Source organism: Danio rerio, chromosome 3, assembly GCF_052040795.2.
Source record: "Danio rerio strain M-AB ecotype USA chromosome 3, GRCz13ab, whole genome shotgun sequence".
NCBI classification, from domain to species: domain Eukaryota; kingdom Metazoa; phylum Chordata; class Actinopteri; order Cypriniformes; family Danionidae; genus Danio; species Danio rerio.
Window position 1 is genome coordinate 50,725,233 of NC_141023.1, and position 136,550 is coordinate 50,861,782.

General features: G+C 37.3%; 6 protein-coding genes, 2 long non-coding RNA genes and 1 pseudogene across 14 annotated transcripts; 5 read left to right on the top strand and 4 right to left on the bottom strand.

Moving 5' to 3' along the window:
- Positions 1 to 5,874: 5,874 nt before the first annotated feature.
- On the top strand, positions 5,875 to 8,709 carry LOC147846031 (uncharacterized). The gene is made up of 6 exons (XR_015481215.1): positions 5,875 to 5,933; positions 6,253 to 6,359; positions 7,329 to 7,455; positions 7,630 to 7,714; positions 8,023 to 8,065; positions 8,163 to 8,709. It is a non-coding gene; the product is annotated as an uncharacterized LOC147846031 (long non-coding RNA).
- A 28,515-nt stretch (positions 8,710 to 37,224) lies between these two features.
- Positions 37,225 to 52,804, bottom strand: ftr42 (finTRIM family, member 42). Of its 4 annotated transcripts, none has more exons than XR_015479940.1 (7): positions 52,128 to 52,804; positions 44,481 to 44,576; positions 44,144 to 44,377; positions 43,906 to 44,056; positions 43,730 to 43,771; positions 37,815 to 38,827; positions 37,225 to 37,694 (listed from the first exon to the last, which is right to left on the bottom strand). XR_015479940.1 is itself a non-coding variant. In NM_001446844.1 (6 exon segments), coding segments are annotated over 6 exon segments (1,620 nt in total). In that variant the 5' UTR covers positions 52,701 to 52,785; the 3' UTR covers positions 37,325 to 38,303.
- Positions 52,805 to 56,629: 3,825 nt separating this feature from the next.
- Positions 56,630 to 67,879, bottom strand: LOC147846032 (tripartite motif-containing protein 16-like). The gene is made up of 6 exons (XM_087245114.1): positions 65,386 to 67,879; positions 62,479 to 62,562; positions 62,122 to 62,355; positions 61,799 to 61,949; positions 61,654 to 61,695; positions 56,630 to 58,637 (listed from the first exon to the last, which is right to left on the bottom strand). The coding sequence occupies exons 1-6, from the start codon at positions 66,001 to 66,003 to the stop codon at positions 58,114 to 58,116; spliced, it is 1,653 nt and encodes a 550-aa protein (XP_087101240.1). The 5' UTR covers positions 66,004 to 67,879; the 3' UTR covers positions 56,630 to 58,113.
- A 3,018-nt stretch (positions 67,880 to 70,897) lies between these two features.
- On the bottom strand, positions 70,898 to 75,292 carry ftr41 (finTRIM family, member 41). The gene is made up of 9 exons (XM_087245141.1): positions 74,376 to 75,292; positions 74,084 to 74,288; positions 73,858 to 73,962; positions 73,499 to 73,689; positions 73,266 to 73,407; positions 72,455 to 73,096; positions 72,302 to 72,361; positions 71,268 to 71,433; positions 70,898 to 71,026 (listed from the first exon to the last, which is right to left on the bottom strand). Exons 1-4 carry the CDS (start codon positions 74,382 to 74,384, stop codon positions 73,643 to 73,645), a joined length of 366 nt encoding a protein of 121 aa, XP_087101267.1. The 5' UTR covers positions 74,385 to 75,292; the 3' UTR covers positions 70,898 to 71,026; positions 71,268 to 71,433; positions 72,302 to 72,361; positions 72,455 to 73,096; positions 73,266 to 73,407; positions 73,499 to 73,642.
- Positions 71,338 to 76,246, top strand: LOC147846033 (uncharacterized). The gene is made up of 5 exons (XR_015481244.1): positions 71,338 to 71,492; positions 75,313 to 75,584; positions 75,783 to 75,902; positions 76,022 to 76,069; positions 76,166 to 76,246. It is a non-coding gene; the product is annotated as an uncharacterized LOC147846033 (long non-coding RNA).
- A 180-nt stretch (positions 76,247 to 76,426) lies between these two features.
- On the top strand, positions 76,427 to 79,269 carry LOC147846034 (PWWP domain-containing DNA repair factor 3B-like; annotated as a pseudogene). Its single transcript, XR_015481555.1, has 7 exons — positions 76,427 to 76,436; positions 77,661 to 77,721; positions 77,960 to 78,175; positions 78,266 to 78,454; positions 78,601 to 78,689; positions 78,782 to 78,847; positions 79,193 to 79,269. The product of XR_015481555.1 is annotated as a PWWP domain-containing DNA repair factor 3B-like (transcript).
- A 58-nt stretch (positions 79,270 to 79,327) lies between these two features.
- On the bottom strand, positions 79,328 to 87,688 carry ftr94 (finTRIM family, member 94). The gene is made up of 6 exons (XM_087245118.1): positions 87,052 to 87,688; positions 84,477 to 84,572; positions 84,132 to 84,365; positions 83,829 to 83,979; positions 83,655 to 83,696; positions 79,328 to 81,401 (listed from the first exon to the last, which is right to left on the bottom strand). Exons 1-6 carry the CDS (start codon positions 87,622 to 87,624, stop codon positions 80,878 to 80,880), a joined length of 1,620 nt encoding a protein of 539 aa, XP_087101244.1. The 5' UTR covers positions 87,625 to 87,688; the 3' UTR covers positions 79,328 to 80,877.
- A 5,811-nt stretch (positions 87,689 to 93,499) lies between these two features.
- zgc:163083 lies at positions 93,500 to 96,998 on the top strand. Its single transcript, NM_001083559.1, is given in 6 exon segments — positions 93,500 to 93,667; positions 93,746 to 93,800; positions 93,916 to 94,103; positions 96,422 to 96,583; positions 96,678 to 96,788; positions 96,875 to 96,998. Coding segments are annotated over 6 exon segments (774 nt in total). The 5' UTR covers positions 93,500 to 93,523; the 3' UTR covers positions 96,989 to 96,998.
- Positions 96,999 to 111,754: 14,756 nt separating this feature from the next.
- Positions 111,755 to 130,746, top strand: zgc:92161. Of its 3 annotated transcripts, NM_001004556.3 has the most exon segments (8): positions 116,374 to 116,575; positions 116,658 to 116,712; positions 117,139 to 117,326; positions 126,628 to 126,789; positions 126,905 to 127,015; positions 129,623 to 130,128; positions 130,159 to 130,633; positions 130,660 to 130,746. In NM_001004556.3, coding segments are annotated over 6 exon segments (777 nt in total). In that variant the 5' UTR covers positions 116,374 to 116,428; the 3' UTR covers positions 129,737 to 130,128; positions 130,159 to 130,633; positions 130,660 to 130,746.
- The last annotated feature ends 5,804 nt before the right edge of the window (positions 130,747 to 136,550 follow it).

Sequence of the window (136,550 nt, forward strand, 5' to 3'; positions counted from 1 at the left end):
ACCTTATTAATCCGGGATCGCCACAGTTGAATGAACAGCTAACTTATTCAGCGCGTTTCACGCAGTGGATGCCCTTCCAGCCACAACCCATCTCTGGGAAACACTCATACACACTCATACACTACGTACAATTTAGCCTACCCAATTGACCTGTACCGCATGTCTTTGGGCTGTGCGCCTGGAGCACCCAGAAGAAACCCCCAAGAATGCAGGGAGAACATGCAAACTCCACACAAAAATGCCAACTGACCTAGCCGAGGCTTGAACAAGCTTCCTTCTTGCTGTGAGGTGACAGCACTACCGCCACTTTGGAAATGTCATTATATTTGTACAGAATAAAACACAAAAATGTAATTTTACTATAAAAACAAAACTTTAAATCTAAAAAAACTTGAATCGTCAAGTGGTCTCTTATTTCCTATGTATATATATTTACATGAGAACAGCTCAATTGTTTTATGACCTATTTGTTTAAATTTGTAAAACTATTTCCTTTAAATTAATTGTGTGGAACCCAGCATTTTTTTACAGTGTTTGACAAAAACTGAAAAACCCTATTAATGTTTAAGAGCTTACGAGTACATATAATGTCATACTGTTGAAATTCATCCTGAACCTTTATGGAATTCAGACTGGTTTATTGGACTTTTCAGTATAGCATGAATTTGTGGTATACATCAACAGTTTTCAGTTGTGGTAAATAAAGAAAACAAACAAAAAATGTGCAGAGATGAGTCTTGACTAGAATTTAAAAGCATCTACAAAACTTAACCCTAACCTAACACAAAACCCCAACCTTCTTTTAATAGCAAAAGAAAAGTGCTTTAATCACCAAGTAACATCTACTGTCTCTATGCAACTGATTCAGCACAGAGATTGTTAAAGTAATTACTAGATGAGCTCAATTTAAAACCATTAAGACCTTGCTGAAGTGAGATCTCAGCTTTTGTGACAGCAGAACATCTCTTCCAGCCTGGACAAGATCTGCACCGTTGTGCTTTGCTCACAGTTATGGTTTTCAGAAAAAAACACGTAAGTACTTAATCATCGACAATTTATGGCCAAAAACTATATATATATATATATATATATATATATATATATATATATATATATATATATATATATATATATATATATATATATATATATATACATTGTCAAAAAAAAAAAAAAAAACAGTCTGTTAGAAAACTGGCTTACGGCTGTAATCATCCATTCACATGTTATACCAACAAAGAAGACTCTAGATCCATATCTGTTTTTACAATACTGAGACGGTTGGGTTTAGGGTTAAAGTAGGGGAAGATGTTAATAAAATACAATAAATGGGAAATTAATTGACCAATGCCAATTCTGTTTTGTACTCCTACTCCTTCCCCTTCCCCTTGACCCTTAAAACTAAGTGTGGAGGGGAAGGGCTTTAAATTTTACCCCTAAGAAATGGGACAGCACTACAGCACCTGCACACGTCATCAGATGTCATTGCGATCTCTTACAACATATGAGATCAGACGATCGCGACGCTGTAGTCATTCCAGTTGAGTTATTTTTTGGTATTTATCCTGAGGAAATTACTGAAGCCATATGTTATGTTATCATAATGATATAATGTTGCAATAAAATCGTAACTATATTGCGCATTTACACAGTGGCCCTATATATCTAAGCACCCAAAAAACAACATTAACTTTTTAGCAGACACTGTAAAAAGCCCATTTCCAGCCACTAGACTTTTCTGACATGGTATTCGAGTGGTATCAATTGTCAGAATGTTGTGGAACTGCTGTATAAGAGTTATTATTATGGATTATAGATTGCGAAATTTAGTGGGGGTTTTTTTTGCCTTTTTTTATAAAAGTATGATGGTAAAACACAAGCGAGGTTATGTTTATTAAAACATGTGCTTGGTTGTTGTAAAAATTCGTAATAATTACAAAATATACTCATTTGTCTTACTTCCAGGTTCAGCTATCCTGCCGTTTTGCCTGATTTATTCTGTGAAATTTTCTTACTCCTTGGTTTCGTGTGGTCCTGAAAATTCTCTGTTTCGAGGGGTATCTAGCCCTATGCCTTTAAGCTTAAGAGAATTGGGACACTCCTACCACTTCACGGGAACAAAACAAGGAGTAGGGGTAAGAGGAAGAGCTAAGGGGTAGAATTGGGTTCGGGCCTAATAAAGAAGACCCAGATCTGTTTTTACATTAGTAACGGTTGGGTTTAAGGTTGGGGTAGGGATAGACATTAATTATATACAATTAATGGGAAATGTAATAAATAATGTAAATAATTCTTGGTAACTTCCGGCCACAGTCGTATGTGATCTACATCTGTTTAACCATGTGGATGGATGACAAACGTCTTCTAAGCCTAATAGTAAGTCCCATAATGGCCCATATTTGTTAGCTGATAACAACTGATAACGCCCTTTTAATTCAGTGATAACATTCGAATTGGCTATATTTCTGCACAAGCTTTTACTTAAAAGTTTTACCTAAGCATTCCTAAATCAGCACTAGATCCTCGTCATAAAGCAAGTGATTACAGCTGGTCGACTGAGAGAGCACATCTGTAATGTGTTCGCTTGTAGCGTTATTATCAGCAGACACAGAACGAGCTGTTAACCTGAAGCCTCCAGTGTCTGCTAACAGCTCTCAATTATTCTGTTTTACGTTGTCGATTGAAACTCTTTTGTGCTGTTTTGTGAGTGAGTTGTTCAAAAGCCTTCAACATCAGTGTCACCATCGGTGCAAGTATGTGCTAATGACTCATTTGACCTTTGACCTCAGAGTGTGCTGACTTCTGAGTGACCGCTGTGTTTGCAGACTTGACGACAGCAGGATTTTTATACTAACACAACTTAATTATTTAGAAGTAATAGGCTATTTTCAATGTAATTTGATGAGGATTTGTACGTATTATATGTAAAATTATGAATGTAAAATAGTTGAATAGCTGCAACATAATTATAATTAAGGAACAGCTTATTTCTTTGATAGCTGTAGAGAAATATTTGAACCTATCAGTTTATAATATCGTTCCCTTAGAAAAATAAGATTCTATCTGAATGATTCAATGTGAATGATTTTGAGATATTGAGCTTCAAAGTTTTTGCAATCCATATAGCAAACAGTATGTGTGTAACAGTTCTCTTTCATACATTAAAATGACAGAGACCCTAAGGGTTCTCTAACTGTAAATTATCAAAGTTCTCTTACTTTTGCAAATTGGAGTAAAAAAAAAAAAACATGGTAAATTCAGATAGAACCTTCTCATTTTGAAAAGTAATTTTCCGCTTTGAATTATAAGGTTCTATCTGGCAGATAATTCATTGAACCATTACTTTTCAAGAAATAAAATCAAAAACATATAAGTTGGTGTTGTAACAATATGTTGATCCTTGAGAAAATGTAATTTTTGCTTTCTATAACATTTATTTAATGGTATAGGATGAATATTTTTACTTGTTCAAAATAAGCATACAAAGCTGAGCTAAATATTTTTTCCAGTCCAGATGTTAATTTTATCTAACTAATAAGTTAATATTTATAAAGTTTTATGCTTTATACAAATTATTGAATTATATTTATTGAATGATATGCCCCATGAATTAAATTAAGTATTTGCCCTTCAAGGCTTAATATTAAATTTAAAAACTTAAAAGAAACAGACGATGAACAAATGAGTTTAATAAACACTGAAAAGTGTTTCACTGAGTATATGTGAACATATAAATATATTTTCCATTTAATATTCACATTTTTTAATATTCATTTCTTTTTCAACAATGTAAAATTTAACATTTCATCTCAATGTTGGTGTCGGTGACATATACGATCGCCTCACAACAAGAAGGTCACTGATTCAAGTCTCAGCTGGGTCAGTTGGCATTTCTGTGTGGAGTTTGCATGTTCTTCCCGTGTTCGGTCGAAATATAACTCCAAATACGTGCGGTAAAGGTGAATTGGGTAAGCTAAAATTGGCCATAGTGTATGTATGTGATTGAGTGTGTATGGGTGTTTCCCAGAGATGGGTTGCAGCTGGAAGGGCATCCACTGCGTAAAACATATGCTGGATAAGTTGGCAGTTCATTCTGCTGTGGTGACCCCAGATTAATAAAGGGACTAAGCCAAAAAGAAAATGAATAAATTAATAAATCTCAATGTCAAGAAATGCTTCTAAATTATCACATTGACACACATCTCAATATTATGTGGTGCGGCATTATTTAGCCGACTCTGATTTTGTGTGATTTTGTCTTTCTTTTGTTTCCCGCTGTCAATGGAGCAGTCCGGTGAACTGACAAAGAAAGCTGATCCTGATTGGTCAATCGTGCGTGCATTAAAAATGCTGATTGGCTCACAGAAAGAACCTTACAGAGCCGAGCTAGAGTTTGACTTTGTAGATAAACCTTTTTTTGTTTTTTTAAATAAAAAGTCTTAAAATGTAAACAACTTATAAAAAAAACATTACATAATGTAAATAAGTTGTCATTAAATAAGAATATGTCAATAACTTAATTTTGACAAAAATGTAAAAAAGAACCTTATAATTCTAAGGTTACGATATACTGATGAACTGTTTTTCTAGGCTTTATTGGTGATAATGGTCAGGAATGTTGGACCATTATTGCTTTTTTAGCATAAGTAGGGGACAGAAACTAGCCAGACAGTAATGTGTAAACTGTAGAACGGGCTAAATAAAAAAATAAAAAAAATTAGTAATTGTGCTTTTTTTTTTTTTTTTTGCTTTTATTCTTGCCATAATAAAAATATATTTGTAGAGCAACCCATGTTCTGTCATTAATATTTTAATAAAGTGATGCATCAAAGTTTGATGAAAAAAACCTTGAATGGTTCTAAAAACCCTTATATTCAATTAATAATTCCTAAAAATAATTTTAAAAATTTGTTTAAAAACATTGAATGATATTAATTATATAACGTAGTTCCAAAAACTTCCTACTTCTTAGTTTATCTTCTTTAGTTTATTTTACTATTGGTTTCTTTTGACCACCCCCTGTCGTTTTAAAGAATATCACAACGGTGAATGCGGCAAGTATAAAAGCCTCATCCATTTCAAGAGGTGCGCGCGCATTCAGCGGAGGCGCGAGATGCGGCGCCAGGCAAAAGTATAAATCCAGCTTTAACTGTCCTCATCGGTTACACATTTGAACTTACAAACACTGTTCAGTGGGTTGTTACATGTGTGTAGTTACACCAGCATTATACATGTAAACACTACGTACCAGTGTGTACATACACAGTAGTTACATACTACTTACACATCTAATTACTGTGTAAGTTTACAGGTATAAGCAACAATATAAAGTGGGACCCACTTTTTTAATTAATCAAACGGCATGTTTCAGCATCACTTAAAATGTCCAAAAATGTGTTTCGTACCTGTAAATCTAAAACATCTATTTCTATCCTGTTTTCAATCACAGCTTTGAAACACTCTGTTTTGTTATAAGTACTGCATTAGATTTTGAGGTAAAAAATCAACTATTAATAATGCATAACATTTTTATGTTTAAATGTCAGACGAGCTTGACTGTTATGTAAAACTGTCATACATTGTACATAAAAAACATTGTAACACACCGCTGTTGCAACATTACTTTTGATTTACTTTGGTCTTTTTCATTGGAGCATTTGGTATTTTTATTTTTTCATCTCCTACACAGCAAATTCATCAGAGTTAAATTCTCGGTGTTGAAGCATTTCAGAGTAAAGTGTTGACGTTAAAGAGTTAGATTTTGATAAATGAATATAATAAGAGTTAAAATTGATTTTATTCAGTGCGAAATCAAGGAGTTAAGTTTTCAACACTTGGTGGTGTTATTTCCAACATCCGGGAATTCATGCAGCCCCAGTCACTGAAGAATTTTCCAGACGCCATTTTCCATCTGAGGTTTAGAACAGCAACTGGTGAGTCAAACTACCTAAATGTTGGTATTTTACTGACTTTCTTTAAGGAAATACAGTTGTAAACATATTGTTAAGTTAATAACTTTAGAATGGAGTGACAATTTTAAACTTCTGCGGCTCATTCATGGTCGTTTGTGTATCTAGCTTAACTGCATTACTATTGACTTCTTTTCAAGAATGTTTTTATATATGCTCACGCATACATAGTGCATAAAACATCAAATGTACATGTTCAACACATTTCTGTCACGCTTAATGCCATTTTGTGCGTTGTTACCCATCTGTAAAATAAAATCGATACTTCTCCTTTAATTCGAAGCAAACTAGCGAGGGAATCCCCGGAGCAGCCTAGCCTACTCTGCCCGGATGCTAACGGCAACACAGGACGGTTTCCATGAGCTCTGGATTGTTTCTAAAACATATCTGGTGAGTAAATGAACATGCTTACTTGTAAAAGGCTTCCTGACTGAAACATATGATTGTTTGTTATTCGTGTACGTTAATTTGGTTATTTTAAACACCGCAGCCCTTTTAAACTGGTTCATTCGTGGCCGTCCATATACCGTTAGTCCATAGACTCGTGTGATAACGTAACAGTTACGCTTGAATTATATTAAGTGTTGACAACCATTAAAGTCGGAATGTTAACATTAATGTCTTTAAAAGACCGCGTTTGCACTTTATCAGACATTTGACGTTAAAGAAGTCTCCCGGAAGTTGCGGGACTAACGTTAACGTTATCCCGCAAATGCACAGAGACTCCCAGATGCCCAAGTAGATGCCCGCAAATGAATCATAATCTCCTGGAAATCGCGCGCCTCCCGCCCGGTCATTAAACACTTTGCACACCCCTCTCCACCGCATCCCTCCCTGCTCTTCAGGTACGTCGCGCGCAAGTCACCCAAACCGCTCTTCAGGTACGTCGCGCGCAACTCATCTCATTGCTCTTCAGGTTCTCATCTCTCCCGCTACCTCCCGCAAATCAACTCTGTATCCCCCAAAAATGACTTTTCCCAACTCGGGATGTCTGACGTTATTAAGTTAGGCTATTTCTGTAGTCAGGAACATCTTAGTCAAGCTTTTTCTCCGCATGATATTGTGCTTAAAACTATAGGCTAAACTTAGCATGTACTGTACACAACATTTCCTTTTTATTAAAGACAATTTAGTGCGTTGTAAACAGCCACCTGTCTGTAAAATTTATCAACTGATTCATATTTGAGCAGCCTAATGATGATACAGGTTTGATTAGTAGATTTATTATCAATAATCAACATCTGAATCAAAAGATATCTGAAAAAGTGTGAGGTATACTTTGTGATGTTAATCTCTCTTTTTTTTATCTGAAGGTTATGCATATGTATTAGATACTAATGTGTTGTTGTTTTTTAACAGCCACAGTTCTCTATACAATAACACAAGACCCTGTGACGGTGGCTGATTAGAGACGGATGGTGTATTTCCAGAGTTGGTGAAATGACCAAGCACACCTTCTTGGTAATATGTGGTGATAATAATGAAGGTATGTTTGATAAAGTTCTGTATTTGTTTCACAATAAGCTAAGAGGGTATTAGAGCATTAGAGAATAACAAATGACATGAAGGTGATAAGTTTTGTATTGTGGGTGAACTGTTACTTAAATAATGTTTTGCTCTGCTTTGCACTTTTCCTCTTCTGCTTATCCTAATATTTTAGATTATATTTTGACCTGAAACATCTGCTAGACTCCAGGAAGATGGCGTCAATACTGGACCTGAAAGGGCCTAACAAGTTGAATCTGGTAAAGAAACACGCACACACACACACACACACACGCACACACACACGCACACGCTTACAAAAAACTAAGTTTATGAATATTTTTTACACTGTGGCCAATATTTTGGGGAAGTCAGCATCACTAAATGATATAAAAGATTTTAAGCTCCTCTAAATTTTGCTCCAAGTGTTGTGTTAAATTGAGGATTCTGGACAGACAGCTGCCTGTTTTTCCAGTTCTAGTCATAGTAGTTAACCTAATTGTTTTTGGAGATCCAACAGTGATGTATGTGTTTTTTCTACTTTTCCATATACTGTCACCTCAACCAGCTGGGAGAGTCAAGTTGTGGATCATCATGAAGATTTTCAAAAGGTGAGTTTAGATTTATTGAATGTTTCATTTACTTTAAATGTTCTTTTAAATATATCATAGAATTTGATTGCAATTTGTTTTCAAACATTTTTCTTAGTCATGCTGGAGTCTTGAAGAGTTCTTAGATGAGCTTCACCCTATATCCGTGCATCAGGAACCACCAGACGAGCGATCAGCAGCTACTACTGTACATCGTCATGGATAAAAAGGTCATCCTGTGGCTGGGAAGCACTTCATTCACAGGACATGCTTGATGAGATTTCCTAGCTCCAGTTTGTTTTCACACAAGTTTACAGCATTTGTACCTTCATTTAAACTGCTGTGTTTGATATGGAGGACCAAGGAAACACCAGAAGTGAAAGATTTGCACGCCAAGTTGTTTAAAATGTAATTTCAGAAGAAAACTATGCATTCAAAAGAAAACTATGAGTGACGCTATATTGACCTTTCAAATTGCTCTGATGAAACATCAAGTTTGGACCAAAGGACTGAAACAGCCTTTTTGAGCACTGGTCATACATATTTTGTTGATACTGTCTGTACTAATAAAACATTTAAAGCATATTTGACATTGTTGCATTTTAAAAACTGAATGAATTGTTGAAGTGGTGAATGTTTTCAAATAAAATGTTTTTATTTTGTAATTTACAGTCTATTTGACCTTTTTACCATATTTACACTCAAGAGAGTTGAATAAAATAACAATATAATACACCAGGCGGTGTTAAATATAGTTACATATTTTAACTCTGCCCAGAGTTAAAATTAACCCTTTCTTCGGTGTCAATGTGCCAACCCTTTTGAAAGTGTTGATTTAACTCTGTTTTGAGTGGACCCCATGAGACACTTTCAAAGGGTTGAAATTAACACCCATAGAGTTGTTTTGGGTCCCCATATTTTGCTGTGTACTACATGTGTAGTTGTGGAGTTGTAGAGCTGCGCATAAATTGATTTGCTCTTCAGTGTTTGGACTTTCAGCAGTGAAAATTAAACCACACTGGGGTGCATTTCCCAAACAACGATGTAACTCGCAGCTGAACTATCATGATGCATCATTTGGGAAAAGAACGATGGAGTGACGAGTGTTTCCCAAAACCCATAGTTTCTCTGTGGCATATGCGTTTGAACCATGTTAGTTATAACGTAACACGCCCATAATGATACTCAGAACGAGGTGAAGTAACTACTACTTTAGAAAAGAACCCCATAATGTCTTTGTGCAAATTATATTGTTTTACACAAACACACATTTAAAATAAGATCCCATATTAGTTTTGCTAAAAACATGCATTGGATTTCTATAGTAATTGAAATATGTAAATGGCACATATAGAGTTTATGTTTTCTTTACACATATTATTAAGAACATTACATGTTCTATTCTAAAACATAAAACTACTTACAAAAGCTAACATGTATTCTAATGTCATATATAAATCATTTAAATAAATAAATAATGAGGCAATTTATAAAAAAAATGAAATTTAATATTTATTATTTATTAGGATATCAAAATAAATAATATTTTAATAATAATATTAATAATATTAATGATGATCAAAATAATATTAGGCGAAGCAGTGGTGCAGTAGGTAGTGCTGTTGCCTCACAGCAATAAGGTCGCTGGTTCGAGCCTCGGCTCAGTTGGCGTTTCTGTGTGGAGTTTGCATGTTCTCCCTGCATTCGCGTGGGTTTCCTCTAGGTGCTCCGGTTTCCCCTACAGTCCAAAGACATGTGGTACAGGTGAATTGGGTAGGCTAAATTGTCCGTAGTGTATGTGCATGTGTGTGAATGTGTGTGTGGATGTTGTCCAGAGATGGGTTGCAGCTGGAAGGGCATCCGCTGTGTAAAAACTTGCTGGATAAGTTGGCGACCCCGGATTAATAAAGGGACTAAGCCGACAAGAAAATGAATGAATGAATGAATGAAAATAATAATAATGATTATTATTATTAAGTAGAAGATAGTTTTTTTGTTTTTAAATCTACTTTTACAATTTGACACATGCAAACCACTACAGAAATGTTCCAACCAACAGGCCCATGTCATGTATAGTACAGATACTTAATACATAACCTACCATAAATTAAAAGTATTAACGTATGCTATATTTTTTGTTTTCATAAGCTTTGGAGACATAACATAAATTATGCTTTTAAATATTAGGTCACTTACAGCTTTTGTCATAAGACAGTGTTCAAAATGACATAAATTTTTTTTAAAGTGCACTACGAAGGGAGCACAATTGTAAACATCGATAAGAAGACAGCTAAAACTGAACTGTAAAAATACTGTCAAAGCAAATTACAGCTAAGAGTGATGACTTTAATGCTTTTTTTTAAATATTTAAAATAATTCCAAGTTCATATGTTAGAATGTTCTGAAGGTATAGGGCATAGGGGGGATATCTGGGAATAGAACACAGTCAGCAACTATGTTTCTAACTACAGCTCCAGAATAGTAGTTTGAAGTGCACAAGTTTGCAACACAGTTTGCGAATGTTCGTTGGAACGATTTGGATTTAGGAAATGGAAAATCAACAAGCTATGTTTGTAATGACAGAACTTGCAACCTTAGTTGGCTAACGATGGTTTTGTGAAATGCACTCCTGAACTAAACTAAACTGAAATTTAACTCTGAAAACAGGACTGAGTTTTAATTTACTAAACTTCTATGTTAAGCTGCTTTGACACAATCTACATTGTAAAAGTGCTATTAAAATAAAGATGAATTGAAAGATAAATTGTTTAGGTGGGCAGGCTAAAAGGCAGGGATGTCAAAGTAGGCGATAAGGCAGATGTTAATCATATTATCCATAATTGGCAAAATCCAGAATTATCTGCTTTGCCTACTTGGTTTCAATAAAAGCTGTAGTTTTTAACTCATAAGGTTTTGTGGTGAAGTGACCAATCAGTGTTAGGCAATAATGCATTACTAGTATTGTGTTACTGTAACGGCATTACTATTGAAAGTAACTAATTGTAATAAAGTTTGTTCTTGAGGGAAGAAGAAGACAGGGTCGGTGATTCAGGTAAGCAAATATTTTTATTATCCTTCAATGCCACCACACATGTATCGGCGTATGTGTGTGTGCTCTCTCCTCTACCGACTGCTCCTCCCGTTCTCCTTAAGAAGGGAGTCTCTCCGGCCCAATCACTAGAAAGACAGGTGTTATTTATCATTTCTGATAAATGATCATTTCATGCTCCTAGCATGCTCTCCCCCCTTATTGGGTGTTCGATCACGCTTACCCCCCCTCACTCTTGCTGAGTTTGCGGCTAATGTACAGCACCGGCCGTTCCACTCCCGCCACCTCCTGCGAGAGAACCGCCCCCAGTCCCCGATCGGATGCGTCCGTCTGTAAAACAAAGGGGAGAGCAAAGTCAGGAGCGTGCAATAGCGGCCCCCCGCAAAGTATAGATTTTACCTTTGAGAAGGCCTGTTGGCACTGCTCCGACCATTGGACGGTATCCGGTCCCTCCTTTTTAGTGAGATCGGTCAATGAGCTGACAAGGGCCGAATAATTAGGGACAAACTGCCTATAATATACTGCCAGCCCCTAAAACTCGTGGTCGTGGCTCCACCCCTCCATCCAGATAGGGCCCCGCCCCCCTTGGGACGTTCAGCGAATCCGCCTCTGTGCACCGCCGTCTGGGTGCTGGTGTGGGCGGACCCCGCCGTCTGGGCCTGGGAACAGGAGGAGAGAGAGAGGGGGGAGGAAGAGAGAGAAAGAGAGAGAAGAGGTTCTTTCGCTGACCCTGAGCTTCGCCCCCAGGTGATCCTCCGCCAGCCGGATGGCCGCCTCCAGATCGTTTGGCCGGTTGCACTGGACCCACTCCGATGTTCGGGAGGGGAGGCGGGTGATGAATTGTTCCAGTACCACGGCATCCACCAGCTGGGCTGTGGTTTGGCCATCCTGCATCAGCCATCTGCGGCAGGCGTCACGGAGCTGCTGGGCGAACACGAAGGGCCGGCCGTTTTCCACTAGCTCCATTGAGCGAAACCGCTGCCGCTGTTCCTCCGGGTTATGGCCGACCCGTTGGATAATGGCTCGCTTCAGGTGAGCATACTCCAGGAGATTCTGGGCCGGTAGCTGCTGTGCGGCAATCTGGGCTTCGCCCGAAAGCAGCGGGATGACTCGTACCGGCCACTCAGACCGCGGCCAGCCACACGCCTCAGCCATCTTTTCAAAAAGATCCAGGAACACTTCCGGGTCATCCTCCAGCACCATTTTCTGTAGCGTAATGGAAGGGTGGGCGGTAGATGTTGAAGCGGGCTGGATCTCCTGGGTCAGCAGACTCCGGATTACCTCACGGTCCTCCCGCTGGGCCTCCATGAGGACTTGGAAACGATGTTCTAGATCTTTCTTCAACTCCACCAGCGCATGATGTTGTTCCTGATGGAGAACCGCGAGCGCCTGGATGACTTCCGCACATGGATTAGTAGACGGAGTAAACATTCTGGCAGCAAAGTTTCTTCTTCTTCCCAGGTTTCGACACCACTGTAATAAAGTTCGTTGTTGAGGGAAGAAGAAGACAAGGTCGGCGATTCAGGTAAGCAAATATTTTTATTATCCTTCAATGCCACCACACATGTATCGGCGTATGTGTGTGTGTGTGCTCTCTCCTCTCTCGACTGCTCCTCCCATTCTCCTTAAGAAGGGAGTCTCTCCGGCCCAATCACCAGAAAGACAGGTGTTATTTATCATTTCTGATTGACCCGCTGATTAGCCGCCAGGCTCCTAGCATGCTCTCCCCCCTTATTGGGTGTTCGATCACGCTTACCTCTCCACACTAATACTTTAACGCATTACTTTAAATATATTAATTCCGTTATCATTAATACAATGTTTTTGTCCGTCTTGGTAAATTAATTAACCAATGTTGGTTGTAGACTAGCTTACATCTTACTGTTTACATCGGCAAATCATTGTGGGATTAGTGGATGGGATTGTATGTTGCACTTTGCACTACTGAAACTGCCTGTGATCTGTCCATTTCAGTGCATTATTAACAGATAGTGAACTTAATATTTGCTATTTCTGTGAGAAAAAATGCTATAATGTTTAAGCATGCCCAATTGTATCTTCGCGATTATCCCACTTGGTGCAGCTGAACTGTTTGTGTTCTTTAAGACTTTCTATTGTATGAATTAGGCTGCATGAATTGATATAAAAGGGAAGTGCATTTGGTAATGCGCGCTCAGACGGGCCTAGGTGGGCCAAGCTTCTGATTGGGTGGGCCAGGCCCCCCGTGGAGCCGGGCCTGCTCCTTCAACTATCTTATAAATAGTCCTCTCTGCTTTAGTTCTGCCTCATACAACATGCAGTCATTAAGATGGTCCTGGAGTCCACTATAGTGGACATTTAAAAGAGGATGATGTTTTGAAACACAAACAAGTTAACAGCTTTGAAAGCTAAATGTACTGTTCCTGACACTTTAATAAACAAATATATATATATATATATATATATATATATATATATATATATATATATATATATATATATATATATATATATATATATATATATATAGTAAAAAAAATCTAATAAAATAAAAAAACTAAATTTTACATACCTCTCTCTTTCCCATAAAATGTGCTTGTTTGTTTGAAATGTTCTAATGTTTTATTTTATTCACCATAATTTTCCATGTTGATTTCTGGAAATATTAAACGTGCCTTTGTGCTAACAGTGCTTTCACAGTATGTACATATAAAACCGTCTCAAATCCCAAACTCCAATCAGATTATTCAGCATTTACAGCAAAATGATAGAAATGCATGCCAGTTTTGTCACTGAACATTACTCAGCCCCCGTTGAAACACTTCCAAAGCAAGCAGTTTTGATACACCTGCGGTAATAAACTGCGATTAGTGGCGAGGCCCGGATAATTGCAGAGAGATTAGCATCAGCGTTGGCTCTGAAATCATCATCAAAAGCACATTAGACTGTCTGCTGAGTTCAGGAGAGATCAGCACTCAAGGGCAGATTTTCATTATTATACATGCAGACCATACTGTGCCCCGGTTTCCCATGGGCATCAACGCTGCCATTAATCTGAATGCACTCCTCTCCCTCACCCTTAGTCCTACACAAAAATAGCACAAAAAATAACCATAAAGAAAATTGATAATATAACAGTAAGGTTGGGTATCGTTTGGGGTTATTTCGACACTGGTGCTAAATCGATACTTTTAAAATGGTGCCAAAACGATGTTTGAACCGATTTTTACTTTTTAGCCACAAAATTATTTGACAAAAAAATAAATATTTTAATCATTATAATTGAACAATATTAATATATATTTATAATAAATTTAAAGTAAACATTAATTAATATTTTAATATATTTGAATCACATTAATATATTTCTTTTCATCATTTGTTTGTTAGCCTGAATGCATGATTTGCATTATGCTATTAACTAGGGATGTAACGGTATCAGAATTTCACGGTACGGTAATACCTCGGTATGAATGTCACGGTACGGTATTTATTGAATCATTTACAGGAAAAACAAAACTTATGAAAATACTTCAAAAAAGTGCCAAAAGTGTCAATGACATACAAGTTAGCCATCTATCTGTAAGCTTTGAAACAGGAAATTCAATTTTAATAAGAAAAAATTATTAAACCATGTAAAAAAATAAAGTTTCAATTTAGTATTGTTGAAAACTCATCACATTCAACATTTAATCACTCACTCACTCACTTAGATAGAGATGGGTCTTAAGGAAAATTATCATATAACTATAATCTGGTAAAAGCTGGGATCTCTGGGCATGTCCCCTGCAACAGAAAAAATCCCTCTCATTTGGGACTGAGGTTTCTGGGACAGAGATATGACTTGGCCCAGGTTGACAGCAGTGGGTGTTGGAATATTAGCCAATTCCATGCGTGTTCAAGAGAAAAGGTCTGGAGAGGTTTTTCTTCAATGTCAAAAATCGTAACAATTTATTAGATACAAATGAATAACTCGATGACAGAGCTCTGGGTTACATTACCCCAATGCAATACAAGAATTACATTCAAGAGGTTCGCAACAAACATACATTTCCTGACTTCAGCATATATACACAACCGATCTTAACAGGTGGAGTTTTGGTGTAACGTCACTTGTCAGTCATTGTTTAGTCCTCCATTGGCCACACCTTCGACATACTTCCTCTTTTTCTACGAATTCTCTGCCCAACAACAAAGTATACATATTTCTGTGTTCTGTGTTCAGTTTTAACACCTCTCTTCAGACGGGAAGTTTCTGCAGAGCTGAATTTAATTTTGTACCCGCATCTATCTACTTCTGCAAAAATGCTAATTAGTATGCACAGCACTCACCCACAACATTAGAAGTTCAGTTAATATATGACCCTTACATGACCAATACAAATAATTGTTTGATTAAAAGAAAAGAGACAAAAAATAATAAAAAATGGTTCCTATTATTCAATATGGGTAACGTTGTGCATTGTCTTTCCCCCACTTGAGAGGACAAGCCATGAGTGAGAAAGAGGTCTCTTTGTGGTACAAGTCAATGTCTGCATCAATCTGAACAGTGTGCTGTGTTTCTGCAGTCCCCATGACTGTTATTAGCCGTATTCCCCAACTTGCAGGCACGTGCACACATACTGTAGGGCTCAACCTGTGCAGTGCACATGCCCTTTTTAGTCTTGGATAGAAAATGCCCTTCCAAAATGATCAAAAGTGCCCCCGCGACGCGACACAATCTCCGTCCAGTCCCTTCAGTAGGTGCGCGACAACACCACTCTTGAGTATGCATGCTCAACCCCCCCCTCCCTGCTTTACAGTACGCGCAACACAGCTGATCAGAACGCGCGCGACAACACTGCTATTCAGTACGTGCGCGCGGCGACAACACCCGCTTTAGGTTCGATCATTTCCAGCTCTTTTTCATCCCCGCTACTAGCAGCACACTCCATTTCCGCATTACTGGATCTGTAGTGACAACAGACCGCAAAAGATGACGGCCACGCCTGGGCTGATGGGAATTGTAGTTTACCCATTCGCTTCATTCGCCTGAGCAAATTTTCTCAGAAGATCTATAGTTTTATCGAGTCATGCGACTACGGTAATATCGAAAAAAATTGCTATTGCGGTATTACGGTATTTACAATACTGTTACATCCCTTCTATTAACATTACATTAGCTTACTACAAACCTGTGGAAAGGTTGTCATCAAAATCAGGGAACACCTTTTTTCTGGGTTTGGGGTTTGTGACTACTTTTACAAGGACATCAGTGATCTAATGATTTGCCTTAATCTGAATCAGACAATAATATGATGAAGGTGTTTACATGAGTTGCTTTTTAAATGTTAAATTCATGATTCCCAGTTACCTGTTATAGCACATAGATCCATCAACGTCATTACATCACCAGCCTACAAATGTTTGCTCCACAGTTTGTGTCTGTGGTCCTTTAAGATAATCAAAAATCACTGTTTACATGGTAGACTCTTGATCAGAGTATTGTCTTAATCATATTAAAATTAAAGTATTGGTGTCCATGTAAACATACTCACTGAAAGTGCCACATGATGTCACAAGCTGTCAAAGACAGTACATTCCTCACCTTTAAGTTGATTTTGTAAAGCATCTGCTGCATGTTGGTGTGTCAGAATCCTTGCCTGTAAAATATAGCCTTACTTTAGAATTCTTAGTTTAAGCAAATTAGATGAATGCGATTATCGTGTTAATGAAGGGAGCTGCTCACCGCATGCGCCGTACTGTGTGCTTTGCCTTCAAGCAACAAGAACAAATGCCTGACATCACTGATGGTGTTCGTATCCTTCAAAGTTGCTTAGAATTAAATATTTAGAGATGGTGTGACATAACGAGTACTCATGTGTGCCTTTGATGCACCCCTTGATGCTTAAGGGCGTCATACATCGGATGCGCCACTCAGAGCTGCAGCACGGCACGCACATGACAGTTAATATTATCACACACCAAACGTGCACATTTGCATGTTATTTAAAATGAAACTATTCAGATGGTGCTCTGTGGTTCAGCAGAAATATGAACAGTGCCCTGAGTCGTGGCTGGTGGGGGCGGACAACTGCCGACTTGCGAATTCTGAAATGCATGGAGTTGCGTGTCGCAGAGCGGTGCCTCTGGTGTGCGACCTGCTATATAATCTTGTCACAGCACCAATGCATTTGCTGATTCGGTCCAGTGCATACCGGTTCCAAAGAACCAGGGTTCGGTACCCAACCCTATATAACAGCACACTTATTCATACAGAAAATATTTGATAATGGTCTTTTGGTTTTGTATGCATGTGTACTGAGCACATACAGTGTTGTACAACTTCAAATCAGAAAATGCTGAGACGGAATGGAAAACGCAATTTTTTTTATTTATTTTTTTTTTTATTTATTTTTTTTTTTTGAAGTAGTGATTTTCAAATTTACTTTTACTTGTATTTCATTGCAGATGATATGACAGTTAACTTCATTTTTTTTGTAAATATATATCCTCTCTGTCATTCAGACCAGTAATACATTCCTAAAAAGGTTGTGACAGGAGAAATTTAGGACTAGTAATCAGGTAAATTGGCGAAATAATAATGTGATTTTAAAACAGGTGATGTCAACAGGTGAATGTAATTATGATTTGTAATGAGGAAAAAAAAGGTCTAGCAGAGCAAAGATGGGCTGAGGATCGCCAGTTTACCAACAAATACTTGAGAAAATTATTGAAATGTTTAACCTGTTATGGTATGAAGTTACATCAGTGCCTTTGGCAAAGTTAGCTTGCACTTCTGTGATGGCACCATTAATTCTGAAGGGTAGATATATGATGCTTTTTTCCAGGGACACCCATCCATTTTTCCACAAAACAATACAAAAATACATTCTGCACACATTAAAAAATCCTGGCTGTAGAGGAATAGGATACAGGTACTTCACTGGCCTGTCTGCAGTCCTGACCTGTCTCAGAGAATGTGTGGCACATTTTGCAAAATCCCCTTAAGACTCAATTGCGGGAAGAATGGGACAAAATCATACCTGAAACACTTCACAGCATAATCCTCTGAGTAAAGTGTACTCAGTTTAGATAGTATTTAATCCGTCTCTAAACTGAGTTAAAGTTACTCAAGACAATGAGACAATGAAAGGATTTATAAGGTGATGATTGAGCACTGATGATGAACACCTGCTGTTAATAAGCAGAAACACAGAAGAGAAACACAAAACTACAACTGACTTCAGTCACAGAAATCAGCTGAAATATAATACATTAAATCTCTCAAAATCTCAGCAGAGGATCAAGTTGAACAATAAGCAATTCCACAAACAGCAGCTTTACTTTTTACAAACCTGTTTACCCTTATTTAAAGAGGGACCAAATACTCTCTAAACTGATTCATTTTTATTCAGAGGATTTTGCTGTGTTATTAACTTGATTTCTTCAGTCCCAAATTGTCTTTTAAGGGTTGTGAAAAGGAATGGCATCATTACAAAGAGGTAAATCTTTACTGTTCCAACTGTTTTTGAAATATTTTGCAAGAATCAACATTGGTATGTTCATTCATTTTCTTGTCAGCTTAGTCCCTTTATTAATCCAGGGTCGCCACAGCAGAATGAACCTCCAACTTATCAAGCAGGTTTTTACACAGCAGATGCCCTTCCAGCCACAACCCATCTCTGGGACACATACACACACACACACACACACACAGAGACACACACACACACACACACTGGACAATTTAGCCTACCCAATTAACCTGTACCACATGTCTTTAGACTGTGGGGGAAACCAACGCAAACACATGGGAGATCATGCAAACTCCTCACAGAAACACCATCTGAGCCAAGGTTCGAACCAGCAACCCTGCAAACTTCTTGCTATGAGGCAATAGCACTACCTACTGTGTCACTACATTGCCACAATGGTATGTGTTAATTCAAAAATATATAAATAATAAAAGTCAAGAGGAACAAATTAACTAATGTGCTGTTGTATTGTCTGCTATGAAATATGTCTAAGTAAATTTAGAAAATACTTCATTGTTTTTATTTGTGTTTTCCATACTGCCCCAACTTTTTCTCATTTATTTTTTACTTTTTTTACTAAACTGATGGTTAATCTTAAATACCAGGATCAGTTTTGCAATCTGTGCTGATTCAGATTAATGTAGGAGAAAAGGAGAAAAGTGCTGCACATGCATGTTGATCATAGATTTTGGGCTATTCTAAATGAGCACATGTTTAACACCACTAAGATGTGGTAAAACCCCTAATTGATGTATGTCTTATAGCCCCAGGAGCTGAAATCTAGGCTTCCAGTTTCAGTCAGTGCATGTGGAGAGAAAATAAGAGAGATATAGCAATGCATAATTACAATCATGGGGCACAGAATTGAAGCCTGCAGCACCCGAAACCAGAGGATTAGAGACAACTCGACTGACAGCCGGTTGAAGAAGTAGGAGTTGTGTGCAACATTTTTCTGTATTCTGCTCCAGGAGTCAAGCAAGAGCCAAGCCAGCATCAACTACATTGCTTTACTGCTCACAACTCTTTCCCATGTCCTTATGGTACAGTAAATTCTGGAAAACCTTCCATCACAGGGCTTAAGACCGCTTAGAACGACTCTCCATTTTTTTTTTTTAAATCTGTTAAAACTAGAAGGTTAGCCTAACAGTTCAAAAGGTTTTGTCAGATCATTCAGTATAAACACATGCAGTAATATAGTAATATGTATAAACACATTCAGAGACTGCTGTTGTTTGAGCTGTTCTCATCAGAAGTCTAGAAAGTCTACCTAAGGCAAAGTGAGAATGTATGAAGTGTGAATACAGGTGTGGAGGAAAAACAGCAGAGTGTATATCCGCAGTTTCTACTTCACACCAACTTAGCCATGTAATGTGTTGATGGCAGACTCATTATATCTAAAAATAGTTCTGCGGTTTGGAGCTCAAATAATTGATGTAGTTTATCAAACTTGCGAAGAGTCCTCTCTTTCATCTTGTTATTATAGCTTTAATGTGAATTAAAACTAAGCATTTCTTTGGGGCTCAAAAGAAAAAAAAAAAAAACACCAGTTAATTAGCCCATTTGTTTCCATTACTTGCAAGGACGAGCCGGTAGTCTTGTCTGTAGAACTGAAAGCTCCTCTGAGCTTTTGAAAGTCATAAAGCTTAAGAATACGGCTGCAAAAAACATTCCCCCAGATCACTCAATTTAGCTGACTGTGGAGGAATGCTTTGTCCCCTTTCAGCTCTGGCGAACCCGCGGACTGAATCGGAAGGCGAAGAGGTCACCCAGAAGAAAAGAAAGTGAGGGTCTGCAAGATGGATAATTTAGCGCCTCTGAAAAAGCCTCTTCTCCACGCTCTCCATGAAACGCATTCCGATCCTTGTTGGCGGCAGGGTTATTATCCTACTGTCTGTGCCAATGTGTAGACTCTCAAGATCATTTTCAAGACACTTTCAGTACCTTATCTTGCTTTCTATAAGCATAAATAAGAATGACAATCCATGAGATTATGATTTTTTTGTGTGTGTTTAGGTGCAGATTACACAAGGATGGATGGATTTGTCAGAATGCAATTTGGTTTGAACGATGTTTCAGTGTAAGTTGTTTCATGAATCACGGCAATACTGACAATTAAGACTGGAAATGTTTGTATATTAATAATTCTGTAATTACTACCTTTTACTTAGTAAAACATTTTTTGAAAAGGAAAAAAAATGACCATGCAGATTTACTGTATTGACCAACAGAAAGCTGTCTATAAAGTAATCTCAATATGAGATCCAGTTAGTTTAATGTAGGCAATGAAAGTTACTGCAAAATTTTACCCAAATATAACTTATCAAATTACACATGGAAAAAGCAAGGTCCATAACTACCTTTAACCACTGCCAAACCCACTTGCCTACAACTTGATGCAAGTTTTATTTACAGAGAAAGTTAAAGTGCAACAGTGTTTGGCTGCATTTGTCTTTGGTAAATATCATTATTAATAAAATGTGTATAATACATACAAAGTGTGAAGCTGATTGGTTGGTTCTTGTCAAATGACATGTGATGAAATTACGACATTAGCTATGTTTCCATCCACATAACTAAGTAGGATGAACAAAGATGGGCAGAAACTACGATGGAAACCCAACAAATTCCAGTATGCACATTAAAAAAGTAATGTAGTGAACCCCCAACTTATCCAGCAAGTTTTTTTTTGTTTTTTTTTACGCAGCAGATGCCCTTCCAGCCGCAACCCATCTCTGGGAAACGTCCGCACACATTCACACACACTCGGACAATTTAGCCTACCCAATTCACCTGTACCATATGTCTTTGGACGATGGGGGAAACCGGAGCACCCGGAGGAAACCCATGCGAAGGCAGGGAGAACATGCAAACTCCACACAGAAACGCCAACTGAATCGAGGATCGAACCAGCAACCCAGCTACCTTCTTGCTGTGAGGCGACAGCACTACCTACTGCGCCACTGCCTCGCCCATAATGGCCATTATTGATTATTAAAACTGATATTCAGCAAAAGAGAGGGTGTGTTTCATATTTACACTGAAATTGAAAGGAGGCAGTTATTATATAGTTATTATAGGCAGTTATTATCCGTTTTGTTATAAAAATCCACACCGTGAAGATGACGCTCATAAATGCAGCACAACGCCTCAACATTTCTGCTGTCTGTTAAGTTTCTAATATTAAAATGAAAATAGGCAGTTAAATCATGTTTACATTTTATTGTTGAGAAAGTGAATCAACGAAGCCAGGGTGATGTGAATGAAGTTATAAAGTACACTGTTCCCTTTGAAGATTTACCCGTGTCCTAAGTAGTCTGTTTTCCATATCAAACTGAGAAGGGGGAAACTGCCAGCTAGATCAAACTTGCAAAGTCTGAACTTACAAGGAGAGGATGCAGGACTGAACTGTGTGTGTAGGCTACTTAATATTGAGGAAATGCCCCAATCAAATAGGTGAATGTCTGCAGCCTCGCCTCCGTTTTCAGATGTCTCCGTTTTTCCTCATCCACACTGAGACGGAGCAGCAGCGCTTTAGAATGAAAACGGGCTCTCCAGCGTTTTAAAAATGCTCCGTTTTTGGCGCTCAACGGATGACGTAACCGTAGCAAAACTTATGCGTTTTAAAATGAAAATGCATTACTGTAAACGGGGCCTCAATGTGCTGTAAGCGTGCCTGTTAAAAGCGAGCACATCACGCCACATGTGCATCGCTCCCTGTTTGCATGCGTTTCCATTTAAATAAACTTCAAATAAACTTGAGCATGCAAAGGTCTCAATATGTGAACGATCCCTTATCTGACTGCACCTAAAGGCAGCATTCCACAACTTTAGTCAGTAGCTATGTTTCCATCCACCTATTTTTAAGCGCATTTTGCATGTGCACACAAAATACTGGTTGATGGAAACGCCATGATTCGCATACATTTTGAAAATGCGCATAACTAAGTGAAGATAAACTTTTTATTCAATAAGAAAAGATGTGCATAAACTACAATGAAAACACTTTTACCTCACAAATTTTAGTATGCGCATTAAAAAGGTTGTGTGATTTTGTGACAAGAGATCATGTGATGATAAAAATGTGTGTAAATGGACAAACCAGCAGGCTGAGCACACTGTAAACATTTGAACTGTTGTTTTGGTCATTCTAAAATGTCTTACTGTTACAGTATTGCTGTTATTATATTATAAATGACCTTCAGAATCAAGAGCCTCTTTGCTCCTCCGCGTTTGACACCTTCCAATGCCACCGCGCATTCACTGCGTGTCTGGATCGCCTTCTGAGGTGCAAGTCATTTATTAGATGAAGAAAAGATTGACGCAGCTTCTTCTACCACTGCAAATACAGTTTTTACTGTTCATATTTGACTCCAGTTAATCAGGAAGTGACGAATTTGTTCACTTTTACTCGTTGGATGGAAAAGCTGGTTTATTCGCACATCTTTTATGCGATAATCCAGTTTTGCGCATAAAATTCATTCACATTTTTTTGATGGAAACATAGCTATTGTGACCCAGCCACTCTGCACATAGATGTGTTTTGCTTATTACTTCAACAGTTGTTTTTTTTTTCTTATGGAAATGTAAGTACCTTGAAAAGTTCTTGAACTCAAAAGGACATTCCATCATGCTTCCAGTATGAAAGGAGCATATGCAAGCATATAGGTTTCACTTTAGTGTAATGGCATAAATGGCGTATGGCTTATAAGATTCTAAGGTGTGCAGAGAAATGCATGTTTTAATTAATTCCAGGCAGGTCTTGAGCGCACTACAAGTTTGCATTACTATGTTGAATGATGGGGCGATGCGGTGGCGCAGTAGGTAGTGCTGTCGCTTCACAGCAAGAAGGCCGCTGGTTCAAGCCTCGGCTGGGTCCTTTGGCATTTCTGTGTGAAGTTTGCATGTTCTCCCCGTGTTCACATGGGTTTCCTCCGGGTGCTCTGGTTTCCCCCACCGTCCAAAGACATGCGGTCCAGGTGAATTAGGTAGGCTAAATTGTTCATATTGTATGAGTGTGCATGGATGTTTCCCAAAGATAAGTTGCAGCTGGAAGGGCGTCCGCTGCGTAATACATGTGCTGGATAAGTTGGCGGTTCATTCTGCTGTGGCGACCCCGGATTAATAAAGGGACTAAGCCAAAAAGAGAATGAATGAACGAATGTTGAATGATTTTAGTTATTTCAACAGCCAAAATCCGACCACAACACAACAAAAGGCTGTTGATGTGATGTGTAAGAAACTAGTCTTATACACACAGTAGCAGTTTGAGAACAAAAACCAGAAAAAAAGGTCTTGGAATACAACATCTGAACAATGTCTTTAAGTCTCCTATCGCCCATATCACACAAATCACCTTCTTTCATTTGAGAAACATTGCTAGGTGACGAAGCATGCTATCTATCTTAAAAGCAGAAAAGCTAGTTCATGCTTTTATGACTTCTAGACTGGATTACTGTAATGCTCTGTTCCCTGGTTGCCCAGCATCATCTATTAATAAACTCCAGTTGCTGCCAAAGTTCTTACTAGGTATAGAAAATATTACCATATCTCCCCAATTTTATCCTCCTTACACTGGCTGCCTGTAAAGTTTCGTATTGATTACAAAATACTGCTTCTTACCTATAAAGCTCCAAATATTCTAGCTCCTGTTTATCTAACTAACCTTCTGCCTCGCTACAATCCAACCCGCTCTTTATGATTTTAAAACTTAAGGCCTCTGGTAGTACCCAGAATAGCAAAGTCAACTAAAAGAGATTGAGCGTTCACATTAATGTCCCTCTAATCTTTGAAATAGCCTCCCTGATTATGCCAGAGGCTCAGACACACTCTCTAAATTCAAAACTAGATTAAAGATCTACCTTTTTAGTAAAGCATACACACAATGAACCACTTAACAGGATGATGCATGAGTGTGCTACATGCAGGTGAGTGGGCTTGACAAACCACCTGTAGGACAAACTCCTCCTGCCTTAATGCACCAGACATTATGTTACAACACTCCTATGCATTACATGTTTGTTTACATGTTTGTTTATGTTTATTAATAGCATGTCATTATTTTTTGCAACAATATTTAACATCTCTTGTTCAAAAACACTATGAAAAGCTGCTAAGCTAATTTTTTTCTTTCTTCTCTTTTTTCACCTGGATACTCATCTCGATACCTCTAAAGATTGTGCAGCTCCATTGATGTGATCCAAGTCCTGTGAAGAGATGATGCCAACCATAGAGGACTTCTAGAGGTCTCCATAACCCTGGACCAGACAGTATCCTGAGCAGATGATGTGGTGGTAATGGAGGATTGGAGAGCATGAATCTGATTCATGAAAGTCCCAGTGACAGTCAAGTCTCCGCATTGATCTTATGGGCCAGCTTAAACATGCACTGGTATCTTACTCACAGCTGCAGCTTCTTCACGATGGACGTCCAGCGTTCTCCAGCCCCTGGTACCTAAACTGCAGTTCTGCACAAGCCAGAGGAGTAATAGTCATGCCCAACTGAGCCTAGTTTTTCTTGAGTTTATTTTCCTTTACTTTCAACATTTAGTGAAGTTTAATTCCTCGTCACTGTCGCCACTGGCTTGCTTTGTTTTGGGACTTATGGAGCTGCACATTGATGGATTTACTCTTTCAGCATTGAAAATTAAACCACACTGAACTGAACTGAACTTCAACTCTGAAAACTGGACTGACTCAGTTTCAATTTACTAGAACTTCTATGCTAAGCTGCTTTGACACAATCTACATTGTAAAGATTAATTGAATTAAATTGGTTGCTGTAGTATTAGTAGAATAATTGACTCTTGTCCTCCCGAGGTGTGCATTATTTTTTAACAATTTATTGACATTGATTATTCCTTACTTGAATTGTTTTACTTGTTTGTTTATGTGTCACATTTGACACTTGTCTAGTAAGTGTTGTCATTGTGTGAAAACACTGCAGGTAGAGGCTTTGAGTAAGACTGTGAATGAACATTTTGAAGAGAGGTAAATATTTTCATGTTCAGGGAGTAGGGATCAATGGACATTGTGTAGGGAACTTGTCAGTTGGAACACAGTTCATGCATGGATCTCTCTTCTAATGAACTGGTTCTGAATCAAGTGTGTTAAATATGAGAGACATACAAAATTTCTGTAGTGGTAGGGCACAAGGTCTGGAATTGAAAGCCATTACCTTAAGGCAAAAAAAGAAAATATCAATGCTATTGTTTGGCAGGATCAGATATCCGTGTCTTAGTTCCCTTAAGGCTTTAAGTGGGGCAGAGATTGCTGGGTGTTCAGACTGTCCTCCGCTCACTCCAGCGGTGGTTTAAGTGGCGGGGTCAGAGTTCAAAGGCGTCTGAAATGTGCATCTGTAGCTGCTCGACTCTGGGTCAAAGCGACCATCCAGCCGCAACATAATGTGAATTAGCAAGACAAAGAGTGCAGGAGGGGCCTGGCTTTGATTTGTCTGAGATTTATGGCCATGATGAAATCGGACCTGAATATATGCAGTTTCCCCATTTTCTATATCATTTACTGAGATCTAAATGGAGTGCTTTTGTTTCAGGAGATGGACGTCTGGGATGAAAAGGCGATGGACTGAAAGAGGGGGCATTAAGGGGAGGGTCCCGGCTGACCGGAGATGCTCTTTTCAGGTTTTCCTTCAGCTGATGTGGATCAAAGACAAGGGTTCACAGGAAAAGAAAGGACACGCTGATGCCTTCAGAGGTCCTGTTCTACTTCAACTCCATATCAAGATGTTTACTAAGCACATGATGAAACATCCGTGAGAATTTAAGATGTCAACATATCAGAAGAGGAGATTTTAAGAGCTTTTAGGAGCTATTGGTGATGTTTTAAAGTTGGAATTAGCTATTGGTGACATTTTAAAGTTAAAATTACAAATTCAGCAAATTTTTGAAGGCAAAATCCAATCATTTATACACTGTAAAAATGCTAGGTTACACACAATTGATTTGTGTGGTGACAGCATAAAGGAATTGGGTTCAGTAGTTTTTTCAAATTGAATTGGATTGAACATAAAACAATTAAGTTGTCACCCCAAAAATTAATAATTGTGTTGTTTCAGCTCATTTTTAATGAGTACTTTGAATAAATAGCAGACATCATTTTTTGAGCATATAACAATACATGGCATTATGAATTTATCTTTTTTTTTTTTTTTTTTGTCCTGAAAGCTGTTTCGAATGTGTCCGTGTTCTTTTTTTTTTTTTTTTTTTTTTGTATAACCCCTACAGAAATTTCACATGAGTTTCACTTGTGAAATTCACATGTGATCATATGTGCATGTGAAATTGCTGAAGTTATCACATGGGAAAACGTGTGTATTTGGAACGATTTTGTGTGAATTTTTATGTGAACACGTGATCACGTGAAATTCATGTGACTTTTCTGTAAGGGAAATTATGTTCATAAATGACTACAATACACCCCCCCCCCCCCCCAACCTTAACAGTAATTTTGTACTTTTAAGGTTGATTTTTGTAGTTTTGTACTTTTTTTTTTCATTCTAAAACGCTTCTGTTCCATTTCAGTGTGGATGGGGGAAAACTGAGAAATCTGAAATCGAAGGCAGGGCTGCAAACATTCGCCCCTCTGATTGGGGCTTTTTGCTCAATATTAAGTAGCTTGCACACAGTTCAGTCTCGCATCATCTCTGTGTAAGTTCAGACTTTGCAATTTTGATATGGAAAACTCTTAGTGTCATTTATAAAGTCATTCACATCACCCTGGCTATGCTGTTTCATTTTCTTAACAATAAACTGAAAACATGATGTGAGGAACTGCTTTATTTTGATATTAGCAACTTTAGAGACATCAAAAATGTTAAGGCGTCATGTAGCTGCATAATATGTATCATCTTCATACATATTTATAACAAAACGGAGTTTATAACAATACTGCCTCCTTTCGTTTTCATTGAAAATACCAAACATACCCTCTCTTTCACTGAATAACTGTTTTAATAATCTATAAGGCCATTATAAAAGTATAACGTACAATAAGTTTATACAATTTAAAAAAAAAGGCAAGCAATCAGTCAATTGTGCAGAATCCGTGTGCGCAGTCACATTAATTAAGATATTAACCTAACTTAGACTTGTGCTCAGCCAAAACACGTTACCTGAGAACAAGTAATAGATTCAAAAGACCAAAGTCGGGGAATATGTTGTTAGATATAGACAACAAAATGAATCATATATCACGTTTAACAAATATAGTGAGATTAGATCCAATGGGAGATCCTTGATGAACAGTCCGAAGTGCACAGCTCTCATAAGGATATGTGCTCAAAGCACGCTGCAGCGCATGCCAGAGTGTGTGTGGTCATGTGATGTGCGTTTTCTTCATTTTAATGTAGACGTAGAGCTGTGCAGAAATACTGGGTAGAACGCTAGTGTGGACGCGGATCATTTTTATTCTAAAACGCCCTTTTAAAACTAAAACGCACAAGTGTAATCGGGGCCTCAGAAATAAAGGAACACGAGCTGTCACTGTTGTGGTACCTTTTAAAAAGGTACACATTTGTACTTGAAGAGTTCATATTAGTACCTCAAAAGTATATATTAATACCTTAAAATTTTAAGAGGAACACTTTTGTTTGTTTTAGATACTAATATGTACCCTTGAACCATTAAAATGGACCTTTTAGGTACAAGTTTGTACCTTTTCATAAGGTACTACCCCAGTGACAGCTAGCATACCTTTATTTCTAAGAGTGTGTGAAGTATACATAGGTACGTTTTAGGTATTAATATGTACCTTTTAAAGACCTGTTGAGAACAAAAATGTACCCTTTGAAAAGGTACTGCCACATTGACAGATTTTGTATGTTTCTTTTCTGAGAGTGTAATTTTGTGTAATTTTTGAGGAGATTTTACATTTTGATTATGCAGAAAGTTGATTAGTTTATAAAAGGAAGTTCTGAATAAAAAGCTGCTTTACTGTTGACAATGGGGGTTTTATCTGCAAAATCTTTCCAAAATACCATTATTTGGCTTTATTTTATTGCAAACCAAATAGTCGAATTATGCAAATTTTCTAGGTGCAGTGAAAACAGGTGTTTTTTGTCACACTGGCCAAATTATGGTGCCTTCAGTTTTTTCACATGCATAAAAAGATGTATCAAAAAGTTAAAGTTGTTAAGGTTGAATAAGCCCAGATTTTACAAATTTTCAGGCATGTATTATATTATATTATATTATATTATATTATATTATATTATATTATATTATATTATATTATATTATATTATATTATATTATATTATATTATATTATAATTTTCCTTCGGCTTAGTCTTTATTTCAGAGGTTGCCACAACAAAATAAACCATCAACTAGTCCAGCATATGTTCTACACAGCGGATGCAGGATATTTACCTGATGAACTGTGTGTGAGATTACTCACCCTCTGCTGTTTCCCAGAACAAACTGTGTGTGAGACCGCTCACCATCAGATGTTTACCTTGTGACTTGTTGTTTAGGTCGCTACCATCTACAACACCGCTCTCCAGCTTCATCACTCTGATTCAGTAACGTGGTGATGAATAAGACCTTTAAAAAAAATAACCATCCTTGTGTGTAACCGTGATAATTATATTGACTAGATATCAATATTTCTTTCAATAACTTACTTTTGCAAACAGTTTCAATATGAATACTGGTCTCTGAACATTTAGTGCTGCTCATCTAAGTTTGCAGTAATGATGACAAAAAAAAATTTCAAACAAACGGTATGTTAATTACAATTTAATATTTGCAGGTTATTAGTTATGTTCTACTAATTAGTGTGATGTTTGCTGTGAGGCGAATCAGTGAGACTGTCTTTTTGTAAAGGAAATGTATCCATTTTTGGTCAGCTAGGGCAGTGGTTCTCAACCTTTTTATCACCACGGACCGGTCAACAACGCTTGTTCAAACTTTAGAAATACGCAATATGCGAATGGCCCCTAAAAGGCCGTCATCATTTGTGATCTCCATTAGTTGATCTTCTTGCACAGATTTGGTGCATTCACCTAATTGTTGACAAATGGGTTGTGAATCCATACCTTGGCAGTTCGTGTGTCATCCACCGGTTCTTTTCCCCCTGGCAGAGATGGCAAAAGTACACATCCTTTTCTTAAGTAGAAGTACAGATACTCATGTTTAAAACGACTCTGGTAAAAGTAGAAGAACTAAATACACTTTTGTATTTAAGTAAAAGTAAAGAAGTACAGCCTCAAAAATGTACAAAAGTAAAAAAATAAAAAGTACTCATTTCAACTACAGTCCAAAGACATGCGCTATAGGTGAATAATAGATAGACTTCAAATGAAAGTAACGAGCGTGGTTTAAAAATGTAAGAAGTAAAAGTAAAAAGTCGTCAGAAAAATAAGTAGTGGAGTAAAGTACTGATACCAGAAAAATCTACTTAAGTACAGTATCAAAGTATTTGTACTTCTTTACTTTCCATCTCTGGCCCAAGATGTAAGTGAGAGAATACGGTCATTTTTCAAAATAAAAACTTTTCAAAACAAAAGATCGTTCAGACTCAGATAATAAATAAAACGGAAATAATTAATGATTTCTTGTGCAGCCCGGTACCAATTGATCCACGGACCACTGATTAAGGACTACTGAGCAAGGGGATAAATAGAACCAAGGTAACATGATCATTCTCCTAATTGTCCGCTGATGAAATTTTTTTAAATATAACGCGACCCTCCACGGAGCTCGCTGAGGCCCCCTTGTTGGCCGGGACCCCCCTTTTATGAACCGCTGGCCTATACTTTTATATGTATACTTTTTTATTTTGAGTAACAAACAATGTGAAATTAAATGATACATGTGCACATGAAACACACACAAGGCAAGCACAAACTACACAACACACATCACTGTAAATAATAATGTTTAAAATAATAAAATTTATTAACATTTATTTGGTAAATATATATGCGACCCGGCCCCGGAAAAGCGGCAGAAGATAAATGAATGAATGAATGAATGAATGAATGAATGAATGAATGGATGGATGGTAAAAAAAAAGAAAACGTTGTTTACAGCTTTTTTTTAAGTTTTGTGTGTAGCTACAGGAAAGAAAGAAAGAAAGAAAGAAAGAAAGAAAGAAAGAAAGAAAGAAAGAAAGAAAGAAAGAAAGAAAGAAAGAAAGAAAGAAAGAAAGAAAGAAAGAAAGAAAGAAAGAAAGAAAGAAAGAAAGAAAGAAAGAAAGAAAGAATAGAAACACTATGCACCTGTTGTTGTTTTGGTTGCCAAGTATTTAAACATGCCTATGTGTGAGAAATCATGAAATGTATCATAAATGTCATAGAATCGTGTTTATGTTGTTCACATCAAGTCTTTTTTTATATAATTTTCAGAAATGCACACTTTTGAAATTTGTTTATTCAAAATGTTCTGCTATCAAGCTTTCTAAACACTGCTTTTGTGTAAAAGAAATTTCCAGTAAAACATCCAAAATTGTGGGGGTTTAGTTGCTAAAACCACCCCAAGCAAAAAACAAACAGTAAAGGTAGACGGCTATGCTAACATATTCTATGTCCTGTTCATTGTTAGCTCCTCAAATACACCCTGCTGATTCCCAGATGAAAGTCTGCATGTCCTGTTGTAAATACTGCTCAACCATCGTGACCCAATGGGTGATAAATAACCCCGAAGGTTAACCACATTTGAAATAGAGCTGTGAGGCCATTATGGGCCCCCAGAGTTTTCTTGACATTACCAATATGTTATCAGTGTGCTCCTCCTTGCTCGAGCACTTTTGATGGTTCATGTTTTGTATTAAGGACCAGACTGGATAGATGTGTAAAACAAGGGAGCCTTTTAGAAAGTATCGAATCACATCTATGTCTGCGAGGAGTTTCAGAAGCAGAGGGTTGATAAGGATGTCATCAAGATAAGTGTTGGTGGGAGTACATATTTATTATAATATTATAATATGTGTTTATTTTATTATTTATTTACTGATTATTTATTTTCCTTTTTATGATATATGACATGACCTTTTATTTATTTATATATTTGTTTTGTAAAAAGAAAATATCCTTAAATTAAAAGTTTTTATATTTTTAATTCATGTATTTGTTTATTTATTCATTTATTTTTCTCACTTATTTCTGCTTTTGAATTGCGTTATGAGACCTTGATCTTTCTTTCAACATCTTTTACCTTTGAAAAGTTGGGAAAAAGTTACTTTTAACATTTAATAGTGTAATATTGCCTGGGTTGGTGTTATATATTGCACTACAAAAACCTTGGATTTTCTGTTATTTAACAGACTTATATAATATTATATATTTTATATATATATATATATATATATATATATATATATATATATATATATATATATATATATATATATATATATATATATATATATATAATATACTTATATATATATATATATAATTTTTAATACATTATATTATTTTATCTACAAAAAAAGTCAATTTAAAACCACTTTGTTAAACTGTAGAGTTCAAATCAAAAATTGACAGAGCAGAGATTAAGATCCCACAATGCATTTCACAACTGTAAATAAACAGAAAATACACTGTAAAAAAATATTGCAGCCTACTTTTATAGTTGAAACAAATAAACTTTTTTGTCATCTCAACGCACTATAGTCAAACTGACAAAAATATTATATTAAACCTGATTTACCTGTGAAAATAATTTAAAGTAGCATAAAAACATTTGTTTTCATGACTTAAAAAAACATATATATATATATATATATATATATATATATATATATATATATATATATATATATATATATATATATATATATATATATATATATATATAGTGTAGTAGACCAAAGAAAGTTGATGTTTTCTATCCACAAGATGGCGACAGAACTCCATAATAATATTATAACTGACTTCTGACTACAGCTGGTCAAATCCTTATTAAACTGGTAAGCACACCTGCCAACACTCCCGTTTTTTTCATGGGAGAATCCCGAATTTCAGACCAATCTCCCGCAACCATCCCATTTTTTATTTCTTCCAAACTTCCGTTATTTCACCCACCCCTCCTCTTTGGTACAGTCTGTAAACACCCCCAGGTTGCCATGTTTGCCACAGTACCCGATTGAAGTGGCCCCCAAAATCCGCTGCATCCTCTCCCGGTTCTTAACAGTGTCAGAGACCTCACCCCCGAACACCCCTCCCCCGGGTCAGGTGTGTTGGCAGGTATGCTGGTAAGTGATATTCTAAGGCCCCGTTTACACTAGTGCGTTTTAGTTTGAAAACGCATAAGTTTTGCTATGGTTACGCCATCCGTCCACACTACGCCGGAGTTGCCGAGCGCCGAAAACTGAGCTTTTTGGAAACGCTGGAGAGGCCGTTTTCATTCTAAAACGCTGCTGCTCCGTCTCAGTGGATGGGGAAAGACGGAGACATCTGAAAACGGAGGCGGGGCTGCAAACGTTCGCCTATCTGATTGGGGCTTTTCCTCAATATTAAGTAGCCCACACACAGTTCAGTCTCGCATCCTCTTCTTGTAAGTTCAGACTTCGCAAGTTTGATCAAGGCTGCAGTCTCCCCCTTCTCAGTTTGATATGGAAAACATACCGAGGACACGGGTAAATCTTCAAAGGGAACAGTGTACTTTATAACTTCATTCACATCACCTTGGCTACGTTGTTTCACTTTCTCAACAATAAAATGTAAACATGATTTAAGGAACTGCCTATTTTCTTTTTAATATTAGCAACTTAACAGACAGCAGAAATGTTGAGGCGCCGTGCTGTATATATGAGCGTCATATTCACTGTTTGGATATTTATAACAAAACGGAGCCGATAACAACTGCCTCCTTTCAATTTCAGTGAAAATACGAAACGCACCCTCTCTTTTGCTGAATATCAGTTTTAATAATCGATAATTATAAAAGTATAACAAACAATAAGTTTATACATTGTAGGAAATAAAGGCAAGCGATCAGTCAATGTACCTGGATTAATCATTAACTTATCTTTGCGCTTAACCAAAACATGTTACCCGTGAACAAGTAACTTAATAGATTCCAATGATCAAAGTCAGGGAATTGGCCTATGTCGTTAGATAAAGACAACAACATGAATGAAATATCACGTTTAGCAAATATAGTGAGATTAGATCCAGCGGGAGATGCTTGATGAGCAGTCCGACAAGCAGAGCTCTCATCTGGGTAGAAATGCTGGAGCGCTTGCCCGAGAGTGTGTGGGTGGTCACGTGATGTGCGTTTTCAGCGTTTTGGTGTGGACGGAGAGCTGTTCAGAAACGCTGGGTAAAACGCGAGTGTGGACGCGGATCGTTTTCATTCTACAACGCCGTTTTAAATCTAAAACGCACTAGTGTAAACGGGGCCTGAGTTGATCTCTCTCTTTCGTATGTTGTAGTGCTGTATTTATACCAATTTGCTTGCATATCAGGAATGTATGTTGTGTTTGCAGCAGGAAAGAAGCATTTAGCGTTTTTCCTTATCGCAAACACAAGCGCAGTCTGGTAGTGATTGTGTTGCTTTTTTACAGGGTTATTATTGTAATATCTCGAGAGAAATACTCCAGACTGTAACACTGTAAGAAGATATCTCTGTAGATGGATGGCATTTCATGTCATGTTTAATCTTTAAGTGTGAGCAAAATCAGCTGTTTTTTCACTTTAGACATTACTCTATAGAGAATCATTCAAACACTTGCTCTAAAGTGACAGTGGAATACTAACGGCTTCTGCTGTTTTGACGTCAGCTGCAGATGTGAATGAATGGTGGAAGAAAGTAGTTCCTACTAAAAAAGGGTTTTTTAGACGCTCCGTGTTTGATTTTCTTATTTATATACATGATTGTACCATCAAACTGTTGTAAAAATGCAATATCACACTCGTAGCAGTGAAACTAAGGCATGCCCCACCAGTGCTGATATAGAGCCATATCGCACTGCTACTCGTGTGATATTGCTCATATATATAAAGTCATGAAAACAAATATTTTATTTTATGTAATTTTTTTATCAGCTTTTTTTATAGATTTTTTAGCTAACATTCCACATTTAGGTAGCCTATGGCCTGTGACTGAGCTTATCTACAGTATATTAAAATGGTCTTGTTTTGTCAGTGTCTGAAAATTACATGATTACATGCTACCAAGATTTGAGACTTCCAATAGAGCAATTGTCAAATAATGCAGTAACACAGAACATTGACATTTTGCAATGTATATTATCAGGTGGCATGTTGGTTCAGTGGTTAGCACTGTAACTTCACAGCAAGAAGGTCGCTGGTTCCAGTCCCCGCTAGGAGCCAATTGGCATTTCAATGTGGAGTTTGCATGCTCTTCCCAGGGTGCTCTGGTTTCCCCAACAGTCCAAAGACATGCACTATAAGTGAATTGGATTAATTAAATTGGCTGTAGTGTATGGGTGTGTGTGAATGCAAGAGTGTATGAATGTTTCCCAGTATTGGGTTGCAGCTGGAAGGGCATTCGGTGCGTAAAAGAACTGCTGGAATAGTTGGCGGCTCATTCTGCTGATAAATAAGGCACTGAGCCAAAGGAAAATGAATGAAAAATTGTATATCATCTAAATATATCACATCAAAATGAGCAGACTAGGACTACAACTAGAATGTTTAAAGATCTTTGAACAGTTTGATTTAATGGTTTACTTTAATATCATAATCTGTTAAAAATTCTCCAAAGGTAAAAAAGTGAATAAAACTCTCTTTTGACATCTAAGACAGCAACTGCACTACCAACACAAGAAATAAGTACAAAACCTGTCACTGTGGTAATAGACTGCCTTTTCAAAAGGTACTCTTTTTGCATCTTATATCAATAAAAAATTTAGACAAGAGTCTACCCTAAAAGTATGAAATTGTACTTTTAAGGTTTCAATGTGCACATGTGTGTATAAAAAAGTGTACATTTTGAAAAGCTTCCACCCCGCTTACTCCAACCAATCACACTTTTAAAAGCATCTGGCACCATCTAGTGGTCATATCTAAACAGTTGCAATTTGAGGAGTGTGGTGCAAGTGTAGTATAGCGCAGTATGGTGTATGCTATAGCATGTGTGTGCGTGCGTCAAAAAGCAGCATGAAACCAATAATTAATATGTATAGATAATAATTACTTTATTAAATAAAATAGACATAACTGATTTGCTGCTTAATTAAATAAAGACAACTATATATATTTTAATGACGTTATTTAAAAATATATATTTATAAAGAGACATGTAAATGTCCTAAAATGTATTATATTTGAAAAGACATTAAAATCTGTTTACAGATAAACATGGTCTTATTTCAACTGGGTTCAAATGTTTAGATTTTCAAGCTCATTTTTTTTATTTGAGGGTCAAAACACATAAGAAAAAAATGTGTTTATAGTTGGAAAAAGTGTTGTTTATCTTACCAAAATCATCTTTTGTTTACATTTTCTGTTCATGCACCTTCATAAACTAAACAGAACCATCATTGCATTTGTTCAATACATCATACACACACTATTGTTAAAGTATATTAACATTACATACAACTTTTACATGTGAAACACTTAATACACTTTATTAGACTTGTTTTGGACTGCTGAAGATAAACACCTGTCTGTTGCCAAAGCTTTCAAATTCAAGATTTATAATATAATCCGATTGGGAAAAAAAAAGCCAGAAACACTAATAGTTATAGGATGCCGTGAGGATGAACAAACTGTGGATAACTATTATTTATTGATTATATTTATTTTCTATGGTCTTTGGTGATTTTTTTATTTTTTGGTGTTAAGCCTTTTTTTATTATTATTAATCTTTTTTCTTTAATTTCTTAATTCTAAATTCCAATATTTTATTTCAACTGATTTAATAGTTTTTTTTCTGTGTACTAATCCTTTAAAAGCTCTCTTTAGTGGTGATTCCAGACTTAATTTACAATACCAAACGATTACATCTGGAAAGATATTTTGTATGCCTATTTCTTTCCAGGAGGCTGCTTGGACCCATCAAATTCCTTGTGTCTTTACTTACATTATAGTTTTCATTAGTTATTTCTAACTACGTACTTTATCTGGCTAACATTTACAAAATAATATGCAGCAACATTCCCGTACGTGAAGAGATTGTAATCAGTAAAGTAACTTGTTAATGTAATTAAGCTACTTTTCCACAGGAAAAAAAAAAAAAAAATATATATATATATATATATATATATATATATATATATATATATATATATATATATATATATATATATATATATATATATATATATATATATACACACACACACACATATATATATATATATATATATATATATATATATATATATATATACTTTTCTAAAATAAATAATAAACATCTTGATTAACAAAGATTTTATAGGATTTTAATTAGTGCTACAACTGTTCCTATGGACTGTTGATACCAACTTGTGGTTTGAGTTTACTAAATGCCATATTCTATCATATGTACACCTATTGCAGCCGTTTAGTTTTACAAATGTGGATTTAATGTATTAAATATGTATACTATTTATACATTGACATATCTGAGATGTGTATAAAAATAAAAAAGGAAAGAAGGAAGGAAAGAAAGAAAAAGAAACAAACAAACAAACAAACAAACAAACAAACAAAAAAACAAAAGTATACATTTGTGAGTTCTTTATTTTATACAAGTGATTTCAAATGTTTCAGCTTCAATAATTCATATAAATGGATTCCTTCTGTTCGCTGATGCATGAAAGGTACAAAATTTCATATATCAAAAAATTAAATTTCAGAAATATACACTGAAATATTTTGATAAAGAAAATTGGAGATCATGCTAATACTAGTGCTAAAAAAAACAGATGTTTTGGACAAATCACATGGAATTATATACTGTTTGGTGTAATCATTTCAATCCTTTGAGTGTAATAAGAAAACATTTTTATGTCAAACAATTAACCTTTTCATACATCTTTTTAAAACAAATCAAATCATAGACCATTTTGGTCTTTTGATAGTTATGATTTCCTCATATGAAGGGCTGTGGGTGCATAGCACATGTTAAAAGTGCTATAAAAATGCATACATTCATTCATTTAAAATGATTTACATCATTTTTTTAAAAATCACTGTGATTTCCAACAAAGCAAAAAAGTATTGAGAGCAGAGGGTGCTCAACCTTGATTGTGTGTCCCAGTGTAGTGACAGAGACACTATTCTTTCAATGAGCATCTTCTTTCAAATGAAACGTTAAACCAAGGTTGGTCAGATGTTTATTCATTTTCTTTTTGGCTTAGTCCCTTTATTAATCAGGGGTCACCACAGCGGAATGAACTGCCAACTTTTCAAGCACGTTTTACGCAGCAGATGCCCTTCCAGCCACAACTTATCACTGGAAAACACCCACACACTCACATTTACTCACACTACGGCCAGTTTAGCTTAACCAATTCATCTGTACCGCATGTCTTTGGACTTGTGGGGTTAACTGGAACACCTGGAGAAAACCCACACAAACATGGGGAGAACATGCAAATTCCACACAGAAACACCAACTGCCCCAGCTAAGGCTCGTACCAGTGACCTTCTTGCTGTGAGGTGATCATGCTACCCACTGTGCCACGTGTTATGGTATTTTACTCAAAGTCCAGCTGTATTATTAATGTAACAGTAAATAGGACAGTCTGGAACATCTCCCTGTTACTGATTCATCATTCAGCTCAATTTATTTTAAATCATTAACACAGTTTTACAGATGATCGAGGATCAACAGTAAAACCAGGATAGAGCGGCTGAGTGAATGTGGTCTGGACAGTGTGGATGAGGCTCATTGTGTCAAAGATGCTGTAGAAGGACAGAGTTCCTGCACCTACATCCACATAGACTCCTATCCTACGGCTAATGGGCTTTAGAGGGAGATCAGACCTTTTTTTATTGTGCCATAATGAGTATCTGGATGTAGAACAGAACAACCCCCAGGACTGATCATTACCGCCAAACACACACTCATTACCAAATCCCTTCCTACTGATGCTCTTATAAGACACTGATATACACACACCTTTAATTCCACTCCACTCGATTTCCCAGTAACAGCATCCACGCACACTCTCTCTACACAACACCTGACGCCAGCTGTCAAATCTGTCTGGATGATCAGGATACGGCTGCTCTGTCTCAGTACAAATAATCATTCTGTTTCTCTCAGACAGATGGAGGAGTTTATGTGCTGTGTTCAGATCCAGAGTGAGCTTGTGGGAATCTGATGGAGAAACAAAGAACAAATTTGAATCAGCAATAAAGAACCTATTTTATCCTTTAATCCTCTGGTATTGTTTATTGGGGGGGTAACACTTTGTTCAGTCATTTTACGTTTAAGGAATTACTTTTCATTTCAATAATTTTCCTTTACTGGTACTTGGTATAACATTAATGAAATTAATACAGAGATTCATTTTATAATCTGATTTCAACCTTTTATCTGGATCTTCTGGCTGGAATTACTCTATTTTAATTACAGTATTTACAAGGGATGTCCCAATCAGGTTTTTTTGCCCTCGAGTCCGAGTCATTTGATTTTAAGTATCTAGCGATACCGTAACCCGATCCGATACTTGTATAATACCTAAAAAAAGAAAAGAACAAAGAGCGAAGAAACAGATCCAGACTGTTTCTTTTTTTTTATTATTATTATTCACCTTATTTTAACATTTAACAACTCTGTTAACAAACAGAGCACTACTGTATAGTAGCTTGAACAATCAAGTAATAAATAACACATTTTTCACTTTTGGACTTTAGTGCAACAGTAAATATATAAAAATCTCATTTTAAAACAAATTGCACCTCAACTTAAAATAACCGGCAGGCATGTGGTGAAAAAAAAGTGCCAGTGTTTGTAAAGCCACACTGTTAAAAATTGTCCCGTTAAAAAACAGTAAAATACTGGCAGCTGCAGTTGCCAGCAATGTACTGTTATTTTACAGTATGTTGCTGTAAAAATACATGGACTACATTGATTTACACAATACTCAAGGGAACTCATTTTGCTCACTGAAAGCAACTGCCTCAACTTGGTCAACTGCTGAATGAGTTTATGAAGTAATGTGCTATATATGCTTAGAAGCATGCTTATAATGATAACTTATTTTAGTTAATTAGAAAAGTTCGGTTTAACTCTAATGTCTTATTTTTCACAACAGCACACATACATGTAAATCTGGAATCACCAGAGAGATTCTGACTGCATCAGCAACTAAACAGCCGCTGTCTTTAAATAGAGAAACATGCAGAATAACATCAGTAGTTCATTGTTCATCTTTAACTCATACACTGGCTCTACTCTCCTCCACAACGGTGACATACAGAAGAAATTAGCTTCAGGTTTTACAGTAAAATACTGTTTTTTCCTTGATTTAACAGTAATCTACTGGCAGCTGTGGTTGCCAGCAATCTACTGTTTTTTTACAGTCTATTTCCGTAGTGTAAATTAACAGTATATTCCTGTTAAAATACATTTTTACACTGTGTTTTTACCTCTCACACTTTTAACCCTTTAAACCCCAGAGCATATACTTCAGTTTTTATTGAAGTGTCCACACTACTGAGTGTTCAAGAAACATGTAGCAAAGCTGAAGTAAATTCATTAATTAACTGACTAATTAAATGATAATTGAGGATTAACAATGAACAAATGAAGAAATACTGAAGGGAAAAAACAAGAACAGAACATACAAAACTTTAGTCACAGCTTTATAATGAAATAACCTGAAGAACAACAAATGATTAAATCATTTAAATGATCAGCGGATGATTAAACAACTCTACAAACATCATCACCTGCTACACTTATTACTTAATACATGTATTTTTGTATAACATCTACTAAAGTTCTTCTTGAGAAAAAGTAAAAGTTTTACGTCACCATCATGGAGAACAGAGTTTACTTTAGTTGGGCTCTTAGCCCTGACATTTTTAACATTTATATATATTGGCTGCTGCAATTGTTAAGAACTTTGTTTTAAAAGCTCTTTTGTTGAGGCAAGCCAGCCAAAAAAATAAAAAAAAACCTGGTGATGTTCATGTTGCTATTAAATGGCAGAGTCTGTTCTCATTTACTATAATAAAATGTACTGCTCCTATTCAATGTTATATCTATTGTTTTACTTTATATGGCAATGATTTCTGGAAGTTTTTAAGAATATCTTGGACAATAACACTGCTCTATGGTGTAAATTGCACTCAAAGAGACATCAATAATCAGCATATGAACCTCAATAATGGTGACAACTAACAAAATTAACAGTTTAACTCACAAACAGGAAACTGAAAGTCTAAACATAAACAACAGCAGAATCAAACACAAATAAAGAAAACTGTTAGACCGTTATACAACATTTATTTATACCGCAATGCATGCTGGGATATTTGTACCGTGCCACTCCCAGCATGCATTGCAGCATGAAACATTTGAGATGTTACCATTGTTGAGATACAAGGTCAGATTCATCAGGTCTGAGTGTGTAGTTGTCATGACTGAACTGTTTTTGTATGTTATTTCTTAACTGTTAAGTAATTACGGAGGTATCTTTTCTGTTTCCACTTCTCATTAATTAAATTAATACCTGCAACTAAGCATAAAATCTATTGCATGAGGCCCTTCATCCAGATTTATACCATAACATTTATCAGAACTAATTTCAGACAAATAGATTTCTCTATTTATTGACTTCCCAACTTTATTGCTATAGTTCAAATGTTTTGTAAACTCTGTATTACAGCAGTTGGAAAGTCTTAATAAATGAGTTCAAGGGTGAAGAGCCCAACTAAATCAGCCCCTCACTCTATTACGGTGACACAAAAAAAACACCTTAATTTCTGTTGGATCTCAATGAGAATAGTATGGAAGTCAAATCAGTCAGTAATAAGTGTGTGTCTGCTGTTGTTTGTGGAGTTGTTTAATGATCCTCTGCTGAGACTGAAGCTGTTTTATTTTATTTTATTTTATGTTGTAACTCAAGTCACTGTTTGTGTTTCTTGTTTCTCTTTCCTACAGTAATTGTGATTATTAACAGCAGGTGTTCATCAGTGTCTGAATTCACTCATTAGTGTTCATTAACTCTGTCAGGTGAACTATATTGGTGAACTAGTTGATGAAATAGTGAACAAGGGCACAAAGTGTGATTTTAAACACAGACTTCAAAACATCGAATCTGAACTCTGTTAGCTCACAGTTTTCTGCAGTTGGTTACTTTCTCGAAAACAAAAATGTGTCCCAGCAAGCACTGTTTTTAACAGAATATTACTGTTTTAGTAAAAAAACATTATTTTACCGTAGAATCTGACCGTTTTTTAACAGCAATTTTTTACAGTGCAGTAATATGCATTTAGGAAGTGCACTCCTAACTCTTACTGTCATCACAGTAGAAAGTTTCACAGAAGGAAATGTGTTTTTCTTGATGAAAACTCAGGTTTGAGCCTGTTTCTGTTCTCATCAAAGATGTTTGCAACAGCACTAAGATCTCTCATTAACCTTAGTTCTGATCGGGAGGTAATGTCTGATTCCGATCAAGTCTGAAACTGCGTGATCGGGGCCGATTTTAAAATACATGATCAGATCTGGACATCCCTGGTATTTACATTACAATTCTTCAACTTGATATAGGTACCTGTGACCATTTCTGAACTCTCTAGGGGTCTCTACCAACACTTTTAAAGACCAGGTAGTGGACCTGCAAGGGCTGCCAGTGGAGAAGGCAGATTCAGCCCTTTCCTTGCTGTGTTTGATGTGCAATCTGTGCCTCATGTGGACCTTAAGATCCTCTGAGCAGCTCTTCATCTGTTACGGGTTGGCAGAAGGAAAATGCTGTATTTTAACAGAGGTTTGCTCACTGGTTAACGGATGCCTTCACCCTCGCATACTAATGCCGAAACAAATTTCAACTCTGCTAGTAAGTTCCCCATCCGGTGAACCCTAGGGAGTTCCTCCGAGGCCCTCAACCTCTGACTCAGCAGAGGAGCTGGATGCTTGGCCGATTACGTTGTTTTGTATACCTGCTTGGTCAACCGGTGTATTGGGGATTGGTGCCTGCTATGCGCATTCCCTCTCCATAAAGCTATATACTTAGTTAGACAAGGTGAAGTCAACTCCTAGACTGAACCGATATCTTTCCTACAAGCTAACCATTTTGCTCATACTGTATGTAGTGCCCTTTTTCATTTAGGGCTAGCTCATATTTGCTTATTGTCACAGTATCTCCCCACTTAGGTAGATAGTGAACCCCGCAGCATCCCTACCACTTCAGGACTGGGATACTTCCCCAATGTGCCGTCCTGTAAAAAAAAATCCAAGCACTTCAACTAGGTACAAAGCATTTACAAACTCCCTTGATAATTCTAGTATTCCCAGATTCTGCTGATATAAAGGGTCAGGGGATATTGGGAGGTTGCCCCTTTGGTGACGTTATGCACTTTTCGCTTGACAAGTTTCTTACCAAACGTGTGACAGATTCGACTACTGTGGCGCTTTCCATACAATAACCCATAATGTTGTTTCAACATTATCTTGGAGTTCCAGACTTGAAAAGGAACATCTTATTTACTGTCATAACCCTTGTTCCCTGAAGGAGGGAATGGAGACATTATGTTCCAGTGCCACAATGGCCCATCAGCCGTAATGTAGCAGTGACACTAGAGTTTGAGCTTGCGAATTAGCGAATGGTCTATATTTTAAATTTCTGTCCAGAGAGGTCATGTTTTGATCCTCAATTGGTCTCATGGAGTCACCAAGAGTTTACCAAGCTTGAACTTCGCAATGCAGTGAACTGTGAAACTTGTCGCACAAGCTTGTGATCCGGTCTGGCGCATTTCTGTGCATATGACTGGAAGTCTAGGGGGAGAAAAGTGCAGTGTGACCGCAGCTTAAGTTTGACAGAAGCTCCTCCAGGTGCTGCTTAAATACTCGGCTGATTAATAGCGGTTCCACCTGAGCTTCTCTGCCAATTCATAGACATTCATTGGCCCATTAACTTACTCTCAAGAGTGATTGGTCATCTGGCGATAACCTATGAAGTTGTTTCGACGTAATGTCTCTTTTCTCTTCTTCAGGAAATGAGGGTTACAAAATTAACCATGACATTTTCTGCTTGTTTTCTTAGTGACTTACATTGTAGGAAGTCGTTCCTGGTCTTGGGAACCGTTTTGGTGACTGTGGAAATCAACAGACATAATTAGTGTGTCATTTGAAAAGAACAAGATGTTTCAAATATGATGTTGTACATGACATCAGTTGATGAAGGGCTAATTTCTGAGAGCAGATGAATCTCCAGGACTTTACAGTACCTCTCTCTGTGAATTTCTCAATCTCCTCTATGCAGAAATCCTCCAGTTTGACTTTCAGCTGAGAAACAGATTCTCTCAGGCCATCAAAACACAAGAGAGAACTGAATGAAACATCTGTAGATTCAGGAGGAGCTGAGAGAGACTGGAAACTCTGCAGAAAACACAAATCAACATCACCACATCCACAATAATCAATCCTCAACCTCACAATATTGCTGTTCTTTTGGATCTCTGTTACCTGCAGGAAATGGATGTGATGTTGTGTGTGTGAAAGTTGCTCCAGCTCAGTGTTTCTCCTTCTCAGATCTTCAATTTCCTGCTCCAATTGCTCCATGTGTCTTTCAGCTCGACTCCTTATAGTCTTTTCCTGATCTCTGATCATCTGTGTGAGCTCAGAGCGTCTTTTCTCAATGGAGCAAATGAGCTCAGTAAAGATCCTCTCAGTGTCCTCCACTGCTGTCTGTGCAGATTGCTGTTAAACACAGTGAGCGTTAGACACAGTGAGCTTCGGAGAAACTTGACAAGCTCCAGCAGAGTCAAACTAAGGCTAAGACAAACTTCTTCTCCTAACTCACCTTATGAGACTCCACTGCCGCTCTCAGCTGCTGAAGATCTTTTTGTCTCTGCTGGAGTCTCTCCTGGAGCTTTACCAGTGTCTCCTTCAGCTCTTTCTGAGGAACAAACAGATACAGTAACAGCAAACTGCTCTCACAAAACCAGTAAAGATATTTATAGTTTCATGAGATTAGATTACAATTGAAAATGAAGCTGAGGTGTCACCATTATTTAGGCAGTGTCTAGTTTATAGTTAGAATTAATCCAAAAGTGTAGATTATTTTACCTATATCTTTACTTGCACTCATATTGTTTAAAACTTGTGCTTTTCTGAAGATATTGTAAATAATGCCTCAGATGTTTAAAGAGTTCAAATCAAATATGTTGCCAACAATAACCTCAATTTTATTGGATTCTTGTATGACAGTCAAAATACTTTAACTTGATTTGGTGTGTGACTGGTAACGAGATTTTGCTCCCTCTGGTAATGTGGTTTGTTGAGGAAACCCATTATCTGTATCCAGACCAGCCCATGGAGCTCTCAAACTCAACACTGTGTATAATTTAGACTTTATTATTCATCTATACTAAATAAGATTTATCTGTGATATTGATATTGTGCATTTATTTCTGAATTGGCCTTTATTGTTTGATTCAGTAATTGGCATGATATCTTTATTTTCCAGATAAAAGTGTAATTAAATGAAGTGTAAAAACAGCACAGAGGTAGCTCAGACTCTACAATCTACTGGATATAATGATTTCAGGAGAATTCAGAACGAATCAAAACTCATTCATTTGATTCATTCTAATTTCTCCTGAAATCATTATATCCAGTAGATAGTGGAATCTGAGCTACCTCTGCGCAGTTCATTCATTAATTTTCTTTTCGGCTTAGTACCTTTGTTAATCTGGGGTCGCCACAGCGGAATGAACCATCAACTTATCCAGTTTATGTTTTTTTATGCAGTGGATGCCCTTCCAGCTGCAACCCATCACCGGGAAACAACCAAACACTCTCACTCACAAACATACACTACATTACAGCATGAATTTCTGTTTAATCACTAATATTAGCTACTTGCATGAAAAATGACTAAATTAACTAGTTTTTTTTAGCTACAAGTGAGCAGAAGAAAACTGAACAAAGAGGTATTAGTTAACCCTTCCTCATGTGACTAACTTTATAACGCTGAGTGTATGTCAGAAATAATGGAAACCCAGGGTGTGAAATTCTAAGAATTTGGTCCCTAATGAATGTAAGTAAAGCAAGTAAAAATGCATTTGTATAGCACCTTTCACAGAAAATAGTCACAAAGTGTTTTACAGTTGGTAAAAACGTCTCGGGTTACATATGTAACCATAGTTCCCCGAGAGGGAACAAGACACTGCGTCTAACCAAAACGCTAGGGGATCACTTCTTTTATACGCGTCTTGAAGAACATGTGAAATCAATCTAATGTAATAAAGCAAATAACTTCAGTGTTAACTTCAAATTTGCTTGAAAGAATTAACAGGCAGAAGAGAGTATGGCGGAAGACGCAGTGTCTTGTTCCCTCTCGGGGAACTATGGTTACATCCGTAACCCGAGACGTTCCCCATCTAGGGAACTTCAACACTGCGTCTAACCAGAACGCTAGGGGAACGCAATACCCACTAGGCCAGACTCACTGCTGACTGTGAACGCACACTACGCAGTGAGAATAGAGGACCCTGGTGAAAGGTCTACATCGAGTTGATAGTGACACACAAATGTATGTGGTGTCGACCATCCTGCCGCCAAACAAATGTCAGAAAGGCCAGAGCCCAAAATAGAAGCTTTGGAGGCCACTACAGCCCTTGTGGTGTGGGCCTTAACAAATTTAGGTGCGGGACGTCCAGCAGCCTGATAGGCAATTGAGATAGTCTCAACTATCCAATTACTTATTGTATTTACTTATTTGCCGGACTCTCCCTCTTTGAGGGTCCGAAGCAGACCAGTAACTGTTCACTCTTTCTCCAGTTGATAACCCGGTTAACGTATGTATTTAGGGGGGAACGGTAAGCTGCTATAGCTGACACGTATACTCTCAGAGTGGATGCAGCTAACCCAGCAGACAGGCAATCTTGGAGAAATTCCAGCACTGAGACTACCTGACAGCTGAGTGGGTTCAGCTGGTGTTCTCTGCACCAAGCTGAAAAGACAGCCCATTTTTGGGCATAAAGCTTCCTTTGTAGAGGGAGCCCTGGAACTTCGAATGGTCTGAGCAACCTCGGTTGACAGTCCAAACTCAATGAGGTGGGCCCCCTCAGAGGCCACACCCACAGTTTCCACAGGTCGGGTCGGGGATGAAGTATCATTCCTCCCGCCTGGGACAGAAGGTCCCTCCTGCTGGGGATCTCCCACGGGAGACCCGCCAGCAGGGCTATGAGGTCTGAAAACCAAATTCTTGTAGGCCAAAACGGGGCTACCAGCAGGAACTGGACTCAGTTTTGACGGACCCTCTCCAGGACTCCTGGGAGCAAAGCGACCGGGGGAAAAGCATACAGATGTAGCCTCGGCCATGTCTGAACCATGACATCCAGTCCCAGTGGGGCTGGATGCGAGAGAGAAAACCACAGTACGCAATGCGGGGTCTCTTGGGAAGCAAACAGGTCAACCTGCGCTTTCCCAAATTTTTCCCAAATGGTCTCCACCACCTTGGGGTGAAGTTTCCATTCCCCGGATCTCACCCCCTGTCTCGACAGGAGATCTGCTCCCATGTTCAGATGGCCCTGGACATACATTGCCCTAATGGACGGAATTTTGTTCTGGGCCCACAGGAGGATTCAATGAGCTAGTTTGCATAGCATTCGAGACCTCAGACTCCCCTGATGGTTGATGTAAGCGACCACCAATGTGTTGTTCGTGCGGACTAGAATATAATGGCCCCTTAGATCTGGGAGAAAGTGTTTTAAGGCCAGAAACACAGCAATCATCTCCAGGCAGTTTATGTGCCAGTAACGATTATGTTCTCCCTATCGTCCCGCTGCGGGAAGCCCCCTCAGGGTTGCTCCCCAGCCCGTTAGAGAAGCATCTGTCATAAGCATGATGCGATGATAGACAGCCCTCAACACTGGGCCCTGGGACAGAAACCAGGGCATTTTCCACATACTAAAGACTCAAAGGCTGCGCCGCGAGATCTTAATCATGCGAAAAGGATTCCCCTTGAGGGAAAACTTGCTGGATTTAAGCCCCCACTGCAGGGGTCTCATGTACAGCAGACCAAACGGAATCTCGCTGGCTGCTGCCATGAGACCCAACAACCTCTGAAAGTGTTTCACAGTGATGAACTGGCCTAGTTTGATTCTGTGTACGGCTGACTGAATCAACGTGATTCGTGGCGGGGACAGACGAAGGAATGGTTTCTGTTTAGTCCTTGAATTGTCAACTCCCCATGTCTTTTCTGAGTTTCTGGCATTTCCAGTGCCCTTAAAGTAAGTGTTTTAAATAAATACGTGTATTTTGATACTTCCAGAGTGTAATGTGTTTGTGGAGAGTTCAAGTTCATGTACAACTCCAACACTTCACCATACATTCTCATGAGCATAAGATAACAGAGTCACTCGATTATGATGAAATTATTGTAATTTACAAGATGTCTATGTATTTTTATTTAGGATAACTTGTTTGAGACGTGCTCGCATCATCATGGAGTCCCATGGCACACCTGAAAAAATGGTCGTCCTGGCTGGAACAAGCCCAATTTTTGCGGTGTTCAAACGAAACCCCAACCTTCTGATATGAGTGAGAACTACACCTCGATGTCGACCTGCCATATTGTGAGTCTAAGCTAGAATTAGCCAATCGTCTATGTAGTTTAGGATACGTATCCTAAACTACATAGTGCAGGCTTTTATACTCTCTGGTCTGATGACACCTGCTTAATTACATTAGATTGATTTCAAATGTGCTTCAAGACGTGGATAAAAGAGGTGATCCCCTAACGTTCTGGATAGACGCTGTGTTGAAGTTCCCTAGATGGGAACATATATTAAAACAAGTTAAAATTCAAATACAATATCAGCTAATCTAAAAACGAAAAAGATTTCCAAAAAGCTTTTAAATGTTGAGTCTTTAAATGGTCTTTTAAAAAGTTAAACTGAGCCCAGAGTTCTCAATGCTTGAGGAATAGTGTTCCAGAATGTCCTGGTTACGTCCGTAACCCACGTTCCTCGAATAGTGAATGAAGACATGTGCCTGGACAGAGTCCAGCTCCAACCTGAGATGAGAGAAGCTCTGCTCGGTGGAGAGCCTGCTCATGCGCGGTTGACCCAAAATCCGAACAGGCCGAGGTGCCGGAGCACCAGGTCCCTGTGCATAATTCCTCCCTTTTGTGACCCCTCCTTGGCCAAGTCCTCCACTCCTCATCTTCCTGCATCCTTCCTGGTTCTTCCATCCTGTGTTTTCTGCTCAACTACTCGTTCTCAGGCTGTTTCTTAATATGCATTCTTCAGTGGTCTTGCGCCCTCATGTTCTCGTGTAACATCATCATCAGCTGCCAAAGTTCAGTTCCAATACTCAGCACCACAAGAGCGCAGGACGCGTGAAACTTCCCGGATGTGATCTTTATATCGAGGACGCACTGCTGCAGACTTGAGCACTGAACTCACTCTGGAAGTCCCAGAAGTCATTGCGACTGGAGGTGAGAATCGCAGCATTTTATTTAGATTGATTATTAAAGTTCAGAGATATCACTTATTTACCTCAGGAGTTTCCCTGAATGAAACGGTGAAAGTAAAAATCACCATGGACATCTTAATAATGGAATAAACACATTAAGGGTGTTTGTTTGCTGAAATTCGTATTAAAATCTATTTTTATTTCTATTGTGCAGAGTATATTTATAATGTTTTTATGCAAAGTATATATTTTGAAAAGGGGAAAAACAATAAATCATTGTATGAATGCTGTAATGTTTAAATAATCAGTGAAGATCATGTGACCATCAGGAAGAATGCAGCATCTCATTTCTCAAAGGACGCGTTCTCTGCCCTCCCGGTCTCCTGAGTTCATTCTTTCGAGGACACCTAGCAAGACCACTTTCCACAAGAACACAAGTCCATTCTCTGCGTTCTTGGAATTAAGAAACAGCCTATAGCTCCTCTCCTGGCTCCTCCCTCCTAGGACTCCTCCCTGGCTCCTGCCTCTCAAGCCTACTGTGTGTTTTATGCTGAAGGCGCGAGGTCGTGCCTTAAAAAGGTAATATCAGGTAGATAATGTCAGGTGTCTGTGTTGTGTTCCAGTTGCTTTGGTTTTTGTCATGTGATACGCTTATTCCGTTTTCCATTCACATATTCGTTGTGTGTTAATGTTTCAGTGTTTCCTCTTGTGTCTTTCTCCTGTGTGTAATTCAGTTCAATCATGCCCTGTGTATTTAAGCTCCTGGGGCCTCATGTATCAACGCTGCGTACGCACAAAAACTTTGCGTACGCCAGGTTTCACGCTCAGAATCGCTCACGTTTGGATTTACTAACAATGAACTGAACGTGGGAATGTGCGCAGGTTCACGGCAGCTTTCTGGCAGGCGTACGTGCGTACGCACATTTTTTGTGCGTGTCTGTTTTATTTCCATTGGCGACTGCCTAGAGGCAGTTGTGTTAAATTCCTCTCTACAAAGTGTCTGATCCTTGCAATGGCAGCTGTATGAGACGGGTTCATATAGTAGGTATGTAAGATTTCCATACCATACAGTTGACCAGCTAAACATTAAAGCGCAAATTGCAGCAGTCGCAATGTAATCTGAGCAATCTACCGCACACACATTGCTATAAAGACACTATCTGAAGATGAATTTGCATGCGTGAATCAGAAACATTTCCATTCAATAAATGTGCAAATAAAATATGATGCACAAACTTATTGATGATTCCTACTTGTCTTTCTCTTGATAAATAGTGGGCAAAATCTGATATGTAGCGGGGGAAAAAAGAATAAAGAATTTATCAGACGCTGGATTCGAGCCGAGTTGACGCTCGAATATGTCTGTACATGATCTCATGCTTCTTATGAGGTGCGCCACTGAGACCGCTTAGGGTACTGCAACATTTTTCAGTTATAAACCACACTATTTCTTTTTTAAATGCACTCAGTGCGATGTTCAGACCCAACTGTGTTAACCGTATCAGCTAAACTCCCACTCTATTTTTTTCTTTTGTTGTTAATTCCGGAGAACAAACTTGCAAATAACACCGCTTTTCTCCGGTCTACCTCCGAAAGCAGCACCTCCATTTCACATTCTGTTCAAAGTTTCTCTTTTTGCTTGATTTTGCCGTTGCTTTTTCGTTGGGTTTTCCATTAGCATAGTCATTAGCATATTCATACGGGGGAGGAGGCAGGGAGGGGTTTTGTGCTCGTGCATGTTGCGCTCAGTTTTACGTTTATTCAGATGTACAAAAGAATATGCGTGAGATTCGGCGTACGCAGTGTTTCATACATCTGAATTTTTTTCTGCGTACGCACATTTACAGCTTTGTGCGTACACAATGTTTTAGTAAGATTTCCACGCAAGTCTTCGTACATGAGGCCCCTGGTTTCTGTTTAGTCCTTGAATTGTCAACTCCCCATGTCTTTTCTGAGTTTCCAGCATTTCCAGTGCCCTTAAAGTAAGTGTTTTAAATAAATACGTGTATTTTGATACTTCCAGAGTTTCATGTGTTTGTGGAGAGAGGACGAGACAACAACTTCATGTAGTGAAGTTCATGTACAACTCCAACACTTCACCATACATTCTCATGAGCATAAGATAACAGAGTCACTCGATTATGATGAAATTATTGTAATTTACAAGATGTCTATGTATTTTTATTTAGGATAACTTGTTTGAGCTCCAAAATAAGTTGAACTGGTAAGTATATCTGTTCTTAAACATCCCATCATGTAAATTTTTGTTTAAGAATAATGATGAAGTTATTTTAATTTAGTCCATACTTTAATAATAGTACTGTAATGATAATAAGTTGCAACTTATTTTTTAGAAGAACAGATGAACAGAGACTGCATGCAACAGCACACAAAGTAAAATTTGATTTATTTTTTTGGAGTTTCAGAGGAAAACTAAAAAAATACCAGACTACCTCTGAGATAAAAATAAATAAATAAATAAATAAATAAACAAGTTTGATTTTTTACAAAAACAGTAAGACTGAATTATGAACAAAACACCAAAAACAAGCAGAAATATCCGGGTCAACAAGTGTGTTATTTCTGTGACTCAAGAAATGAAAGTAGGCAACCTGTTTTTTGTTTATTTTAGGCTTACACAAAGAGCTGTGTCTGTGTCTGTGTGTGTGTGTGTGTGTGTGTATGTGTGTGTGTGCGTGCGTGCCTGCCTGCATGCGTGCGTGTGTGTGTGTGTGTGTGTGTTTTGTATTACACAAACAAAAAAAATAAGACTTTTACTCATTAATTGTTCTTCTATTTCTGACTTTAACTATGTATGTTTTAGGTACTATTTACACCTATGTAAGACTAATATATATATATATATATATATATATATATATATATATATATATATATATATATATATATATATATATATTCATTCTAATATTGCAAAGAAAAAAGAAAGTCAAATGGCTTTTTACAGACAGCATTTAATCAACTTTATTGAGTAAGTTTTCATTTAAGGGTGAGAGGTTCGTACCTGTTTCTCTGTCCTCTGGGCTACAGCTGATACAGTTGCGTGGTTTTTATGTTCATACTCCTTACACAGCTCACAGATGCACTGTTGGTCAGTAATACAATAGACTTCTAGCTCTTTCTCATGTTTTGGGCAGATCATGTCCTGCAGTCGTCCAGTTGCATCAATCACTTTGTGTGGTTTACGAGAGTGAAACTCCTCATGACGCTCAAAATGAGTTTGACAGTAAGATTCCAGACACTGCAGACAGGACTTGATGGCTTTGTACTTTGTTCCAGTACAGGCATCACACTGCACATCTTCAGCTCCAGCATAACAGTCAGCAGGAGGTGTAGTCTTCTTTAGTTTGTCGACCACTTCAGCTAGCATGGTGTTTTTAGCTAAAGCAGGTCTTGGACTAAAGGTCTGTCTGCACTGAGGGCAGCTGTAGATTCCCTTCTCATCTTCCATATTCCAGAAGTCTGTAATACAGCTCTTACAATAGCTGTGTCCACAGTGAATAGCCACCAGATCCTTTAGGAGATCCAGACACACTGGACACAAGAATTCATCCTGAGAAAATCTGGTTTCTGCCATTTTACTAAATTAATATAAAGAGGCGCAAACACACAGCAGCTCAACTCACTTTAAGTTTCACTTTCCAAGAAATCACATGCTGAAATAAATTCCTGCTTCTGTGTGCGAGTCACGTGTGTAAAACAGGTGTGTCTGTAAAGCAGGTTTATCATTTTATCAACCCATCTAGCAATGATCATTCTCTTAACGTTGGCTAATATTCTGTCATGGTTCTTTCAAAGTTGTGAAAAGACATTCTTTCAGCAAAGTTTACAGAATGATTGTTTAAAGTTTAGTTTTTAAAGGTGCCATATACTACAAGGATTCAATAACTTAAATAGTTCTTTAATATTTATAAGGGTTAGAAATTGAAACAGATATGTCTGATTTTAGACCACAATAATTCATTAATAAAGTGTAGGGCCTCTTTTTGTGGCTAATATGGCATCAATTTGTCTTGGGAATGACAGATACAAGTCCTGCACAGTGGCAAGAGTGATCTTGAACTACTCTTCTTTCAGAATAGTGGCCAGGTCACTATGTGATGCAGGTGGAAAAAAACATTTCCTGACTCACACCTCTATAACACCCCAAAATGGCTCAATAATATTGAGTTCTGGTGACTGTGTAGGCCATGACAAATCAACTTCACTTTTATGCTAAACATAATACTCCATTGGGTGCACATGGTCCTCCAGAATGGTTCGGTAGTCCTTGGCAGTGATGTGCCCATCTATCACAAGCATTGGGCCTAGGGAATGACATGATATTGCAGTTCAAATCATCACTGATGCACCCCTATGCTTCCCTCAGGGCATGCAACAGTCTGGGTGGTACAATTCTTTGGGGCTTCCCCACACCATAACTCTTCTGGGTGTGGGAAAGACAGTGAAGGTGGACTCATCAGAGATCAATACAAGTTTTATATTGCACACAGCTTAAGGTTTTTGCTGCTGGAATATTTGATTCTGATTGGTCAGTCGCAAAACTCCATTGTATGTAATTCCAACATAACCACTGAATCTAATTACGCAGGCTCATCCAGGTTCTTTAATTCACCTTGAAGTCAGTGAATACGTTCACATCTACACACTTACAGCAGGGCCGGAGTGGGACACTTTTTCAGCCCTAGAGTTTTAAGCCTTAGACCGGCTCACCTCAGTTCACGACTAACCATATCAAAAACCATTTCCAGTTCAGTTTCCAATGACACTAACACATCTTTTTCAAGTAAACAGCTGCTTTAGAAATTCAAATATCACAATGTCTCTTCCTGCAACATCTGAATATATATATATATATATATATATATATATATATATATATATATATATATATATATATATATATATATATTGTGCAAAATTATTTATAGATATCCAGTTCTTTGTAATGGTGGTCACACAAAAAATAAAATATGTACACATACATACACAAGCCAAATAGTATTATATGTCTTAACACTTAAAATAAAAAATGAAAGTAAAAAACATACTCAGGAGAGGTTCAAAATCGAGTCAGTGGCATCGTAATGCAACGTGCTGATCACTGGACCACAATGGCGCTATTATGCTAGTGCGTTTGGATTAAAAACTAAGTATTGTTATCTGCAAGACCACAGTTTTACTTTCTATTGATCTTTTTTTATTTCCTTTTTAGATTTCTGATCAAGTTATGTCAGATTTATTATTGTTGTGAATCATCTGATTTTCATTGAGAAGGTGTAATATTCATTAATATTAATTATTGGAATTCTTATATTCACTAAGGTGCCTCTGTTTGGAGTCGAATAATAGTAACGTCATCATTAACCTGCAGGCTGCGTTTTGCTCACGGGGCTGCGAGACAAAAAATAAAAAGAGCGAAGCTGTGGCAAAATAATGAATAAAAAGAGTGAGGATATGGTCAAATAAATAAATAAATGAAAAAAGTGCAACTGCTGAGAGTGCAAGCAGCTAGGGACACCGGCCCTCACAGCCAAAAACAGACCGGCCAACCGGGAATTCTCCCGGTCCTCCCGATTAGCTAATACGAGCATGACTTACAATACATCCACATTAATATCTGCTTGTCTGTCACTGCTGTTTTTGACCTTTTTGGTGGGTTTTGCCACTGAATAATAGATAGGTTAGTGTAGGTTCCATTTAGCTCAATTTATTTCTGTCAGCTTTGCATTTTTGACAATTTGGCGCCATCTTCTGACTAAATAATTCATGGTTTAGTGTATACACCATCAGCTGTTTTAGCTACTGTCAATAATTAATAAACTAATACAGCTCAGTAGAATAGCTTATGTCTTGTTTGTATGTTTTGTCGTAAGTAGCCGTGTAATAAGCAGGATAAAGTACATCTAGGCAGTTGTTTTCACAGAATAAAGCCCTTCAGGCTTATACAACATCACTCTGCTTCGCATCAGGTTGCCGATGAGTCTGTGAGGTTTTATTCTGGGTAATAACAACCCTTCTTGATGTACTTTATCCCTTACATGTGTAAAGAGACGATGTGGGCACTACAAGACCCAGCAGGCTTAGTGCCATGTAAGGAAGTGTTGTTGTTTACGTGCAGACAATTTATTTCCTGGTTGCAGGCGTAAATTAACAACAGGTTGTACAGAGCTCAGCACTATAAAAGTGAGTCATAAAGTTTGTATGCCCTTTTGCCTCTCGGTTTTGCATTCTAGTTGTGGCACGTAATGGCCGTTAGGTAGTGAGTTTATTTGTATGATGTGCGCTCTCTCTCTCTCTTTCTCACCGAGTTTACTGTTTTTAAGGCATGCATAAACTGACATTGTAGAGTCAACACTTCACGTGATAAGCAAACGGGATTAATGCTGCCAGATCTTTAATGCAAACTTATTTAAAGATGTAGTGGTTTTATGATTTTAATAGACTATTTTTAGGATTGTGTCTTAATGATGTTATCATTTTTATTTTAGTGCTATTATGGGATCATTGCCTACTGACTGTTGCCTGAGTGTCAGAATGGAAAATTATGGATCTTAGAGGTATTGTTTAAAACTAAAAAGAGTTTTTATTTCTATTTTAATGTGTGTTTTATTTAAAGGATGTTTTATTCTGTTTGTGATTTTTATATTCTGAGCTCCTGTGTAATGAACTCTGTTTTCCTTTTTTAGGGATGTACAGTTGCTGTTTACTTTAAAATCTAATATAATAGTTTTGTTATTGAATCTTTTTCTTTTTGATGTTTTGTTGAATGCGGGTTGTTTATTATGCTGTTAGTTTGACAACTGTTTGTATTTTGTACTTTCCTTTGTTATACTTTTCTTTCTTTTGTAGGTTCTATTTTGGATTTGCTTTATACCATCAGTGGCCAGTGGGTTCTCTTGGAAAAAAAGGTGGTTGGGATTGTGTGGTGATTTGGTCACATTATTGATTTTGTGTTTTAGGTTGCAGTGTGATTGCTGTGAGTTGAGTGCGGTGAGAACATTGTTGACACATCTGTCCTCACTTCCTGAGGAACCAGTGGCCATTAGTGGTTTGTTTTTTTATTCTTTTGTTTACTTTCCCTCCTTGTTTACATTTACGATTAAGAATACTTGTATCTTGTTATACCAACTTGTATAAAAACTTTAATTGTTCTCCTGATTGTAAGTCACTTCATTTACCCTGCGCTAACTCGTTTTCACTGATAACAGTCATCTGGTCACACATGTATTATCTTTCACACACAAATTTCTACAGTGGCTTAATGTATTACAGTATTTTTACTAAAATGTCTTTCCAAAACAAGCATAAACTAATAAAAAAAAAAAGGAAAAAATAAAGTTTGCAATTTCCTTGTTTATTCAATTGAGTTCCCAGAAGCTTTACAAAAAGTCATTTGTTATTCAATGTTCAGAGTCAAAAATATTAAACTTCTAAAAAATCCTCAATGAAACATTTTTAATGACAGATCTCGCTAGTTGTAACGAACAGTCTGACACAGAGGGATCCATTTGCAGTATATTTATTATAACAGAGTTTAATAACAAACAGCACACAGATGTTAAGCATGTGCAAACTCACATAAAACACAGTAGTAGTTAGTCAAAGGGCTGGTGACTGGCAAACACAGGGTGAATATTCAGGCATGGGTCAAACTCAGGCAGCGAAGATCAAAGTCAGGATGCAGGCTAGAGTTCAGGGCAGGCATAACAAAGTCGAGAATACAGTCCAAAGTTGTCAACAGGAAAGCAGGCAATGATCAAGAACCGTTCAGTAGTGTTAGCCGTGGCAGAACAAGACTTCGCACTGAACTGTAGTGAGAGTGTGGCTTAAATAGGTGAGTGTGGGTCGTTATCGGGATGAGGAACAGGTGTGTGTGCTTATCAGTTTAAGTGGCTGATGTAATGTCTAGAAATCCGGTGATGATGACCTCTGCTGGCCAGAGAGGGGAATGACTGGGACCGAGTCGATGACACAAGTCCTGTCATCATAGAGTTTAAAGAAATAAAATTAAATCAAATGTAAATAATTGAAAATGAAATGTACACTCATTTAAATATTTTTAAATGCATTTAAAATTGGAGAAATATATTTCGTACGGTTTGCAAACATCAAATAAACAGATAAATCTCATGAATATATTTAACAAATCATGTATGTGATCACTGGATTCTTCTCAGTGTAATAATGAAATAGATTTATGTTACTTTGTTTAATAAATAATTTCAAAAAATACTTAATAATGAATTGTATTTGACCATTTCAACGGTCACGTCAATTAAAGGTAATAATAATGACCATTAGATTGTAAAGCCCTTACAGTTGAAGTCAGAATCATTAGCCCCCTTCTGATTTTTTGATTTTTTAAATATTTCCTAAATGATGTTTAACAGAGCAATTAAATATTCACAGCATGTCTGATAATATTTTTTTTTCTGGAGAAAGTCTTGTTTGTTTTATTTCAGCTAGAATAAAAGCAGTATTTAGTTTTTAAGCTATATTTATTTTCGACTGTCTAAAGAACAAACCAAACAAAACTTGCATAATTACCCTAACTTGCCTAGTTAACCTAATTAACCTAGTTAAGCCTTTAAATGTCACTTTAAGCTGTATAGAAGTGTCTTGAAAAATATCTGGTCAAATATTATTTACTGACAGGAGGGCTAATAATTCTGACTTCAACTGTACATTTTAAAAGGACTACGAATGCATTCATTCAACAAGATTTAAGTCATTATAATAAAACTAAATGAATGTCATTTCCACAAAAAGAAAACATCTTGAGAAAAACACAGTTCTAGATCCACACTGCAATCTCACATGAGAACTTGATTCACATTTATTCAGATGTGTTATTTTAGTCACAGTTGTAGATGTTCTGTAGCATTAATGTAAGAGAAAAGAGGCAAAAAAAAAAATCTCCCCATTACTGATTCTTCATTCAGCTTAGAGGATTTTAAATAAAATCACTCTATAATTTATGCTACAATCTATCTATGTTTCAGTTTCACTGATGATCCAAAGCCAACAGTAAACCCAGGGAACAGCGGCTGGGTGAATGTCGTCTGGAATGTGTGAATCAGGCTCATTTCGTCAGACACGTTGTAGAAGGACAGAGTTCCCGCTCCTACATCCACATATACTCCTATTTTATGGCTGTTAGGCTTTACAGTTAGATCAGACTGAATATTATTGTGCCAAAATAAATATCTTAATGGAGAACAGAACAAACTCCAGGAATGGTCATTTCCTCCAAATGCACACTCATTACCAGTTCCCGTCCTGCTGATGCTCTTATAAGATGCTGATATACATACACCTTTATCTCCACTCCACTCCACCTCCCAGTAACGGCGTCCCCGCACTCTCTCTGTACACAAAACCTGAGGCCAGTCATGAAATCTGTCTGGATGATCAGGATATGGCTGCTCTTTTTTAGTACAAGTAACAACTTTTCTTTTCTTAGACAGACATTTGTGAGCTGTGTGTAAATCCAGAGTGAGCTTAATGGAATCTGCAGGAGAGAAAATATCAGAATCAGCAATGATGAATCTGCTTGATTTTTTTTTTATCCTTTGGCATTGTTCATTTGAAAATGTACACTTTTGTGGATTTCTATGTAATTAGAGTCCTATGTTTCTTTTGCTATTTTTTATATTTGATGCAGCTGCAAGGGCATCTGCTATGTAAAACAAATGCTGCATAAGTTGGCGGTTCATTCCGCTGTGGCAACTCCTCATAAATAAAGGGACTAAGCTGAAAAAAAAAAGTATATATATATATATATATATATATATATATATATATATATATATATATATATATATATATATATATATATATATATATAATTATCAGCCCCCATCTGTTTTTTATTTTTATTTTTCCCAAACAATGTTTAACAGAGCAAGGGAATTTTCACAGTATGTCTGATAATATTTTTTCTTCTTGAGAAAGTCTTATTTGTACTATTTCAACTAGAATAAAAGCAGTTTTAATTTTAGGACAAATAATAATTAGGACAAAATTATTAGCCCCTTTAGGCAATTTTTTTTTTCTGATAGTCTACAGAACAAACCATCGTTATACAATAACTTGCCTAATTACCCTAACCTGCCTAGTTGACCTAATTAACCTAGTTAAGCATTTAAATGTCACTTTAAGCTGTATAGAAGTGTCTTGAAAAATATCTAGTAAAATATTATGTGCTGTCATCATGACAAAGATAAAATGAATCAGTTAACAGAGATGAGTTATAAAAACTATTATGTTTAGAAATGTGTTGAAAAAAAATCTTCTCTCCGTTAAACAGAAACTGGGGAAAAAATAAACAGGGGGACTAATAATTCAGACTTCAACTCTGTATTTATATATATATATATATATATATATATATATATATATATATATATATATATATATATATATATATATATATATATATATATATATATATATATATATATATATAATAATAATAATAAATATTATTATATATATAATAATAATAAATATATATATATATATATATATATATATATATATACATCGCGAAATGTGGAAGTTTTTTCTTTCCATTTAGCGTGCATTATTAAATTCCATAACACTCTCACCAATCCTTACTCCTTATTTGCGTCTAACACCTCAGTTTGTCACCGTTATGAACTACATTTTCGTGAGTTAAAGTTAAACTGCTGAACTCCAGTTAAAGTCAGGCATCCTGCTGATTTGATTCAGAAGGGCACTTTTTTGTCAGACGGCTCATCAGTCAGGAATACATCTGTGCTAAAATATCAAGGTGAAAGTCATCACAGCTTGCGTAGAATAGACCTAGCTCCCAACTTAACTTTGAGAATAGATCAATGGCGATATTTTTTTAGCGTGCGATAAAAGTAACGCAGCACGTTAACGCCAATAATGGCCCACCACTAATATTTATATATAGACAGATTTCCCATAATTGTCCATCTCCACCTAGATTTTATGTTAATTCATGGAGCAAGAGAAAGAGAGAGTGCATGTGCAGGTAAATGACCCTCGAAAATCTAATAGCTCTTAGTAACATGTCATCACCTTAGAATTATAAGTTTCTATCTGTGTTCTGAATGATTTAATTCTGAAATGTATGCTCAATATAAATCAAAAATTTTCTCACATTTGCAAATTGGGGTAAAAGAAACAGGGCAAATGCAGATAGAACCTTCTTATTCTATTTTCCTCTTGGAATTATAAGGTTCTCTCTGGCAGCTCATTAACTGAAGGACTACTTATCAAGAAATACATAAAAAAATGTAAATGAATGTTAAATGAAAGTTACTTTTTTGCTTTCTATAACATTTACTTAATGTTTTAGGGTGAATATTTGTTCTTGTTGAAATTTAGCACACAAGGCTATGTTAAATATTTTATCCAGTGCCGCTGTTAATTTTATGGAATTAACATGGTCATATTTATTGAATTGCATGCTTTATATTAACTATTGATTTTATGCTTATTGAATTTTATGCTTAATATAAACTTTTGAATTATATTTATTGAAGTATTTGCCCCATGAATTAAATTAATTATTTGCCCCTCAAGGCTTAATATCGAATTTAAAGACTTTAAAAGAAAACACACAATGAGCAAATGAGTTTAATAAACACTGAAAAGTGTTTCACTGACTATATATGCACAAATAAAAAAAATGACATTATTTAATAACTTTCTTTTTCAACATTGTAAAATGTAACATTTCATCTCAATGTCAAAAAAATGCTTCAAATGCATCACATTTACATGTCTTTTTACATCTTTTCAGGTTTCCTCTCAATTTTGTGTAGCGTAGCATTATTTAGTCAACTTTGATTATGTGTTTCTTTAGGCTAGGGTTCGACCTTTTTTTTTTTTTTACTTTTTTTTAATCAAAATTCTTAAAATGTAAACAACTTATTTAAAAAAATCACATCCTATTAATAAGTTGTTATTTAATAAGAATATATGAATAATTTGACACAAATGTCAGATAGAATCTAATAATTCTAAAGTGACGATGTGTTGCTACCTCTGTTCTTTGTTGTTCCCCAATGTCAGTATTAAGGGGGATTGAACCACTGAAGGCATATGGGCTGTTGTCAGGATGAACTCTGTTCTTCTTACTAACCAGTTAATGGCTTGAGGCAATTTTTGTTTTGTTTGTATTTGTCTTCTACTGTGCTACAGTTGAAATGTTGTTGTATACATTAAATATGTTTTTGAGCTTTGTTATTTTACTGTCTGGCAAATAATATCATGCTATTTCTTGACTTTATATCATAAGATTATTCAATGTAATGAAACAAGAATCTCGTTTTAATTCTTAATATAATTTTTTGCTAATCATTTTATTACTATTTTGCTTTTTCAAATCAAGTCCACTTAGCCATCATTCTTAACATTAATCAACATTTATTAAACTCCTCTATCTTCTATATCTTTATCTTCGTCATCTTTTCATGTTCCACAGTTGAGTTTTCTGCTTGTTTTTTATTATTATTATTTTATTCACTTACACTGTAGGAAGTCATTCCTGGTCTTGGGAACAAAGCTGGTGACTGTGGAAATCAAAACACATTAACCGTATTTCATTCAGTATTTCATTCCATATTTGATTTTATTTCACCATTTTTAAGAGGAGATGAATCTCCAGGACTTTACCTCTGTCTAAGATCATCTTGATCTCCTCTTTGCACAAATTCTCCAGTTTGCTCTTCAGCTCATGGACAGATTCTTTCATAGCATCAAAACACAAGAAAGAACTGAAGTAACCATCTGTAGATTCAAGAGGAGCTGGGAGAGACTGAAATCTCTGCAGAAAACACAAATCCACCTCATCACCTTCACTTCACACAATAATCAAATCCTGACAGAAATCAGCTGCTGATTTTTTTTTTCTGCTGAACTTTTCTCTATTTGTCCCGCTTTTACTGCAGTATTATGCTCAACTTCCCTAAGATGCTGTTCTTCTCAATCTCTGTTACCTGCAGGAAATTAACATGTTCCTGTGTTTGTGAAAGCTGCTCCAGCTCAGCGTTTCTCCTCCTCAGATCTTCAATCTCTTGCTCCAGATACTCCATGTGTTCTTCAGCTTGACTCACTGCAGTCTTTTCTGCAGAACTGATTACCTGTGTGAGCTCAGTACGTTTTTTCTGAATGGAGCGGATGAGCTCAGTAAAGATCTTCTCAGTGTCCTCCACTGCTGTCTGTGCAGATCGCTGATAAACAAATCACAATCACACATTAGAGACAGTGTAAGCTTCAGTAAGAATCAAAGAGCTCGAGGACTTGAGGAAAGTCAAACTGAGACTGAGGAAAAACCTCTCCTCTTCTCCACTCACCTTTTGAGACTCCACTGCATTTTTCAGTTTCCGAAGAGCTTTCTCTCTCTGCTGAAGCTTTACCTGCCTCTCCTTCAGCTCTTGCTAGAGAAAACATAAATGACGGCAATCTACTGTCACAAAACTAGCATTTAATAGTTACTAGTTGGTTTTGTCTCATTGTTACTGTCGCCTATGGTTTGTTTTGAGGCTGTTGAAGCATACTTCCTGGTCAAAAGTCAAGAGATGTTCTAGTTTAATAATCACTATTTATTTTAGTTCTAGCGATGGTTCAAAATGGTTTTGGTTAAATATTTTTCTTATTCTATTTTAAGGGTCATACAATGCTTTTTCAAAATAAGTTATTGTTGCGTATCACTCTCTTAAAGGAAGCTAATAAAATAAATCCAAAAAAAAATAAAAATAGCACTGTCGGTGTGGATATCTTAGTAGTTTGAGAGGAGCAGAGGTGGAACATGGCAGGGATGAAAGGTCAGGTGGTAAAGAGCAAGGATGGAGCTGTGGAGCGTGGGATAGGGGATATCTTGAAATAATCTTATAACTCTAGATGGTATGTCATCAAAAACAATAGCACATTATTTAGGGGTGATGGGAATATTTAATCAATTAAGAAATTCTTCATAATTTAACAAATGTCATTTGCAATAAATAACTAAGCAGAACATTTGCTCCAAACCAGCATTAGAAATAAAAAAGATATTTGATTTCTTATAAAATATTTTGGATATTCCATATAAAAGTATTTGTGAGGAGAAGAATTTTTGTGATCAGATAATAGGGATCAGGCAAGAAGGATTGCTTGGGAAAATTAGATAATTTAGCTGCTATATTTATTTTTCAACATTATAAATACAAACTAATAAGATAAGAAGGGTGCGTGGGGTTTCTGAAGGGCGAGGGGGGATCCGGGGGTGAGAAAGGTGCACAACATATTTGAGGATCGGGAGGGAGATGTATGATTTCCGGGAGATTATCCCACAAATGCATAGAGACTCGCGGAACTTCCGGGAGACTTTGGATGTCTGAATATCTCGTTTAACAACTAGTGAGACGTGATGCATCGGTACATCCTTGATAAACTGTCCGACGTGCACTGCTTTCTGGAGCTCAGAGGAGCGCATGACAGTGTGTTACTGGCTGGCTGGCTGTGTTTGTGTGTGGTCACGTGATGTGCGTTTTCAGCGGACGGACGGCTGTTTAGAAATGCTAAGTAAAACAGTGTGGATGTGGATCATTTTTGTTCTAAAATTCCATTTTAACACTGTAAGACGTATTAGTGTAAATGGGGTCTAAGTGTGAATTTTTCACAAGCAGGTTTGCGATGGTGGTGGGGCTGAGGATCGGCGATACCGGCTCAGCATCGTGTTGTCTATTGGCCATCGGCGATGGACGATGGCATCGTCTATCGGCTCAACCCTATTCAAAACAACACATTTCTTTACATAATGAACACTATTTTCTAATTAAAATTAATCAACATTTTGTCAGTTTGTTTGAGAACTGAGCTGCTCCATCAAGCCAATTCAGCAGTTTTCCTTTTTGTCAACTTTGCATTTAATTAACCACTTAATAATCTATTGCGGCTCTGAAAGGTTTTGTGTCTGATTTTAATGTTTTGCAGCAAGTAGTCTTGACAAGTCTATTTAAGCGGGAGATAGTAGGGGTAACGCTTCTAATCAGCGGCGCAGTGGGTAGCGTAGTCAACCTCATAGTGAGAAGGTCTCTGGTTTGATGGGTCAGCTGGCATTTTTGTGTCGTAAGAATAGATTTTTAACACAAGCGGTTTGAACTGTAGTTTTGTCAAATGACTAAAAGTTATCAGAATGATTGGTGAAAAACACTCTGGTTACTGTTGTAACCCTCATTCCCCGAGGGGGTAATGGAAATGCTATGCGGAAAACTTGCACCATGGGTATTTCGTCAGAATCCAATCATCTGAAAGAGTATAAAAATGGGCCAATGAAATGCCAATGAGTTGGCCGAGTCAGCGGGCACAGTTGGTATCAATGACAATTAGACTTGCTATAAAGACGCAGCTCGTGCCATGCTAGACATAATTTTCTAGCTGAAAAGATTTTAATGCTCAAAAGCTAAGTGACAATCGTTGTGGTGAAGGAACATAGCATTTCCAATAACTCCCTTAGGAACTAGGCTTACATTGGTACGCCACTGCGTATACGCACTCTGGACTAGGAAAATCTGCTTCTCGATTTTCCTCTGTAGAAACAGGTTGGAGATACCCTCAAAGACTCTCTCAAAAGCTTCATGAAAGACTCTGAAAGCAAAATGGATGTTGACGCCAGCTGTGCACGCTGACATCGCCAACATATTGGCATTTAATTGGCCTGTTTTTTTTTACTCTTTCAGATGATTGGATGTCGAAATCCTCATAGTGGAAGTTTTCCACATAGCATTTAAGTACCCCTCTTGAAGGGAAACTGTTCATTTCTATTCAAACCATCCTTCTGCATTCTTATACCAAAAACTGAAATAGGGGCAGTTATAATAGCTAAAATGTATGAGAGTGTTGCTATTATGTGATTGTATTGTATTGTGATATGGAGCAATTTAATGTTGATTTTAAATCAAAAGTAATTCACAAATACTTGAAAATGAAATGATTTAAAGACAATAACTTGCTATTGTTTCAACTGAATTAGATATGAATAACTGTAAAAATGATAAAACATGAAATATTATGTTAATTGTACCCAGTTTAAATGTAATGTTTTATATATATATATATATATATATATATATATATATATATATATATATATATATATATATATATATATATATATATATGGGAGATCATATTTTTAAATTTCACAAAAGAAAGAAAGACCAAGCAGTGAATGATGAATGATTGTTGTTTTTAGGTGAACAATCTCTTCAAGCTCGTACCTGTTTCTCTGTCATCTGTTCTGCTGTTGATACAGTTGCGTGGTTTTTATGTTCATACTCCTTACACAGCTCACAGATGCATTGTTGGTCAGTAATACAGTAGATTTCCAGCTCTTTCCCATGTTTCTGGCAGATCATGTCCCGCAGTTGTCCAGTTGCATCAATCACTTTGTGTGGTTTACGAGAGTGAAACTCCTCATGACGCTCAAAATGAGTTTGACAGTAAGATTCTTGACACTGCAGACAGGACTTGACGGCTTTGTATTTTGTTCCAGTACAGGCATCACACTGCACATCTCCAGCTCCAGCACAACAGTCAGCAGGAGGTTTAGTCTTTTTGAGCTTCTCCACCACTTCAGCCAGCATGGTGTTTTTAGCTAAAGCAGGTCTTGGAGTGAAGCTCTGTCTACACTGAGGGCAGCTGTAGATTCTCTTCTCATACTCCTGATCCCAGAAGTCTGTAATACAGCTCTTACAATAGCTGTGTCCGCAGTGGAGGGTCACCGGATCCTTTAGGAGATCCAAACACACTGGACACATAAACTCAATCTGATCCACTGAAATTCTCACCTCTGCCATTTTACTGAACGAATATAGAGGCACACAAAGACAAAACATATAAACTAAGCATAAGTTTCACTTTCCCAGATGCTAAAATAGCTTCCTCCTTTTGGAGTCACATAAGTTTCACTTTCCTAGATGCTAAAATTGCTTTTGGAGTCACGTGTAAAGAGGTGTGTCTGTAAAGCAGTTTCATACTTCCTGGTCAAAAGTCAGGAGATATACTAACTTGACAACTGCAAATAGTTATTTTAGTTCTAGCAATAGATCTAGAAGGATTTTGGTCACACATTAACATTTATCTTATCCTCCTTTCAGGATCATGGGGCACTTTCACTCCAACAAGAAAAAAAGAGCAGGTGCTCAATCACGCAAAGCCCACCATTGCCATGCCTGGTTATCAGTATTTGTAAAATGTTATCAGTTATTAACAAATGTTTCAGAAGTGCAGCACACATACATTCATGAATCAATTCAATGTCATGTGGTTATCCATGCCATGGCAAAATCATTACAGCATTAGCTGCTGATCTGTGTCTGGATCTATAGTTGTTAAAAATATATATTTGCATTTGTAAACCTACCAGGCAATGTTTGTTCTTATGAATCTATTATGTGTCCTCAAGAGAACACAATTGATATGTCAAATATTAATTGTAGTTATTGTTGTTGAGCTACATGTAGTGCACTAGTTGTACATGTTTGAAGAGATTGTTGCTTGTTATTTCCAATAACAAAAACTTTTTTATAATGACTAATTTTTACTTAAAGCTAACACTCAACAAAAAGAGACAGAGTTTGACAGTGAGAGTGTTTCATATCTTTGTTTTATGTTATTATGTATATAGTAACATATTAAGTAACATTTTATGCAAAAGTAATCTCTGTTGACAGACCTGTGTATACAACCCTAAATCCAAAAATTCTAAATTTACTTTGACTTGTAATTCATTTCTAACAATACAACAGCACATTATTTAATGTGTTTCTTGTGGGTTTATTATTATTATTATTATTTAAATAAACAAATTCCAATTTTGGTTCTTACAACATTTTTCAAAAAAGGTTTGAACATTAAAGCATTTACCACTTTGTAATGCTGCCATTCCTTTTCATAAAACACAAAAGATATTTAGGGACTGAAGACATCAAGTAAAGAAGTGTTTCATGTGTGTCAGAATGAGAGGGGTCTGGATGCAGACTTAGTGCAGTGCAAACTGAGCTGCATCCAATGCTTTTTAATGTGCTCACTCAACCCCACCCCTAACCCTACCCGTCACAGTGTCATCACTCACTCCATTGAGTGCATTGTGTCTGACAATGCATCACTGAGTGATGGAAGCTCAGCTTGCATCATAAAGGCTGCATCCAGATATTATTGGTCAGAATGGGTTATTAACGACAGCAGTTCGAACTATAGCCTTGCTGAATGACTAAAAAGTTATCAGTTTGGTAAAAAACTGTACATTTCTAGTCAAACCATCCATCTGCAATCTTATACCAAAAATAGAAATAAGGGCAGTAGTAATAGTTAAAAATGTGGGACAGCGTTGATATTACAGGATTGTATTGTATTGTAATATGGAGCAAGTATGTGTTTATGTTAAACCAAAAGTAATTCACAAAAAAACTGTATAATGAAATGATTTATTGGCAACAACTTGCTATGGTTAAAAACTGTATTAGTTGCAAATAACTTCAAAAAATGATAAAACATGAAATTATAAAAACATATGATACCCAGCTTAAATGTAAAACTAAAGTTATCAGAGTTAGAAGGAGAAATGGCAGGGTGGGAGAGATAAAGAGAGTAAGTAGGCCTCAAAGATGCAGAGAAGATAGACTCCAGATCAGGAGAGGAGCAGAGCAGGAAAGTGCAGAGCAGGAAAATAACAGGCCAGGAAAAGAGACAGTTGGAGCACAACATCCATTTCTCCCTAAAAAAAAAAAAAAAAAATCCTAAAATACTGATTCATCTGACCATAGTACACATTTCCACTATGTGAAGGTTCATCTCAGATGCCTAAGTCCAAAGAGCGTGACAGCACTTCTGCACACTGTTATCATAGGGGTTCATTTTGGCAGTACAGTTTTCACTAGCATTTGTTGCTGTAACTACATACTGTATAGCGGTACTTGACAAAGGTTTGCCAAAGTAGTCTTGAGCCCATGTGATAATATTGTATATTGATCAATGGCGTATCTTGATGCAGTTCTTGATGCATTGGAGATCATGGTATTTCTGCTTAGGCTTGCGCACTTCTTGTGCACTTCTGTGAGAAATTTTTTTTTTAAATTTTTAATAAATTTCTCATCTATTTGTTGGAAAACTGGCGATCCTCGGCCCATCTTTGCTCCTAAAGGAATAAACCTTTCTTGGATGCTGATTTTGTACCAAATCATAATTACAATCACATCATTATTCAACCAATTTACCTGATTACTGGCCCTAAACTGCTTCTGTCCAAATTTTTTTTTGTAATGTGTTGCAGGTCTGAATGACAGGAAAGGATGTATATTTACAAATTAAATAAAATTGGAAGGACAAAACATGAAATATGTTGTGTTGGCATTGTCTGCAATGAAATACAAGTCAAAGTAAATTTGGAAATCCCTACTTTCTTTTATATTTGCTTTTTCCATACTATTCCAGCTTTTTCTGATTTGAAGTTGTAGTGTGTACACAGTCATATTGGATTGATATAAACACATCTTCCTTCTAATGTTAAAGCTGAATCCATATCCCTGCGATTTTGGGGCTGAACCCATAATGACTTGTGCGGTTTTCCCTGCCCACCATATTAATCGACAAAGGTGTATTACTATGACTCAGTATTAATGCGTATTACTATGTCCACAAGAAAGGGTTTGCAAAGAAACTGGGATCAAAACATCTGTTCCAACAATATGTGATTAACTGCACCTCAATGAGGTAAAAACTTTTTTAAAACAATGCATGTTGTCATCACTTTCATTTGTTTTGTTTTCTCAGCGCACATGGCATTGCTTTGTCAGCTTACCATGTGCTCCACTGTCTCACCCCACCAACTCATTCTACTTGTTAGATCATTATCTTTTCATTTCTTTAGTTTCTCTTCATTAGTCTCCATATTTATTCCTCTCATTCTCATTTTCTTGTACCTTAATCTTTGTGTGTGTTTACCTTGTGCTTCGTTTTATTAATTTTGTGCTGTCTTGTCTCTCTACCGTTTTAGACTTCAATGCCAGTTTTTGATGTTGTTTTATTTGGATTTCATTTTTGCTTTTTGGCCCTTTCGCCCTTCTCAGGTTGTTGTAAAAGGTAGTAAATCAAATTACCTAACATTAAGGGCATTGAGCAGAAATAAACGTCATCTGACAAGGTATTAAATTTTCGAACCCAATTTTTTAGATAAATTTTCAATTTGTTTTAAGTGGAGGTCTTAATTCTAAAATTTGAGTGGATTTATTATGATTTATTATGTTGAGAGTAGGATCTGAGCGATATCATGTAAGGTGATCTTACACACCAGGTCAACACACCAGTGCTTGAAATTGTGACCATTTTAGTTCCATATACACCTGACATTTAGTCTATGCACCCTCATATTATATTTGGGAGCATTTGAGCGACTGTATATAAAGGCGCGACCTGTTTTGATTTTTTCTAAAAAAAAATGCTGAATCTGTCTTTCCTGATTCTATATTGGTTCATATTAACTATCAATCACTCAATGCTTTCCGCTGTCAGATGACAGGGATCTTTTCTGACTGCTGGAAATGCAAACGGCTGAAGAGTGAAAAGTAAACAGGTTTGCAAATCCCATCTAAAGTTACAAATAATGGCACCGATAATGGTGATCATGTGGTGATGGTTGATCTGCCAGTTGAGATCAAACAAGTGCATTGCATTCACTGCGTGATTAGCGCAAATAAGCAGTAAATGTAAAATCTAACACTGTACACATCATTGCCAAAAAAGCTCGCCTTTACTAATTTTAAACTGAAACTGCGGCTCATAACAAAGAACGGTATTGCACCGATGGTCATCATCCCACTCATATATTGGGCCTGAGGACTGAGCATTTAAAATGACACAAACCGATACCAAAACTTAAAGAGTGGCAGAAGTGAGACTTTTCTACCTTTCTTTTGTTCATTTTTTCCGGAGATGTGTATTATTTTTCTATTTAATTAACGATGACTGATTTGAAGCTTTCAGATTCATTATAATCTTTTGTTTGTTTTGTAGCAGAAATATTATTTAATAATTGACATGCAAATAAAAACAATAGTGCAAAATATATATTTTTTTACTGCAATGCTTCATTTTTGTTAAATGCAAGCCATAAATGTATTTTTTATAATGTAACAGTGGGACCTTTTATAGCACATAACTGACATTTAAGCACATTTGAGGCAGCGTGATAATGAGAAATGTAATTAATTGTTAGTATTATTGTCATTTTCGTCATTATTAACATTTTATAATTATTAGACATTAGGAATTATTGCACAAATATCAATGTCATTTCAGAATTATTTAGACAGTTGCTTCTAGTTTTTTGTTAGTCCTAATTGAAGTTGTTTTCAAATACAATAAATTCTTTAATATACAATTTGCAGTGGTGCTCATTCATTTTTGGTGGGTGCTTCTGATTTTTTTCTGGTTCTCCTAAATATTTGAAGTCCTATCAAGTAAAAAAGCGAATTTCGAGCCCTGACACAGAGAATCTATCCAATGCAATCTCACGGCAATTCATACATTTTTGATTTAGTGGCTAATTCATTTGAATTCATACAATCTAATTCGTACAATTTAGTACAATTTGCTTATCACCCAATGACAGTTGGGGTTAGGGGTGGGGTTGGGTGCCATGCCTCCTTTTTAAAATCGTACATTTTTGTACAACTGACCTCGTACAAATTTGTACGAATAAGTCACTAAACTGAAAAAACGTAAAATACTTACATTTCCTCCTAAGATCAGGCTGAATCTATTGACACATTTCAGCATTACTGTCTAAGCATGCCGAGAACGGTTTTCAATCATGCTGTGCTGTTCCAGGCTCAGTGGAGAAACAACCGTAACCGTACTGACCTGTTCTTAGAAGACATATATGACAGTGATTAAAAACTATGAACAAAAGCCCATTGTGACATCTTGATTAATCCCTCTTTTTTACTTAAATGTGTATGTCATCTGCAACATGTTATTATATTTGGAAAGATATTTCATTTACGCCACAACAGTTGCAGTCGTGCCGGTATTACATTTTTTTGAAGGTATTAAAAAAGGTAGTAAAAAGTATTACATTCAACTTAAGAAGGTCTGTATATACCCTGCACCAGCAAGCTCCCTCCTCCCTCTCTGTTTGCGTTTCACCCTGCATGGGTTCGCTCATCCTGGTAAGAAGGGTGATCCTGCACAACTGGAGTAGCTGCACTTTCAGGATTGTATTTTTAGGACCGCATCTTTAGGACCCTAGTTTTTTGTGACATCGCCACCTGCCAGATTGGATCATACACGCTCTAATGAGATGGACGACATGGATGGCAAGAATAATGTGAGTACCGATTTTCTATTAGTTTTTATTTTAACTGTAAAAGTTGGTGTTTATTTAGTACTGTCATTGTTTTATACTGTGCAAAGTTTGTGCAAAAATGCTCGATTAGCCCGCGATTTACCCTAGTTTCAAGGGCCTTTGACAAAAATTGCGGAAAGTTGTTATGCGACGATTTTTTTTTTCCAGAAGATTAAAATATAATAGTAAGTGTGGAGAAGTTTACACAACTAAAATGAGTGCTGCTAACTTTTAATAAATTATTCCCACCAATTGGGAATTCATTTTCTAATTGAATTAAATATTACGACGTTCTCAATTCGTGGCCATGGTTTAATGAAACTGTTGACTTAACGGCTAATAATTATAAAATGTTTCAGATTTACCTATAATTTTCTGTATAATAGTGTGAAAACGTGTTCTACTCATTGTTTTATCACATTAGCTAAGTATAAATTTGCATGCCTTAACCATAGACTCTTATTATAATGTAGTATGTCTACACATGTTAATATCTATGTTTATTGAGTAGGCATGTTAATGTCTATATCTACCTGGCCAATATGAAGTGATGGCCAATATAATTGAAAACAACGTATAGGAATATTTTCATTAATGTTATCTCAAACTGTTGGGTAACACTTTATAAAAACTGCATACTATAAATTATTAAGCATTAACAAATGGTTCATTTATTATTTTATTATTTGTTTAGTATAAAATCTACATTTACAGACATAGTTAATGGTGCCATTCACATATATCTGTGCATGTTCAAAATTGCAAACTCATAAAATTAGAACTTTACTCACCAGTTGCTTCATCATTGTTCATTGGAACAGTGGATACTCTCTCAGATGACAGTGGATTTGCTGAAAATTAAATCATACAATCAAATTGAACAATAAATGTTCTGCACTTATAATTGTATTTAATACATAAAAATAAATAAATAAAATAATTACCCAACACTGCCTGGCTGTGCCTGTTCATTGTGACATCATTTTCAAAAGCCCTTTTTATGTTGCCTAGTCGTTGTTCATTTCTGTGCATGTTATGATGATGTATGATATTTCTCATAAGAAACAGATGAGTCGATGGTAATGTCATGTTTAAAAAGTAATTGTTTTTCTTCATTCTGGAAAATAGCTGTTCTGCAACTTGACTGTTCACTTGTCCCGCGAGTTGTGGGACCAGGTCAAGTTTCCGCAGGACATCACAAGGATCTTTTGTATTGTCCTCATGGAACCGGTCATACAGAGCATAATGTTCTGCTGAACCGGTTATTGGATGACCTTCAGTGTCTGGGATGTTTTTTTTACAATTTAGCCAAGGCAATGAGACCTTCAGTTTCCCATCTTTGGCTTTGGCTATGTTGTCTGGAGTTGGTGCTCTTAACCGTCCTTCAAATGGCTTGAAAGGCAAACTTTCTGGTTCTCTAAGGTTCATGTGGGTTGCTAACCCATGTGCAAAGTCATGTATGACGACATTTGGCATGTGTTTCTAGGAAAGCAACATGTCTGCAAAGTCATGTGGGCTTTCTGCACGAATGTTACATTTGATGCTGTACACATTGCCGCACAGGCACAAAATCACAGCCCAACCACCTGAGAGGGGAAAAAGTTAACCAATGTTTATCCTCACAAAGGTATATTAAACAAAACTATTAAAAAAAAAATAAGTTCAAACAATTAAAAACTACCAGCTGTGGAAGCTTTTCGACCCACGTGGCAAAACTTTCACAAAGTAACACACACATAAAGCAAATTACCCTACCTGAAGCCACCCAGATCTTTTGAAAAATCTTGTCGTATGTCTGCCTTGACTTCATTTCACAGGACAACCTCAGAAGGAGGTCAGCTCATGATCCTGACGAATCTAACCCACACTCCTTACATAATTTCCTAACCACATGAATCTACAGTATAAAGTAAAACAAATTACATATATGAGGAGGCATGTATTTGATTAAAATAATGACTCCTAAAAAGAGAAAATCTAATACATACCTTTTGCCTGTACAGTTCCTCTCTGAGGCGATCTTCTGTCACTGTTATCTCAGAGACCTCAGCCGGTTTTGGCGGACAAATTTTTTTAAACTCTGTATTAAGGACACAATTTGATCGACGTGTCTTGCTTCCTATCCATGGGGCTCAAAAGTGGAAACTTGGTGGGACTATAAATGGATTTTTTTGTTGACCTTTGTTGAAAATCACATTAAATAAGAAATAACTGTTAAAACAGCTTAAGATTTACATTTATAAACATTTTGTGGATCTAAAATTATGCTACTTGAACAATTTGCATTGTCATTTGCACAGTCATTTTTTATTTCCATAAATAGGAATTATTTGCTTTTCTTGTTTACTTGTGACAAATTCTCTACCAATCCTCTCCACTGAAAGTGCCTCCCAAAAACTGTGCATGTCAACCTCTCCTTGGAAGTCCTCTGGAGGCAGTGCAAGGTCACTTACTAAAGAAATAAAGTAGAAACATTACACAAATATCAAATCTGTGCAGAAATTAAAACCATACACTGGGTGAAAATTAGTATCAGATGTTAACTTCACTCTTTTCAATGAAACTATCCTTACCTGACAAATGGAAGGCCACCTTCTTATGGAGGTCCATGATTACAAATGGTGGATTGTCTCCACAGTTCACACAAGAATACTGATAATTATGTTCTGTAAGAGCTTCAAAGTGAAGATATCCTTGCAGAACAGCATCAGCTGAGGGAAATTGTACCCCTGTATTTCTTTCCAAATATTCCACCACTCTGCTGACAGCAGTATGGACCTAAAAGAAAAACATAATAATGAAAACCCTGAAACTCGGAAAATTATAGCTGTAATTTTCCCCCAATAAAATTTCCCCCAAAACTACCTGTAGCATATTTCTTATTGTTATGCATAAAGGGAGGTCCAGAAGTACTTGATCATTAAAATTGTGTATGCCTTCTTTCCATTCTTGGTACCGAAAGTAGGTTCCACATTGATGACACAGCTTACAGTAGGTAGACACATTTAGAAATACAAATATAAAAAAATAAATAAATGAATTAGTGAATTAACTGTTTAATAATACAGAATCTATATCACACTGATGGAAGACGTATCTCTTCAGGAAGAACTGGAGGTAACTTTTTTTTCATCAGAATTTACTGAACCATGACTTTTAACTTTTCCTTATCTTTTGGTGGATACTGTCTGTCACCCTGATGATCGGCTTCACTCCATCTGTTGTCGTCCCCTGCTGATGTAAGAAATTCCAATTCCTCAGTGCTTTGCACTTTACTAAACAGCTCAGGGTTTGTCTGAAACAAGTGCCATTTGGCAATATATTTGTGTATGCATGACCTCCTTGTCTTCTGACATGGACAGTGCCATGAATATTTTTTGGTGTCATATGACACCATGACTCTTCCAAGTCGACTGAAATATGAAATTGTAGGCTCATATATAGAAATGTATTTCACTGATTGGGGGGTTCCAGTTTTGCAGTGCACAGACCAAGGTACATGATTGCTTTTGGCAAGGTTTTGCCGATCAAGGCAAACCTTCTTTTTATCCTCACCAAACCATTTGCTGTTCACCATCTCAGTAAGTGTAATGTCACTAAGCAGAGGAGAGGAAGATAAGATGAACAGTATGTTACTGATTTAATATGTGTGCACTGATATGCCTTTAACCCACTCTTCCATGCCAACTCCATGTTAACCTGGCACTCAGTGGATTCACAGGAGACATGTTGATTTTCACCCTATATTTTATTTTGGACATGCAGAGGTATGCTGGCACCATATAATAATTTTCTGTTTTAGTTTCAGAAGAGCTAATGCCCAAGAAAGCATTCTTTGGCACTTCCAGTGCAGCTCCCAAGATGCTTAAACCATCATACCTCGAAACACCATCCCTCACGGCACCCAGTCCATCATCCCTCACTGCATCATCTCTTGCTGCATCGCCCCTCACTTCACCCAGGCCATCATCCCTCACTGCATCCTCCCTCATTCCACCCAGGCCATTAGCACTCCTTGACTTCACAACACCGTGTAAGCCCTGGGAAGAACTAAATACCATCCAAGACAAATTGGTAAGTTAGATTTTAGTCTTTTTATTTAAAACAATAATAATAATAAAATGTAAACCATCAGAAAGCAAGAATATCCATAAACTGTATTCTTGTATGCATAAGCAACACACATGCTCAAAAGTCCTTTTTCAAATCTTGCTGTAGAAAACATACTGTTAAAATAAGTTTTACACCCATAATAATAATAATTATTTCCAGCTCAGCTATGTTCTGGATATGAGACTGCCTGGAGCAGAAATCATTATAAAAAATGGGTCCACACGTCTCACCCGTTAAGCCTTTTGGAGCTTGGGGCTGCAAAGAGACATGGATTCTGAGGTTAGTAGTGAGAAATTTGTTAAAATTAGGAGGGAGAAAGTCATGATTGCATTTTTTATGATTGATTTATATTTGCATTGGTTTTATTGATCTATTTATTTTTTGGTGTTTTTTGGCAGATTGGTAATGCCTGTTTCAGATTGATTTATGAAGCAGCTCAGCAGCATGTATGTAATATGTGCAATCATAATGCATATTTTACTGTATTCTTTCATATTATTGTCTATTTTAAATGGATTCTTTTTTTTTTTTTTTTTAAATAGAGAAAAGACATATATGTAGAGAACATGTACGTAGTTCCTACATGGAAGCGTAAACCAAAAAATATGTCTAACAATTTTCCAGTGAGTATGCAGAAAATAATATATTTATGTCCCAAAAATGTAGATTTGTATAACAACAAGGCATTTCATTAATATCAGGAGGATGTTGATATGAAAGACTTGTTGGTGTTTCCAGCATGGACCAACTCAAATGGGCCAGAACACTTCTTTCTCTGTGTAAAGAATTGGGACTGTTACAAGATGCCAGATAGTAAATTTAGTAGTATTTATGTATCCTATATTCCAACAGAGTGAATTCCAGCTCTACTCTTTGTCCTAATGACTTTTAAATTTTGCTTATTTGTTGTTCAAATACCACATTATTGCTCATGAAGCCACACATGAGAGAGATCATCTTTTTAGACTCCCAGTATGCAATGCATGAGTCTGGATTTGGTAATGCTGAGTACAGAGTCATTTTGAGGTCCACAAATGAGGCATACAGTTTGATATGTTCATACAACAATTTACACTTTGCCTACGTTCCTATAGACTAAACTGATATATTGTGCCTACGTTCCTATAGGCTAAACTGATATATTGTGCCTACGTTCCTATAGGCTAAACTGATATATTGTGCCTACGTTCCTATAGGCTAAACTGATATATTGTGCCTAAGTTCCTATAGGCTAAACTGGTATATTGTGCCTACGTTCCTATAGGCTAAACTGATATAGTGTGCCTACGTTCCTATAGGCTAAACTGATATATTGTGCCTACGTTTCTATAGGCTGTACTGATATATTTTGCCTATGTTCCTATATGCTGTACTGATATATTGTGCCTACGTTCCTGTAGGCTGTACTGATATTCTCAGTCCCCGTTCTTATCCCTTTTTTTTCTTTTTTTATAGAAATCTTGCACAACAAATTAATCCTGGAAAGTGGACTGAGAAGACTGGGCATGATGTTGCCGTGACTAAACATATGGCTATTTCAAAAAAATATTACTACAAGAGATAGACAGTGGCTTTCATCTGAATCTTTTTTTTTTTTACTTTTAGGGCTTGCCACGCCAGAGCTGTGGTAATGACTGTGGGGTTTTTATGCTTATGGTGAGGTCTAAGGTTTTTAACTAAGTATAAACAAGCCTTTGTCAACCCTGTGAATAAAAGCTTTTGCATCTTTTTTATTGCAGTATACCCTTTGTTCTGTGACCGGTGTGGCAATTACACCCCGGGGGTGTCCAAACGGTCCTGGAGGTCGGGTGTCCTACAGATTATAGCTCCAACTTGCCTCAACACACCTGTAAAGATGTTTCTAGAAAGCCTAGTAAGAGTTTGATTAGCTAGCCCAGGCGAGTTTGGACACTTCTGATTTACAGAAAATGTTAGAAGAAATTTCTCACTTTAAATTTCGCTTCTTGAATCTTGAATAAAATGGATACATCATGAATTAAAGATTTTCCCCATCACTTTGACGCATCTTTCAGATAGACATGCCTTTAATTCTAAAGTGGTGGTGTCTTCTTCTGATGGAACGCTTCAAAATAGAAGCGTATGGCACCTCTGTAACACTTGAAAATTTTCATGTGCTGTTTTCCATTTTATGTTTATATATATATATATAGTATGTGTTTGCTGGATAATGTATAATAAAGTATAATGTCTATCGTCCTCATAAGATAAATAGGAAATATTTGCAATAGTTGTTTCATGCTATATGAAGCTGTAAGGTAATGTAGTGTAGGGAAAAGCTATGCAGTATTTTAGATCAATCTTGTTATTTTTCAAAGATATGGTCAGCGGTTTGCCTTCTGGACTGATGAGGCCAGAAACTTGCTCTAAGGAAAACTTCAGCCAATGTACAGGGTGCCAAAAAAGTGTGCTATGAGGAAATCCCACTTCACATTCAGGCTGTTGAAGTCCGCACAACAGAGGAAAAAAGAAAATTGGAAAGGAAAATTGACGACTTTATTGTAAAGTTAAAGGGGTCTGAGGAGCATTTGGTGGTACTTTAACAATCTTCACATTTATCCATCTTTGTCTCTAGTGTAATACATTTCTTTAAATAATTGTTTTATACCATCGTTTGCCCATAGGGTGTTCTCAAAGGGAAGCCCTCTAAGCGGTTGCATAAGCAAGCATCTTTCCAGGTGCCTGTCTACATAGACAGTGAGGAAGAGCAAGATAACCTTTTTGGTTATCTTAAAGACGTACTAAACAGGACACCAACAAAACTCAGGTTTACAGATGAGGTGCAGCTTATCTGTGATGTTCTTTTTCCAGAGGTATGCAAGACCAAATAATGTACTTACAAAAATCTACTGTATATAAATTGCATGCTGGGTGTTACTCATTTATCGACCCATGTATAATGATATTTGCTGTTCAGTGGTGGTATATTAGTTCATTTAAATGATTTTTTTTTTTATAGGCCATCATATATGCTCTGGGGGTCTTGAGGGGTTTGTCTTCAGATGATGCTGAGCAGGTCTACCCTTCTGGCACAAAATATCATTACAGGTCAGAATATGCTTTATTTTGGCACAATGCGTAGGGAACCTTTTTGTTACTGATATTTACGTTAACCCATTAGTACTTGTTCTCTATTTCAGTGAAGTAGAAGAATTTAATCAAAAAATTGACAAACAACTGAGGAAAGAAGGGAGACCATTCAATAGGTGGGTATTGCTCTTATATACTTAAAGATGTGCAGTTAACAGTTAGGTGTCCTTTTTGGTTCTTCCAAGTTTAAACCAGAAATATATATTACAGTTAAACATGGTAAAATATATATTTTTTATTACTTATAATAAATATTAATCTAAATTTAATTGCATAACAAATGGTTAAACTTTTGAATTCATGTACATGATTTTCTAGATTATATATATATATATATATATATATATATATATATATATATATATATATATATATATATATATATATATATAAAATCTAGAAAATCATGTATATGAATTAAAAAGTTTAACCATATATATATCTCCCTCTCTCATTCAAAGGGGCTAAAGGAATGCTGCTTATTGGGCTGTTGTGGCTGTTGTGTGTGGATGATTAAATAAATGTACATTCTTAAATATTCTTTTATCTTTTATATTCTTTAATCCAAGGGGATTCATCAATATACAATATTTTTCAAGAAATGTAAGTCTTTTAAGGCACTCAACCTTTTCATTTGTGTAAAGTTAAGAAACATTTTTAATTTCTATTTTATCTGTAAATTAATTTGTTTTAATTTAAAATTGTTACTCAAAGCAGGTGTTTCACACTTTAACTTCTGGTATGTTTTACATCAAAAAGCACAATTGAAAAAAAAAAGTTCCTGTAAGTCTCCGCTATATCATCCAATCAGGTAGGTGGCGCTGGGAATCCAGTCCATAAACTGAAGTTTTTGCTGTATAATCAAATTCGGTAGGTGGCGTTGTTACAAAAATATGGTTCTAGAAATGCAGTTCATAGTGTCACCCAATCCAGTAGGTGGCGATGTCACAAAAAACTAGGGTCCCAAAGATGCGGTCCTAAAAATGCGGTCCTGAAAGTGCAGCTTCTCCAGTTGTGCAGGATCATACTATTGATCCTGGTAGCTAATACAACAGTGGTAACCTCTGGCTGACTGCCGGATTGGATCACCATGCGCCCTCTGATAGATTACTTTAGTATTGTTTTTTTTTTTCTTTATTTTTGCCTTAACTATTCATTCATCATTCATTAATTTTCTTGTCGGCTTAGTCCCTTTATTAATCCGGGGTCGCCACAGCGGAATGAACCGCCAACTTATCCAGCAAGTTTTACGCAGCAGATGCCCTTCCAGCCGCAACCCATCTCTGGGAAACATCCACACACACATACACAGTCATACACTAGGGACAATTTAGTCTACCCAATTCACCTGTACCACATATCTTTGGACTGTGGGGGAAACCGGAGCACCCGGAAGAAACCCACGTGAACGCAAGGAGAACATGCAAACTCCACACAGAAACGCCAACTGAGCCGAGGTTCGAACCACTGACCCAGCGATCTTCTTGTAAAACAGCCATGAATCGCTGTCATAAATCTAATCGAGATAAGTAAAGTACCTGAATCCATTGTTTTTTGAGGGATGTTTAAATCAAACAGTAAAACTCACAAACCAAAATGAGCATTACAATTTAAATTTAAAAATTTTTTTTAAATTGCAAATATAAAAATTATTTTTGCACTACTTGATTTTTATTTGCAGTTCTTTCTCTTTGTTTGCAGAATTCCTTTTTATTTCTCTTTTTTTATTTTTTAAAAAGAATTTAATCATTTTGCAATTTTTTGTTCAATAATTTATTTTTGTTTGCAAAACTTTGTTTTATGATGCAAGTATATATGGCCCTAGATGGACTCCATACCTAATGGATCTGTAGCGTCATTTACTTGTATCCTGTCACTTTGCTGCTGTCAATCAATTTGGTGGGCGGTGGGGCCACTCTCCTACGTAAAGTCGGTCTGAAAACCGCTCTTATGTTGTTTTTATGTTGTTAAATTGAAAAAAAAAAGGACTGGGTGTGTTTATATCACCCCAATATGATGGTTTATACACTATATACACATATGTTTGTCCAAATAGCTTGAAAAGTAGATTTTTCATCACCCTTTAAAGAAGTCACTGTCATCTGATTAATCTCGCAGCCAAAGTCTAATCGGTCATTGTGTTTCACTAACACAGTTTTACAGATGAACGAGGATCAACAGTAAAACCAGGGTAGAGCGGCTGGGTAAATGTGGTCTTGACTGTGTGGATGAGGCTTATTGTGTTAGAGATGCCGTAGAAGGACAGAATTCCTGCACTCTCATCCACATACACTCCTATCATACGGCTAATGGGCTTTACAGAGAGATCGGTCCGTTTACTATTGTGCCAAAATGAGTATCTGGTTGGAAAACAGGCTAAACTCCAGGACTTATCATTACCTCCAAATGCACACTCGTTCCCAAATCCCTTCCTACTGATGCTTTTGTAAGATACTGATAATATCACACCAACATCGCCACTCCATTCTATCTCCCAGTAACAGCGTCCACGCACACTCTCTCTGCACAACACCTGAGGCCAACCATTAAATTTGTCTGGATGATCAAAAGTTGGCTGTGCTGTTTCAGCACCAGTAATCACTCTGTTGCTCTCAGACAGACGGAGATGATCGTTCATTGTGTTCAGATCCAGAGTGAACTGATGGGAATCTGATGGAGAAAAAAACACATCAAAATCAGCAATGATAAATCTTTGCTCTTTTAATTCTCTGTATTGTTAATTAAGAAATATTGAAACATATGTATTAAATAGAAAATAAAAAACATAGAAAAAAATTAATTGTGTCCATAACAGACATCCCAAGTTGGGAAAAGCCATTTCTGGGTGGGGCATCGATAATTTGCGGGGGTTTGAGAAGCAACCTATTTGAAGACCGAGGTGGGGGGTAAAAGGGTTGCGCTTGACTTATCTGAAGAGCAGGGAGGGATGCATTAAAGAGGGGTGCACGATGTATTTGAGGTCCAGTGGGGAGATTTCCGAGAGATTATCATTGGTTTGCTGGCATCCAGGAGTCCCTATGCATATTTGGGAGACTCCCGGAACTTCTGCCAAAAGTGTCTGGATGCAATTGATTATCCAATCTGAAAATGTCAGAGTCATTCCAGGCATTCGGTAATATTTCAACTTGAGCAAACTCATTTTTTAAAAATGTAATGATTATATTTTTAAAGAGCCTACATAAGTAGCTACATAATCTATTGAAACTTTCAAATGATTTCATTTTCTTGTCGGCTTAGTCCCTTTATTAATCCGGGGTCGCCACAGCAGAATGAACCGCCAACTTATCCAGCAAGTTTTTACGCAGCGGATGCCCTTCCAGCCGCAACCCATCTCTGGGAAACATCCACACACACATTCACACACGCACTCATACACTACGGAAAATTTAGCCTACCCAATTTACCTGTACCACATGTCTTTGGACTTTGGGGGAAACCGGAGCACCCGGAGGAAACCCACGTGAAGGCAGGGGGAACATGCAAACTCCACACAGAAATGCCAACTGAGCCGAGGTTCAAACCACCAACCCAGCAACCTTCTTGCTGTGAGGCAACAGCACTTCCTACTGCGCCACTGCCTTGCCCCTTTCAAATCACTGAAACTTTCAAACTATTGAAGCTTTCAAATAATCATACAATTATAACATTTATAACTTTCAAAATTATATTTTCCCACAAGGCAACAAAGCCTGTATATTATTTTCTGTTTTATTCTTATTTGGATAAATTTTATTCTCAACCTCTGAACAGACAAAACTGAGCTGTTAGTAATAGTATTTTACAAGGCTTTTGCTATAAAACCAACATTTACCTTTTGCTCATGTGTCCCTTAGATCAGTTTAATGGCTGAAATATAACTTTTTTTTTCTTTGATAAGAGTTTTAAATTTTTATGTGATTTAAGTTACAATTATAAAAATTTTGCATTCTGTGGAATTATAATTTAAAAAAAGTTTTAAAATTAGATGTCTTACCAAAACCACATTTTTTCAAAACTAATAATGTAAAATAATACATTATTATGATAATAATGTAGACTATGCGTCCATTTCATTTGTTATTTCGTGATGTCTGAAAAATAGACATCATGGGGTCCAAAAAATGGGGGGAAAACGATAGTAATTTATAATAAACATGTTTTTGAACAAGACAGTAAAGTTTATAATGTGTAGTATAGTAAACTGTAATAAATGCTGTAACATTAGTGTAAGCTGTGGTGGATTGGGATGTATAATTTTAGCATAGAAAACTAAAGCCTATTGGCTAATTTGTTTATTACTACAGTTGTGTTGTACCACAGCAACAATATAATCACTATGGCAGTTAATTCAAGTAATTATCTAGTATGCTTCTAAACACTACTATTTAATATGGTATTTTTTCATGTAACGTAATAGCTTATACAGTCTCTACCACCTCGACAGGCAAATATATATTTAGCTCAGTAGAAAACTTGGCCCTTTTCATGATATGAGGATCATGCCCAACATATGTGGTTATTCTCGATGTATATCTCCTTTGAAATATGCTATAAATGACAAAAATACAGATTTTCTTCTATGTCCCATTCAGTTTTTTACTTCTTGGCCGCCATCTGGATTTTGTGTATCACCAGAACCACTTGATTGAAAACAACCTATTGGTTCTTGGTTTGACGCTGATTCTAGCAGAGTTAAACTGCTGGGAAAAATTTGAAACTTCTGACTCTGCCAGAATTTCATTGGAGGGAAAATTCTTTTGCAATGGCCTTTAATCTGCTATCTGTGAACATGTCAAATCAATGATCAAAGTCTTCAGATTTTACCCTAGGATTATAGAAATCTTCTAAAATTTCCTAAATTTGTCTGAGGAGACCAAATCATGGCTGAAAGCATACATCTGAAGCTGGGATTTAGTCACTTACATTGTAGGAAGTCGTTCCTGGTCTTGGGACTAGTTTTTGTCACTGGGAAAATCAAAAAACATAATTGGTGTATTGGTGTAAGTGTCATGCATGTTTCTAATATGATGTTACACGATATGAGTTGATAAAGACCTCATTTCTGAGAGCAGATGAATCTCCGGGACTTTACTGTACCTCTGTCTGAGATCTTCTTGAGCTCCTTTTTGCAAAAGTCCTCCAGTTTGTCTTTCAACTGAGAAACAGATTCGCTCAGGCCATCGAAACACAAGAGAGAACTGGATAAAACATCTGTAGATTCAGGAGGAGCTGAGAAAGACTGGAAACTCTGCAGAAAACACAAATCAACAATCATCACCTCCACTTTACACAATAAACAAATCCTGAAAGAAAACAACTGCTGATTATTTTCCACTGAATTGTTTATCTGTGCATCACTTGCTCAACTTCATTCTGATTTGCTTCTTCCTGATTTGTTACCTTCAGAAACTGGACATGATCTTTTTTGTGTGAAAGTTGCTCCAGCTCAGCGTTTCTCCTTCTCAGATTTTCAACCTCCTGCTCCAGCCACTCCATGTGTCCTTCAGCTCGACTCACTGCAGTCTTTTCTTGATCTCTGATAATCTGTGTGAGCTCAGAACATCTTTTCTCAATGGAGCAAATGAGCTCAGTAAAGATCCTTTCAGTGTCTTTCACTGCTGTCTGTGCAGAGCGCTGTTAAACACATCACGATCACACAGCCTGTGAGTTACAGTGAGACTCAAAGATTTCCAACACTAGAGGACAGTCAAACTGAGGCAAACTTCTCCTGTTCTCCTGACTTACCTTATGAGATTCCACTGCCTCCCTCAACTGCTGAAGTTCTTGCTGTCTCTGCTGGAGACTCTCCTGGAGCTTTACCTGTGTCTCCTTCAGCTCTTTCTGGAGGACAAACAGATAACAGCAAACAACTCTCTTACAAAACCAGTGAAGAGCGGAAATTCATAGTTTCTTGAAATTAGATTATGATTAAATATGAAGCTGAAGTGTCACCGTTATTAATGCAGTGTCTAGTTTATAATTAGAATTCACCCTATAATTTAAACTGGGACTCATGCTTTTTAAATCTATGTTTTCCTCAAGATATTTTGAAGGTATGCCTCAGCTAATTACAGAGCTCAGATTAAATATGTTGACACAACAATAACCTTAAATCTCATTGGATGCTTGTGTCAGTCAAATTACTAAACATGACATCAAACATGGTGTTTTTGGTTGGTCTCTTTATATAAGATCAATGATCAGTGGGTTTGATTAGTAGATTTTTAAGAATAGAACATTTTATGCCATAATTATATTACACAATCATTATATGTTATTTTACATTAATTATTTGTTAAATCGGGTGTTGCCTTGATGCAGTGGGTAGCGCGATCACCTTACAACAAGAAGGTTGCTGCTTCGAGTCTCAGCTGGATCAGTTGGCATTTCTGTGTGGAGTTTGCATGTTCTCCCTGTGTTTCATGTGGGTTTTCTCCAGGTGCTCTGGTTTCCCACACAAGTCCAAAGACATGCACTATAGTTCATTTGGGTAGTGATATGTGCAAATGTGTGAATGAGTGTGCATGGATGTTTTCCAGTGATGGGTTGCAGCTGGAAGGGCATCCGCTGCGTAAAACATATGCTGGATAAGTGGGCGGTTCATTCCGCTGTGGCGACCTCAGAATAATAAAGAGACTAGGCCGAAAAGAAAATGGATAAATATAAATAATATGTTAAATCAACTTAATTATGTAGTCACTGACATGATCTTACCCAGCTGGTTGTTATTTACAATTTTTCCATGGCTCTGAAAAGATGTACCTAATTATACAACCCAGGCTTATCCTGAAAACGTACGGCTATATACATTTCTGGAGACTGCCAAATGCCGGAAGCTACTTTTTTTTTTTTTTTTTGCAGTTTTTGTTTTCGTCAATCCACTAGAAGCCGCTGTGTATGCTTTGAGATCTCAAATTTACACATGTATCTGTCTGCAGTCTGCAAGACAGGGGCGTAAGATGAAGGGGTGTAACTTGTAGTACGTTAGAGAGGCGTAACTTGCAGTTATCGAGATCCCATTGAACCATGCGAGAGGTCACAATGAGATTTTGTTGGTAAGCTGGCGGAAAAACTTACCAAAGAACATTTTCATCGAATGTTTTCATGAGTTTTCTCCACATTTATCCACAAACAGTTCATTTGATTTATTATTATATTCATTCATTTAACAACACCATGCAACTCTAGTCCATGACTTCTTCATCTGTTTTGTCATGACAGTTTGCCTACTCAGCATCGCCCTCTGTGGTTGCAAATAACAGTACAATAGCGAGCATGTTAAGTATGAAAGCCTCCGCAACTCTCAGCTGTACGTTAAAAATTGTGATAGTTGGGTTAGGGGTTGGGGTAGGTTTATACATTAATAACTATGATGAATGGGTTTAGGTTTGGGGTAGGTGTAGATGTTAATAATGAGGATGGTTGGGTTTAGAGTTGTGGAGTAGACATTAAAAACTGATGTACAGCGCCATCTTGCCAACAACATAGTTTTGACATGTCTCCATAACTTCAAATTATGCCTCTAATATACTATACTACAAGTTACGCCCCTAAGGTCTCTTCATGTTACACCCCTGTCTTGCAGTCCATAGACAGACCCAACTTTAAATTTCTCTTGCGAGTGCCGTTCGCACCTGCTGTTCTCGTGTAAACCCACCAGAGGCCGCTGTTGAATAAATGACGGATTGACTGACTGATAGACTGACCCACCCTCCTCCTTCCCAAAACCCAACCAATTGTATTGATTGACCAGCCCACCCACTTCCCTAATCCCAACCAACAATTTTCAGGAGCAGTACAGAAAAAGAAAAACCCTTGTTTGATTTTTTCCACGTTTTCAGATTTTACCACATCCTCAACCTGCTGTTTACTTGTTTATTTTATTGGATTCCGTTTTTGTCTTACTTTCTGGAATCGTTCTTCACTGGACTAAACCCCATCTTCGTGGTTAACTCCTCTCTGTGTCTCAAGTCCGCTGACATACATGGGGAGCTATTCGAAAACATACGAAAAGCCGTCCATACGGAGGGAAGCGGTCAGCTGGTAATCGTGAAAAGGAATGGCGTCATACCACCCCATATCATTCATTTAAAAGTGAAATTCAGCCATATGTAGCTCTGGCTACAAAAATCTCCAGAAACGTATGATGGACTACGTTTTTAGAATGAGCCTATGTTGCAACTATATGTAAATATAAAAAATTATACTATTATATGACTTGGCTACCTGCCATAAGAATGCAGATCAGCCTTGATAATTAAAATGTACATTGGTTCAAAGCATAAAACAGCAACTCTGACGTTATAGTTGTTATAATTACCTGTTTCTCTTTCCTTTGTTCTGCAACTGATAGTGTTTCGTGAGTTGTATGTTCAAACTCCTTACACAGCTCACAGATGCACTGTTGGTCAGTGATACAGTAGATTTCTAGCTCTTTCTTATGTTTCTGGCAGATCATGTCCTGCAGTTGTCCAGTTGCATCAATCACTTTGTGTGATTTACGAAAGTGAAACTCTTCATGGTTCTCAAAATGAGTTTGACAGTAAGATTCCTGACACTGCAGACAGGACTTGATGGCTTTGTATTTTGTTCCAGTGCAGACATCACACTGCACATCTCCAGCTCCCGCTTTGCAGTCAGCAGGAGGTTTAGTCTTCTTTAGCTTCTCCACCACTTCAGCCAGCATGGTGTTTTTAGCTAAAGCAGGTCTTTGACTGAAGGTCTGTCTGCACTGAGGGCAGCTGTAGACTCTCTTCTCATCCTCCTGATCCCAGAAGCCGCTAATACAGCCCTTACAATAATTGTGTCCACAGTGGAGGCTCACAGGATCCTTCAGAAGTTCCAGACAGACTGGACACAAGAACTCATCCTGAGAAAATCTTGCTTCTGCCATTTTATTGTATGAATGTAGAGAGACACAAAAACAGCAGCTTCTCAATCAAATGTTTCTTTTTCCTGCTTCAGTGTTTGAGTCACGTGGGTAAAACAGGTGTGTCTGTAAAACAGGTTCCTCAATCCTGGTCAACAGCCACTTTCTATGTGCCCCTAACATGGACGCAAATGAATGACAGAAATCATAAACACATATATGAGTAATTTGTAAGGTATAATTTTGCAGCATTTGGATAACCTTGAACTCCAAGTCAAGTTGTGTAAAAAAAAAAATCTGATCTGTTTTTAAAATAAAAAGTAAAAAAAAAAAGTGTTAATATTATTTCATATACTTGAGCTAATTTTAATAATGGGAGCATTACATTACATTTTGACATTTTATCTAAAACCTGTACTAGTATCTATTTTCATGTTACCAATGCTTATTTTTTAGATACTAGTATCTTTTCTATTACGTACTAGTGCTTTTTCATTAGATACTAGTGCCTAATCTTTGGATACTAGAGTTTTTTTTTTAAATATACTAGTGCATATACTATTCATTATATACTAGCAGTACTTAATTTGTAAATTGCGAGGTCCCGGAACAGATCTGGCTTACGGATCTGTCATGTTACCAGAGGAGAGAGAGGTGTCACAGACGAAAGTGAAGAGCGGGGTGGGGGTGGGAAGGGGTGCGTGTAAGGAGGGGGATCGGTAAAATGAGATGCAGGATCAGCTTGTTCCGGCCCATATTAAACCCTGGATACTAGCGCTTATTCATTAGTAACTAGTACTTATTAAATAGATACTAGCTATTATTTATTAGATACTAGTACTTATTTTAATAATGACTAGTAACTATTCTGTTGTTACTAGAAACAAATTTAAAGTGTTTCCATTGATTTCAGTGGGATAGTACTTAATGAATACATACTATTTTCCAATACATAAGTACTAGTATCTAGGTACTAATATCTAAATATTAGATACCAGTACCTAGGGATGTGACAAGATCTCATATGACTAGTGAGATTAAATCACAACGGGATTTCTCCTCAAAGTGAAAAGTTGTCGAGCGAGTTGTGATGTTATGATGGAGGGTAAGGGTGAAAATAGCATTAAAGATTTGAGGCAGAATTGGATCTGATCTACAAATCAAGTGCTTTGCACACACCTGGCAACCCAGGCTGACCTCAGAGTTGCGCTTGTCACTCGGTTGGGCGGGCGGGTCTGATTTAACTGCCTTTTTTCACCGGAGTTTAGCGGGTGCCGGGTCCAACATAGGCTACAACTGCAACCACACACATTATGGTTCGTATCCATGCAATAGCACTTCAGATAAACTGAAAGTCATACTCTTTGTAAACACAAATGGAGTTTAATTATGTGAAAAAATCCTATTTTAGGGTGCTTTCACACCTAGATTTTTATTTTGGAACCTGTCTTGTTTGCCCAGTTAGCACGGTTCATTTAGCATATGTGAAACCAGCAATCGCTCTTGGATTTGCGGCAAATAAATCGGCCCGAGATCGCCTAAATAAGTTGGTCTCAGCTTGATTGAAACCAATTCTGGATCGGATTGATTGTAGTGAGAAAGCAAAATGTTCCGAGCTTGGCAATATCACCCTGTATTGTGGATAAGTAACAGGCATATCAATATCACCCTGTATTGTGGATAAGTAACAGGCATATATATGCCTATATCAAGAGAGAAATGTTGAGTTGGGCAGGATGTCAATCCAACCCGTAAATGTGTATTTTATGATAAATACAAAAGTAAAAGCAAGCTGACCTATAAATGAGAGCTGTTTATGCGTTAGGAACATTGATCGAAATACAGTCTAGGACTCTGTATGAGAAAGTCTTACCTCTGATTTATATTTGGTGATGATGTCTGTGGGTGTCACTATTCAAAATTAAAGTGCAGCTTTCTGCTTATAGTGTTTTATTGCTCATCATAATAAAATAAAACAAGGACGCATGACAGCTGAGCGAGACAGCAAAATAAACCGTGAAACTCTGACCAATGGAAGGGCAGTTAACTTACATGTGACTTGTTTTAGCTCTTTTGGTCCCTTTAGAAACGTTGCCGTGTGAAAGCAAACTGCATCAAGAACAAGGAGCAACACTGTAACAATTTTAGTCCTTGTTTCGGAACAAATGAATCGATTCGCTGGTGTGAAAGCATCCTTAGTCACAGATATGTAAATGCCATAATCAAACTATTAACACCTTGAAGGACTTTTAGCCACATTTTGCGACAGGACATACACACACAGCTGATTGACACTTCACACCACAGACATACACATCTCTAAACATGCTCAAACAAACACACACACTTATCATCATGGAACACACATTTATACTGTCCGGGAAAAGCTGAATTTTTCATTAACGTGCTGTATTAAACTATAGTAAAACAACTCTCTCCTTTCATTTCCAACTTCATATTCATATGATCACTTCCAGTAACTCAGAGTAAGTCACAAGGGGTAAATGAAGTCTTGCTGAATACAAATAAAAACTGTAAAACTGATTGATTCAATTAAAAATTAAATACCAAAAATTATGTGAATTTTTTAAGTTCAGTGTGTGGAAAAAAAGTTCAATTTATCATGTGAAGTTGTATAGAGAAGCCAGTCAGTAGAGTTTAGAGCTAAATATTTAGCAGTTTTTGCATGTCCTTTACAGCATAGAATTCATTTAAATAGAAAGAAAATACCATTCATTACATTATTGTTAAAAAGCACCTAAATTGTATTGTATTTTGTGATTTTTTTTCTAGTTCAATAAAAATCTATCTTTCATTCATATATTAGCAAATATGTTGCTAAAATTTAAAATTATATATAAAAAGATTGTTTCCATTCAAATAAGCTATTAGCAAAATATTTAGCAGTGTTTGCATGTCCATTACTGCGTATAATTCATAAAAATAGAAGTAAAATAACATTAAATACAAGTTAATTTAGAAAAGCACCTAAATAAATTTCAATATATATATTTTTTTAAATTTCTTAAAAATAGAGAAAAAATCTCATCTTGTCTTGTTCTAATGAACCCAATCTCGGGTCTCGTCTCGTGGAGTAGGTGTAAGATTAACTACTAGTACATAAAAATACAACAGAATAGTTACTAGTCACTATTAAAATAAGTACTAATATTCAATAAATAAGAACTAGTATCAATTTAATAAGTACTAATATCTAATGAATAAGTGCTAGTATCTAAAAGATAAATATTAGTGTCACGTTAGGGTGATTAAAACAGGAACAAAAACGGGTGAAGAATCCAAGTGCAGATTTTTTTATGTGAGGGTGCAGCAACAGTGACAAATCCAAAAATCAAAGTAACAAAATAAACAAACAAACTAGGAGCTCAAACAGACTAAACTAGAACTAGACTTTAGCCCAAGAACAGGATATAAACTGGAATCAGGAAACATACCAACAGTAACGACAACGACCAACTAACAAACAGAGGTTGAATGGTTAATTATATAGTCCAGGTAATCAACGGGGATTGGAGACAGCTGTGGTTGTAAATCAGTGTAGATGACAGACCGGGTGTGTGCGCGAAAGAATGTATGGAAATATAGTCTTTTTGGGCGCTGCAGTTCCACTCAGTGTCCATTGAACTACAGTGCCCTCAGGTGGTCACTGACAGTCATGACATTTCCCCTCACTAAAGAGCGGCTACCAGATGCTCCCAGAACAGTCCTGGGGGGTGGGGCGGCAGTGGAGCAGGAACAAGGGGAGGGATGGTAGGGTCAGACCAGGGTAGGTCCGTGGGTCAGGCGCCCCAGCAGGAAGCAAGGGTGCAGCCGGGGAAATCCGTCCCAAACAGTGGGAAGGACTACCAGAGAGGGGCGGGAGGGATGACCCATGGATGATTCCGCAGAAGACACAAGGCAGGGGGTTTTAGGAGAGTAGCTGGAGAGGCAGCTGGACTGGAGCCGGCTGGACTGGAGCCGGCGGGACTGGAGCCGGCGGGACTGGAGCCGGCAAGACTGGAGCCAGCTGGACTGGAGCCGGCTGGACTAGAGCCGGCAGGACAGGAGGCAGCTGGACTGAAGTCGACAGAGCAAAGAGGACTGGGGTCGGCAGAGCAAGGAGCCTGGCTGGAGTCGGCAGAGCAAGTAGCCGGGCTAGAGCCGGCAGAGCAAGTAGCCGGGCTGGGGTCGGCAGAGCAAGAAGCCGGGCTGGGGTCGGCAGAGCAAGGAGCCGGGCTGGGGTCGGCAGAGCAAGGAGCCGGGCTAGGGTCGGCAGGGCAAGACGTCTGGGAGGTGCCGGCAAAGCAAGACGTCTGGATGGCGTTGGTAATGCCAGAAGCCGGGCAGGGACCGGCAGGGAGAGGAGCCTGGGTGGTGCCGGCAGGGCAAGGAGCCTGGGAGGTGCCGGCAGGGCAAGACGTCTGGATGGCGTTGGTAATGCCAGGAGCCTGGGTGGCGCCGGCAGGGCGAGGAGCCTGGGTGGCGCCGGCAGGGCAAGGAGCCAGACTGGGACCAGCACTGTACTGCGCTCTGGGGTTGGAGGCGACACTGGCGGGCGCTCTGAGGCTGGAGCCGACACTGGCGGGTGCTCTGGAGCTGGAGCGACACTGGCGGGCGCTCTGGGGCATGAGCAGTCCTCTTCCTACGCCTCCTCCATCTGGTGGCTTGAGAAGGAGGAAAAGCAGTGTCGTCAGGAGAGGAAGCTTGCTCTGGAGCTGGAGCCGACACTGGCGGGCATTGTGGAACTGGAGCAGACACTGGGGTTTCACACAGCTCCAGAAGACTCTCCAGAGGATCAAAGAAGGGTGGTCTTCGGACAGGCTGACGCGGATAAGTCCGCAACTCCAATCCAGCCTCTCTTCTCCTTCCCTTGGATAAATCTGCTGGCCCCGAAAATATCCCTCTCTGTTGCTCACCACTCAGGCCTCCCTCCTGAGGGTTCTCCTCTTTCAAAGCAACAGAGAGGGGAGAGCCGGAGATCAAAAGAGCCTCCTCGATGAACCGATAAAGGTTCAAGTCATCCTCATACAGTGGCATGAGGGAGCGGAGAACAACAAAAGAACATCATATCGCTGTAAGAGCTCTTTGGGGCTAGCTCCAAAAACTCCTTAACAGCGCCCTCAGGTGGTCACTGACAGTCATGACAATTAGATTCTATTTAATAGATACTAGTATCTAATGAATGAATACTACTGTCTAATAAAAATAACTTGTGTTTAGTCAGTAAGTACTAGTATATTTTAAAAAAGCACTAGTATCTAAAGATTAGGTATTAGTATCTAACGAATAAGCACTAGTATCTAATAAATATGTACTAGTACTTAATAGAAAAGACACTAGTATCTAAAAAAAATTGTTCTAGTAATATGAAAATAGATACTAGTACAGGCTATAGATAAAATTTCAAAACGGCTTGCCATAAGTCAAGCATGCTGGAAAGAGTTATTATTTGTTCCCTGGAAACAAAAGTAAACACTGAAATAAGGTTTTGATAAAAAATGAAGAAAAAGATCTAGTCAAACGTAGTTTCATTTTTAGAGGTTTGGCAAATGTGCAGATTTCTTATGTATAAATTAACCACAAAATGTTATAGGCATTACTCATTTCTGTTGTTTTGTTTATAGGTTTTCACAGAGACTGCACCTTTATTTGAATAAGTACCTGCTTCCACCCAGGTGTATTAACTTTGCAATTCACAAAAATAATCTGTCATTGCAGTATTTGTGTTGATAGCATAAGTTAAACCAAACATTGTCATCATGACTTGTTTTTTGTTTTGTTTTACTCACTCAATTTGTCAGTCATCCATGACAGCACAATACAACACAGCACTGAGTGTGGGCAGTAAGGGCGTGGAATTCAATGGCTTTATATAAAGCACAGGTAGGGGCAGATCAGTTCACAGAGGCAGCAGTCTTCAAACATGGCAGCAGTTAAAGCATGCAAAATCCTGATCACAGGAGCCAACCGGGGCTTGGGCTTAGAAATGGTGAAGCAGCTTTCTGAGAATTCTTGTCCAAAGCATATTTTTGCTACATGCCGTGACCCAGATGGGCCAAAATCTGCGGTGAGTAATAAATATGAATAGAAAATACTTGAAATGTGAGAAATGTGCCTTGTTTAATTATGCATATTCTTTCTTAAGGCACTAAGAGAGCTGGCGAAAAAGCATCCCAATTTGATTACAATCATCCGTCTTGGTAAATGTGCATGGGTCCCTTTTGACGCATTTTAAATTTTCATGAAAATAGCTTTTAAGATTTACCATTTCACTGTGTGATACTTCAACACTTTCACTTGTTCTGTTACTACTAGATGCTGATGATCCATGCAGTATCAAGGAGTCTGCCAAAAAAGTGGGTTCTTTAGTGGGAGCAAATGGTTTGAACCTACTTGTAAATAACGCTGCAATCGTGGCAAATGGCACCATTCAGACCAGCAGTGTTGAGGACCTGAAAAACACCTTCAACACCAATGTGATAGGACCCTTATTGATTATTAGGGTAATGTAAAAACCATTATTATGTTCTCTGAAACAACATTTTTAGCACTGAAAGATATGCTGATCTGATTTGCAGGATACAGTGATCTGTTTTCTAAAATTGCAGGGGTCACCAATCTCGGTCCTGGAGGGCCGGTGTCCCTGAAGGGTTTAGCTCCAACTTGCCTCAACACACCTGCCTGGGTGTTTCAAGTATACCTATTTAGACCTTGATTAGCTTGTTCAGGAATGTTTGATTAGGGTTGGAGCTAAAATCTGCAGGACACCAGCCCTCCAGGAACAAGCTTGGTGACCCCTGTTCTATAGGCTTTCATTGTTGTGTCATAAATAAAAAGTCGATTAAAATGAGTACTTACTATTGGGAAAGATCTAGTCACTGCAGTGTCAGTGTTAGAAAAGTTCATGGCCTAAAACCAAAGTAAACAGTTGACAATGAGCAAGCCCTAGCTGGCCACTGCTGCACCCCTACTGAAGAGAGCTACCACTGTGTTGCTCCAACGCAATCTCACAGCAATTCGTAACTTTAGTGGCTAATTAATATAAACTCGTACAAGCCAATTTGTACAATTTAATACGATTTGCTCATCACCCAAAATCATTGTTAAAACATTTCATGTGACTTCAGTGGTTCAACTGTAGTTATATGAAGCTCAAAAAACTCTTTGTTTATTTAATCTAAAGACTCGTTTCCACTGACTGGTACAGTACATTTTTTTTTTCGGGTCGGTACGGGTCACCTTTAGCAGGTTTGCATTTCCACTACCAAGGGTACCCTTTTGGTGGGCGTGGTGTATGACAGAAAGTTTCAGTCGCTGTAATTTTCGCTCGAGAAAATGTCTACAGTAAAGCTGTAGGGTCGTTTACAAATTATATAAGAAACACTTCTCACAAAACAGATGCTTTATACGCATAAATCCTTGTTTATAAATGTTTATTACTAACTTTTATATGAAAAGGATTTGATTATAACTGCAGATCAATGACAGTGCAAAATAGCCTACTGTAATGTCTGTAATTATATTAAATAAATAAATAAATGCAACATATATGAACACATACAGCCCCTTACAGTCTCCAATATGTTACTAACTACAGAAGAACTACACACAGCATACATTGAGTGCTTATTAAGGTTCAAAAACAACACAAATTATAGCTTACAGTCAGTAAAATCTGTAATCTTCAGCAGCACATGTAGCCTCTGTTAGAGAGTCATTCGATCATTCTGAGTTCATAATAGTCCAAAAGGAGATGATAATAGTTAAACATTGCAGTTTGTTCACAATTGCTGAAAAAATAATTTGCTCCTTTTGGCTTCTCCTTTGTTTTTGTTTTTTTGCACTTCACTCTCGCGTTTGTCAGTTTCTGACAGGATCGAGTTTCAAAAGCATGTCATTATTCAAGCGCACGTCATTATCATCACCTCACGAAGTTTGTTATTTGACATATAGACGCGCGGCGAGCGCAAGAAAGAAAATGATACCACTCGCGCTTCAGACTGGCTTGTAAAAAAAACTAAGGGGCACAGGGTAAATCTGCTCTTCTTTTTGGCATTTTGGCTGTAAATCAAGACGACGACAAGGTTTGTTTGAGCCCGGGTCAAACATGGCTCGTTATTATATGTATATATATTTACACTATAAAAGATCTCTCGGCTGTGTATTTTAAACATGGCTCTTTTGTTTTCATTCCGGCTTGTTGCGAAAGCGAGTGACATATCACTTTAAACCAATAGTGTTCAGCTGCGCGTCAAGCTCCGTCTTTTGGTACCCTTTCTCGTGTTTGGTACCCTATGAAAGGGTGCCGAAAAAGTGGTACAGTAAGATTCGGTTCGGTACACCTTTTGACAGTGGATACGGCCATAAAAGCGTACCAAACCAAACCGTACTGTACCTCCCAGTGGAAACGGGCCATAATGGCAATATGTACAGCCTGTGGTAAACGTGCACCCTGATGACCTGACAAGACAAACAAGATACAGGCGAAGAGGTGCATTTACAGTTATTTGTTACACACAAGTGTTCTTGGAGTGTTTTGTATGATTACAGTTAGATCACTGATGTCACAAGGAAGGTTTTTGCTTCCTTTTCTGAGCTCTGAATGTCTCGAGAGCATTGCTGTACATGGATGTAAGAGAGCCCACAGATTTCATCTAAAATATCTTGATTTGTTTTCAAAGATGGTCAACAAGGTCAATTAGAACAACATGAGGGCAAGTAATTAATAAAAGAATTTTATCTTTTGGGTAAACGATTTCTGTAATTTGTAATACTATCCTCGTCCAGTATATGTCATTTATTTGTTCATGCTTTTATTCAGGAGTACAGACCATATCTACAAATAGCAGCCAAAGCCAGTGGGACACCAGGCATGTCCAGTAAAAAAGCAGCGATCATCAATATCTCCACCGTGGCGGCTTCCATGACCAGAATGCCTCCCATATACAGCCACTTCCAAACCTTGCCATATGCTGTGTCTAAGGTACACTGAAGTCCTGCTTTGGCACTAGATGGCGCCTGGAGATTTGATAGCTTGAGCTGATGTGTATAATTGAAATGCTGTGTTTATCTTTCAGGCAGGATTTAACATGCTGACTGTTTTGGCTGCTGAGGAGGTAAAGACAGATGAGATCCTCTGCATGGCGCTTCATCCAGGATGGGTGAAGACTGATCTGGGTGGACAAGATGTGAGTGTTGATTCCTTGAGTATTCCTTGGCATTAACACTGTTTGGGTTAATTGCATTTAAGATGACTTGTTTTTATTTTCATCAGGCGACACTTGAACCAAATGAAAGTGTGGAGGGGATGCTGAAAGTCATCGGTGGTCTTACTGAGAAGCAGCATGGTGGATTTCTGGACTACACTGGAGCAACTGTGACCTGGTAAACCAGAAGAAGAAGAAAAAAAAAGATCCCATATGAGAGGTCATAAAATGGCTTATCCAGGTCCAAACTGCAATGTTTTATCTGTTTACCATTAAAGGCACATCTAATTATAAGTGTGTAATTTCAGGACACAAATGTTTATGACATATTTTCTACAATAAATCACTCTGACTAATAAAACAGCACTGTCTCCTTTTCTATTTATCTGCTTCTGTTACTGTGCTTATCAGGACCGCACATTATCAAATCAGGCAGTGAAGTTAGTTAACTATAGTGCAGCAAGTGTAACAGGTATGACAGGTAAAACCTACACGTTAAAATCAGATAGGCAAAACAAAACAAAAAAGAGGTAAAAAGGTCAGAGTTAAGACAAGGGACACAGATTAATAAAACCAATTCTATCTCCCAACAATTCATAATATTTTGATTCAGAAGATAAATCATATGAAATTGTAGGATCTATTACAAACAATTTAGTACAATTTGCTCATACCCCAATGACAGATGGGTTAAGAGGTGGCATGCCTCCTTTAAAAAAAATGTGCAGTTTCGTATCATGAGATCTTTAGTTTTATGAATGAATTTGTATAGATTAGCTACTTTTCTGACAATACGCCCGATTGTTAAGTTTTTTTCATGAGATTGCTTTAGATAAGATATGAAACTAAATAGATTGACATTGTTTGACATGGTGCTGTTGCATAGCTGAAAAAAAATTATATGATTTATATAATGTGAAGGGAATTAGTTGCCACTCGTTAAAATAAATGAAGATTAGCCCCCCTATTTATTTTTTTCCCCAATTTCTGTTTAGCAGAAAGATTTTTTTCAACACATTTCTAAACATAATAGTTTTAACAACTCATTTCTAATAACTGATTTATTTTATCTTTGCCATGATGACAGTCAAAAATATTTTACTAGATTTTTTCAAGACACTTCTATACAGCTAAAGCTGCGGTCACACTGGGTTTTTATAGTAGACTTCCATTCATATGCACGCGAATGCGTCAGGCCGGAAAAGCAGGGTCATGTGTCAGGTTTTGCAGGTTGCTGCGGTGCAAAGCTTGGTGAACTCTGACCTGCGAAATCACATTACTTGACTGCGTGAGACCAATCGAGGATTAAAACACGACATCTCTGGTCAGAAATTTAAAACATGGAGCATTAGCTCGGTTTTAAAAATGTCTAATAAACTTGTTTAATCCCACCCCTTTTCACATTTTCAAACTCTAGTGTGACCGCAGCTTAAGACCAATCGATGATCAAAACATGACCTCTCTGGACAGAAATTTAAAACTTGGACCAATCGCTCGCTCATTTAATCAGCATGTTTAATCCTGCCTACTTTCTCAACACCATATGACAGAATTTTGCATGCTCAAACTCTTGTGTGACCGCAGCTAAATGCTGCATTCACACCAGGCACAGCACCTGCAATAAATCGAGTTGCGCTTGATGCTTCAACTGCATCTTGTGTGAATGCAGCTGGAAGGTGCATTCAACTTGAACCGTGGCTGCAGTCGGTGATCAATGAGATTAGCCAAGCACAGGTGGGAGCAGAGTTGAAAAAGGAGCCGCCAAGCAAGACAGCCAGACACTTCGGGGCTTAAAGTTGCTGCAGTCATGACTTATCACATGGCGTGATCACTTATTTATTTATTTATTGCAATAACAACAAAAGATTTCCAGTACAAATAAAACAGAATAAAGTCTCTAAAACTATAGTTCATTTTAAACAATAGGGGAATTATAAATTAAATTTTAGTAGCCTATATAACAAACACATTAGAAATAAAGGGAAAATGAGAGGGCACATAAAAGGGAAATAAATATCCACAAATAGGGGTTATTTTGGATAATAAAAGCATCTTTAAAAAATCCAAAACGATTGAACTAAAGGACCAAAATAAATGAGCTACACAAATTCTCAGAAAGAGCAAGGTACATCAATGTCACTTTTAAAATTTCTGCATAAACAGCTAGAAAGGAAATAAAATATTTTACAATCATCTATTTTTATATTTAATAAAATATTTGTTTTACTTAATTTGTTTAGAAACCTTTATAGGGTGTCAGGATCATTGATGATATTTATTCTATTATTAATTAAATAAGTCTGTAAGACTTATTTGAGTTTATATATAGGTTATTTACTAAAATTATTTAAATCATTTACGGAGCTGAATACAGTAAAAAGTCTGTATAAAAAGGTTGAATAAACCTGTGCAAACAAGCTAGTCTTTTTGAACAAATTATTTAACAAAAGATGATTACTGCAGTAAAATATTTGTAATCTTTTAAAAGGCATGATGTGTACAAGATCGAGAGAGTATAAAAAAGTTAATTGTTTGTTTTGAAATTTGTGAGATGGAATTTGTCCAATTATAAACCCGAAAATCAATGTGGTTATTTTCCTGCATTGAATCCAGCCAATCGTGTAATATCAGTGCCATCATCGCAGCTCCAGCAGTCGCTCTTCAGATGCTGCGCTGGCTGAATCAGTCGTCTGATCTTGGAGCGCTGTCGCTGTATTTTGATGCCACATGTGACTTGTCATGTGGCATCAAAATACTTGACTCGAAGTTCAAGTCTGGCAAAGAACGTTTCCAGAAAGCAGGTAAATAAAATAAACAAGTAAATAACCAGACGAGAATGTGGTAAAATCTGAAAACTGGGTTAAAATCAGGCTAGGGCTTTTCTCTTTTTTTTTTTTAAATTGTAGGTTGAGTTTAGGGAAGTCGGTGGGCAGGACCATCGCTGCTTTTGAAAATACTTTTGGTTGGGTTTAGGGAAGGAGGAGGGTGGGTCATCGATCAGTCAGTCAGTCAAACAATCAGTCGACTCAGATTTACGCAAGAAGTTTAAGAGAAATTTAAGGTCTCAAAAAGCATACACACGTTCCTCTGATGGATTCGCAAAAACAAAAACTGAAAAAACCTAGCTCCTGGGGTGTATTTGGCACATTCCAGAAATCTATATAGAGGTACAATTTCAGAATGAGCCTGGGTTGGTTCATGTATTTTGAGAGCTGTCTATGAATTAACATACATAAACACAGCAGATCTAATCTCTCCACTCAAGCAATATAATCATGATAAATGGTGAAATACATGTTCTTATACATATTTGAAAATCCGAATAACAGATATTTGACAATTTAATTAGTACTGGTCAATACTTGCAAAAAAAGGGGGACATGACAAACTAATGAAATATTTTAATGGAACGTGTTCTAAATAAGGATCTCACTATTCTAGTCATTGTTCGTGCAGAGCGCCGTCTCGGTCACGCCCAGGCAGCACCTTGGTCTTGTTGGTTTCGGATGGTGCTGGGATAAAACATGTCCATCTGCGTTGCATGTGTGAGCCCTTTGTAAATGTCTTCATTTATCATTTGTTTGTGTCTTGCGTTCTGTTGTGTTGGTGTCATGTTTGCATGGTAGCCAAGTGCTTTAGGGCCTACTCACACTATGCCATCCGTACCGTGCCCAGGCCCATTTCCCGGATCGTTTGAGAAGTGTGAGCGTGCTGAATCGGGCTCAAGCATGGTTCACTTGGCCGGCCCTGGCCCAGTTGGAAGAGGTGTGCCTGAGCCCGGTTCACTTGGGCTTTGGCGCGGTACGCTTGTGTGTGAGTGCAAAATGCGCCAAAGCCCGAGACGTGACTTTTAAGGCACTGTTTCATATGGATTTATTAATCATTCTTACTGTTCAGTGAACGCAAACTACCGTAGTTTATTAAAGACGCAAACCCCTCACTGCATGACAGCTGCGCACCTTCAGCAGACCTCCTCATTCCTGCAGCACGAGAGCTTTATAATTGTTTATGAGTGCCAAAAGTGGCGGATCTGTTCGGCAAATATCTGACTGCGTGTCCCCGCATCTCTAAGGACTGTTTGGCGAAATATTTGACGGCATATCAAACGACTGAAACGATATAACTAGAGAAATCTCCACTGTGCTGCTGAGTGAGAGAGTGCTTCTCACTGAACAGTGCAGCAGCGATGACGTAAGCGTGCCAAAGCCTGTTTGTGGTGTGAGCGCGGGCCGTCGGGGGAGATGGGAGGGGGGACAAGCATGCTTTGGCCCGGTTCGAGGCAACTGTACCTAGTGTGAGTACGGACTTAGTGTCTAGTTTCATGTGAGTATGCGGTCAATGAGTAATCTTATTGGCTGCGTGCTCTAGTCCTGTTTGAATGCGAGCACATAGCTTGTGTTGTGGTGTTTGTACCATGTGCTCTTTTGTCTATCATCCACCTTGTAATCCTATTTTCAATCATTATGTTCACCTGTCTGCTTGTCTGTCCATTGGTTTGTCTTTCTTATTTATGCCGCAGTCACATTAGAGTTTAAGCTTGCGAAATTCTGTTGTACCAAAAGTGGTGGTATTAAACAAGATGATTAGACATTTAAAGAAGCAAGCGATTGGTCCATATTTAAAATTTCTGTCCAGAGAGGTCATGTTTTGATGCTCGATTGGTCTTACGCAGTCAAGTGATGCGATTTTGCAGGTCAGAGTTAACCAAGCTTGACCTTTGCAACGCAGTGAACTGTGGAACTTGACAGTTTCCGGTGGCATTTCCGGGCGTATGAATGGAAGTCTATGGGGAGAAAAGTCCAGTGTGACCGCAGCTTTATTCTCCTAGTGTGTTTTTTCATGTGCTGGTCAGTCACCATTGATACAGATCTCTATTATTGAGGTTATTAATGTCTTGCCCAATCCTGTCAAGTCTAGTATAGTGTGCATTAACGCAATGTTTTTCCCCCATGGGAATGTTTAAGTTGTTTAGTTTACTTTTTGTTAAATAAAGTCCTTTATTTCCTGCAATTGGGTCCTCGCCTCATTTCCTCTAACCCCTTACCCTGACAACCCATGCAATTATATGTGAAAACCCAATCCATATATTTTGTAAAAAAAAAAACAATGATGTCATTATCCCACATCTTGACCCTAGTCAGAAACTAGTACATCACATAAAAGAGACAATATAGCAGGCTACACGCTTGCATTAGAGCTTGCAGAAGATGCGTGTGCTACAAATCTTACCCTTTTTTTCTCTGTGCCAGATTTACAGCACCACATACTGTGCTGGAATATATACAACATAGTTTTAAGTCAATTTCGGTGGTTACCTCTGTGCAGAGATATTTTTGAGATGACTCCATGTCTCCACAAACATAAATTCAACATAAAACACAAGTGCACATTGATTAAGGTCACAATTTTAATTGCATGTAAATCCTTACTTGCCCACCAGGCACCACTCAACACTAGAGAAAGTGTGGAGGGAATGCTGCAGGTCATTGGCAGTCTTACTGAGAAGCAGCATGGTGGATACATGAACTACAGTGGAAAAACATTGACCTGGTAATCCACAAGAACAAAATATCTCCCCAAAGGGATGATCTGGATTTCATGTTTTGTCCCTCCTTTTAGGTAATAAGCACTTTGGTTATGATATCTTAATAACCTTCAGCAAAACAAAATCTTATCAAGCAATACAACAGCATAGTGAAATTCTTAAATTTTTTGTTTTGTTGTTGTTTTCCTGAAATTTATCAATTGCTATCCAAAGTAAATCCGCAATGCCAAATATAACTTATTTTATTTGTTTATATAACTTATTTGTGACATAACTTTTTACAATTATAAATTGGCATTGTCACATGTCATATTTGCATTACTGTTTATAGAAGCCTTTGATTAGCAACATGGATTATACTAAAGTTTAAAGAATCCTGTTGGAGATTCAGATTTCCAGTATTTATGCACCAGGACTGTGATGTTTATTGTATTGTATTACAATATTTGAGCATTACAAGGGGGCGTGGACAAGAACCATGTTGACATCATGCAGCCTCTCCCTCGTGAAGCTAATGTGGAAGTAACTGAAACTGCAATTCATTGAAATTCCGCTAGGCCTGGCTGGTCAGTGTATCTTTTGGTCATTGGATTTTCATTTTAGAAACAGATATTGAAAAATGAAAAATCAGCCGTTTTTGATTTTCCTTTCAAAATTCTAAATCGAAAGTTGAAATACAAGACATTTTTTGATTTTCGTTTTTGAATTTAACATTTTTCATGATGAAAAACGGAAAAGCAAAAATGATTTGATTTTCATTTTTATTTTGAATAACAACAAAAAAAAAAATCATCAGAAAACAAAAAACGAATACATATTTGTTTTTTACAATCCGAAACCAGATAGACTCATTCATGGTGACGCAATGCTGCCACACACAGGCTAACCTACTATAGGCTATTTTATTTATTTATTTTTTCCACCTCTAATGTAATAAAAGTTATTTTCTTGTGATAACAGAAATTTGGTAATACATATTTTCCTCACTGAAGCAGGTTATATGGAACAACATAATTTATGATATATGCATTATTTGCATTACTAAACAGTTTTTGGAAAATAAAGTTTATTGTTAAAATCACTTCCACATCAGGAGTGACAGCAACATTGGACATTCGTCGGCCATAGGCTATTTTTAATAGTTTCAATTCATGTATTAAAGATCTGCTGCTATATTTGCAATTGTGAAATTATGGATAGACCCACTGTAGCGGGGTAATGAAGCATGCACACAACTTATCTGCAAGTTTTAGTGATTTTCTGTTTTAAAAGACATGGTATGCTTATCAGGGTGTTTGTGCAGCATGCCTCCTTTCAGATTAAATTAATTATAAATTTTTATTTTTTAAAATACTATGACATATTGAAATGTGCGTAACGAACAACTGCATTAATGCCTCCCTCCCTTGAAATGATTTGTGGTAAAACTTTGGGAAGTGGAAGTATTATGGTTTTAATAATATTAAAACTTTCTTTTCAGAAAAGTGTTCAGTAAAGAAACCTAATGCTTGCATGTAACGTCAAAATAAAGGTTGTTTTATTTAAAACATTCTAACAAAAAATAAATATATAGCCTATAACCAGCCCTTAAATGAGAAATATGTCGTCTTAATGAAGAAAATATGTCTTAACAAAATCCCGTTATAACAAGAAAATAGCTTTTATAACATTATTAAGCGAAAAAAAAATAATAGCCTACAGTAGGCCAGCAGGTCAGCATTGCATAACCGTAAATGAGTTGCCCTATCTGGATTCGTTGTAAAAAATAAAATAAAAATAAAAAAACAAGCCTTTATTCGTTTTTGCTTTCTGGTGATTTTAGTTTTTATTATTTGAAATAAAAAATTTAAATCAAATATTTATTTTTTTTTAATTGGGCTTTTCCGTTATTTATTATGAAAAAGAACAAGTCGGTTTTTAATTTTAGTTTTAAAATCAAAAAATGCATTGAATTTCAATTTTCCCTTTATACATTTAAAAACAAAAATCAAAAAACAACTAGTTTTTCATTTTTCAATATCTGTTTCTAAAATGAAAATCCAATGACCAAAAGATACACTGAGCCCTGGCGCCATAATAGAGCACATTTCTGTTGACCCCAATGTTAAAAGGGCCAACATTACAGCAGAAAAGTGTCTACAGCCTTGTACAAAAAGCGATTTTAGTGCATATATCTAATTACACTTTATGACAACTGCGTTTTTTTTTTTTTTTAAATAACTCATCTTTTTCATTTATATTCGGTTATATTAAGTCTGCATAATTAAGGGTGTGGCCACTTGCATGACAGCTGGGTCTCACTGGTCACTGTCACGTCATTCTGGCCGATTAGCCGTTGAACTTGGCATATATATATCATATTTTTGTTTTGTTTTATGTGACTTTAGGCAGTCAATTGTCTTTTGGAATTATTTCTTACATTAGATAATAAGCACCTAATTGTGCTCACTAACCATTCAAGTGGCGTCCACTTCCCAAGTGAGTGCAATTCTTTTATACTTATATACCAAATGTATTTGTTTTAAAGTAGTTTATCATTTATAATTTCTATAATCTTATGAAAAAAAACGGCATAAGAACAATGTTTAGTGGCTCAATGTATTACAACCATACCTGCCTCTTCAGTTCACGTGCACTTTATTCCCCGCTCTTCAATTCGCGCGCAACACCCAACTAACCACCTCACCCAACCATCGATTGGTCAATTGATCATCGATTGGTCTCATGCAGTCAAGTGATGCGACTTCGCAGGCAAGAGTTTACCAAGCTTGAACTTTCCAACGCAGCGATCTGCAAAACTTGATGCACGACCTTGCGCTTCTGGTATGATGCGAAATGTGTATAAAGGTAAGTCTATGGGGAGAAAAGTCCAGTGTGACCACAGCTTAATTTACACTCTTCAGACACCTTTAGGCAATGTCAAATTTACCATTTCCAATTTTTTTTTTAAAGTCTATGGTTGGCGAGTATTAACGACTGTCAACTATGTGCACCACCTAGCTTGAGTCTCACAAAGGAGCTCTGAAAACTAAAAACGAGTAGAGACAGCAGTTGAAGAGGAAAGAGGACCAGGCCTGGATACTTTATGTTTGCTTATGTTTGGTGGTAGTTAACAATAGGGACTGCCACGGCCTGTTTGTTTTTTGTTTATTTTTATACATTCGCTAAATTTCCTTTGGCTTATTTCCTTAATTATCAGGGGTTGAGACAGTGGAATGAAAAGCAAACTTATCAAGCACATGTTTTACGTAGCGGATGCCCTTCCAACTGCAACCCAGTACACTGGGAAATACATTCCAACACACACTCATACACTACAGCCAGGGCCAGAGCAAGCTGAACTTCCGCTCTAGGCAAAGGACGTTCACGCCGCCCTCAACCCGAAAGTGAAAACGGAAATGACCGGTTATCAAAATGAAGAGCGGGGTGGGGGGGGAATGGTGAGGGAGGTACATAACTGAGGACGTGGTTGTTGAGAGTGGTGTCACGGAATGCCGCCCTCTCTATTCTGCCGCCCTAGGTGGTCGCCTAGGTCACCCCTATGGATGCGCCGGCCCTGACTACAGCCAATTTATATATTCAATTCACCTATTGTCCATGTCTTTAGACTGTGGGGGGAATCCGGAGCACCCGGAGGAAACCCACACAAACATGCAAACTCTTTACAGAAACGCCAACTGTCCCAGCAGTGACCTGAACCAGAGACCTTCTTGGTGTGAGGCAACAGTGCTAATCACTGAGCAACCATGCCATCCCATGTGTGTTTTCCCTATTCAAATTATTCAAAGGTCTGCCTCCTTCCATATGGCCAGAGAATGATCAGACCTTATTAGATTGAGGTTTAGTAATCTTGTGCAGTGTTGAAGCCTGAGGTTTCTACAGCTTCAGAGAACTCTGGTCCACAATATTTGAACCTGGACCCCAGAACCTTATGTACTATGCTGCACCGATATATATGTGGGAATAACCAATAATACATTGTATGAATCAAAATAGTTGATGGCTACAAATCAATAAAATTTAAAGTGAAGATCTTGTTCCAAAAACATATCTTCTAAATTTCTTATCGTAATTATGTATTTTAAAAAAAAATCTCAATAAAGGTGATTTTTCTTAATATTATATGTTTTTTTGGGGGTCAAATACAGTCTTAATCTAACAAGTCATATGGGTAAATTATGTTGTTTTCAGATGATAAATCTCAATTTTCAAAAAATGTCCCTGGTTTTGTAGTAGGATCACATTTAAACTTGGTTCCATTTGGAAGGACTATGCCCTGATGCCTTCAGTTGGTCCCTCTGAAAGGGTTACAACATAGAAATGAGCCCTTCTGTATTGAGTTCAGTGTTTGACACGAAGCAACTTCCCTGCTCAAAAAATGATTGTGTGAAGTGTCCATCAGTTGTTTGTATAGGGCCTATCGAAATGGCCAGTTTTGAGCATTTCGGTTTGAAATGACTCTTCAATATGCCGGCCATAATAATGTAAGGCCTTTTGGAAAATGTTACACCCCATTAGGAAGTCAACGTTAGTCCTGTTATGAATAATCCAAACAATTCACATAAAGGTCACAATCACGAGGTTGAAAAACATCACTGCTGTTCCTCATGGTTCATGATTGTGGTTGCATTCCAGTCCAATTTTTTATGCTGACTTCTCTCTGTCTCATTCACTCAGATGTGCGTCATTGATTATGTTACACAAGTGTCCACTACTGGCAGAACATCTGAATCATAAGTCTCAAACTCAATTCCTGGAAGGCTGCAGCTCTGCTCAGTTTTGCTCCAACCCTATCAAACACAGCTGATCCAACTAATCAAGGTGTTCAAAAGAGTCATGAAGAATGCATATTGAGCAACAGCCCTGATGAAGTAAAATAGACTTAATAATTCTGGCGTGTGTTCCCTTTAAGGAACAAGAGGAAGAAAGTATGCGAGTGTGTGTCTAAAAGTGGACTGGAATGCAGCCTGTGTATAAGTAAAGCCTTGTTTAAACTCAACATAAACCACACCAGAATCACAAAGTACACATGTTCTGAGCATCTCTATTATCTAAAAAAAAATATCAGCTCAGGCACAGTATTGCTTATAGCGTTTTGTAGAGTTATGTTAATTTGTATAAAAAAAATTTGCATTTAAGTATAAACTTTCAAATATTTGTCCAGTAATCACAATAATCGCAAACAACATGGGTTAATCCTAATGATAATGTAAAAGCAAACGGGGAGGGTGGGTTTGGGGGTGTTATTGGGTATTGTTTTAGGTAATAAGCTGTAGGTACTGGAGTATGGGTTTGAGTAATACGCCATATAGCAAAATATCTCTGCCCAGCTCTGGCCCACACAATCAGCTTTTGCTTAGCCCACATGCCACAGTTAATTTTGGTACATGACTGGACCAAGTCTGGCTTCCAGACAAGGGCCAAACATGGACCATACCTGAGCCAAGTTAATAACCCATAACTGAGCCCAAGCTGGGCCAGATATGTTGGTCTGTCATGGCTGCAATTAAATTGATTAACCCATGATTTATTGCAATTTTAGCGTGCTATGGGCATGCTTTTTCTCGAAGTGACTTGATTGGTAAAATTTGTTTCTTCCATTTGAAGAAAATAAAAATGTATTTTAAATTTGAGTCTGGGCCAAACTTACATGGCCCACATTTCAATTATTAATATCTGGCCCGAATATTGTGTGCCACCTAAAGACCACTTTTTCCAAACCAGGGCCATGTTTGGCCCATATGCTGTATGCCAGTATTCTTTGCTATATGAGATGTTAATATCTGGTCCTTAATATTAAGGTCTGCTAATGGTTATTCCAAATTTTAGATTATACTTCAATTCAGAAAATTACAATAATTCACAATAGCAGATGCATCCATTTGTTGTAATTGAAAATCAGGTATATTCCACATATTTATGGCTAAATAACATTTTATTAGAAGTCTTTTTTTGTTGTTGCAGTTGTTATAAAAATAAGAATTTAAAAAAATAATTGTAAAAAAAAAAAAAAAAAAAAACTTTGTATAATGTGATATATTTAGTAACTTATAGAATTTTGGTTTGCATGAAATAAGATGCAAGTACACATACAATTTTTAGACGACAAAATAGCAGTTTAAACTTCAAAGAATATCAGGAATATCCACCCTGTAATTCTGACAAATTGTGATTTTCTAAAAAAATAAATAAAATAAATACAATGACCATTGTAGAATAAATAAATGATTAAATGTATCATAAACAATTAAATCCAAATAACCTGAAACATTATCTATAATTTCTGTCTCAAGGGTGATTTTAGACACTAGTCAGGTGTTACGAACTCCAACCTTGCTTGGCTTTACACAGCAAGCCAGACCCGTAACAATAAATAATATTAAATTAAAATAATTAGAACACCTCTAAATTGATGAGGAGCCGGAGTCTCATCTCCCGTTTCAAAGACAACAACAAAAATGAATGACCAAGAAAATAACGTAAAGTCAAATTTATTTGACGTATACATTTTCAAAAAAGGAGACAATAGAAAGCTTGCGAAGGTAAATGCCAAAATAACAAACAAAACTCAACAGCTAACGAAGTTTTTAACCCTCTTACCTGCACATGAAATTAAACAAATAAAATAACTTTCACTTACCTCTCTACTAACCACAAAACATGAGGAAAAAGTAATAAAACAAAAAGGCACCCTCCTCAGCACATGTATCTCTGTATACAGTATCTCAAAGTCAACGCTCAGCAATCACTTTTAACAATTTAGCCGAGTAAAAAAAACAACACAGTTTCTACTCCACAAAACAATCAACAAAAGCCAGGAGAGAGGAGACTCTTCGAACGACATTCCAGTCCGGTTTAAATTGTCTCCACAAACAAGCTGGCCTCCACGTGCTGGCTGGCACCTGATTCACCGCACCTGTGCGGCAGTGATGAAACCTATTTGGAGACAGGCGGAGAGAAGAGAACTACACGCAATACACACACAAAAACAAATCAAGAACCTCACTACTTAAGATATTTATTTATTTATATCATTTTTATATTATCATTTAATTATTTAAAGAAAATAAGTAACAAGGCGTTTCAGTTATAAAAAAAAAAAAAATTTTCCTTTCCTTTTGATGAATGTGATCAAGTGTGTTAAATCTGAAGAGAGTTGCTCCGACTACGCTGTCCTGCGCGCGTTGTGTGTGTGTGTGTGTGTGTGCGCGTTTCCTATCAACAAGAAAAAATGCCTAAACGTCGCCATCCGTATCTCTCAAAGTTGTTTACATGTTTAGAGAGTGTGTGACCATGTCAAAGTCTCTGTAAGAATGTCTTTGGTGTGACATGCGTATCTGTGGGTGCCTTTGATGTACCGCTTGATGCTTCTTACTTCGTTGAAGCAGCACCAGTGGGAACAAAATTAGGCACCGAAATGCATATGCTAATTCTGTGTTTCTGTTTGTGAGATACTGTTCTCACGCTTAGCTCACATCATTCAAAAGTAAAGGTCCACATTGTCCCCCGATAATGTCAACAGACTGGACTGTCTTAGCAACTGGCTAAATGTAAAGGAACTAACTCTGTCAGTTACAGTCACACGGTGCTGCGCGCATCAGTTTCTCACATTCGTCAGAAGTTAACCCCCAAATTGACACAGGTAATAAGATTGAACTTCAGTCATGTTCATGCTGTGAAACACTATAAAAATGTCCACTGTTGATGATGTTAGACTTCTGTTTTCAATAGCGATTTTAACACTTTTAATAAAGGAATTCCTCGGCAATGCATAAGGCTATTATTAATCAGAGATTGGGTGTAAGTTATAGTTTAACGTTAGGGAATGCAGTCTTAAACTTACAAACAATCGGCAAGCCATAGAACAGATGAAACAGTGATCCAGTTTAGTTTTCAGTATCGTAAGTCATATTTAACTCGTTCAGTTTTGCCTTCATTCGTTTTTTGATTTCAGTCGTGACATAAAGCACAAATCTTTATCACATGATTTATTTACAACACATTTTTAAACATAATAGTTTAACTTACTAATTTCTAATAACTACTTTTTTATCTTTCCCATGGTGACAGTCAGTGCGTAACATTTTACTATAGTTATTCTGCAAGATAGTTGTATTCAGATTAAAGTGCCTTTATTCTATAGTCTTTGATTTAGATTAAATTATAATTATAAGACTTCACTAGGCTACGTTAACTAGGAAAGTTGGAATAATTAGTCAAGTTATTGTTTAACTGGTTTGTTGTACAATCAAAAAATACACAGTAAATATTTCTTAAAAGGAGGCTATATATATATATATCAAAAACTGCTTTTATAAAAAAAAAAAACTAGAAAAAAAGACTTATTATGACTCCAGAAGAATGATTTGTGTTTTATAGGAAATACTGTGAAAATCTCCTTGGTTTGATTTAGATCACTTGGAAAACATTACTGAATTTTAAATTATTGGGAGGGCAAAAAAAAAATTGACTTCAACTGCATCTGTTAAAGTTTACAGGTATAAAAATATGTGTTGCTATACTTGAATGTTAGAAATGTGTTTGCCTACAATACAAAGTTACTTGTTAAATAAATTAACATGGAAGATTATTTTGAGTTTAAGTTATTTAATTAGCATATTTATGCTAGGGCAGCATTAAGACAGGGCAGCACGGTGGCGCAGTGGGCAGCACAATCGCCTCACAGCAAGAAGGTTGCTGGTTCGAGCCCCGGCTGGGTCAGTTGGCATTTCTGTGTGGAGTTTGCATGTTCTCCCCATGTTGGCGTGGGTTTCCTGCAGGTGCTTCAGTTTCCCCCACCAGTCCAAAAACATGTAGTATAGGTGAATTGGGTAAGCTAAATTGTCTGTGGTGTATGGGTGTTCCCAGTGATGGGTTGCAGCTGGAAGTGTATTTGCTGCCTAAAACATGCTGCATAAGTTGGTGGTTCATTCCGCTGTGGTGGCCCCAGATTAATAAAGGAACTAAGCCAAAAAGAAAATGAATGAATGAAAGTTTATGAGGACTGCAGAGGGATGCCGAAAATAATGACTTTAAATAATTAAAGGGGTGGTCCAGAATGTAATTTTAAGGCTTGGTTGTGTTTATAAGATGCAAAGCAATGTGTGCTTATGTTTCACTTGACGGAAATCGCGTAATTTTTTCATATATCTCACTTTGATTATACACAGCTACTCAGCTAACATGAAAACGACTGTCATATTTCCTAGTTCCTCTAAAAGGCCCGCCCTTAAGTGACTCTGATTGGTCATCGACATAATGTGCTGCTATTGGCGGATCGGCTCCACGTCACGCCCGTAAAAGCACACGCTTTTCTGCTGTGTAAACATGAAGTCAACCTCGCGCCCGCTCTCTAAAATAACATCTGACAAGTGTCTGTAACTAACGAGTGAAAAAGGGGTGCGGCTCCTTTAACAGCGTCTGTGTGTGCGTCTATGTGTGTGTTTGTGTGGTGTGAACTTTCTGTAACAAGCGCAAGAGCGTGGGACTTTCTTTTTCTCTGATGCTCGGATTAAGTTATTTTCTGTAATATATCGTGACAGAAGAATAAAGCACAAGATGTGAGATGCTACCTGTTGAGCCTTGATTTATTATTCTGCTGCGACCACTAGTCAGGTAAGCTAATCTGTGTTTTTTTAACTCTATGCGTCATGACGTCTTTCACGAGTATCCGGAATATGCAGGTGTAAGTAATATAAATCATCCACATATCTTTTGCGACTTCATTATCTGAGATGTGAAACACATGAAAAAGCCAAGACAATCAGTGCAGTCGCGCACACACATAAGAGATCGTGCTGGTGGAGTGAGTGTGTGTTTACAGGAGTTTGGCTGATAAATGTGAGTTTGTAGCTAAATCGTTTGCCCGCAAAGCAGCATTTCGCATTGTTTACATCATTGCTACAGCATACAGTTAACGCTAGACACTGTACATGTCATGATCAATTTTAAAAAATAAAAACACTTACTTGTAGATCACAACTTCTGCTTTGAGGAGATTTTAGCCGAATCCAGCACTGAACTTGGAGAGATTCAGGAGCTGTTTTGTCAAATCATGCTTGCTGAGTATTTTATAATTCTCTGGAAGTTAATTAATATTGAACTAAAGGCACTTCTGTCTTTGTGTCGTGTCCTTTGGAAGCCCAAATACAGAAACAGATGAAGCTCTGTGGAAACAGCCGTGTTTAGATGCATTTTTAGCTTCATCTCTGCTATAACGTTACAGCACCTCTGGCCACGGACCTTACCTGCATGCGCAGTGTGGGATGCGCAGTAAACGAACTTGTGATGTCACAGGGGGCGGAAGTATTTTTTTGTAGTCCCCAAAATTCGTTCATTGTAGGCTTTGCTAAGCTAACTCTGTAAAAACCAAGGTCTCCCTTAGCATTGAACTTAGAACTTTTTACATTCAGAGATGCTGTTTATTTTCACACAGCTACATTACACATCAACTAAAGTTTAAAATATGAGATCGTAGTGGACCACCCCTTTAAGTAGTTTGTTATGTACACTGTTAGACCTTACCGGGCGTTTTTACAGTAGAATACTGGCAACACTGTTGCCAGTTACTCACTGTAAAAGTTTGGTTACAGTAAGTAACTGGCAACAGTGTTGCCAGTTGTTTACTGTAACCGAACCATTACAGTGAGTAGCTGGCAACAGTGTTGCCAGTTAATTACTGTAATAGAGAAGTAGTGGTAACTAACTGGAAACTGTTTAAAGTTAATTACTGTACTGTAGTGTTACAACTCACAGCATTATACTGCATACACATTAATAGTATGTCATAGTCTTACTAAAAATAATTAGTATTCTTACCTGTTATTAAAAATAGAAGGCATAAAAATTTAGACAAATGTATTTTATTGTTTTGGCAGCAAACAAATATACAACAGAAAATGTATAACAAAATTAAGAAATCAGCAGATATAAATATCATCTTACATATTACAGGTCTGCACAGTAAGGCTGCGGTCACTAATGTTTGAGCATGCAAGTAGTGGGAAGTGAGAAGTGGGATTAAACAAAATAATTAGAGATTGAAAAAGCAAGCGACTGGTCCATAGTTAAAATTTTTGTTCAGACAGGTCATGTTTTGATCTTTGATTGGTCTCAAGCAATCACATGATGTGACTTCGCAGGTCAGAGATCTCCAAGTTTGAACTTTCCAATGCTGCGAACAGTTACATTTTTCGCATGAGCTATCATTCCAGTTCTGCAGCATTCATATGCGTATGAATAGAAGTCTAAAGGAAGAAAAGTGCAGTGTGACTGGGACTTTAAGCTGTAACTCTAATTGAACACACCTGATCAAACTAATTAAGGCTTGTTAGAAATCTACAGGTAATGTTGAAGCAGGGTGTGAACTAAACTCTGCTGCGCTGCAGTCCTCCAGGATCTTGGAGTTTGACACCCATATAGCATATTTTTAAAGCAACTGCCAACATTTATCACAATCACATATCAAATAAAAAAAATGCACACACACACACACACACACACACACACACACACACACAGAGAAAGTGCTGCAGTAAAATGTGTTTCTCTCTCCTCAATGCTGACCATGCAACAAAAAAAAAACTAAACAGCAAAAAACACAAAATATTTATTTTATTTTTTAAAGTTTCAAATAATTAAAAAATAAGCATATGAAAAGAACACACACATACTCTATATATATATATATATAGAAACATGTTTGTCAAACACAGGCAGATACTGTGTCAATTCTCAATAAAAAGTTTAAAATAATTCTAAAAAACAAAAACAAAGTCGGCAACACCGAAAATCCAAAGGATCCAATCTTTTATTGTTATAATTATTATCTACTTTAAAATCTCATGACCACAAACTTTTCTATTGTTTCTAATATAAATTCATAGGTGGAAACACTGCTCTGAAAAATACTTAGCAACAAACTCACAACCTGTGACCTGACAGTGGAGCTTTAGTGTGTGGATAGTTATTTGAATCCTATTTTTTTTTTTGATTCCCTGTGATTATTTCTGTGCATGTTACCTTACTGAGGTGATGGAATTTATTGGTTTTTATGTGCATAAACTTTTCGCATCTGTACATTATTGCAATATGCAATATCCAATAAATAAATATACTTAAAAGCGAGGAGAGGCTAACTAGCTAACAATGTAGCTTTCAAGTACACAGTTCAAGCCTTACTTTAGAAACCCTCAAAAACATTTGAACAAATTTTACTTACTCATTGTAGATTCTTATTTAAAGCCTAAAACATCAGATTCTACATCTGAATTGATAGACAAAGAATAGAGCACACAGCAGTAAACAAATCAAACACCTGGCTCCCTTAAAGAGCCAGCATTTTCTGAAAACTTTTTCTAATACCTTTGTGTTTAGAATAAGACAGCCTGTGGGAGTGTGGTGAGGCCTAAATCATTGTCTTCTGCCTTTAAAATGCACGTCTCTATAAACAGCAACATAAAGCATCAGAGTATATGGGACAGTAATGGTTGAACAGTAATTTGCCATTTATTGTCACAGTACATAAAGTAAATTACTGTAATTTATCCTTTGCATTACACAATTTTATACAAACTCTACTTCTTTTACAGTAAAATACTGTTTCCTTTCATTACAGCAAAACACTGACAATTTTGCAGTTATTTACTGCATAATCTACAGGGTAAGAGTGCAGTTAAGCTTTACCCTAATTAAGCACACCTGATTAAACTAAATCTAAAGGTAGTGTGTTGAAGCAGGGCTGGAACTAAATTCTGCTAGGCTGCGGCCCTCTAGTAGTTTGACACCCCTGGAGCATAGCATATTTTCAAAGCAACTGCCTACATTTATCACAATTATGCACATATTGTTTAATAAAAACAATTAAAATATGCAAACTTCATCCATAGGAAAAAAAATGATAATAAATAATCTGATCCTCATGTCGTTCCAAATCTGTAGTAATAATAAAAAAACACAAAAATTACATGATTTATACATTTATTTAGGAAAGCCTTTATACTATACTGTTAATGCCACTTTTACTTACTTTAATTGAAGTTTTCCAAACAAATTCATTGAGTCTCTGCAAACATGTATGTACGTGCTGTTTAAGATTTTTTTTTTTAAATAACACATTTTTACTAGTCATTTAGCAAAATACTAATATTCAGTTGAAAGTGCAATTTAAAAGCTGAACTATAGGTTAAATTAGGCAAATTAGACTAATTATAGAAACGTAAACAAAGTTATAATAATTATTATGACAATTTCTTTGCTATGTGTGAATATTTTTGCCTTTAAATGCATTTTATCCATATCTTATGCTTAGCTTTTAATGATCTCTGTGGCATTGGTTGACTCCTGATACTCAATGTTAAAACATAAAAGAAACCAAAGAAAACACATGGCTGCAGTAAAATTCAGCTTATCATCAATGCAATGTCCCACTCTCCCCTCAATACTGACCATTCACATATCAAAACTGAACAGTAAATATATATAAATATATAAAATTATATAATAAATATAAATAGCAACATAAAGCATTAGATTAGATGGGGCAGTAATGGTTGATCAGTAACTTACCATTTATTATGGCAGTAAATATCTGTAATGGGTACATAGAGTAAATTATTGTGATTTATTCTTTGCATTACAGAATTTCATACAAATCCTGCTTCTTTTACAGTAAAATACTGTTTCCTTTCATTACAGCTAAACACTGGGTATTTTACAGTTATTTACTGCATAATCTACAGTAAGGGTTAACAGTGTATGTTAAATTGTACCCCCTAAAAGTACAAGTGGCCCCTGCCCGGCCCCCCCAGTTACTCTGGTCTAGAACCGCCATTGACCATACCTAGAATTGCTTAGGTCCCCCGAATCACTAAGTTCACCCCTGGTCAAAACTAGTAAAGCTAGGGGTATTTAATGCTAAAACAACTTGCCATACTAGTGTTGAAGCAGGCGACCTTTTTATCACATCCTCAATCTCAGCATGACGCACCACTATTACATAACGTTACACTGGAAGTTGAGTTCAGTTGGCTGCGCATGCAAAGAAACTTTTTAACAAACAGAAGCAGACTGACTAAACATGGCAGAAGTGAAAGCAAGCAATATCTTGATCACAGGAGCCAACCGGGGCTTGGGCTTAGAAATGGTGAAGCAGCTTTCTGAGAATTCTTGTCCAAATCAGCATGTTTTTGCTACGTGCCGTGACCCAGAGGGACCAAGGTCTGAGGTGAGTTATGAATAGTTACCATCAACAGAAAATACTGGAATATAAACTGGTATGCATTAACTGTGCATTATCATTTTTTAAGGCACTGAGAGAACTGGCAAAAAAGTATCCAAGTGTAATCACTATCATACGTCTTGGTAATGTTTTTGTCATTTTAAAAATCTAATTTCTAATGCAAATATATAAAAAAATCTTAAATTAAGAAGCATGTAGTCAACAAGTAAAAATATTGTTTTGTTTTCAAAAGAAATAAATCAAAATGAAGGAAGTTTTTCTTTATGACATGCAAAATAATCATAGTCATTAAGGGTAAGTAAATAATCAAGAAAAAAATATTTTACTCAACCCATTGGCAGATTATTTTGCTTGTTTTAAGGTAAAACACATCTAATTGTAACTTGTTATTTCTGAAAACGATATGTTAATTTTTACTTGTCGACAAAATGCTTCCTTATACGATTTGCACCTTTGATATTTGCACTAGAAACAAGACAAAACATTTAAATAAGAAAAGTCATTTTTGCACTGTAGAATGCATTGTTCTTTTGTTCTGTTACTATTAGACGCTGATGATCCATGCAGTATCAAGGAGTCTGCCAAAAAAGTGGGTGCTTTACTCGGAGCAAATGGATTGAACCTACTGGTGAATAATGCTGCAATCTTGGCACGTGGCATCATTAAGACCAGCCAGGCTGAGGACATGAAAAACTCCTTCAACACCAATGTCATAGGACCCTTATTGATCATTCAGGTATTGTAGTTTAAAGAAAAATCAGTCCAGCACGTTAGTGCAGTCAATAGCTGCACTGTTAGACAGTACCAGGCTTTATTTACAGTAAAATACTAGCTACTCGCTGTAATGGTTTGGTAACAAGAAAACCTTTATTCTACAAATACCACTTTTACTTACTTCATTTAAAGTTCAGCAGTCAACTTTATTAAGCATCTGCAAAAAATGTATGGAAGTGCTGTTTAAGAGAGATTTTTTTAATTTCGCCTTTAAATGTATGTCGTTCATATACTACTACGGAAGCCCAGAACCGCAAGGTGAAAAAAAAAAGAAGCAATCTTGGTGGTAAGGGAAAAAAACTTATGTCGTTATAATGAGATATTATGTCATTATAACGAGATATTATGTCATTATCAAGAGATAATATATCGCTATAACAAGAAATGATGTCAGTATTATGTCGTTATAACAACATAATATATCGTTATAACTACATAATTTTTCATTATAACACCATAATATCTGATTATTTTGACATAATATCTCGTTATAATGACATAATTATTTTGAAATAACAACTTAATTATGTCGAAATACCGACTTTGTAACAAAGGGTCTGACACAGAGGGATCCATTTGCAGAGTTATTAAAGTTTAATAATTAGCACACAGATGTTACTCGTGTGCGAACTCACATAAAACACAGTTGTATCAAGTCGAAGGGCTGGCGGCAGGTAAACACAGGTTGAGTAAGCAGGCCTGGGTCAGAGGCTGGCGGCAAGGATCAAAGTCAGTGTACAGGCTTGGGTTCAGGGCAGACGGCAAGTAAGACAAGGTCGATTAAAGGCAAGGATAAGGAACGCTCAGTAGTGTTTGCTGGGGCAGAACAAGACTTTGCACTGAGGTGAGGTGTGTGCTGCTTATATGTATGAGCGTGGTAATCAGGAGATGTGCTGCAGGTGTATGTGGCAAACAGTCTTTGGAGATGACGGAATGTCAAAAGTCTGGTGATGATGACCTCTGCTGGCCAGCGAGGGGAATGGCTGGGACCGAGTCGGTAACAGAGCCCCCCTCCTGCGAATGGCTCTTGAAGTGAGAGGGACCACGACGCCGGGGTCTCTCACGGGGACGAGGGGCCGGCATTTCCTGGTGTTGATGATGAAACTCACTTAGCAGAGTAGGGTTGAGAATGTCCTTACGGTTGATCCATGATTATTCCTCCGGGCCGTACCCCTGCCAGTCGATCAGGTATTGGAGCTGTCCCCCACGGCGTCTGGACTTTAGGGTCTCGTGGATCTGATAAGCCTCCTCTCCATCGATGACGATTGGCGGGGGACCCTGATCACCGGCTGCCACCTCCCTATCCACCTCGGCTCGACCAGCAGCAGGCTTGAGCAGAGAAACATGGAAAGTGGGAGAGATGCGGTAATGGTTAGGCAGATTTAGTCTGTATGATATGGGAGAAATCTGGCGATCAATCATGAAAGGACCCACATACCTGGGGCTAAGCTTTTTACATGGGAGTCTAAGGCGGAGATCTCTGGTGGAGGTGTGTATGCTGTCCAGGTGTGTATGCTGGGTTGGGTCGTCGATGACGATCCGCTTGCTCCTTGAATCTCCTGACTGCGTGAGAGAGGTGAGTGTGGGCTGCGTTCCATGTTTCCTCACATCTCTGGAACCAGTGATTGAGGGCTGGGAGTTCAGATGGTTCTCCTGACCATAGGAACAGGGGGGGTTGGAAACCTAGGACAACTTGGAAAGGTGTAAGCCCTGTGGATGCCTTCCTGAGAGAATTTTGCGCATATTCAGCCCACATGTGAAAACGACTCCAGTCCTTTTGATTTTGGTGGCAGTAGGTGCGGAGGAAATGTCCTATTTCCTGGTTTAGTCTTTCAACTTGCCTGTTGGATTGTGGGTGATAACCTGATGTGAGGCTGATGTTGATGTTCAGATTTTTAGAGAATGCAGACCATTCTCTGGATGTAAATTGGGGACCTTTGTCAGACACGATGTCTTTGAGCAGACCATAATAGGGGAACACGTGATTGCATAGGAGTTCTGCAGTTTCCAGGGCTGCAGGGAGTTTGGGGATGGGAATGACCCTGCATGCCTTCAAGAATCTGTCAATGACAGTTAGGATGGTGGTGTGGCCTTGAGAGAGCGGAAGATCGGTGACGAAATCTATGGCGACATGGGACCAGGGACGACATGGGATTTCCAGGGGTTGCAAGAGTCCGGCAGGGCTATGGCGAAAATGTTTATGAATGTTACAGGAAGAACAGTTCTTTATAAATTTAATTACATCACCTCTTACGGTGGGCCACCAGTAACGGTTCTGAATGAGATCAATGGTGCCTGCAATGCCTGGGTATCCGGAACTAGGGCTGAAGTGGATTACAGCAATGAGTTTTTCTCTGAGTGACTGGGGAATGAATACTTTGTCCGCGGGACAGGCTGGAGGTGTAGGATGTTTGTTGGACACTTGAGAGATTTCAGTGTCAATGTCCCAAGTAATGGGAGCCAGGATGATTGAATCTTGAATAATGGGCTAATCTTCTTCTTTATTTGGTTCCTCCTCAGAAAGACGAGAAAGTGCATCAGCTTTTATATTTTTGGAACCGGGGATATATGTTACCGAAAAATTGAAGCGTGTGAAGAATAGTGCCCATTTGGCCTGCCGGGGATTACGTCTTTTGGCTGAGTATTGTAAGATTGAGTATTTGAGTATGGATGGCTGGATGTATTCTAAGTTCTTGTGGTCGGTGATTACCGTAAAGGGATGTCGAGCTCCTTCCAGCCAGTGTCTCCAGTCTTCTATCGCAGCTTTCATGGCGAGAAGTTCACGATTGCCCATATCATAATTTTTCTTGGCCGAGTTGAGCTTGCGCGAGAAGAAGGAGCAGGGGTGGAGCTTGTTCGACATCACTTGCCTTTGGGAGAGCACAGCTCCGATGCCAGTATTGGAAGCATCTATTTCGAGGACGAAAGGTAAATTAGGGTCAGGGTGGCAGAGGATAGGTGCCGATGAGAATCGGGCTTTGAGGTGATTGAATGCCCGGATAGCATCATGGTTCCAGCTCAGCTTGGGATTTCCTCCTTTTACCATCGAGGTAAGCGGTGCGGCCACGGAACTGAATTTTCTTATAAATCTCCTGTAGAAATTGGCAAACCCCAGAAAGCGTTGCAGTTCTTTAACTGTCTTCGGCTTTGGCCAGTTAACTACAGCGTTTACCTTTTCTTCGTCCATTGCCAATCCATTCGCACTGATTATGTATCCCAGGAAGGAGATGCAGGTTCTATCTTTTTTCTCCACAAAGAAGAAGCCTGCAGATGTGGGTGATATAGAGGGGCGTAAAAATCCTTTCTCCAACTCCTCCTTAATGTAAGCGTTCATGGTTTTGGTTTCTGTTTGAGACAGAGGAAATGGGGTGTAGTGCCAGTTTGAAGTATCCAGGCAGATAAATGTTTTTTAATCAAAGTGTCAGTGCAAAAAAACAATAAAATAGGTCTACAATAGGACTAAAATATGGAAAAACTGCTGGTACAGCACTTTGCTCACAATTATGATTATTAAGTTGGAATTGGTTTAAATTAGAACGTGTGGGTCGTTGATTCAATAATAATAATAATAATACCAATAATAATAATAACAATAATGGTGTTTAACATTTAATAGTCCATAAGAAACTCCTCGTTAGCTTGGCTTTTCCCTTGAGCTGTATTCAGAAGTAGTTCCTGGCAGTGTTCTATTTCCTGTTTGGCTACCCCCCAATGCCCTAATTATTTAGAACGTACCACATTTTAACAAATGGTTTAAAAAATTAAATATTAAAGTAAACATTAAAGGCTAATACATGTAGGAACGGGATTTTCTCTTAACAGTCTTACCACTAACAAAACATACTAACATATAAACCAAATGTGATAAATGAATATCCAGTATAGACAGTTAAAACGTTACAAAACTATGCTAAATTAATAAATTATTCAACATCATGTCTTGCAAAAACTAGGCTAATAAACGCCTACAGTGTTATACAACCTTTTACGGCTATTTACGGATTACATTTAATGTCAAAAGATTATTCTGGAACAACAAGTGAACACGCCAGTGCCTATTTAAAAGAATAGGCCTGGTAAGTTCCCACAATAACACTCGATAATTTCGGAACCTTAAAGATTTTACTTTAAGCATGCACATTGACCTGTTCCTAGTCTTATTCTGCCATCTTGTGGCCCATATACAGTAGAAATTAACACAGTTAGGCTACACTGTTAACCCTTACTGTAGATTATGCAGTAAATAACTGTAAAATAGGCAGTGTTTTGCTGTATTAAAAGGAAACAGTATTTTACTGTAAAAGGAGCAGGATTTGTATGAAATTTTGTAGTGCAAAGAATAAATTACAGTAATTTACTTTATGTACCCATTACAGATAGTTACTGTGATAATAAATGGTAAATTACTGCTCAACCATTATTACCCCATGTACTGCTTTATGTTGCTATATATATATATATATATATATATATATATATATATATATATATATATATATATACTGTTCAGTTTTGGTATGTGTATGGTCAGTATTGAGGAGAAAGTGAGCCATCTCTGTGTTTTCTTTGGTTCCTTTTATGTTTTTAACATTGAGTATCAGGAGTCAACCAATGTCAAAGTCACAGAGCTAATTAAAAGGTAAAGATATCGACGAGATGCATTTAAAGGCAAAAATATTCACACAGAGCAACCAAATTATCACAATCATTTTTATAACTTTGTTTACTATTCTATAATTAATTTAATTTGCCTAGTTTAGCCAATAGTTAAGCTTTTAAATTGCACTTTAAGCTGAATATTAGCATTTTGCTAATTAACTAGTAAAAATGTGTTATTTAAAAAATATGTTAAACAGCACGTACAAACATTTTCGCAGAGACTCAATGAATTTGTTTGGAAAACTTCAAATGAAGTAGGTAAAAATGGCATTAACAGTATAGTATAAAGACTTAAATAAATGTATTAATCAGGTTATTTGTTTATTATTATTATTATTACTACAGGTTTGGAACAACATGAGGATCAGAATATTTATTTATTTTTTATTTTTTTTGCTTTGGATGACGTTTGTATATTGTTTGTATATTATTGTTTTTATTCAATGATATGTGCATGATTGTGATAAATGTAGGCAATTCCTTTGAAAATATGCTATGTACCAAGGATGTCAAACTCCTGGAGGGCCGCAGCCCAGCAGAATTTAGTTCCAGCCCTTCTTCAACACACTACCTTTAGATTTAGTTTGATCAGGTGTGTTTAATTAGTATAACTGCACTGTTACTCTGTAGATTGTGCAGTAAATAACTGCAAAATAGCCAGTGTTTTGCTGTAATAAAAGAAAACATTTATTATTTATTAACACATTATTTTACTGTTAAAGGAGTAGACTTTGTATGAAATTGTGTAGTGCAAAGAATTAATTCCAATAAATTCTCTGATGGTTTATGTTGCTATTTATATAGACGTGCATTTTAAAGGCAGAAAATAATGATTTAGGCATCACCATACACTCCCACAGGCTGTCTGTCTTATTCTAAACACAAAGGTGTTAGAAATAGTTTTCAGAAAATGCTGGCCCTTTAAGGGAGCCAGGTGTTTGATTTGTTTACTGCTGAGTGCGCTCTATTCTCTGTCCATCAATTCAGATGTAGAGTCTGATATGTTTTAGACTTTAAATAAGAATCTATAATGAGTAAGTAAAATGTGTTCAAATGTTTTTGAGGGTTTATAAAATAAGGCTGTGTTTTAAGTTATATTGTTGTTATCTTGAACTGTGTACTTGAAAGCTACATTGTTAGCCTCTCCTCATATAACTTCTTACATTACTTTTGTTTAAGTATTTATTGGATATTGCATACTGCCATAATGTACAGATGCTAACAGTTGTATGTATCTTTCTGGCAACTAAGCCAAAATTAAATTCCATCATCTCAGTAAGGTAACATGTGCACATCATCACAGGGAATCACAAAAACATGATACACATAGCCATCCACTCACAAAAGCTCCACTGTCCGGTCCCAGGTTGTGAGTTTGTTGCTAAGTATTTTTCAGAGCAGTGTTTCCACCTATGAATTTATATTAGAAACAATAATAAAGTTTGTTGTCATGAGATAATTATAACAATAAAAGATTGGATCCTTTGGTTTTTCGGTGTTGCCAACTTTATTTTTTATAATTACTTACTAAAATTTTTATTGAGATTTAACACAGTTTTTAATTATTTAAAACTTTAAACTTTAAAATAATTATGTTGTGTTTTTTGCTGTTCATTTGCTGATCTACCTTCCAGCAGATTTTAGTTGCTATTCATTTCAAACACACCTAAACCAATTAATTAGGACCTGAACACCACTTGATAATTACAGGCAGGTGTGTTTGATATGGGTAGCAACTGAAATCTGCAGGAAGGTAGATATCCAGGAACAGGATTGAGCACCACTGCTGTATACCATGGGGGTCAAACTCCAAGTTCCTGGAGAACTGCAGGGCAGCAGAGTTTAGTACCCACCCTGCTTCAACATTACCTGTAGATTTCTAACAAGCCTTAATTAGTTTGATCAGGTGTGTTTAATTAGAGTTACAGCTTAAAGTCCCTGTCACACTGCACTTTTCTTCCTATAGACTTCCATTCATACGCATGTGAGTACTGCAGACCTGGAATGATAGCTCATGCGACAAATTTCATAATTCGCAGCATTGGAAAGTTCAAGCTTGGAGAACGATGACATGCGAAATCACATCATGTGATTGCTTGATACCAATCAAAGATCAGAACATGACCTCTCTGGCTTGCTTTTTCAATCTCTAATTATTTTGTTTTATTCCACTCCTCGCTTTGTTTAATTCCACTTCGCAGTGCAGTATGACAGAATTTTGCTTGCTCAAATGTTAGTGTGACTGCAGCCTTACTGTGCAGACCTATAATATGCAAGACAATATTTATATCTGCTGATTTCTTAATTTTTTTATACTTTTTCTGTTATTTATTTGTTTGGTGCCAAAACAATAAAATAAATTTGTCTGAAAAATGTTATGCCTTCTATTTTTAAATAACAGCTAAGAATACTGATTAATTTTAGTAACACTACAATAACTATATATGACATACTATAAATGTGTATGCAGTATAATGCTGTGATTTGTAACACTACAATACAGTAATTAACTGTACACAGTTTCCAGTTAATTACCACTGCTGCTCTATTACAGTAATTAACTGGCAACACTGTTGCCAGCTACTCCCTGTATCGGTTCAGTTACAGTAAATAACTGGCAACACTGTTGCCAGCCACTCACTGTAATGGTTCAGTTACAGTAAATAACTGGCAACACTGTTGCCAGCCACTCAATGTAATGGTTCAGTTACAGTAATTAACTGGCAACACTGTTGCCAGTTACTTACTGTAACCAAACTTTTACAGTGAGCGGCTGGCAACAGTGTTGCCAGTGTTCTACTGTAAAAAACCCTGGTAAGGTCTAACAGTGTATGTCAAAATAACGACTTAATAAAGTTGTTATTTCAACGTACAGTAATTGTTATTTCGACATAATTATGTCATTATAACGAGATATTATGTTAGTATAATAAGATATTATGTTGTTATAACGACATATTTTTGTTTTTTTCCTTACCACCAAGATTGCTTTTTTTCACCTTGCGGTTCAGGGCTTCCGTAATATACAGTATATTACTTACCGTTGAATAAGCTCTAATGTGGCATTACTTGACTTTTGATTTACAAGGTTAAAATACTATGCGGTTAAAACATAAAAAGAAAAAAAATTAAGTTACACACACATACTTACTCTTGATATGCTTAGAAATATGTTTGTCTAAAAACAGTCACATCAATTTTTAAAAAATTAAATAATGAAAATAATTATAAAAACTAAAATAAAGTTGGCAACACAGAGAATCCAAAGGATTCATTCTTTATTATTATTTACTTTAAAAAGTATGAATTGACAGTTGGAAACACAGCTCTGAAAAATACTTAGCAACAAATTCACAACTTGGGAACTGACAGTGGAGGTTTGAAAATCCCTGTGATAATTCCTGTGTACACTAGCTATCTAACTGAGGAGATTGGAATTTAAGGGTTTTTATGTGTATAAAATCTGCTTATTTGCCAAAAAGACTGTACATTATGGACATAGGCAATATCCAATGAATAAATATGCTTACAAATGAAACTAATGAAGCTAAGAAGATATGAGGAGAGTCTAACTAGCTAACAGTGTAGCCTTCAAGTAAACAATATAAGATAACAACATTATAACTTAATACACAGACTTAATTTAGAAACCCTCAAAAACATTTGAACACATTTTACTTACTCGTTGTAGAATCTTATTCATGGCTTAAAACAGCAGACTCTGCATCTGAACTGCTAAACAGCAAAACACTGGATATTTTACAGTTATATTACTGAATAATCTACAGTAAGGGTTAACAGTGTGGGTAAACATCTGAACCACCAGAACACATGTATGTGACTAGACTATTATAATGGGATCACTTCTGGGAAAGAGCTAGTTCTGTGCCAGAGTTTGTGGTATTGCACAAAATGAAAAGCTTAAACTTGTTAAACTGGTTTCTTAGCCTGATTGCACAAACACGCAGCTGCATTGTAAAATGAGCTCACAGTTTTTTGCACTGTTTGTTATATCTATTCTACAAGTAGTCCTGACCAGTCAGTTTGTTCTGTCACTATATTTGCCTCAAGTTTCTGTCCTCTATTAATGTATTACATCACTCAATTAGTGATCAGTCCCCTTTTTTAAGATGATGCGTTTTTTAATTGCACATATACCCAAATGTGTTGGTTTGATGTTGAATATCTTATATTTACTTACAAGATTAAAAGTTCAATTTTCTTGTAAAGATATTTTTTGACACACAATAATAATAAAACTTTGGAGTAAAATTTGTTTTATATATGGGAACCATTATGTACCATGTAAACAAAAAAATGGTCCAATCCTTAACATTTATTTGTTTAAATTTGATCTAAAGCATTAAATCAAAACCCTAAAAAACATTATAAATAAAAAATCTATGTAATTTTATAATCATTTTCTTATGTGAATTTCATGTAATTTATATATCCCCTGTAATCCCCTTTATTTTTTGCTTTTATTCACTATTGATTTGTTCCTTGATGTTAAAAAACAGGCCAACAAATTTAACAAAATCCCAAGCCAGAAATCATTATTGATGGTACTGTGTTAGTTCAACTTCTTTTTTTTTTCTGTGTAGGAGTATCTTCCATATCTACAGACAGCAGCCAAAGCAAGTGGGACACCAGGCATGTCCAGTAATAAAGCAGCGATCATCAACATTTCCACTCTTGGAGGATCTATGACTAAAATGCCAGCAATGTTCTCTCAGTTCCCAGTGCTGCCATATTGTGTGAGCAAGGTACACCAAAGTCTTGCTTTTGCAATAGTAACACTGAATTCACTTTATTGCCCCTGAGGTGTTAAGGGAATGAGTTGATCTTTATCTCATACAGTACATTGTGTTTATCTTTCAGGCAGGATTTAACATGCTGACTGTTTTGGCTGCTGAGGAGGTAAAGGGGGATGAGATTCTCTGCATGGTGCTTCATCCGGGATGGGTAAAGACTGATCTGGGTGGAAAAAATGTGAGTGCTTTTTTATTAACACTATGTCACCGACTCGGTCCCGGTCATTCCCCTCACTGGCCAGCAGAGGTCACCATCTCCAGACTTTTAGCATTACATCATCCATCTACACTGATTGCGCATACACCTGATCTGAATCATGTTAACGACCCACGTACCTCTTATAAGCCGCACTCAAACTCTCAGTCAGTGCAAAGTCTTGTTCAGCCCCGGCCAGCATTACTGAGCGTTATATCCAGCCTGATCTCTTGTGTACGACTCCAGCCTGTCTCTTACTTTGCTTCGCCTTCTGCCTGCCCACGACCCACGCCTGATACACAGACTCTGATTCACGCCCTCTGTTCTCCACTCATGCCTGGTAACTCACTCTGTGTCTGTTCATCGTCATTCTTGAAACCATTACTACTACTGTGGATGTGTGTGTGCACCCAGGTGCATATTGTGTGTTTGAGTGAGATTGTGATCAATAAATACTGCATAATGGATCCCTCCGTGTCAGTCTCCTCGTTACACACTAACAGGGAGTTTTTTTGTTTTTTTTGTTTTTTTTTTTTTTTTTTTTTTGTTTTTTTTTTTTTTTTGTTAAAAGGATTTTCAAACTAAAGTCACAAATACAGGCTAATGAAAAAGTATGTAGTCAATTGAAACCAATAGCTCTGGGGTACAGTTCCCAAACAATGATGTAACTCGCGATTCATAGTACGATGCATTGTTTGGGAAAAGAACAATGTAGAATGTTTCCCAAGACTGTAGTTTCTCTGTTGCAGATCTGTCGTTTAACCATAATGTAAAACGTCCAACATGAGGCTATAAACGGGGTGGAGGAGCAACTCCATAATTTTTTTGGTTAGATTATATTTATTAAATTAAAAGTATGCTATATATTTATGTGTTCACAAGCTTAGGAGACATAATCTAAATTCTGCTTTATAATAGTAAACGCACAGCTGCGTTCAAAATGACAAATGTTTTCAAAGTGCATGGCGAAAGGAACACAATTGTCAATATGAAGATCGCTAAAACTGAACTGTAAAAAAAACCTTGGAAAGCAAACTCCACGTAAGAGAGATGGCTTGTTGTTGAATGTTGTTGTTGTTTTAAATCATTCCAAATTTAAAAGTTGAAAGGTTCGAAAGGAATAGGGCATGGGGGGGTAACTGAAAAAAGGAACACAACCAGGCTTCTAACTACAGCTCGAAAGAATGTTTGCGACTAGTCGTTGGAACGATGAATTTGAGAAATGCCAAATTAACAAACTATGTTTGTAACGATGCAACTTGCGACCTTAGTTGGCTAACGATGGTTTTTGTTAACGTACCCCTGAATGGTAAATGTGAAATGTTGGGTTTATTATAAGTCTATGACACTTTTAGTGTGGTTCAAACAGTTCTGTATGATTACAATGTCGCCAGTGTTGGGCAAAAGCGTCACTACAAGTAGTGATGCTACTAGCTTAACTACATTTCTCAGTAGCGTGATGGTGTCACTACTTTTTAAACCAAATAGCTTTTTAGTAGTGAAGCTATTATTTTAAGCAAGTAGTGCAGTAGCGTTCACACAAGCTACATTTGCTGATTGCAAATGAATAAGTGACGGCACCGTCATTCACGGAGCTGTGAGGCCGGTGTCCCGATGTAAGTAAATTCATATGATCCCGACATTGATGATTTCTTCTTGTACTTTTTACAATGGTCAACAACAAACTTTTAGACCATACCTCGAGCAGTACATGTTAACATGTAATAGTGGTAATTCTGATGTTATGCTCAAACACTTCACTGATTTATAGTAAGAACTATGTTTTTGAACTACACAATAGTACTCAAATTAATATATATGATTACTGTAGTGGTAAACTGGTAATTATTCCTAGTAATGGTAATTACTATTAGTTCATGATAGTTACTAATGATACTGCATTATGTAGTGTAATCCATTAATGAAGAGTTGCAAATATATTTACAATCTAATGCTTATTCCTAAATATTCTTCTTTACTATAAATTACTATATTATTTTGAATGTGTAACCTGGTTTTATTAGTTTTGTTTTTGCTATCATATACCGTAATTTGTTTCTGTATACAGGATATAATTTACAATAAATAATTGAAATGAGCAATCATGCCGCATATGTTTCATTAACAGTTTTATTGATTACTAAGATATACTTGACTTAGATTTAAGTTGCTTTGATTTAAAGATGAAAATGGCAAAAATAGCTTAGATGTAGCTAAGATACTTTTGCCAAGTAGCTTTTAGCTTAGCTGGCTACAATTCCCTGAGTGTAGCTTTTAGTGTAGTTAAGCTACATTTTAAGTAAGGTAGCTAATAGCTTAGCTCACTACATTTTTCAAGTAGCTTGCCCAACACTGAATGACATTTTTATGAAGTTAGTTTAAACCACATGATTGTCTTAATGTTCTCCTCTAAATCTTTGGTTTATGCTGATTTTGATCATTTTTAAACCATTTCTACCATTTATATTTTATTTTGCACACGTGATTGACATTACCTTTTATAGTATTCTAACTTTATTATTCTAAACATATTTGAGGAAGGTATAAAATAGCTTTTTTTAGTGACATGTTTGTTTTTATTTTCGCCAGGCGACACTTGAACCGAAAGAGAGTGTGGAGGGGATGCTGCGTGTCATTGGTGGTCTTACCGAGAAGGAGCATGGTGGATTTCTGGACTACACTGGAGCAACTCTGCCCTGGTAAACCAGAAGAAGAAAAAATATCTCCAACATGAGAACTCTCAAAATGGCTGATCCAGGTCCAAACTGCTCGATTTAATTCATTAGCCATAAAAACCACATTATTATCTCTTATTGTATGTTTATGACTGACACATTATTGATATAAAGCCATATTTGTACCAGTAATCACTTAATGAAGCTAATCACTTAATGAACTTATAAAGCGGTACTGTGTTTTTTATCGTACATTGCAGAAACTTCTTTTATCAAACATACATGGGTGGTTCTAGAAAATTATTAATAGGTTGGCAAAGGGGTGACACCAGGACGCTGAGGAGTGGAAAGACTAAACGCCTTAAATACTGTTAAAGCAATATCTTACATAGAGCATAATACACAATAATGACACCAAATGAGCCATAATACACAATAATGACACCAAAGGAGCAGACTGAATTAAATTTAAAAAAAAAAAAAACATATATTATAATCCTTCCCAGAGAAGGGTTGCAGCTGGAAGGGCATCCGCTGCAAAAAAAAGTGTGCTGGATAAGTTGGCGGTTCATTCCGCTGTGGCAACCCAAGATTAATAAAAGGACTAAGCCTAAAAGAAAATGAATGAATGAATGAATGAATTGTTATCCATGAAATGGAAAGTATGAAAAATATATTCTAAGATAAAATAAGATTTACATTTATATGGAGCCTAATTTACTATTGCTTTGTTAGTAAGTGTATTGAGAATGCTTTTGGAAGTACTTGGAGATCAACAGTAGTGTGGGGAAAATCCTAATGGGTGAATATTGTTGTTCATCCACTAGAGGACAGCATTTACTGTGTGGTGGGTAGGTACCTATTCATATCATGTGATTAAATACTTGAATTTGGGTTTAATTTAACAAGTATTTGTGTCAGGAAATATAGTTCTTCTATAGACTCATGAACTCTTTTATTGTAATTAATGTTTTTTTGTTTTGTTTTTTTGCTTTATGAATGTTATTACATGGACAATAAATCAACAAACCAACCCTATTATGTGGAGATTGTTTATTTGTTTGTAATAAATGCTTGCTAGTGAGTTTGAGTAACATTTTTTTTGCTAACTGTAATATTAACTATTTGCATTTTTAGTTGTGATGGGAGAAACAAAACTGTTCAAAGCATTGGCAGCAACTGAGTTTGGCAGCCTTAGAAACACTATGTGCTAGGGACACCTGGTGGTCAAAACCATGTAAATGCAACAAAAACTCAGGCAGACCATACATTAGAAATAATTTTTTTAACATATAGCCTATAAATGCACTTATCTAATATCATTAAAGTGTCTAAGTAACCTCCACCAGTCCTACGCCACCCAACCAGCTCCAAGCTGAGATCGAATCATTGACTTTCCATATGGAAACTCCTGTAAATGTCTAATTATTGTCCAAAATCAGGTAAAAACTAATAAACCTGTCTGCCAAGCAGAGAACTTTGTTGCGGATGGAGATGAGGACGGGGGGTGTTCACCGGACGCATCCTTCACTATTGTTTTAGCGCCCTTTATGGACGCGCCAGCTTGGGCAGTGAGGACGAACATGTATGAGTCAAACTTAGTTGCTGGAGGGCCACATTTCTACGCAATTTAGTTTTAACCCTAAGTAAACACATCTGTTCAGTCTAACTGTATCCTTCAGGCTTGATTGAAACCTACAAGTAGGTGTGTTTCAAAAATACTGGAATGTAGTTTGACACCTTTTCAAATTGTTCTATGACCAGATGCCCAGTCTGATTCCCAGTCAACAAGCAAATGTGATGTACACTTTTTCATTCCATCTTGCACTTTATGACACTTGTGGGTGCATTTTATTAAGGATCAACTACCATTCAGTAGTCATGCTTGCATAAATGCAATTTGCCAGAGTCAAATTCTCCAAGACCTATTAGCTTCCCAAAAGGGTCTGCTTTCTTCCCTCTTTCTAGATACACGTTTCCACTATGCCTTCTTACCCGGAAAACATGGTACACAACTAAGATCCTTATTTTTTACTTAAAAGTCTGTAATGATTTTTTCTATACAAAGTATGACCATACATTTCTTTTTTGGGTATAAATTGAAAATGTACCTATATTGAGTATTCTGGAGTCAGAATCACATTTAGCATTTTGATGTCAATATGTAAGGTCTGGCCCCTTACAAACGACATCCGGCTTTGACTGCTTGTTGCTTATTGAAGCTAAAAGCCAAAGAGCTTATTGAAAACGTCAGCTCGGTTATTCTACACATAAGTTATTCATGTTTTTCTAAGTAAACCAAACAACGTCTTGGAAATACATTATCATTTATCATATCATTTATTTTATTTTCTCTACAGAGACCACACCTCTCTTTGAAACAACTGCCACTGTTTTACTAAGCCTATAACATCTGCAAATCATTAACCAGCATGACAATGAGTTACTGTTAGTGTCAATTGATAGCATAGATCAACGAAATCACGAAATCTTTGTCTAATTGTTCTTTTTTTTTACTTCTCAAACTTAATGACAGGCAGTATGACACAGTAAAATACATCAGATGAAAATGGGCGTGGAATGCACCTGAATTCACAAAAAAACACTTAAGGGCCACTTTGGGTGAGCCTGACTTACTAAACTTGGCAACAGGTAAAGATGCAGTATGTAAGATTGACACCCAGGGGTTGACCTAGGTATTGCACTCCTAGTTTTAAACACTTTTACACTTAGCTCCTCCTCTAATGCAAGCACAGGTTGCCAGATTTACGACACCAACAGGAGCGTGCCTGACTATCGAATCTAATCTGTGTCCTAACTAAAAGCAATGACACGCGATAGAAGTATTTTCCATATTAAAAGGAGTGTTTGTAACCTTCACCATTTAAATTTACCCGTCTAAGCTAACAGTCACCTGAAATTTCTATTTTAGAAATGGTTTCTATTTCTTGCAGCTGAACAATAGGATAAACTGACAATGATCACCTCAGGTACACCTTATGTACTTTATTTAGTGCTAAATGCTAATAATGTGTTTGTCATTTTACCTGACATTTATTGCCATAATGAAAGCAGTACCAGATAGTTTATCTTGATATTAAAATAAACAGTTTAAAACTGAACTTTTAGAAATGTGAACTGTGCCAAGAGTAAACATCTCTTTATAAGTGTGACAAATAAATATTGAATAAATAGATATGTAACTGTTCTCTTTCTTTTATAAAGGTGTATCTACCATATTTACAAATGGCAGCCAAAGCCAGTGGGGCACTAGGCCTGTAATAAAGCAGCAATCATTAACATTTCCACTCTAAGAGGACTTGTAAGCACAATGCCATTTATGTTCACCCAATTCCCAGAGCTACTATATCTTGATATTGTTTATAATTATTAGCTGTTTAAACACTATTGACGGTCTGGTTAATGTATATCTCAAATGCTTTGTTTACGTTTTTTCTAAGAGATGTAGTAACCAGCAGTATGGATGCCATCTTTACTAGCACACTAAATACTGTGGCACCCATCAAATTAAAAAAGGCTGGAGAGAATAAAATTACACCATGGTATAATAGTCATACTCGCGCTCTCAAAACAGCAACCCGTGCCCTGGAACGTAAATGGAAAAAAACTAATTTAGAAGTCTTTAGAGTTGCGTACAAAGGCAGTATGTCCAGCTAATGGAGACCTCTAAAATCTGCCAGGGCTAAGCAAATACGCAAACTGATAGAAAAAATCATAACAATCCTAGATGTTTATTTGACACCATTGCTAAATTAGCAAATAATCGGTCATCTTTGGAACAAAATGTTCCACCGCAAATTAGTAGTGATGACTTTATGAATTTTTTCAGCAATAAAATAAAAGGCTTTAGACAGAAAATAGGAGATATTAAACTTTCTGCAACGGCTTTTTCTCCAAATCCTGTAAATATTTCACTGAATCATAATAACCTACAGTGCTTGAAAATCATAGAACAGGAAGAGCTAGATAAAATTATAAATAGCTCTAAACCAGCTACGTGTATGTTGTACTCAATTCCAACAAAATTACTGAAAGAGCTGCTACCTGCTATAGGAGAACCTCTTCTTAACATTATCAACTCTTTTTTATCTATAGGCCATGTTCCAAACTCTTAAAAGCTAGCTGTTATTAAGCCTATTATTAAGAAACTGCAACTGGACCCCAGCAACTTAGCTAATTAAAGGCCTATTTCAAATCTTCCGTTTATGTCTAAAATATCAGAAAAAGTTGTTTCAACCCAATTATGCTCCTTTCTGCAGACGAACAATATTTTTGAAGTGTTTCAGTCAGGTTTCAGAGCTCATCACAGTACAGAAACCGCTTCAATGAAAATAACCAATGATCTACTCTTAGCTGCTGACCAAGGGGGCATTTCGCTATTAGTTTTACTCGGTCTTAGTGAGGCATTTGACACCATTTACCACAATATCCTCAAAAATCACTTAAAGTCTACAGGTGTCCAGGGACAGGCTCTACAATGGTTTAAGTCATACTTAACTGACCGTTACCAGTTTGTGAATATTAATGGACAGCCTTCACAAGTCAACCCAGTAAAGTATGGGGTGCCTCACGGATCAGTTTTAGGCCCTTTGCTGTTTACAATTTACATGCTACCTCTGGGAGACATTATTAAAAGACATGGGATCAGCTTTCACAGCTATGTATACTCAATTGCTAATATACTCACTGCTAATATACTCAATTATATATTTCAACTAAACCTGATGAGATGTCTGAACTGTCTAATCTAACTGACTGTATTAAAGATGTTAAAGACTGGATGACCAACAATTTCTTCTCTTGAACTCATTGGGCCTAAATCCTGTACACAGCAGATCTCGCAACTTAATCTACAATTAGAGGGATACAAAGTTAGCATTAGCGCTACTATAAAAGATTTGGGTGTCATATTAAACAGCAATTTAACTTTTGAAAATCATATATCCCATGTCACAAAAACTGCCTTCTTTCATCTGAGAAACATCGCTAAATTATGAAGTATGCTATCCGTCTCTGATGCATAGCATACAATCGCTGATGTACCAGCAGTGGGGCAGTGCGGAGTGGGTGTGCTGATCTGGGAAGCGCGCGGGTCCCACGGAAGAGCTGGTGGTGAGAGATTTGCTCTCACTCCGCACCCGAGCTCCGGAGGGGAGGCTCGAGGGGTGGGAGAAAGGAGACCGTCCTCCCAGCACTCGTGAGCCACTGGCAAAACGCACCAAACCTGCAAGCTAGAAAGCATAGCATCCCAGACTGGCAGATTTCGGGCTGTCACATCCGGGGAAGTGGAAAAGTGCTCTTTCATGATGTTTTCATGGCAGTAAAAAGTGCTGTTGGAAATGGGGCCCCGCCCTCCAGTGGGGAAAGAACAAGTTCCCTCTTCTCCAGATGGCCTGTCCCAGGGACTCTTCGCAGTCCATTGCTGGACTTAGCGGCCTTCTGGGCAGGGGGGGCTGCCTGTTTCCGACCCAGATAGCATACAGTTCTGGGCCACATCTGGGCCAACTAAGGCACATATGGCTCACTTCTGGCAATGGCAGGAGACATATGGGCCACATCTGGCCCATATGTGTCACACCGGGTGTAGTGTGAGTTGTGGCCTGCTGTATGTGGGCCAGATGTGGCCCGTGTGTGATACCCCGGGTGTAGTGTGAGTTGTGGCCTGCTGTATGTGGGCCAGATGTGGCCCGTGTGTGACACACCGGGTGTAGTGTGAGTTGTGGCCTGCCGTATGTGGGCCAGATGTGGCCCGTGTGTGACACCCTGGGTGTAGTGTGAGTTCTGGCCTGCTGTATGTGGGCCAGATGTGGCCCGTGTGTGACACCCCGGGTGTAGTGTGAGTTCTGGCCTTCTGTATGTGGGCCAGATGTGGCCCGTGTGTGACACCCCGGGTGTAGTGTGAGTTCTGGCCTGCTGTATGTGGGCCAGATGAGGCCCGTGTGTGACACCCCGGGTGTAGTGTGAGTTCTGGCCTGCTGTATGTGGGCCAGATGTGGCCCGTGTGTGACACCCCGGGTGTAGTGTGAGTTCTGGCCTGCTGTATGTGGGCCAGATGAGGCCCGTGTGTGACACCCCGGGTGTAGTGTGAGTTGTGGCCTGCTGTATGTGGGCCAGATGTGGTCCATGTGTGTCACCCCGGGTGTATTGTGAGTTCTGGCCTGCCGTATGTGGGCCAGATGTGGCCCGTCTGTGACACCCCGGCTGTTGTGGAAGTTGTGGCCTACCGTATGTGGGCCAGATATGGCCCGTGTGTGACACACCGGGTGTAGTGTGAGTTCTGGCCTACCGTATGTGGGCCAGATGTGGCCCGTGTGTGACACATCGAGTGTAGTGCGAGTTGTGTATTTTTAGTTCCGGTTTAACTATAAATGAACGGGAGCCTTTGAAGTGGTTACAAATTATTAGAAATTGAAAATCAAAGTTAATTTGTCTTTCTAAGTCTGTACACTTTCGTTTTATGAAGTAGAAAATAGAAAATAAATATTGTAAATTAATGTAATGTGATGCAAGGATTTACATTTTTCCGATCGGCTACTTCTGCCTGTGGACTGCATACCTAATAAGTGGGAGGGGCTTGCTGCTCAAACATTACACAGACTCTGATGTGAAGCAGCAGCAGTTCTGTGTTTCCTGTGTTGTATTAACATTATTGTCCCTCATCAGGCAGTGAGAGCGCTACACCTTCTCTGAAAATAATAACATTGCATGTTCTAAATAAGACTTTCTGAGATTGAAAATTATTCTTTAGGTTATTAAGAATAGGAATAAGCTATTGCTTATCAGGGAAAGTATATGTTTGTAACCTTATCACATATTAATTC

Excerpts from the sequence above, each read along its gene's own strand:
- ftr42 (XM_087243107.1), bottom strand. The coding sequence starts at position 52,700 with ATGGCAGAAACCAGATTTTCTCAGGATGAATTCTTGTGTCCAGTGTGT. Across the intron at positions 44,577-52,127 it reads CCCAGAGGACAGAGAAACAG|AAAGAGCTGAAGGAGACACT; the intron begins GTACGAACCTCT and ends TTTGTTCCTCAG. Across the intron at positions 43,772-44,143 it reads ATCACATCCATTTCCTGCAG|TCACCAAAACGGTTCCCAAG; the intron begins GTAACAGAGATC and ends TGATTTCCACAG.
- LOC147846032 (XM_087245114.1), bottom strand. The coding sequence starts at position 66,003 with ATGTTTTGTCTTTGTGTGCCTCTATATTCGTTCAGTAAAATGGCAGAG. Across the intron at positions 62,563-65,385 it reads AACAGATGACAGAGAAACAG|CAAGAGCTGAAGGAGAGGCA; the intron begins GTACGAGCTTGA and ends TGTTTTCTCTAG. Across the intron at positions 61,950-62,121 it reads AACATGTTAATTTCCTGCAG|AGATTTCAGTCTCTCCCAGC; the intron begins GTAACAGAGATT and ends TGTTTTCTGCAG.
- ftr41 (XM_087245141.1), bottom strand. Across the intron at positions 73,963-74,083 it reads GGTGGCCTTCCATTTGTCAG|TAAGTGACCTTGCACTGCCT; the intron begins GTAAGGATAGTT and ends TTATTTCTTTAG. Across the intron at positions 73,690-73,857 it reads TGGTAGAGAATTTGTCACAA|GTCAACAAAAAAATCCATTT; the intron begins GTAAACAAGAAA and ends TTTTCAACAAAG.
- ftr94 (XM_087245118.1), bottom strand. The coding sequence starts at position 87,624 with ATGGCAGAAGCAAGATTTTCTCAGGATGAGTTCTTGTGTCCAGTCTGT. Across the intron at positions 83,980-84,131 it reads ATCATGTCCAGTTTCTGAAG|AGTTTCCAGTCTTTCTCAGC; the intron begins GTAACAAATCAG and ends TGTTTTCTGCAG. Across the intron at positions 83,697-83,828 it reads CAAGAAGATCTCAGACAGAG|TGACAAAAACTAGTCCCAAG; the intron begins GTACAGTAAAGT and ends TGATTTTCCCAG.
- zgc:92161 (XM_087242536.1), top strand. The coding sequence starts at position 116,429 with ATGGCAGAAGTGAAAGCAAGCAATATCTTGATCACAGGAGCCAACCGG. Across the intron at positions 116,713-117,138 it reads AATCACTATCATACGTCTTG|ACGCTGATGATCCATGCAGT; the intron begins GTAATGTTTTTG and ends TGTTACTATTAG. Across the intron at positions 127,016-129,622 it reads CTGATCTGGGTGGAAAAAAT|GCGACACTTGAACCGAAAGA; the intron begins GTGAGTGCTTTT and ends TATTTTCGCCAG.